The sequence below is a fragment of the Haliotis rufescens genome, unplaced genomic scaffold, assembly GCF_023055435.1.
Source record: "Haliotis rufescens isolate VD_foot unplaced genomic scaffold, xgHalRufe1.0.p SCAF_9, whole genome shotgun sequence".
NCBI classification, from domain to species: Eukaryota; Metazoa; Mollusca; class Gastropoda; order Lepetellida; family Haliotidae; genus Haliotis; species Haliotis rufescens.
In genome coordinates this window covers 17,645,077-17,789,255 of record NW_025964383.1, presented here as the reverse complement: position 1 = coordinate 17,789,255, position 144,179 = coordinate 17,645,077, and the positions used below count along the sequence as shown (strand labels likewise).

At 39.5% G+C, this 144,179-nt stretch overlaps 9 protein-coding genes across 17 annotated transcripts in view; 1 reads left to right on the top strand and 8 right to left on the bottom strand.

Annotated features, from left to right (window-relative positions):
* LOC124119831 (BRCA2-interacting transcriptional repressor EMSY-like) overlaps positions 1-26,552 on the bottom strand; it is a 33,630-nt gene extending 7,078 nt beyond the window's left edge. The window contains exons 1-21 of one of the 2 annotated variants that reach the window (XM_046482481.2): positions 26,474-26,552; positions 25,611-25,796; positions 25,405-25,479; positions 23,237-23,412; positions 21,520-21,648; positions 20,366-20,589; positions 19,074-19,296; positions 17,968-18,189; positions 17,356-17,526; positions 16,887-17,030; positions 14,371-14,495; positions 13,425-13,583; positions 13,163-13,277; positions 11,986-12,142; positions 10,758-10,822; positions 9,590-9,738; positions 8,062-8,497; positions 6,894-7,081; positions 3,070-3,310; positions 2,113-2,278; positions 1,374-1,456 (exon numbers count right to left, since the gene is read on the bottom strand). In XM_046482481.2, the coding sequence (XP_046338437.2) occupies positions 1,374-1,456; positions 2,113-2,278; positions 3,070-3,310; positions 6,894-7,081; positions 8,062-8,497; positions 9,590-9,738; positions 10,758-10,822; positions 11,986-12,142; positions 13,163-13,277; positions 13,425-13,583; positions 14,371-14,495; positions 16,887-17,030; positions 17,356-17,526; positions 17,968-18,189; positions 19,074-19,296; positions 20,366-20,589; positions 21,520-21,648; positions 23,237-23,412; positions 25,405-25,479; positions 25,611-25,771 (3,409 nt within the window). In that variant the 5' untranslated portion in view covers positions 25,772-25,796; positions 26,474-26,552. The remainder of the gene's footprint in view (positions 1-1,373; positions 1,457-2,112; positions 2,279-3,069; positions 3,311-6,893; positions 7,082-8,061; positions 8,498-9,589; positions 9,739-10,757; positions 10,823-11,985; positions 12,143-13,162; positions 13,278-13,424; positions 13,584-14,370; positions 14,496-16,886; positions 17,031-17,355; positions 17,527-17,967; positions 18,190-19,073; positions 19,297-20,365; positions 20,590-21,519; positions 21,649-23,236; positions 23,413-25,404; positions 25,480-25,610; positions 25,797-26,473) is intronic. The other variant, XM_046482482.2, reaches the window with a different exon arrangement.
* Positions 26,553-26,777: 225 nt separating this feature from the next.
* Positions 26,778-29,954, top strand: LOC124119844 (centrosomal protein of 19 kDa-like). The gene is made up of 2 exons (XM_046482500.2): positions 26,778-26,888; positions 29,206-29,954. Exon 2 carries the CDS (start codon positions 29,216-29,218, stop codon positions 29,711-29,713), a length of 498 nt encoding a protein of 165 aa, XP_046338456.1. The 5' UTR covers positions 26,778-26,888; positions 29,206-29,215; the 3' UTR covers positions 29,714-29,954.
* A 15,024-nt stretch (positions 29,955-44,978) lies between these two features.
* On the bottom strand, positions 44,979-78,445 carry LOC124119850. 3 transcript variants are annotated; one of them, XM_048390864.1, is made up of 5 exons: positions 78,311-78,445; positions 49,205-49,352; positions 48,288-48,403; positions 48,003-48,078; positions 44,979-45,169 (listed from the first exon to the last, which is right to left on the bottom strand). In XM_048390864.1, the coding sequence occupies exons 1-5, from the start codon at positions 78,351-78,353 to the stop codon at positions 45,064-45,066; spliced, it is 489 nt and encodes a 162-aa protein (XP_048246821.1). In that variant the 5' UTR covers positions 78,354-78,445; the 3' UTR covers positions 44,979-45,063. The 3 variants fall into 3 exon arrangements, with proteins under 3 accessions (XP_048246821.1, XP_048246820.1, XP_046338464.2); XM_048390863.1 differs by lacking the exon at positions 78,311-78,445 and adding an exon at positions 51,521-51,668; XM_046482508.2 differs by lacking the exons at positions 44,979-45,169; positions 48,003-48,078; positions 48,288-48,403; positions 49,205-49,352 and adding exons at positions 73,178-73,368; positions 75,785-75,860; positions 76,064-76,179; positions 77,147-77,294 and having other exon boundaries at positions 78,311-78,411.
* On the bottom strand, positions 52,568-57,986 carry LOC125371659. The gene is made up of 5 exons (XM_048390866.1): positions 57,729-57,986; positions 56,700-56,847; positions 55,626-55,741; positions 55,346-55,421; positions 52,568-52,758 (listed from the first exon to the last, which is right to left on the bottom strand). The coding sequence occupies exons 1-5, from the start codon at positions 57,769-57,771 to the stop codon at positions 52,653-52,655; spliced, it is 489 nt and encodes a 162-aa protein (XP_048246823.1). The 5' UTR covers positions 57,772-57,986; the 3' UTR covers positions 52,568-52,652.
* Positions 60,214-63,993, bottom strand: LOC124119833. The gene is made up of 5 exons (XM_046482483.1): positions 63,878-63,993; positions 62,831-62,978; positions 61,752-61,867; positions 61,473-61,548; positions 60,214-60,404 (listed from the first exon to the last, which is right to left on the bottom strand). The coding sequence occupies exons 1-5, from the start codon at positions 63,918-63,920 to the stop codon at positions 60,299-60,301; spliced, it is 489 nt and encodes a 162-aa protein (XP_046338439.1). The 5' UTR covers positions 63,921-63,993; the 3' UTR covers positions 60,214-60,298.
* On the bottom strand, positions 66,456-70,682 carry LOC124119847. The gene is made up of 5 exons (XM_048390862.1): positions 70,573-70,682; positions 69,475-69,622; positions 68,455-68,573; positions 68,176-68,251; positions 66,456-66,652 (listed from the first exon to the last, which is right to left on the bottom strand). The coding sequence occupies exons 1-5, from the start codon at positions 70,613-70,615 to the stop codon at positions 66,541-66,543; spliced, it is 498 nt and encodes a 165-aa protein (XP_048246819.1). The 5' UTR covers positions 70,616-70,682; the 3' UTR covers positions 66,456-66,540.
* Positions 78,446-81,461: 3,016 nt separating the features above from the next.
* Positions 81,462-94,578, bottom strand: LOC124119834. Of its 3 annotated transcripts, none has more exons than XM_046482487.2 (5): positions 94,477-94,577; positions 93,552-93,699; positions 92,641-92,756; positions 83,887-83,962; positions 81,462-81,652 (listed from the first exon to the last, which is right to left on the bottom strand). In XM_046482487.2, exons 1-5 carry the CDS (start codon positions 94,517-94,519, stop codon positions 81,547-81,549), a joined length of 489 nt encoding a protein of 162 aa, XP_046338443.2. In that variant the 5' UTR covers positions 94,520-94,577; the 3' UTR covers positions 81,462-81,546. The 3 variants fall into 3 exon arrangements, with proteins under 3 accessions (XP_046338443.2, XP_046338444.2, XP_048246822.1); XM_046482488.2 differs by lacking the exons at positions 92,641-92,756; positions 93,552-93,699 and adding exons at positions 84,167-84,282; positions 85,078-85,225 and having other exon boundaries at positions 94,477-94,557; XM_048390865.1 differs by lacking the exons at positions 81,462-81,652; positions 83,887-83,962 and adding exons at positions 89,288-89,478; positions 92,356-92,431 and having other exon boundaries at positions 94,477-94,578.
* Positions 94,579-96,959: 2,381 nt separating this feature from the next.
* On the bottom strand, positions 96,960-123,608 carry LOC124119835. Of its 4 annotated transcripts, XM_048390867.1 has the most exons (6): positions 123,505-123,608; positions 122,532-122,679; positions 121,491-121,606; positions 121,206-121,281; positions 118,348-118,420; positions 96,960-97,075 (listed from the first exon to the last, which is right to left on the bottom strand). In XM_048390867.1, the coding sequence occupies exons 1-6, from the start codon at positions 123,545-123,547 to the stop codon at positions 97,043-97,045; spliced, it is 489 nt and encodes a 162-aa protein (XP_048246824.1). In that variant the 5' UTR covers positions 123,548-123,608; the 3' UTR covers positions 96,960-97,042. The 4 variants fall into 4 exon arrangements, with proteins under 4 accessions (XP_048246824.1, XP_048246825.1, XP_048246826.1 ...); XM_048390868.1 differs by lacking the exons at positions 96,960-97,075; positions 118,348-118,420; positions 121,206-121,281; positions 121,491-121,606; positions 122,532-122,679 and adding exons at positions 104,614-104,804; positions 105,992-106,067; positions 106,272-106,387; positions 107,348-107,495 and having other exon boundaries at positions 123,505-123,575; XM_048390869.1 differs by lacking the exons at positions 96,960-97,075; positions 118,348-118,420; positions 121,206-121,281; ... (1 more) ...; positions 122,532-122,679; positions 123,505-123,608 and adding exons at positions 104,614-104,804; positions 105,992-106,067; positions 106,272-106,387; positions 107,348-107,495; positions 108,417-108,479.
* Positions 123,609-142,370: 18,762 nt separating this feature from the next.
* Positions 142,371-144,179, bottom strand: part of LOC125377519 — a 4,778-nt gene continuing 2,969 nt past the window's right edge. Inside the window, exon 5 of the mRNA XM_048391175.1 lies at positions 142,371-142,561. Coding sequence (XP_048247132.1) covers positions 142,456-142,561 — 106 coding nt within the window. The 3' untranslated portion in view covers positions 142,371-142,455. The remainder of the gene's footprint in view (positions 142,562-144,179) is intronic.

The following is a 144,179-nucleotide window of genomic DNA, read 5'->3' as shown; positions in this document are numbered from 1 at the left end:
AGACATGACAGGGATTTTTCTAGGAATGGGAATGGGGAAATTCTTTTTAAAAAATGGGAATGGGGAAATTGAGTTTTTCTTCTCTCAAATTAGGAGATATTTGAACATTACCTAACTAGGCACTGAAGCCTTTTTGATACTTTGTATTGGTCCTGTTATCAGTGTAATGCAAGCAACATGCACAAAGTCATAACATTTGGTTATAACTTAAACTACATCTGAAAATCATTTGCTGCAGACTTGGGGCCGAATATCAATGAAGTCCCAGCATAATCCGGCACATCATCCCACTTCTTTCCCAGGTCTTTGGGGGAGGGGGTAATGTATCACATATCACTTACTGCAACTGGGTGATGTTGTACAAAACAACCTTGGCGCTACAACTGTCATAAGTCTGTGTTAAAATATAGGAGTTATGACCATCTTAGTGCTAAGATTGCTTTGTACAACAGCACCCGGTTGCATATCAGTGTTTGCTGATCACACAGAAGATCCAAATTTCATTCCCCACCTGAACGAGTGTATGAAGCCCATCGGATATTGCTGTGATATTGCTAAGCAAGCTAAAAGCAATATAAACCATACTGCTCCATCAGAAGCACTCATAAAATCCCCAGTCTGACTGTATGTCATATGAAAATGTTCGCTAAACGAAATGTGCATGCTTTAAGTGACCTAGTTCTAAGGGTTGTGTCCCATGGGAATCACAGTACATATTACTTGTGTCCAATCTCAATTTCTATGCGTAAGGATGCAATATTGTGCATTCCGTGAAAACCTACCAAAATGTCAAAAATATTCTAAGGGTTACAGATAGAGTAGAGTTTAACATCGCGTCCTAGATCATTGCACTTATATAGCAGCCTGTGTGCATGGCTGCTTGTACTAGTCCGGACTAATGCCGATTTTATAGTGCTAGCCCACTGAGATACCATGCCACAGTTTAACAGGAATCTTCTTTTGGAATGACATGGGCGGCCGCTCTACCACTAGACCACAGAGGCGATCTCTAAGGATTAAAGCTAAGTGGGTGAATATTGTTTTACGCCACAGTTAGCAATATTCATTATATATCATGCAGCTTGTAAGTAATTGCGTGTTCACAAACAAACCAGTTTCTGAAAGCATGAGGGGGCGGTCGGGTAGCCTAATGGTTAAAGCGTTCGCTTGTCACGCCGAAGACCCGGGTTCATTTCCCGACATGGGTACAATGTGTGAAGCCCATTTCTGGTGTCCCCCGCCATGATATTGCTGGAATATTGCTAAAAGCCGCATAAAACCATACTCACGCACTCTGAAAGCATGAGCAACAATCCATGCTACTGGGTGTGGGGAATGATGGAATCAATCAAGTGACACACGTCGCCACCTACCTGGCTGTGTAAACCACGCGGACGCATTCAGCTCCCCTTTCTCCCTGTTGACGCCGCGATAGCGAGACACTCTCTGCAGCAGTCTGCAAACAACAAAAGTGTTTAACTTGGCATGGTGTTGTTGTAACAATAGTTGTTTGTTGTTTTACAGTGTCAGTAGAAGGCAACATTCCCGCTAAATCACAACGGCCTGTAAATCATCAAGTCTTTGCAAGACGGACAAGTGACTGATAAGATGAGACATTACTACACCTACCCGAAGGCCTACCCAGACTTTACAGTACACTTAACTGAGGCCCTACCCGGACTATACAGTACACCTACCTGAGGCCCTACCCTGGCTATACAATACACCTGGCTATACAGTACACCTACCTGAGGCCCTACCCTGGCTATACAATACACCTGGCTATACAGTACACCTACCTGAGGACCTACCTGGACTATACAGTACACCTACCAAAGGACCACCCTGGCTATACAGTACACCTACCTGAGGACCTACCCTTGCTATACAGTACACCTACCTGAGGCCCTAACCTGGCTATACAGTACACCTTCCAAAGGACCATCCTGATCCAGCTGCCACTGGGAGGCAGAGGGGTTCTCTCATCAGCTGCTGTGGGGGGTTTCCGCCTACGCGAGGGCCACCCTGGCTATACAGTACACCTACCAAAGGGCCACCCTGGCTATACAGTACACCCACCAAAGGGCCATCCTGACTATACAGTACACCTACCCGAGGGCCATCCTGATCCAGCTGCCACTGGGAGACGGAGGGGTGCTCTCATCAGCTGCTGTGGGGGGTTTCCGCTTCCTCTTGCTCCGGAAGAGGCTGTTTGGGTCGGAGCTGGCCCCCCCGTCTGTGTACACAGCGAACTCTCCCTGGCTGTCAGACCCACTCCCTGCAAACAGGAAGAAAAGTAGTAGCAGCAGTCTGCGAACTTAGCCACTACTCCAAAGCCTGAGTCTAGTAAGCTCAGCCAATAATAGTCCTCATAATAACACCAAAATCTACTGAAAATGATGCAATGAACCAAGTTCGGGCTAGCAATCTTGAAAGTTTTTAGCACAGACAGTAGTTAGACCTGACAAATCATCTTTTACCACATCAACTGTTGCAAGAAATGCAGAATTCAAAGATTTATTCCAAGAAAACCATCTGGTTCCCAATGTCACGTTAACAGTTTGTTAGTTGGTTAATGCTGCAATCCTGTATATCAAATCTCCATGACAACAAGTTAATCCAAAGTACAATGTTTCCACTGAAACCGTCTGGATTGACAAGCCTCTGTATCATCGACTGATGGTTATTGAGTAATGTCAATTTGTAATAAAGTAGGCATTTCCTGCAAGAACTTTCAAGCACAAGTCTTTTTACAACGAATAACAATAATTAAAATTAGCATTAATCTTGCAATCGGGAACCCTGGCAATATCTCTGTTTACCGCTGAGATGACTGAGAGACCTAGTAGCATAATGAGGAGGAATCGTGAATTCAATCATGTTTGTTTGTTCGTTGATTAATGCCACACTAAAAAATTCCAGCTATATGATGGCAGTCTGTAAATAATTGAATCTGGACTCTTGGACCCCAGGGCACCCCAGAAGTGACGCTGATGGCTGAAGGATGCATCTATACTGTGACGCTTGGAACCCAGGACACCCCAGAAGTGATACTGAAGACTGTCCTACCTGTTGGGGGGCTGGCTAACGTGGGTATCTCCTCCTCGATGACTCCCACGCTGTCAAACAGAAGCTCCACCCGCTCCTCCGACCCCTGGGACGATGACGCGAGCTCCTTCTCCTCCAGGCGTTGCGATGTCAGCTCATCCAGCGTGCTCGGCGACGGCTCCACTGCAACGCTGACGTTTGAGCTGCTGGAAATGACTTCCTCGCCGCCAACCTTGTCAAGGAGACTCAACCCAACTGATGACTGGAACAGTGGATATAGTTCAAACATCCGGTGAATCATCAGCCTTCAAAATTCATGCTAGTCCGCAAGCCAGAAACTCCTAAATTGTGCTAAGGGCAAGTAAAAATCCAATGAAGGTAGTCCTCATTGACCAGTAGTATTTGAGGGCTGTAATAATGAACTAATTTTCATTGCTTAAATTCTGCTACAAATTTGAACTTAATAAAACTGACAGGAAATGTAAAATGTTTCGATTCAGCAAACTAGGGACTAAAGTACTCATGTAAATGAAAAAAACTGTTTTGCTGGATTTAATAATCGACACAAAGCATTACGTAGATGTAAATACGAAATAACAAAACAACTGGAAAAGTACTAGTCTGGATTTGCTAGTTTTATCTCAGTGCTCAATACAAAATGTACTTTACAGGAGGTAATTTGTAGGCACTTTCAACATTCAAAAATAAAACTAAGTCCAAATTGACATGGCAGAAACAGGCTATAGGCATTATGCAAATTAGCCTGGAAAAAAGTTATCAAAACAACAATAAAAATAACAGCTATGTTTATGTACATAATAATAATGACACGTAAGTTGTTGTTTGAGAAGGGAATATGTTACTTTAACGTTCTGATATTTTGACGATGATTCACTATCCCCCAATGCCACTCACAAATCACTAACCACTGACAAATCACATGCACGTGGGTTTCAAGCACCTGTTTTCACCTGTCGTCAAGGTGTCATAGGTCATGGACATTCACCTTGATCTACTAACACCTGGTTATGCTCAGTTTCACAATAGTCTGTTTCGTTCATATTTTTACACACTTTTACGTGTAAAAAGACATAAAAACCTTTGATACGCTGTATTTGTGCCAAGGCCCAATTAGTACTAATTGAGTTGTTTGAATATTTATATATTTTGTATATTAACTGCATTTATTTAAAATCTGAGATCGAAAAAAACAGGTTTTTTTCATTTCCGTGCGTACTTTAGTTCAATAAGGTTTTCGGGAGTCTAAGGCTGAACATAACCAACATCAATCCAGACTTGTCGGGCAGCAACACACATGTGCATGCACATCACTATTATAAGGGTAACGCTATTTTTCAGGGCATTATCATTTGCAGAAGCCCGAGGTCTTCCATTAACTGCCCGACGAAGGAGGGCAGTTGAAAAGACCGAGGGCTTCTGCAAATGATAATGCCCTGAAGAATAGCGTTACCGTTATTATAGCTAAAATGGATGAAATTTTGTATCAAATAAAAAGAAACAACAATATCGGTTTTGAAACATTTACTGCAATCAACACAAATGTCACTGACCCACTTTTACAAATATGGAAACGTAATAGAATAAACCAGATGACGTCACTATTTAACGTGATGTCACCTATGCCTACCCTATGACGTCACCCAACAACGGACGTGATAATGGCCCGTCATCAAACCATATGAGGGCATTATCAAGTTACAGTGGCCCGCTGATTCTTGATAACATGCGGGCGGTTTACTGATAATTCTATCTATTTTAGCTATAAAGAAGTGCAACAGTCTACAACACAACATTAAACCCCATTTCACCACACTATGTTTGTTTGTTGTTTAACGCCATGTTCCAGCTATATGATAGAGGTCTGTAAATAATCGAGTCTGGACCAGACAATCCAGTGATTGACATTATGAGCATCGATCCACGCAATTGGGACACGATGTCATGCATCAGCCAAGTCAGCAAGCCTGACCACCCGATCCCGTTAGTCGCCTCTTATGACAAGCATAGTCGCCTGTTGTAAGTGAGTGAATAAGTATGGTTTTATGCCGCTTTTACAATATTCCAGTAATATCACGGCGGGGGACACCAGAAATGTTGATAGTGGACGCGGTCTTCCCACACTATGGGGAGTATACATCACTATACCTGTGCATGCTGTGAGACAATGTTGATAGTGGACGCGGTCTTCCCACACTATGGGGAGTATACATCACTATACCTGTGCATGCTGTGAGACAATGTTGATAGTGGACGCGGTCTTCCCACACTATGGGGAGTATACATCACTATACCTGTGCATGCTGTGAGACAATGTTAATAGTGGACGTGGTCTTCCCACACTATGGGGAGTATACATCACTATACCTGTGCATGCTTTGACACAATGTTGATAGTGGACGTGGTCTTCCCACATTATGGGGAGTATACATCACTATACCTGTGCATGCTGTGAGACAATGTTGATAGTGGACACTGTCTTCCCACACTATGGGGAGTATACATCACTATACCTGTGCATGCTGTGAGACAATGTTGATAGTGGACACTGTCTTCCCACACTATGGGGAGTATACATCACTATACCTGTGCATGCTGTGAGACAATGTTGATAGTGGACGCAGTCTTCCCACACTATGGAGAGTATACATCACTATACCTGTGCATGCTGTGAGACAATGTTGATAGTGGACACTGTCTTCCCACACTATGGGGAGTATACATCACTATACCTGTGCATGCTGTGAGACAATGTTGATAGTGGACACTGTCTTCCCACACTATGGGGAGTATACATCACTATACCTGTGCATGCTGTGAGACAATGTTGATAGTGGACGCAGTCTTCCCACACTATGGAGAGTATACATCACTATACCTGTGCATGCTGTGAGACAATGTTGATAGTGGACGCAGTCTTCCCACATTATGGGGAGTATACATCACTTTACCTGTGCATGCTTTGACACAATGTTGATAGTGGACGTGGTCTTCCCACATTATGGGGAGTATACATCACTTTACCTGTGCATGCTGTGAGACAATGTTGATAGTGGACGCAGTCTTCCCACATTATGGGGAGTATACATCACTTTACCTGTGCATGCTTTGACACAATGTTGATAGTGGACGCGGTCTTCCTACACTATGGGGAGTATACATCACTATACCTGTGCATGCTGTGAGACAATGTAGATAGTGGACGCTGTCTTCCTACACTATGGGGAGTATACATCACTATACCTGTGCATGCTGTGAGACAATGTTGATAGTGGACGTGGTCTTCCCACATTATGGGGAGTATACATCACTATACCTGTGCATGCTGTGAGACAATGTAGATAGTGGACGCGGTCTTCCTACACTATGGGGAGTATACATCACTATACCTGTGCATGCTGTGAGACAATGTAGATAGTGGACGCGGTCTTCCTACACTATGGGGAGTATACATCACTATACCTGTGCATGCTGTGAGACAATGTAGATAGTGGACGCGGTCTTCCTACACTATGGGGAGTATACATCACTATACCTGTGCATGCTGTGAGACAATGTTGATAGTGGACGCGGTCTTCCCCCACTATGGAGAGTATACATCACTATACCTGTGCATGCTGTGAGACGATGTTGATAGTGGACGCTGTCTTCCCACACTATGGGGAGTATACATCACTATACCTGTGCATGCTGTGAGACAATGTTGATAGTGGACGCAGTCTTCCCATACTATGGGGAGTATACATCACTATACCTGTGCATGCTTTGACACAATGTTGATAGTGGACGTGGTCTTCCCACACTATGGGGAGTATACATCACTATACCTGTGCATGCTGTGAGACAATGTTGTTAGTGGACGCAGTCTTCCCGACATCTTGTACAGGTAGAGATGATGAGCCAACCTTGACCTTGGCTGAGCTTGATGAGATTGTGATTGGGACAGACACCTGTGAGATGTCGTCTCTGGCAGTGGATGCAGGGATGGTGAGTATCGTTGTGCCTTCCTCTCCTCCTGAACACACAGAGATGTCAACTTAATTCTTGTTTCACATAATGACAGAATGAATATTGTGAGTGGTTGAGTTAGGTTAAACACTGCTTTTAACAGTATTCCATTTACATCAGGGAGTGTCAGCTTAATGTGGGAGGAAAGCCCGAAGTGATGCAGGTCTCAGTCGTTTACCACTTTTGTGAAACCCTAGAACACAAGTATGGTGCTGACAAACCTAGAACTATAATTGGGGCGAACTGTGATTCGAACCCCAAATCATAGGTTTCTGGTATGCCCTTGGGACATTACTCTGCACAGCGATTTGTGGCACCTTAGACAACTGAGCCACCCATGCCCTGAGTATAGTTTGATGCAACCGGTACCAGTAGTATAAATCTACCTATAAATAATTCAGGGCTAGGGAAACTTGGGTGCCGACATTAACTAGAGATCCGGATAAGCTGAGTATTGGTTCAAAATAGCAACAGAAACCAGCATAAGTCGGTCTCTGTCTGTCTGTCTGTCTGTCTCTCTTTCATTCATTGAAATCATCACACATACGCATAATACAAAGGAGCCCAGAGACCTTCTTCATTTTCAGAGACTCAACAACACATGTACAGATTCCTATCACTCATCACTGACATGCCACTGAAAGTGTGTGTGACACCGGATCTTCATGGAGCAGCTGCCAACTTGTGACAGAGACCATGAAGTAAAGGGACAGCCCTCTCCAACACTTATTTGAAAAGACCAATGGATCCTCTCTATATTTGCTTTTGGCAGTGATAAAGCAATCAGCTCACCAATGTTCCTATTCATTTTTACACAGAAATGCAAGAATCCTCCCCTCTCCTCACCGTGGTAGCAAAGAAACAACCAACCCAACAGTGCAAAGGATGGAAATATATTTATGTTTAGAAATTTTACCTTCGTTGGCATGTAATAGCACTTTGAATCCTCCTTGAAATATAAATGAAAATATTCAAAATACTACACACCTGCTCCTTCTATATGCACCACAGACTCTCCAGCAGTCAATTCAGAGTTGTCTCCCTCTATGACCTTGCCAACCTGTTGCACTGAGACAGCACCATCATCAATGAAATGTATATCACCTAAGTCAATATGAGCATGAGTTAGAGAACTGCTCAGCAAGTCATAGTTTTGCTGCACTTCCGTGTCCTGTGGAACACTCCCACCACTCTCGACAGTCACAGTTTTAGAGGGCTGAGTCACAACAGTCAGCACTTTGTTCTTGTCCTTGTAGAACAGACCCGTCTCGGGGTCCAGCTCTCCCTGGATCACCTCAGTATTGCCGCTCGCCCCGGAGGAGGAAGATAAAGTATGCCGTACTATCGTCGGCGGAATTTGATCACTTGTAATTTTGGTTATTTTGGCGGTGGACGACCCACTAGAAGGCTTCACTATGTGAATCTGGAACAGACGGAAATGTATGTCACTTGTTTGTTTGTTGTTTAATGCCGCACCCGGTAATATTCCAGCTATATTACAGCATTCTGTAAATAATCCAGTCTGGACTGGACAATCCAGTCATTGACATCATAAAGAGTGGAGTACCAGGACTTCTTGTATTTAGGCCCACTCGTAATTACGCTCATGGGCCTAAAAACGGAAATAATGGACGGGAATCATGCATGCACGAATACGGTGTTAGCGTTGGGCGTCTCAACGTTGTGATTCCCAGGCACCCTTTCGAGTTGAGTTGAATGGTTCAACTGTGTCATATGGCCCTGTGACGCAGGGGTAGCATTATGCAGATGGCTGTTTCAATGAATGCTCGTTCCACCCGTGACGAACAGGTCTGGTTGTTGATGAAATATGATAGCTAAAAAGACAGATTTTTTATTCATGCACCGATTGTCTTTAAATGTAATATCCAGTTATGTATGACTGTTTAATAATCTCATACCAACTTCGACTGGAGTATGTCGGATAGTTTTTCAGATATTGTAGTAAACGTCGGTACCTTTAATTACCTTCCAGACTATAACTCCCTTCGAATAATGTGCATTCAACAGAAAGTCCAGTTTAAAGTTAAAATGCATGTTTAACATTTTCTCCGTCATAACAACCTAACAATTTCTGATTTTTTCAGCAAAGGATGTCCCCGATGCCGGTGAAACAGTGCTACATTCTGAAATTGAGCCCTTGGCTTAATTTCAGAAAATATAATTTAAGTGAGAAAGCGCTATTTTCCGTAATTAGGCTTGGGGCTAAAATAGGTAGTTCCGGTAATGATTGATCTAAGAATCAATACAACGCAACTGTCCATGGCCATATCGCAGTGTTTCTTTGTTGTGAAACATCGCACTCATGAACTAGCAACTGAATAATTTACACCGCTTTTAGCAATAGTCCAGCAATATCAGATATACCAGCTTCAGATAGCGTACCCAGGTGGAGAACCGAAATTGTGCCTACAGCATGATAAGCGTTTTAACCACTAGGCTACCCCACTGCCCAACGCTGAGGTGAAGGGATGTTTGTATCTGTCCATTGTACCACTACCTGTGGTTGTCCTGAAGGCTGACGAGACACCTCGGAGGGCAGCGACACGGGCACGGAGACGTACGTTGTGTTGCCATCCTCTGACGTCGTTGTAGTTGTTGTATTACCGTCTTTGTCCACTTGGTTTAGTAAAGACATTGCTTGCTCTGCAAAGGAGAACATAAATGGATGGTGATTTTTGTTGTTATTGTTTCTTAAAAATATTGACTATTCATCTGAGTTTTGTTTGTCTATTGTTTAATGCTGCACTCCACAAGCCACAGAATGTATGAAGGCAGCATGTTAGTAATCAATGAACCAGACAAACAAGTGATTGATATTAGGAGCAACGTCCATGCAGTCAGGGTACAATGACACTCAATCAACAAAGTCACCAAAACCTGACCATCCGATCCACTTCTGGTAACTCTTAAGACAAGCCTAGATTACCCTATACCTTTAATACCAAGAGGGACAGCTTTGAATATGATAGTGCAAAATTATCATGTACAGTGGAACCCCCTTTATCCGGACCCTGATATTCCAAAACCTTGCCTTCCAGACAATATTTACATGAAACTAAATAAACACTATAAAAATGCTTTTTGTTTCCACAATTCCAGGTTCTGGATCCGGAGAGTGAATTTCAATTACAACAGTGCAAAATACACAGTATTGTGTCCCATATTGGGGATAGCGACCATGCTTGATGAGGTTTGTTTTGCACTTCATCACCCTGTATCAAACATCTAAGGGGCAGGTATCACGTCATCACTGTATTGATTACTTACATGTCTCGATCGTTAGTTTGGCAGTTATTGATATTTGACACTGAGGTGAGGTGAGGTTTGAGATTATGCTCACTTAACACATAACACACTTAACAGTACACCGTATCACAGCCAAGATGGCGAGCCATCTGGGGAAATGCAGTGACAGCGTGGAAAAGAATGAAATCTCTCCTCATAAGAACACTCATCCTAAAGCTAGCCTTCAGTTTTCCCTGCATCAGCAGAATTTTGGTAGGGGAGGTAACTCTGGTCAGTTAAAGATTCGGATATGTGGAAACTTGTTTATCAAGACAATATTTGAGAAAACTTTAGTGAGATTTGACTGATACAAATTGTATCATGTATCATATCACAAGCATACAGATGGGGACGTCGTTGATGGAGTCCAAGCATACCTATGGTGTAGTACTGCGTCCCCGACATCTGGTCTGTGATTTGTTCTAAGTTTGATGCTGCAGCTCTGGAGAGAGAAACACAGTGTGAAATGCAATACCAGCATGCCGCCATTCAGCCCCTAGTCTGCAGCAAATGTCAGCAAACATTTCCAAATTGGAATCAAACAATTCCCAATTCATGTTATAAGTTATAAGTATGAGATGGCATTGTGGTTGTAAACCATTTAGCACCTTACATGCAGTTTGGGTTGTATACTCCCAAGGGAGCTGAGAATGATTGTTGGGTGCTCACTGATCCATTCACCGGGGTAATAACGTCTAAGTGCTCAGAGCATGCTTATGCACTGAGTACAGCGCCATATAAATGGACTTTTATGATTATGATTATGATTATTACTAAGATGACTTCTAGCTTGGGAAAACACATGGCTAATGCGGTACAACTTTGAAAAAGAAAGTTGGCACACTTTGATTCCAATGGGCTATGAGTGCCCTGTGGCACCTACAAAATACACTTCTATACAGTGTGAGTGAGTTTGGTTTAACGCCGCTTTTAACAGTATTCCAGTTAAATCGTGGCGTGTCAGCTTAATGTGGGAGGAAAGCCCGAAGTGATGCAAGTCTAAGACGTTTACCACTTCGGTGAAACCCACGAGCACGGGTATGGTGCTGACAAACCTAGAAACATAATCGGGGCGAACCGGGATTCAAACCCACAATCATAGGTTTCTGGCATGCCCAAGGGACGCAACTCTGCACAGCGAATCACGGCGTTATAGAAGCCTGGGCCACCCGGGCCACCCGTGCCCCCCACTTCTATACAGACATAGAGACTATTATATTTAAGCATTTGTCATACAGGTTTTACGAAACGGATGTCATCATCTCCTAAGTGAGATTTCTTTATCACCCATTATTTCTTAATCCTTTTTTTAGATCCTTTTTTTAGCTCCCCTTTACAAAAATGCACTGAGGACCACCGCTGTCCTAGAAAACCACAAAAGACGTCAACAATTTTCAGCTATGATGTCGTTTCTAGCCTAACGTCATTCCATCCTAAGGTCACAATAAGATTCGAATGAAGTCAACAATGACGTCAAGATGACGGAAACAATACACTGGTGCGCAAGAAGTGATATTTGCCCTAGTGCACAAACGATTATTATGATTTTGATTATTTCTAACCCAGTGGTAAATAAACAACATGCTTCTATCCCTGGTACTGTACCTTTCCTCCTCGTCCTTGTGTTTGCCATCTGTGTTTCCCTGCATCTGCATGAGGGCGCTGATGGCCTGGGAGTCGGATGTCGTTTCCGTCTGCACCTGGTCGTCCGTGATGTCGTACTCGAACCACTCGTTACCACCTACAGCTGCCTGGGTTGCCACTGGTAACAACACGTCGACTCATGTAGACTCTCTTGTCATAGTTTGTTTGTTTGATTGTTTGTTTGTTTGTTGTTTAACGCCACACTCAGCAATATTCCAGCTATATGACGGCGGTCTGTAAATAATCAAGTCTGGACCAGACAATCCAGTGATTGATGTCATGAGCATCATCATAGTTAGTATGACAACAGCATCCAGTTACATCAGAGATAAGGGTGCGAGTGATTATTGTATCAGTAAATTACATCAGGACTTGCCGGGCTTAACTGCGCGGAATACCCAAACTGACACTGGTTGTAGAGGTTTAATGGAGCTAACAAACTGATAAACTGGGATTTGAATCTGCAATCAGTGGATCCTGGCAGCTAAGGGACATAACTCTGTAAGGAAATTTCAGAGTCGTAGGGCCACCATACCTCTTTTGATCTGAACACTTACTGGTGAGTGAGTGAGTTGAGTTTCACACCGATTTTAGCAGTATTCCAGCAATATGACAGCGGGTGACAGGAGAAATGGGTTTCACATGTACTCATATGGGGAATCAAACCTGGGTCTTCAGCCTGATGAGCAAATGCTGAAACCACTAGGCTACTGCCATTACAGTGAGTGAGTGAGTGAGTATGCTTTTAAGCCGCTTTTAGCAATATTCCAGCAATATCACGGCAGGGGACACCAGAAATGGGCTTCACACATTGTACCCATGTCGGGAATCGAACCTGGGTCTTCGGCGTGACAAGCAAACACTTTAACCACCAGGCTACCCGACCGCCCCTCTATGACAGATAGACTACAGTAATACAAAAGAATCAGATGATCCTTGACTTATTTTAAGCAGTATACAATGTTAATATGGTAAAATTACTTATGGACCTATAACCTTAAGAAAATAAAAACTAAAAAAAAAATATCCCAATTTTGAACAAAACAATTTTTTTCCAATTTGGCTGCCAAAATCACTTAGTTTGGAATCAGACAAAACTTGTTGATCTTCCAAGGATATCAAAGAAAGAAAGACATACCCCCCTCTGCTGCTCCCCCATCAGGAACAATCCCAGCAGCCTGTATCAGCTCCGCCAGCAGTGACGACGTCCGACCCTCCTGGTCTGACTTAGATCGGTGTAGTATTGGAGCGGCCTGCGAGACGAAACCGTCATCATTAATAGTCACTATGACAAATCTTTAGGATTATAGCACCGCATTCATCCAAGCATGAAATGAACTATAATCACTACAGTGTTAAGCATGCTCTCAAGGGGTAAACTTTTATCTGCCACCACTCACCTGTCTGCCTCCCTCTCCTGTGGTTGCTGTGGTGATGATGACTTTTCTCTCTGGCAGTCGACCGAGGACGGGGCCGATGCTGTGTAACGCTGACGCGGACGTCACGGACACAGACACCTGCTTCCCCAGCTCCTGCTTCTGGATGAAGTTCACAAGTTCCTGGAGGTAAGAAGAAACTTCTGGTACAATGGTGTGACATATTATTTGTATGTTGTTATATTTCAGCACATCACAGTAAAGCATGTAGAGTGCTGATATTGAAGCACCTATTTACGTGTGGTATATAAAGAAGGTTAACAGTCCAATTATCCCCTTTTCCTTCCTGGTACCCATTTACTGCTTGGTGAGCAGAGGCATAATTCAAATAAAGGCACTTGTCCAAGGAGACACCACATGTGCTTCAGTGTGGGGAGGGAATGAGCCCTAAAAATTCTCAGGAATCAAGTTCCCAAAAGACACCCATCCAACCACTCTGCGACCAATTATGCTTTACTCTGTCTGACTTGTGACCTGTGCTTCCACCACATGTATATTAAGTTAATGGAGCTCCACGGCATATGGAAGTATAACTGTCGGCACCATTGAGGCCTCACTTTACCGAAATAAGCCAGTCTATAATATCATTTAACATAGCGTTTAACATGAATGGCCTGTCATTATTCTCACCTTTTCAGGGGGCATGGGTGAAAGGCAACGCAATTCGCTGTGCAGAGTTGCGTCACTTGGACATGCCAGAAACCTATGATTGTGGGTTCAAATCCCAGTTTGCCCCAATTATGTTTCTAGGTTTGTCAGCACCATACCCATGCTCGCGGGTTTCACCAAAGTGGTAAACGTATAAGACCTGCATCAATTTCGGCTTTCCTCCCACATTAAGCTGACACGCTGTGATATAACTGGAATACTGTTAAAAGCGGCGTTAAACCCAACTCACTCACTCACTCACCTTTTCAAACATAGCTGGACTAGAGATGACTGTTGCTTGGGGGCGCCCTGCTCCTCCCTGGAGGGTGGGGGTCTGGGACCTCCGGGGCTGGGTCTTCTGGACAACTATCACATTAGGCTTGGACACTGAAACACATAAGACGACCCCACTGTAGTACATAGTACATGCTGTTAAGCCAGTTCCTTCTAGGCATGAGAATTCTGCTGTAAGGTTCATTTGAATTTTATGTGACATTCGTCATGAAATTCTAGCTAAAACTATAGAAGAACATGTTTCCCTCAAGTTTGCAATATTCAGTTGATGATGTTTTGTTTGTTTGTTTGTTTGTTTTTTAATGCCGTACATAGCAATATACCAGCTATATGACATCATGAACCTCGATCCACGCAATTGGGATACGATGACTTGCATCAACCAAGTCAGCGAGTCTGACCACCCGATCCTGTTAGTCGCCTCTTACGACAACCATAGTCGCCTTTTACGCCAAGCAAGGGTTGCTGAAGACCTATTCTACCCAAGATCTTCATGTCAGTGGATGACATAATACAGTACGATGATGTCAGCTACAATGCAGTGACTCCATAATTCAAAGAACATAGAGCCTACTCCCATTCCATTGGCCAAAAGCAATTACATCACTATTGACAAAGTAGATTTATCTAAAATAAAGAAGTTTTTGGTACAATAAATTATGCCTACTTTGTCATCCGTCAACTTCTAAGAAATGGCTATCAAATAATGCATAACTATGGGAATGAATTAATTTACTATTTCTTTGATTAACAATGCGTCATCTTTGACGATCTGACTATTTCTCAACTGTACTTCATATTAGCAACATGTTGGAAAATTATGTTGATAGACTCCAGCCAGATTTGAGCAGCACACATACACACCAGCAGACATACTCAACCCAGTAACACCCACCCCCTTCTTATCTAGATGAAACTACTACCAGACTATATATTGTGGACCCCTTAACTTAAAACACTGTTTAGTTTTGGTTCTCAGGCACTGCCAGCATCATCATCAAGTTCGCTGCACGTTTAATTTTTATTTCAAACTTTTTTCATAACAAACAAAATCCAAGTCCAACGGTAGTCAAATACTGTTTTCCAGTATTTTACTCATCAAGGAATACATTTATGTAGGGAGGCTCTTCCCCAGGTTGATTGTACACAATTGTTTATTGATTACACAACTGTTTATTGGTTACATTCTAGTTTGAACCCCCCCCCCCCAAAAAAAAAAAAGACACCGCCTGCCCACACTAAACTTTCAAAAACCATTGCCTGAGAACCAATTCTTTTATTTTTTTTAGCCTTAGATGTGAACACATGAATTTTCACACTTAATATGTTTCTTACCGTATTTTCTTGAGTATAGTGACAACCCATGTATAATGCGCACCCCCCTCTAGCGGGTTCAATATTTTGGAAAAAAAAAATTTGAATATTATGCGCAGAAATTTTTTACACCGTACCCTTTCAGCGAAGTCCGGCAAACGAACGGGTGCTGTGAAACTTCGTCAGTACAAATTCGAAATTTGAGATAAAAAATCACCAGACATGTTTATTTACCGTTTAAATAGTATTTATTGTTCTGCTAGGCATTGTTTTATATTTAGGGATTAAGATTACCTTGCGTATTTTCTCGTAAACTAAGCTGGAAACAGCAATCAGCTGTACACACGTTTTCTTGGAATCGACCGGTGATTCGGTCAAGACACACCCAATGATATAACTTTATAAGATTTTTAATGAAAGGATCGGCAACAATTGTATCTGAAACTATTTTATTTATCAGGAATAATATATTCCATTATTTTCTTAATTATATGCAACCTTTAATAAACATATTTAAAATGATAATAACCCTAAGCGAAGCAGCTGATCGCTATTCCCGGGTATTATTTTTTACATGGAACATGTCTGACCAGTCACCGTCAAGGCTCACGCGCACATGATCACGTGATCGCGAGAATTTCATGTTGACATAGAATCGTCAAACAAAATCAAATATGACTTTTAACGAGTCAAAGTATGTCATTTATGATATATGTATCCATTCTCTGTCAACTAAAGTTTGTTTCAAGGCGTCAATAGCGGTATTCTGACCGTGGTTGCTGTTAATAACGGTGAGTTGTGCGATCTTCCGATTGCTTCACACACGATTTCGACGAAATTAATAAAAACAATATTACAAGGAATTTTGAATAAAATCAATGAAATAAGTTACAAACATAAGTCCACATATACAAAGAACACTTTTTATAGCCAGACAGTGTAATTACATGATTATTTTGCGTACTTCAGTGTGGATTTGTTGACATGGTATTCCCGGTGTTTCATGCTCACGGTACTGTCTTTCCATGGGGGAGAAAAACATCCAAACTCATAATTCGTGTATAATGCGCACCCCCTTCTACACAGCTGTGTTTTTTCGAAAAAAAGTGCGCACTATACTCAAGAAAATACGGTAATCATTTTGATGCTACTGGCTTCCTGGATAATTACCTGTTGTCCCTGTGGCAGTTTTGACAGCTGTGAGATGTAGAGTTTTAGGGTTGACAGTGACAACATTCGATGCTTTTGTTGTGGTAGCGATGACACGCCCCCCTGGTGTAGTTATGTTCAACACCTTGCCTCCTGTGTGACTAGCTGTAGACAAGACAACACAGCATTAAGTTTCATCTGCTGTGACTAGCTGTAGACAAGACAACACAGCATTAAGCTTCATCTCCTGTGACTAGCTGTAGACAAGACAACACAGCATTAAGCTCCATCTCCTGTGTGACTAGTGACTAGCTGTAGACAAGACAACACAGCATTAAGTTTCATCTCCTGTGACTAGCTGTAGACAAGACAACACAGCATTAAGCTTCATCTCCTGTGTAACTAGCTGTAGACAAGACAACACAGCTTTAAGCTTCATTTCAATACCTTGCATGATTACCGAAATTCTTTTACAGCCTATGATAATTACCTGACAGAGTTGTCACCGGTTTTGTTACCATGGTAACAGTAGTTGTTGCTGTTCCCGAAGGCCCCGCATTGACAACCACGACAGGTGTACCGGAACTCCCTGACAACTGTGCCGGCTTGGGCAGGATCTTACTGGTTCCAGGGGGAAGACTCTGGGTGATGATTTTCATTCCTGGGGACAACACGAGAAATTGCTGAATATTAAAAGTATTAAAAATAAATTGAAATATTCCGCATCTTGAAGACACGGCCACAGCAGTGAAATGATACAATACTTATGAACAACATGGTTTCGCCGAAATTATTGTAAACAAAATTTGGTGACATACTAGCTTGAACAACCACCCACCCCCCTAAAAAAACCATTGCCCGCCCGCCCGCACAATATGTTTAAAAGCCATTGCCTGAGAACCAATTCTTTTATTTTTTTAAGCCTTACAAGCATTGGTTCCTGGTGACCAGTTCTAATCCGGGATTCCCAAGGGTCAACTGAAAATGTATGTGTCGTATGTTTAACCTTAAGACAGCAGTTTTTCGCAGGTGTACTTCCCAGCAATCTATGCGTGTCATAAAAGTCGACGACAATGGTAATTTCAATTCAAACTCAACATACCTCCTTCTTGCTTTATCTGGATGGTAGGCTTTGTGACCGTCTTCACTTGGTAGTTCTGAGGTGAGGGTTGGACCGGTTGGGGGCCCATGGGAATAACCACACCCGGCTTGTGCTGTGGGTTGGGGAATCTTGGTCGTGGGATGATCTTGGGTCGAGGCTTGGCTAGGGCTGGATTGGGGACAGTGACAGTGGGATTGCCCATCACTGATGTGGGCGTTGTAGCTGCAATACAAACAGTGGTTTGGTGTAATATAAAATAATTAGGTTAAAAAAAATCTTGGTTCTCAGGCACAGACCGTATCATCATAAAGTTGGCCGCATGTTTTGATTTTAAATAAAAAAAATAAAAATCCTAATACCCTGGTACTTAAAAACCAATATAGAACGCAGTTACTTCCCTTTACATGCGTGTTTTGTGTTACGGTAATGGCAGCAACAGGAGTTTGTATGCTTGTTTATGTAGGGAGGCTCTCTCCCAGGTTGATGGTACACAATTGTTTATTTGGTTACATACTACTTTGAACAAGCAAAAAAACACACACTGCCTGCCCACCCGCCTGCGCTATATTTTCAAAAGGCATTGCCTGAGAACCAATCCTTTCATTTCCTCAAGCCTTATTTCCTCCAAAAATAACTCAGCAATGAACTAAACAGCAAAGGCCCATCAAGGACAGTTTAAACATCAGCAAAACCTTGTTCATTCATTTGCTTTAAAATCATTAGGTCGGATAAACAAATTTCAGGATTTGTAGATTGTAGAGTAGTGTCCCTTTGCATAAAGGAAGCTGTTCCCAACATAATTATTCAGAACAATTCTACCATGGTATACAGTCACCCAATTCAATGTTTTCCCTTAAGGTTGAGTAAATTTTGCTGAAACTGAGTTGATTAATACCATGTTTTTTTAAACATACTTTTACATGTACTTTTACTGAAAAAAAGATTTCACTAGTTCAACCCTAACAATTATTTCCTTATCTTGATCAGAAAAATCGGTAAAAACAAGAAGAAAAAATAGATCTGACTAGAAGATGAAAGAAAATAGATCAGATTGCAGTGCTTAACAAGCAGTGTTTCTATACGTAGCTGCCAGAACACCTGCATACCTGTGTGAGATGTAGCTGTTGTGATGGAAGTAGTTGACACAGTGACGATGTTGCTGCCGTAGCCAGAGCTCATGGTAATGGGAGGGCTACCAGGGACGATGATGGAGGCTCGACATGCAGAGACAGTGGATGATGATGTTGATGCTCTTATGATGGGGACCGACATTGACTTCTGCAAGACGCTGGATGCCACGGACTGACCAGAACTGGTCACCAAGATCACCTGGAACAAACATGTCAGCCACTTAAGAGTGAGTGAGTTGGGTTTAACACCGCTTTTAACAGTATTCCAGTTACATCACAGTGTGTCAGTTTAATGTGAGAGGAAAGCCCGAAGTGATGCAGGTCTCAGATGTTTACCACTTTGGTGAAACTACGAGCACGGGTATGGTCTGACAAACCTAGAAACATAATTGGGGCGAACCGGGATTCGAACCCACAATCACAGGTTTCTGGCGTGCCCAAGGCACGCAACTCTGCACAGCGAATCGCGGCGCCTTAGACGACTGGGCCACCTGTGCCCCCAACCCACTTGTGAGTGAGTTTGCTTTAACAACTGCTTTGAACAGTATTCATCAACCATAAACTGGCCTCAAAAGCAGATATCAAGCAATCTCTCCAAGAAGATATCACTTCAATGAAATCGCATGACAATGCTTTGCAGACCAATTGTGACATAATTGGTTTCCCTGATGCCAGAATCAAATGACATCACTATTCTCTCTGCCACTGAAGTTGGTTAGCTGTACATTTACACTCAAGAAACTGTTTACTATTGTTTACAACTGATAAAAGGCTTGAAGAATGATGTTGGATGACAATTTTCAAACCTGCCTGTGGTTAGCAAGGATTGTGACTGCGGCAGATTAGAGTTACTTCCCTTTGGGTTGAATTTCCCAAGCTCCTTCCCAGCGTGTTACACTTTCAGTAACATCGCTGCCACCAGTGTGGGTGCCGCCATTACAAGAATCTTGAAATTTGCCCTCAAACCCCAAATGTAGTAACATTTATTACTTCTGTTTATGTCTTTGGGAATGTGAACATAGTGAATTTTGAAAAGATTTACGACAGACCTTATTTCCCAGATGAATTTACCTTTTTGTTAGATCAGATTGGTTCGAGATTGCTGACGAAGGAAAATCAACCAACTTCCTGCTTACATTCTTACTATACCATTTACATGATAGTTGTATTGATAACAGAAATTCAAACAGACAAACAAAGAAAATAATTTAGCAGGAATGAGAGTATTCAGCGTCACAAGAGCTTGCACACAGGTTCAAATCACCAACCTTGGGGGGCTGCGAGCCTGGTGTGGACACCATCGTTCTTCCTTGTGGGCTCTTACTGATGGTGATCTTGACGGGAGACATGCTCGGCAGAGAGTTGGACGCTGTGGTGGTGTATGTGAGTCGAGGGGTCTGTGTAGCCACGGACGAACTCATGCCTTCACTCGACTGACTGCGCCGCCTCTTCCTGGTCTGTAGCTCCTCCTCTTCTTCCGAGTTGACAACACCTACGGAGACAACAACATCATCATCAACAACTAGTGCCTCTGTTCAGACATATCTGGCCAAAAGGCTCAGCTAACAACCAGAATGACCAAGACGGTAAGAGCCAAATCTATCACCACAGATTTGCTTGTTTGTTTGTTTGTTGTTTAACGCCACACTCAGCAATATTCTACCTATATGACGGTGGTCTGTACATAATTGAGACTGGGCCAGACAATCCAGTGATTGACATCATGAGCATTGGTCCATGCAATTAGGATACGATGACATGCATCAACCAAGTCTGTGAGCCTGACCACCCGATCACGTTAGTCACCTCTTACGACAAACCCAGTCACCTATTATGGCAAGCATGGGTTGCTGAGGACCTGTTCTACCCCAGATCTTCACAGGCCCCGCTTAGTTTAATATCAGCACCTTACTTGCTTTACTGTGACATGATGAAATATTGCTGAACAAACAAATAATATGTTGCACCATTGTAACATAATTGCTGAATCTAATGGACATCTGTTGGGTACTGGAAAGCAGAGCTGAAAATGCACTTTTTGTTTGTTGTTGGAACCACGCACTCAGCAATATTCCAGCTACGTGACAGCGGTCTGTAAATAATCAAGCCTGGACCAGACAATCCCTTGATTGATATCATGAGCATCGATCTACGCAATATGGATATGATGACATGCATCCACCAAGTCAGCGAGCCTGACCACCTGATCCCATAAGTTGCCTCTTACAGCAAGCATGGGCTGCTTAAGGCCTATCCTAACCTGGATTTTCAAGGGTAAGTAGTAATGATACAATAATTACGGATTCTGTTCAGAAACACAACTTTATATTTTTCTATATAACATGATTGTAGTTTAACAAAAGACCATGGTGAGGATTATTATCTCATTGCATTCAATACTGAGTTGATGACAAGTACCAACCTTTGATGTGAATAGACGTTCCACTCGGCAAGACAACTACATTAGATGTGGGGCTTGACGGGCGTGACAGCTTGGTAGAAATCGGTGTATTAGTTGATGCAGTCGCACTGTTGTTCAAGTTGCCATTAGCTGAAACAAAGAGCATATGAACATAGAATTGATATTTGATTAATAGTGTATGAGGGAGTATGGTTCTATGCCACTTTCAGCAACATTTCAGCAATTTGAATATCACAGCTGGAGACACTAGAAATTGGCTTCACAATTTGTGCCCATGCGGGGAAATCAAACCTTGGTCTTAAGTGTGACAAGCGACCGCTTTAACCACTAGGCTACCCCACCGACCCCCCCTTTATATGAAACAGAATTTGGCCTGACCAGCAAATGCTATAAACACAATGATTAATACACAAAGGAGGATAAGAGTTCAAAGTGAGTGAGTTGGGTTTAACGCCGCTTTTAACAGAATTCCAGTTATATCATGGCGTGTCAGCTTAATGTGGGAGGAAAGCCCGAAGTGATGCAGGTCTCAGATGTTTACCACTTCCGTGAAACCCACGAGCACTGGTATGGTGCTGACAAACCTAGAAACATAATCAGGGCGAACCGGGATTCGAACCCACAAACATAGATTTCTGGTGTGCCCAAGGGTCGCAACCCTGCACAGCGAATCATGGCGCCTTAGACGAGTTCAAAGGATTCAAACACTTTTCAAATCTGTGAGAACCCTGTAGATTTGAGTTTAATCCTAGGTCATACAACATAGTGACCACAATGACAGACATAAAACAAGAGTTTGCCACTAACGTGGCTATATCCCCCGCCCCTGTTGCAGAATTTATGACATAATTAAATCTAAACAAACCCTAACCTTTTTTTAACCGAGGTGGAATTTGTCATGGAAATTGTAAAAAAAAAAAGAGTTTGGAACCCAAGTCCATCTTGCTGCCATGGAAACGTAAAAAATAAAAATTTCTAAAATTTCTAAATAGCAAAAGGCACCAGTTCAGCACGTACCTGACAAACCTGCAAAGTTCGATGAAAACATATTGAACGGTTTATGAGTTATGCTCCGGAAACGAACCCTACCCTCACAGAACCTAAGTCCATCTTGTTGCCATGGAAACGTTAAAAATAAAAATTTCTAAATAGCAAAAGGCACCAGTTTAGCACTTACTTGACAGACCTGCAAAGTTTGATGAAAACATATTGAACAGTTTCTGAGTTATGCTCCGGAAACGAACCCTACCCTCACAGAACCTAAGTCCATCTTGTTGCCATGGAAACGTTAAAAATAAAAATTTCTAAATAGCAAAAGGCACCAGTTCAGCATGTACCTGACAAACCTGCAAAGTTTGATGAAAAAATATTGAACGGTTTCTGAGTTATGCTCCGGAAACGAACCCTACCCTCACAGAATTAAGTCCATATTGTTGCCATGGAAACGTAAAAAATAAAAATTTCTAAAATTTCTAAATAGCAAAAGGCACCAGTTCAGCAAGTACCTGACAAACCTGCAAAGTTTGATGAAAAAATATTGAACGTTTCTGAGTTATGCTCCGGAAACAAAACGACACGGACGGATGTATGGAGCCCGTTTCTATATCCCCCGCCAACTTTGGAACAAGGAACATTACTGTTACACTGACCACATTTCAGACTGTGAATTATTCACCAGACAGGCAGCTGAAACCACAGTGATATGAAAATAACTTACAATCTTTACTTCCAGTTTGAGATGGGAATGGAAGAGAGGCATTCTTCTCTGACTGGGCGTTGGCAACCTGATTGGCTGTCACGGTGAAGGCTGTTTGAGGCACAAGTCTCGGCATGAGTGGGATAAGCCGACGCCCTTCTATCACCCACTCAGTGGTGGTGTTGGAACCAGCAATGCTGCAGATCGAGAACAATAACATTAATTCCATTCATTAATACTTTCATTCATGACAAAATACGGTCTTCCCGTTTAGGGGTAATTACCAGTTTTTTTCTGGTAACATTAGGCTTGGACTGTTAATTCATGTGACTGCCAGTTTCTGTGGACCGGCAAATAAAGTACCTTATAAATCTTTGTTGTTGAACAAAACATCGGTGATATTCATATAAGTACATTTTTCGAACAAAGTCAGCTTGTTTGTTACCATCAGGGTTTCCCCTTGTCTATTTCTAGGTTAAATATCCATTTGTTGCGACTTTGTCTCGAAATATAAAAAAAAAGGAGAGAAAATTGTGACTGAAGTGTGTGTAAATGACGTATAGATCTAACTAGGTTACTTCAGAGATGACATCTTTGCACTGAATATGATGTTAAAAGAATTAAAACCAAATAATTTTCATACGTTTTTTTATTTGTTGAAAGTTGGGACTGGCAAAAAATAGGGGGGATTGGTAATTTTTAGAGTTGCCAGTCCACAGGGACTGGCAGTTTTAAAAGCCGACAGGAACACTGATAATATATAGAGGTTATCACACGAGTATTTTGGGGGGATGGTAAATATCCTGTATTATGAATAACACTGTATTTAGCAAGCCCTGGCGATAGAAGTATATGATAAAAGATAGCTATGTGATAAATAACAAACAACAAGTGTGGTTCACTTCATGATCAAACATTGTTCTATTATGAAGACATTTCTGGAGATTCGAAACATGCGCTTGTAACTTGATGATGTTGTATAGTGGACAATTTAATTTTTGAGAGGGCAGGGTCTAGTGAGTTGTTCCCCACACATGTAGCTGGACAACGCAGATAAACATGATGGCCCCACTGAGATACCATGCCGCAGTTTAACATGAATATCCCAATCAGACACAGTATACCGACTCCGAGCTGACCAGTCCTCGTTTTAGCCCCAAAATGTCGAGCACCAGGCAGGGTAAGAACAAATATCATTTTTCAACATCTTTTAGTATGATGTGGCCGGGCCCCCGGGCAGACATTCTACCACAGGACTAATGGTCTGAGCTCTCAATGGAACCAGGCTTGATTCTCTAGTTAGAAATAGTGACTACAATGCATTCATGAGTGATGGTTGGTTGGTTGGTTTGTTGTTAAACGCCACATTCAGCAATATTCCAGCTATATGACAGCGGTCGGTAAATAATCGAGTCTGGACCAGACAATCCAGTGATTAATATCATGAGCATCAATCCACGCAATGTGGATTGATGACGTGCATCAACCAAGTCAGCGAGCCTGACCACCCAATCCCATTTGTCGCCTTTTACGACAAGCATTGTCGCCTTGTACGGCAATCATGGGTTGCTGAAGACCTATTCTACCCCGGAATCTTCATGGGTCCCATGAGTGATGGAGGAATTGAGTACTGTATTCGACGTAATGAGCGCCCACGGCAGTATTTGCTAATATATTGGCTAGTGAACAATCCCAATTGGCACTCCTTCCGATTGATCAATGTTCACAAGACTCATTTATTTGCGTACAATACACACTCGTGTGTTAAATGCACCCTTAATTATGGGCAATCTAGAAAAATATATCTGCCGTATATATACATTTCGGACTGTCAGCATAAACCACGAAATTTATCTTTCAACTCTGTTTTTTTCCACCAAAATAATATTCTAATAAGAGCCCCCCATTTCTAATTTTGAGAGCACCCTGGGTGCTTATTACGTCGAATATGGTATATACAAAGCCCATGAAGTATTGTGCTGCTGAAGTAGCAGTCAATTTTGATACTTTATGACACAGCATAAGAATTGAAGAGTCCATGTATTGATAGAACACCATACATTTTCTGAACAACACAATATGAAAACTCTAATAACTCATTGGTTTATTTGAATCATATTTCTAAAATATATGAAAGTGTTGTATCATGTGTACAAAGACTGTGGCAAAAGTAATGATGAATCTCTTACTTATCTGCAATAGTTGCCAGTTTCTCATCATTAACTGCACGCCGAACTTCAGCTCTGTGTCTCTCAGTCGAAATGCTGAAATTGACAAAAGTGATAAAATGTGTCTAATGCAAATACAAATAACCTTATTTTCATTTTAACATGGTTAATGTTGAAAAGGTGAAGTTTATTGTCTTTTTGATATTGTTGAAACATAAGCAACTCACCTCAGTATATGCTGAAGTTCTTGCAACATCGATTTTTTTTCCTTATTGAGATCACCCTGTGCCCGGAAAGCCGAGATGAGGGAGGAATATGCCTCCAGCTCCAGTCTACGAAGAATCCGCTTGGATTCATCCCTAGACAGATCTAACAACATTGGCCACATTGTACCTAGGTCTACTCACTCCAACCTGAAACAGTGAACATAGCTATGAAACTTCAAACTATCATGAATCATGGACATAAGATGATTAGCCCAATGTTTATCGTGCATGAACATGGTTACTTGTGACTAATGTTATTGACATTGCAAACAGCAAGAAAACAAATTATGACATGACAGGAATTTGTTTTAAAATAATGGATTCATTGTTGCTGACATAACTGTTCATTTTTATATTTTTCATGAATAATATGACAATCGCAGGCAAATGTTTCAAGCCACACACTAAAGGCAACTATTTCCCAGCTTTTTTATGTGTGAAACATGTTTGTTCAAAAGGTAAAATGACTATTTTCTCACAACATTAATATCGACCTGACCTAAATTTTGTTGTACATCCTGTGACAACGTTACCAGTCGCAAATATGGTACTCTAAACATTGAGTAAGTTAGATTGGTGGTCAGAAAACAATATCCACGCACAGTCGTGTAATTACATCAAATAGGGCATTGGATGTTGCGTTTACGTATGGCAACAAGAAACTTTCCTGCAGTTTCTTGCCATTTTTCTCACCGGTCTCAAAATAAATTGATCAAAATGCAGAAAATATGTAGATTCATAGCTCCGATATAACTGAAAGAAGTAACATTGTGTACATGTTACTCGACTGTATAGCTGAGTGTTCTAACGCATCTATATCACACCTGCTAAAGATGGAAATCCTAAAAGTAAAATGTTACGATGACAAGCACCGCTCTTTGTCCGCCATACTGTAATGGCGGGTATACACTGCGCATGCGTGTTCATAATGAAAAACATGTTTGTTTTTCCAACTTTAGAGCAATGGATAAGTTGTCAAATTAGCATATTCAAAATCATATTACATTCTTTTGTAATGACAAACATGTTTTAAGTGAAATAATACATTGTCAAATATAGTTCTACATCAGCAATTACATGTTCGTTTTAACTCCGCTCCATGTTTTGTGACAATCTCGGTCAATCATGAAAGGTCAAGGTCAGGTCAGAAATTCCGGAATGCAAGATTTGACAAGTGAAATTTTACTCTCTTCATCGGGATATTGGTGACATATTACTCTTATGCTGTTTATAGCTACGGTAAATATACAGACCACTAACCCCAGTTAAGCGTTCACGTAGTTTGTACAGAGATGTGATTTTCTTTGCGTTGTTTACGTAAACTTTGAAAAAGTGATAGATTTGTTGTTTCGAATATCTAACCGGCAATGTTATTCAACGTATGCAAGCGTCATACATTTTACTGGCTAGCGACCAGTTATCGCCACAGAACAACTTTTTATTATATAATTATTTATCCAAAAATGATAGAAACATATTTTAGCATATTAGGAAGCAGTGATACATTTTGTTAACTGTTATTACAGTGTTGTGATGATATAGTATTATTAATGATCTGTTATGTTCAATATTTCTTGATCATGTTGATGAAATATTTAGAATACTTATTATTCATGTACAAATGATGTAGCTGTTTATGACCAGCGAAGACATTCTAAAACTTATTTCCTGTTGCAAAATGGTTATGGTGATTAAGTCGGATTTTATGCTGCTTTTAGCAATATTCCAGCAATATCACATCGGGAGACACCAGAAATGGGCTTTACACATTGTACCCATGTGGGGAATCAAACCTGGGTCTTCAACTTGAAGAAGAGCGATTGGTTTAACCACTAGGCCACCCCACCACCTGCCATGATTAGATAACAAAATAACATACATGTAATTTTGTAAGCTGTTTGCTTGCTTGACAAATAATAATAAAAGTCTCATTGCTGCTTACCTCACTATAAACACCCTGTCTCACAGCCATGTTGTTGTCCGTATATGCACTTACAGACAAAAAAACACCCTGTGAGAACCCAGGATAGAATGTGTCCCCAGTACTCCATTGCTAGTCATATGTTACTAAATTGGGCATCTGTGGGGATTCTAGGTGAGCATTGGTCCCTAGCAACTTGTGCTGGCTGTTAGAGGTGGCTAACTGGGAGCATAGTGGGCAAGCGGTCAAAAGAGCCTGGTGCTGAGATCGTATCACACAAGTGACCGGGTTGTTATTCAGCCTTGGGACCAACTATGTTTACAGGTCTTTACAGTGTTGTAACTACCCCTAGTGTACAGAAAATTCCCCTTGTGACTCAAAAGAACCCACTTGTCCGATGGTAGTTGACCAGATGGTGGAAACACGAATACATTCAGACGCCAGAAACACAAGTGTCAAAACGTGTGTTGTCACCCTTGGCAAGTGACTTAGTTCAAATGTGCCCCTGTTCACCCAGCAGGGAATTGGTACCGAATATGTGAGGTGGATGTAAAAAAATCTAGCCCCCGTAGACAGCTTGGGTTGTATACTCCCCAGGGAGATGAGAATTATAACTTGAATGCAAACAGATCCACTTGTCAGGGAAAATTTTAAATGTATAATAATAATTATAATAATAATAATAATAAATGGATTGGTGGTCAGGCTTGCTGACTTGGCTAATGGAGTGTCAGTGTACCCAATGGATGGTTGCTCATTATATCAATCACTGGATTGTCTGGTCTACAGTCATTTACTTACAGGTCTCAGGACTGAGTCATACAGCTGGATGATTTCTGAGTCATGTGCTAAATAACAAACCCACACACAGATGAGAAAAATTGCTTTGAGTGTACCCTTTTCTTTGTTTCCTTGATACCCGTGAAGATCCGGGGTAGAATAGGTCTTCAACAACCCATGCTTGCCTTAACATGCGACTATGTTTGTCGTAAGAGGCGACTAACAGGATCTGGTGATCAGGCTCTCTGACTTGGTTGATGCATGTCATTGTATCCCAATTGCGTAGATTGATGCTCATGATGTCAATCACTGGATTGTCTGGTCCAGACTTAATTATTTACAGACTGCCATCATATAGCGGGAATGTTTTTGCTGAGTCCAGTGTTAGTCAACAAACAAACTTTGTTTCCTTGACGAGTACACCTACACCATTTACGTTATTCGGTCGAACATTTATTCTTCATGTGTATCCTCAGGTTTTAAAGGTTTGGATGAAAATCTAATACATGTAATATATTTATGGTGGCCCTACCTAACAATAATGTTTTTTTAGACTTTAGAGAAAGTTAGTGTGGTGAGTTTTCTGTTCGTCACAAGTACTCAAGCAATGAATCACAGATGACAACTGAATTTCATATCTGTAGTTTGTCTAGAATAATAATTCCATTATTTATTCAAACCCAACACACTCACACTTACTCGGGGCAGTTGGGTAGCCTTGTATTCCCCACTTGGGAGCAATGTGTTAAGCCATTTCTGGTGTCCCCTGTCGTGATATTGCTGGATCATTGCTAAAAGCGGCATAAAATCAAGCTCGCTCACTCACTCACTCACTCATCTGTTTTTTCTTTTCAGAGAACTAAAGATGTCTGACTGGATAGACATAAAGAAGTGTGGCCTTAAGATTGATCCGCCTTCCTTGGTGCTTATATATTATGACAGGAAGACGAAAAAACAACGACGAAGAACTATGCCACTTAGAAACTTTACAAAAATGTCTTACGTGGACAGATTTGCTGCTGATTTACGGTCATGTCCAAGAAACTCAAAATATGTGAAAAACTTGCCGCAAGCCCAACTCCTCCGAATGTTGACAATTATTAAAGACAGGCTTAAAGGAATGAGTCTTGAGGCCAGCTTGGCCAGGAACCTTGAGATGGACAATATTGATCCTGAACAAGATCTGAACAAAGTTGACGAGGAGACCCTGAAGAGAAAGAAGCTGCAGATGGACAATGGATTTGAGAAAAATCGCAAGAAGCCTGGTGACCCTGATTTCCAGTATGATGTCGAGGTTGACTTTGACACCGGGGGCGTGGAAACCTCAGGGTGGGACTCGGAAGGCACTGACCCCGAGTTCTGAGGACTTGACTGAAGTCTGTTGTTGTGGGGTAGATGATGTCAGTATGGTTGGAGGGTTATGTATGTTGGACAATAGATCCAGAGCTCCAGTTAAGCTTTTGGTGCTGTGGGTATTTCACCCATGCATTTTAAAATCATTGGGTATCAGTAATTCTGTCTGGGTATTCAAATTTCTGTTACCCACTAGTTTTTGCACATGTGGGTATTTAAGTTAAATATTTAAAAACACTATTCATCTAGTCCCTGCAAACTGGTGTCGTGTGGGTTCGAGAGCTTTATAGGACTCAAAAATACCACGATACTTCCACAAGAAAGTGTGATGGCAATGATCGTGACGTAACTGTCATCGTGGAGTTTGGCAAGGTTGACGGAATGCCCGCTTATAATTTCAAAATAAGTTGCTGATTTGCTTATCAAATACGCAGTGTTACTTCACAATATTTTGATGATACACACAAGTTTTATTTTTGTAGCGTATCTGTAATGTTCGTTGCATATTTGATACGCTTGGATTTTATTTTACTGTGTATTTCTGCATTTCTGATGCGTATTTTACGCAGATACGCAGCTTATCTGGAGCTCTGAGATCCTTGCGGTTATCTGCTGTGGTATCAGATCCTGAAGATCTCAGGGATGTATCCAAGCATTCTCAGAGGCTGATACTCAACGCCAATGTTAGAAATAATACCCCAATTAGATATCTCGGTTTAAGTTATCATAATTATTTAATTTTATATTTTATACCTTTGCGTATATGACTTGGTTTTGAATGCCTTTGAAAGTAAGACAATATGATTCGATCCAGGGGTAGAAACAAACATTTTTAGTCCACTATTCCTTATAATGATAACATATAGCACAACCCTTAAAAAGGGCAAATTTCTACTAGTCCTTATGATACCTTAACTATAGGGCAATTTGGCAAGGACTTCAGGACAAGTGCCAATTCCTAATGCTGTGAACCTAAACAAATTCTCTATTTTGGAAAGACTTCTTTTAATATGCTTAAGTCAGCACCATACCTGTGCTCGTGGGTTTCACGTCTAAGATCTGCATCACTTGGGGCTTTCCTCCCACATTAAGCTGACACGCCATGATATGACCGGAACACTGTTAAAAGCGGCTTAAGCACAACTCACTCACTCACTCACTCACTCACTCACTCACTCACTCACTCACTCACTCACTCACTCACTCACTCACTCACTCACTCACTCACTCACTCACTCACTCACTCACTCACTCACTAATATCAGTGTTAGAATTTAGAAATTGTCACTAGTCCTGTAGTCCATACCAAACTGCCGAATAGTAAAGGTATCCTAAGGACAAGTAGAAATTGGCCCATTTTAAGGGTTTTGCTATATGTTATCATTATAAGGACTAGTGGCCAAAAACTAACCCTAAATATGCTAAAGAAATCACTGGATTGTCTGAGGTTTGTGTCAAGGATCCCAAGACATTCATTCTTCATTTCAAATGCTGGCAATACTTGCCTCACTTTACATCTCCTGTATGTTGGCGTAAGACCTGTGAAGTATGGTGCACAACAGTACTTCAGGTCATAATGTGTGTATCATTTCATGGCCGGGTAATCACACAAAATGAATGTATAGAAGTCATTGTATAAGGTAGACATGAAGGTGAATTGTGACACTCCTGTTCTCCAAATGTTTTTGCGGAGTTCTGTAGCCATTGATGCAAATGATGCCCTCTGATGCCACATGTTTTGTTTGGGTCTGAGGTGCGGTCGGGTAGCCTAGTGGTTAAAGCGTTCGCTCGTCACGCGGAAGACCCGAGTTCGTTTCCCGGCATGGGTACAACATGTGAAGCCCATTTCTGGTGTCCCCTGCCGTGATATTGCTGGAATATTGCAGGAAGCGGCGTTAAACCATAAACGCTCCACTGTTTGGGACTGTTATGGGAGACAACTCTTCAACATATTTGGAGATTTCATGTTGTCTACACTATTCCCAACGCCTTGCCATTCTTTCTACAAAGTGATACCTGCAACTCTGCGGTGTGTTCATCTGCTTCCACAATGTACCTAGACTAGACATTGGCTTGTATATTATTGTATGCAGTAGTGATCATCTTCGATAACCCAGGGTATTATATCTCCTACCCTTGACCCATTAGTACCATAGATTCATTTTAGATCCTATCGAAAGACACAACTAAAAATGTCAAGCAAAGGAAATCGTGAGATATGGAAGTAATAAGAGAGCTGGAGGTATAACATACTGTTTAATTGAGGACAAATAGTGATGTCCGATGATCAGTTGTTTTCTGATACATCAATGTAAGAGTCTATAATAATGGTTGATTTGGGAGAAACATGTTATTTGATATCGAATTTGCATTCAAATTGTTGATTTGGATAGTTACATATGCAACCAAATTACCAATCAAGTATTTTGTTGAATGATAATATTCATAAAATTGTAAAAGGATGTATAAGTTTAATGAAAATAGACAAAAATGGACGACTGATTGTGGTCAAACTAACCAGTTATGAGCAATAATTGATGGCAAGATAACAGAAAACTCCAAAGACTATGCAAAACTATACTTCATCTTTTTCAGGGGGAGGTCGGGTAGCCTAGTTGTTAAAGCGTTCGCTCGTCACGCCGAAGACCTGGGTTCTATTCCCGACGTGGGTACAGTGTGTGAAGCCCATTTCTGGTGTCCCCCGCCGTGATATTGCTGGAATATTGCTAAAAGCGGCGTAAAAACCATACTCACTCACTGTTTTTCTACTTCAAGTTTACAATAATTTATTTTGTGTTGGCTTTTCTTTGAGATGATGCGTATAGGACCCCTGAGTAAATTATTTGTGACTCTCGTTACTGATTGCCCATAGTCACCTGAATTCATAATGGCATTTATTCCTGTAGTCGTGGTAATGATAATAATTTGATCCATGTGGATGAGGTCTTCGTAAATGGCTTTACATTGTCTCATGTAGATTGTTCTATCAAACATTGTCTCATGTAGATTGTTCTATCAAACATTGTGAAAACTATGTCCCAGATTTAACTGTTATAAATTTGATGGCATTGATGATTATATAGCCTGGGTATGCATGGTATACTGGTATATGCAATATTGGAAATGATATTATTCACATTATTCAAGTCATGGTATTTCATTCTGACATAATCCCCATTTTTCATCAAAACTCACATCACAGTCCCTACCCATTATCTGTTGTTTATCGTATAACTATCATATCAACCAGATAACTAGGTCTTTACTATGGTATAACGTTGTGTTAACTAAACAATTAGGTCATGATGGGGTATCTGGGTTTTATTACCTTGTCACACATAGAGGGTTATCTTGTCTTTAATAATAATAATAATAATAATGATAGTGTGCATCTTTATAAAGAGCCAAATCCACACCCGAAAGCATGCTCAGTGGTCAGTGAATCAGCTCCCTGGGGAGTATACAATCCAAGCTGATTTACCATCGAGGCAGACTGAAAATAGTTCACAGGGAATTATCTAGGATTCCAACCTAAATACCCTTGACCGACAAATTGCGGAAAAAAATGTAAAATTGGTTATCAGTGAAATGAATATCCCCTCTGCAAAACAATAACATTAGTTATTAGCAGGATGTGAAGTAATTGTTATGGCTACACTTTCATTGCCAAGTCACGTCATTAGATTCACAGTTCTTCCAGATAGTTCTGATGTTGTGAATGTTTTCTGTTATATTATGCTTAAATCGGATACATCCTCAAATATTACTGAATTCAGGTTTGTTTTGTCTGTGGATGTTCGAGATGTTGCTGATGTGTTAAATCATATTTCGCTCACTGAACATGTGTTTCCAAATGCTGCACTTTCAGTACTGATATGCTGGCTTTAGTGGTCAGGGGAGTGGGACACTATTTTGTCAAAGTGGGAAGAGTTGTGTCCCTTAGTAATTTATGGTCAGCGTCATAAGTCTTGCATGTTGGTTTCTCCAAAGTGGTTAAAGTCTATGGCCTTGGTAATTGCAGGTTTTCCTCTTACATGAAATCATCTCATTCACGGCTGTAATGGTTCCCTTTATGTGAGCCTGTCAGAGTTGTCTCCCTTATGTGAGGCTGTGTCAGAGTGACCCCCCTTATGTGAGACTGTGTCAGAGTTGTCCCCCTTTGGTGAAGCTGTGTCAGAGTAGCCCCCCTTATGTGAGGCTGTGTCAGAGTGGTCCCCCTTATGTGAGACTGTGTCAGAGTGGTTCCCCTTATGTGAGACTGTGTCAGAATGTTCCCCCTTATGTGAGGCTGCCAGACTTGTCCCCCTTATGTGAGGCTGTGTCAGGGTGGTCTCCCCCCCCCCCCCCCCCCCCCCCCCCCCTTATGTGAAGCTGTCAGAGTTGTCTCCCTTATGTGAGTCTGTCAGAGTGGTCCCCCTTATGTGAGGCTGTGTCAGACTGGTCCCCCTTAAGTGAGGCTGTGTCAGAGTGGGGGACTCTGTATTAGACGATATACAGACCAAGGTTTAGAACATGACAGTTTGGGAGATGGATTTAAAGATACAGTGTTGTGCCATGATACTTTGTGGAAGGATCCTTCAAAGTTTTGAGCTGAAGTAAGATGAAATGGCCAAGATGTAAGATGATGGTTTATCGAATTGAGTAGTGCCATATGTCTCTCCTAGTTTCGCTAGGCTCTATTTGTATGTTAACCTTGTTAAAATATGTAGTGTAAATATTTATTATTGCTGCCTTTTACCCACTCCATATTAGGGTGAGGCCATAGCATGCACCTCTGTAATGTTTTATGTCAGTTAGATATTAACTATAACAGTGAAAAAAAGACCTCATTTACAGGTACTATACTGTTACCATGGTTACTGAGAAATGATAATTTTAACAAATCTGTGATCCTTGTTTTATTTATATCAAATGTTGGCAACTTTCTTAAGAATGAGGTCACAGCATGTTGCTTGTTTCTTTGTCTGGAATATTTTGTCCTGAGTGAAGTGCTGGCAGCAATATTAATGTTTTAAAAATCATAAAGTTCTATTCATGGTAGACTTCATTATATGCTACTCAAAATAAGTTAAAGAACACCCACAATTGGAAGGCTGTGTGTTGCAATACCCACCAGCCAGATTAACAATAGCCATAAGGAAAGAATTGTTCTTTTACTTCTTTTGAGTAGTATATGTGATGATAATGGCTTTCCATCGGCTTTATTGGAACCATTGGATGTCTCCAGCTGTGATGGCCAGCTATTTTACGGGGTGTTGTTGGCAAGAGAACTTTGTAAACTAAAGCATGAATATTTATGACCCTCCCCCACAAGTTTATCCATGTTTTGCACCCCCTCCCAAAATGCTTGTCCTTTTTCACGACCTTCTGCTTGAGGTAGCAAGTCCTAAATAATATCACAAGCAGCAAACACAATTCTTGAAAGATTTGGTACAATTTACGACCTTGTTGTAAGTCTCTTCAATTACCTCCATCTCACAGATTATTGTCCCCGAAAATCAAATGGTCGGTCCCTTAAGAAATAATAATTACAGTTTGGAAAGAAAGGTAATGCTGATTCCAACCAACAAATGATATCTTTTTGTGCACTTTGCCTTATTTATGTATTATGACGTAACCTGTCTCGGAAACAGTATTACAATATGTAAAGTTGTTCTTATGGTATCATATGTATTCCATTGTCCGTGTAGATATATCGTACTGTTCCATATCTGTTTATTTATTCAGGATGCTCTCTGTGCCATTGATTGTTATCCCATATCCTATGAAAAATATAAACTTTACAAACTAATAAACATATCCATAATATTATTTGGCTTCTTTTCTATTTGATAAACTGATTGTGATACTGAGACAATGATTGGATGCTTGTTATTTTATCAATGTAGAGGGCACAGGCGGCCGAGTCGTCTTTAGGCACTGCAATTTGCTGTGCAGAGTTGTGTCCTTTGGCCATGCCAGAAACTTTGTGCGTGTGGGTTCGAATCCCGGTTCGCCCAGATTACGTTTCTAGGTTTGTCAGCACCGTACCATGCTCGTGGGTTTCACCAAAGTGGAAAACGTCTGAGACCTGCATCAATTGAGGTTTTACTCCTACAATAAGCGAAGACGTGATATATCAGAATATCAAAGCAGCATTCAACCAACAGTGTTGCCAGCCTGCCAAAGCACCCTCCCTTCCATCCATCCGTCCATCCATCCATCCATCCATCCATCCATCCATCCATCCATGCGTGAGTGGTTGCTGTTCAGCAGTTAGCAATAGGCCAGCTATATTAAAGGCCAGTAGATAATCCTGTCTTTGCCAGGGAAACCCATTGTTGACAGCAATCACATTGCAAACATCCAATCCTCCTTTTGTCAGCTTTAGGCTGCAAAATTATTTTATCAGTGGTTTTAGGCACTGCAGTTTTATGTGTTGGGTAGGTTTTGAGATGTTAATTTCGAATCTCATATTTTCCTAAATGATTATTTAATTGACAACATAAGACCCTTACTATTTTTTATATATTTTTGTTTGTTTGGTTGGTTGTTTAAGACGGCACTCAGGAATACTTCAGCTGTATGACAGTGGTTTGTAAATAGTCGAATCTGGACCAGACGATCCTATGATTGACATCATTGAAAAGAAACGATGACAACCTCCATGGTCTAGTAGATAGAGCGTCTGACAGGAGATGGTGGACCGCCTCCATGGTCTAGTGGACAGAGAGTCTGACGGGAGAGCGGCTGACCGCCTCCATGGTCTAGTAGATAGAGCGTCTGACGGGAGAGCAATGGGCCGCCTCCATGGTCTAGTAGATAGAGCGCCTGACAAGAGAGCGGCTGACCGCCTCCATGGTCTAGTAGATAGAGCGTCTGACGGGAGAGCAATGGACCGCCTCCATGGTCTAGAAGATAGAGCGTCTGACAGGAATGCGGCTGACCGCCTCCTTGGTTTAGCAGATAGAGCGGCTGACCGCCTTCATGGTCTAGTAGATAGAGCGTCTGACGGGAGAGCAATGGGCCGCCTCCGTGGTCTAGCAGATAGAGCTTCTGACAGGAATGCGGCTGACCGCCTCCTTGGTCTAGTGGGTAGTGCGTCTGACGGGAGAGCAATGGACCGCCTCCATGGTCTAGTGGGTAGAGCGTCTGACGGGAGAGCGAAAGGTCGGTGGTTCGATCCCGTCTCCCCGCTTTATACCAAAAGACGTTGATGGATGGTTTCCCTACCGGCGACTGGCATTAACGGGATAAAATAATGACTGGTCGGCTCGGCCACGCGCGCACACACACATCGCTATATAATAATACTAATCTTGAACGTGACGTTATACCCAATTTCCCCCCTCTTCACCACCCTCAAGATCTTGAACATTGCAGTATTTGCATACATGGGAGTAAGAAGCAAAGAGAAAATTTGTATTTCCAGGAGGTCTTCATTTTATTACTGGAGCAACCACCAGCTGTAGTACAGCGATTGCAAGCCCTCTACTTGCCGTGGCCATGGGCATTCCACACGTACGTTCCACTATTGTCGGTGTTGCACTGCTTGAAGGGGCAACAGTCAGGGTACTGTTTGTAAGGGTAGGACATGAGACCACAGGGGGCGGTCACGTTAATCGTCGGGCACCTGCAAACACAGATAACATCCAATGATGGATTTGGGGAGGATTTCTTTGGGTGCGAATCCAACCCACCTCTTGAAAATGGACACAATATCCGCTTAAGTTGAAAATTCAAATTTATATTTCGACCACCAAGGCTATATATGATTTTTTAAACGATGCCCTAAAACTATGCAATGGATCAAGACAAAAGAAGTGTCTGACATAAAAGAACTGTCTATTTTTGTCGTTATAAAATTTGGGGCTCCTGATGTCCTTACTTGCTTTTTGTTGTTTCCTTCTTTAATTAACGACCGCCCGGAGAGCGGAAGGTCCGGGGTTCGATCCCCGGCCACGTCATACCAAAAGACGTTAAAAGATGGTACTTGTTGTTACCCTGCCTGGCTCTAGTCATTAGGGGATAAAACAAGGACTGGTCGGCTCGGAGTCAGTATACTGTTTCTGAGTGGGGTATTCATGTTAAACTGCGGGATGGTATCTCAGTGGGCAAGCACTATAAAATCGGCATCATTCCGGACTAGTACAAGCAGCCACACACAAACACACACACACACATGCGCGCACACACACACACACACACACACACACACACACACACACACACACACACACACACTCGTACATGCACGTCGCTATATATAAGTGCAGTAATCTGGAACTTTACGTTAAACCCCATTTCATCTCACCTCGTTAATTAACGCTGCACTTGACAGTAGTCCACCTTTTATGACAGCGGTCTGTAAATAGTCGAGTCTAGACCAGATAATCAAGAAATGGCAGCATGATAACGCTCCACGTAGTCAGGTACGATGCCACCCCGACAACAACATCCCCGAAACTGGAATACGTTCCACAAAGCGATCGTAGCGCTCCGATTATCATACGTGTATGTTAAAGTATGGGAGTTACGGTGGTCTTAGCGCTAAGATCGCTTTGTGGAACGGGGCCCTGACCACCCGGTCCATGTGGTCTTACGCCACTGTTTGCAATATTCCAGCAATATCACGGTGGGGGACACCAGAATTAGGCTTCACACATTGTACGCATGTGGGAATAGAACCCGGGTCTTTCGCGTGATGAGCGAACACTTTAACCACAACGCTACCCCCGTCGTCAAAGAGGCACAACAGACATCCATTATTGTGTGTTCAAAGAAACACGATAAACGAGTCAAAAATTATATGCTTGTTGTTTTACGTGCACTCAAAATATTCCAGCTATGTGACGCCGTCCTGTAAATAATCGAGTCTGGGCCACACAAACCAATGATTGATATTATGAGCAAAGTCCCACGTCGTCGGTGGACTGTGACACGGCCTCATTCAAATCACCCAAGATGACCACCAGATTCTTTAATCGCTTCTACAGTAGAAGATGACATCGGTCTAAGGTCGGATGAACTCACCGTACACGATGTCGTCAACACAGACTCCAACTAGTGCGGCGGCGATTGCTGCATACAATTTCATCCTGGAAGTCCTGTGTATAATAGGAAGAATAAGTTTGTTTATTTGTTTGTTGTTTAACGCCGCACTCAGCAATATCCCAGCTATATGACGGCGGCCTGGAAATTATCGAGTCTGGACCAGACAATCCAGTGACTTACATCATGAGCATCAAACCACGCAATTGTACAGTCACCTAGTCACCACTTTGTAGGCGTGTCGAGTTATGTGCATTAAACAATCACCTGATTCACGTCACAGAGGCACGCCACAGTATGCATTCCTACACCTGGAATGTTTATCAATCCCGTCATTTTTTATTGCTTTGAGGGGGGCACCGGTGGCCCAGTCGTCTAAGGCGCCGCCATTCGCTGTGCAGAGTTGCGTCCCTTGGGCACGCCAGAAACCTATGATTGTGGGTTCGAATCCCGGTTCGCCCCAATTATGTTTCTAGGTTTGTCAGCACCATGCCCGTGCTCGTGGGTTTCACCGAACTGGTAAACGTCTGATACCTGCATCACTTCGGGCTTTCCTCCCACATTAAGCTGACACGCCGTGATATAACTGGAATACTGTTAAAAGCGGCGTTAAACCCAACTCACTCACTCAATCACTTATTGCTTTGATATACGCGGATTAATACAGTTTGCACATCGGTTTTTCCGATTCATACTTCAATGAACCGAAAAATAATACACAGTCAATCCTTATTTGTGTGCGCAATTGTACAGTCACCTACCGGTCATTATCATGACATGAAAGAACAGCCCCACCAAGTTATCACTGGTCCAACATGACGCCTCGTCCTCGATTTCTTTGGAAAGAAAGATTTGATTAACTGAATAAATAACATATTTTGATGATTTATGAATCGGTGGTTGAACATTTGCCATAGTAACTAATAGTAATCAGTGTTCAGATGAAACTGCTCAAAGAAAATTGGACATGCGTATACCTGCTTTGTGGCTGGAGAAAGTATTGAAGGTAAGGAATAGTTCCGGCATTTCGGAATTCGACATACAGCCGGCCAAACGCTGTTGGCATTCATCTGCGATGGTCAGTTTGCTGCAAATAGAACATGATGTATTACAAGTTGCTAGAGGCGGCTAACGGGATCAGGTGGTCAGGCTCGCTGACTTGGTTGATGCAAGTCATCGTATCCCAAATGCGTGGATCGAAGCTCATGATGTAAATCACTTGGTTGTCTGGTCTGGTGTGAGATTTACAGACCGCCGTCTGGAAATTTGCTGAGTGCGGCGTAAAATAAGACCCCCACACCCCCCCCAAAAACAAACAAAACAAAACAAAACAACAACAAAAACAAAAAAAACAAAAAAACAAAAACAAAATAAGTATTTCTGCCTAATATTCAAGTGTAGTGTTTTATTCTAAAGGTAGCGTAATGTAAATTTAACCGACTTGAAAAAGGCCGTTGGCATTTTAATTTGTTCGTGTGCTAACGTCCTTATTATCAATGTTGCGATGGTTCGTTGCAGATACTAACTGTTTTATCTATAATGCTCAAATTATACATACCATCAATAAAAATAATAAATATGGGTATAATTAAGAGTGTATCGAATGATCGAACTATCCGTGCACTGATATTGTTGAGTGAGTATGGTTTAACGCCGCTTTTAGTAGTATTCCAGCAATATCACGACGGGGGACACTAGAATTGGGCTTCACACATTGTACCCATTTCGGGAATCGAACCCGGGTCTTCGGCGCGACGAGCTAACGCTTGAACCACCAGGCTACCCGACCGCCCCTGCTATTGTTGAAGGTCCTAATGGAAATGCAAAGGCGACAAGTCTAAATATCAACAATCTGGACTATAGTTACGATATACCTAATTTCTGAAAGGGATGTAACTCAACATTTTCAAGCAATCTTCTGGACATGGGAATGATTTCATTGATAGAAAATGTCCTCATGTAGAACTATTAGGCATTGTAGGTACATTTTCTTAACGTCCACTCCTTCAATACTTGGGGGTGGAGCATGGAATATTTGTCAGATGTGGAATATTACTTTCTCTGAAATGAGTACCCGAACGATTTTTTGTTTCAAGATATACTACTCAAAAGAAGTTAAGGATCACCCGATTCTTTCATAATGGTAAAGTTAATCTGTGATGACATGAGAGATAAACTATAGTAATGTGAAAGAATCAGGTGATCCTTAACCTCTTTTGAGTAGTATATTATTTACGATACTAACCTGCAGTCAAGGCTCAGTTTGCCGTCTTTGATAATATTCCTAGACGCTGGTTTAAACACGATCGTGTTGATTGGAACATAAAAGTTCTCACGTGTAATGTCAGCGCAATCCAGTTGTGATCTTAGGTCGATGTCTCTCATTGTATGCCACTCACGACCGGATACTAGAAAACACACACAGAGTAGGATAAACTCTTCAACTTCAACGAACTATAGCATTTAACTTTGACGATGCATTTATGAATGTGATCGTATGTATCTCAAATGTTTGGTCGTGGTAATAGGTGAGGTGAGGTGAAATTAGGTTTAACGTCGCGTCCAAGATTATTGCACTTATATAGCGACGTGCATGTACGTGTGTGTGTTTGTGTGGCTGCTTGTACTAGTCCGGACTGATCCCGATTTATAGTGCTAGGACACTGAGATACCATTCCGCAGTTTAACATGAATACCCCACTCAGACACAGTATACTGACTCCGAACCGACCAGTCCTTGCTTTAACCCCTTAATGCCGAGCGCCAGACAGGGTAACAACAAGTACCATCTTTTAACGTCTTTTGGTATGACGTGGCCGGGGATCGAACCCTGGACCTTCCGCTCTCCGGGCGGACGCTCTACCACTAGACCACGGAGGCGGTCGGTCGTGGTAATACACATAACGGGACACTTAAACACAATGCGCTTGTCATGCTGAAGGGCCGTATCCAATCATCAATTACCGCCTCCGTGTCAACAAACAGTAGTGTCAGTTTTCACAAAGCGAACGTTGCGACGCAATCACTGCATGTCATTGAGTGAGATTAATCGCCGCTTTGAACAGTTTTCAGTTGTATACCAGATGAATTTGTGGTAAGGCTTAAAATAAGGAACGGGAAATTCAAATCAACAGTTAATAATTAAATTTTCGTTGTGTTCATTGAGATTCCTGCATTCTGATTAGCTGAATTGTTCACGTGTTATTGCATTCATTTCCCAATGAAAGTAAAAAAAATGAACCACGCCCACCGAAGCAGACTCATTTTCCCTCTCTGCTCACGTGTATCGTCATGCACAGGACATTTAGCGAAATTCATGCATATTCATTGTTCAAACCACCCTTTGGGACCGAAGGCCGAGAAGGAATAAAACAGCAAACGTGCAGGCTCGCTCGACTTTTTATTCCCCGCTCCCCTCGGTTCCACAACTTTCATGTCTTCGGGTTTCATTTCTGACTAGCATTTTTCCAACTGTGTCTTCCCATTCTCAGGGAATTAATGTTCGAATGTGGCGGCAACTGACCATGTCAAATTTGAAACAGCCGCCTTCTACCGGGCATACTTGTTCCGGTTCGTTAAAGTCTGACTGTTGCAGTTATTCTCGCCTCTTGCCTTGATGGACAGGTCCTATGAACTTTGTTTTGATTCTACTCTCCGTTGATTGGCTACTGACTTTGTAGGCGTGTCGAGTTATGTACATAAATTAAACAATCACCTGATTCACGTCACAGAATGCACGCCACAGTATGCATTCCTACACCTGGAATGTTTATCAATCTCGTCATTTTTTATTGCTTTGAGGGGGGCACGGGTGGCCCAGTTGTCTAAGGCGCCGGCATTCGCTGTGCAGAGTTGCGTCCCTTGGGCACGCCAGAAACCTATGATCGTGGGTTCGAATCCCGGTTCGCCCCAAGTATGTTTCTAGGTTTGTCAGCACCATACCCGTGCTCGTGGGTTTCACCGAAGTGGTAAACGCCTGAGACCTGCATCACTTTGGGGTTTCCTCCCACATTAAGCTGACACGCCGTGATATAACTGGAATACTGTTAAAAGCGGCGTTAAACCCAACTCATTCACTCACTCACTTATTGCTTTGATATACGCAGATTCATACAGTTTGCACATCGGTTTTTCCGATTCATACCTCAATGAACCGAAAATTCATACACAGTCAATCCTTAATTGTGTGCTGGGACGATTAGGGTCAGCAACTCTGTGCAACTTTAGAGCTTTAGTCTCACTGCAATGTATACATACTGAAACATGCTACAATATAATGGTTACCTACGAGATTAGGGGAGAACAGCAGCAACTCATATCACAAACTTCATCCTTGCAGCATGCAGTCGATGTGCTCGATGTCACAGAACATCCCATGTTCATATATATATACTACTCAAAAGAAGTTAAGGACCACCCGATTCTTTCACATTACTGTAGTGAGTGAGTGAGTGAGTTTGGTTTTACGCCGCTTTTAGCAATATTCCAGCAATATCACGGCGGGGGACACTAGAAATGGGCTTCACACATTGTACCCATGTCGGGAATCGAACCCGGGTCTTCGGCGTGACAAGCGAACGCTTTAACCACTAGGCTACCCGACCGCCCTTCACATTACTGTAGTAAATCTGTCATGGCATCACAGAATAACTATAGTCATGTGAAAGAACCGAGTGGTCCTTAACTTCTTTTGAGTAGTATATATACACAAAACAAAATACAATGGTTCATACAAGAGTAATCCTGCTGTCGCTTCTTGCACTGATTATCATGAATTATCCGTCCACGTGGTCCTGTGTACAGCGCAAGGTCACAAATCAGTTGAATTTATAATAATAGGTCATTTATATTGCGCAGTCGCGATCTCGTGCTTGTGTGCCAAATGCCCATACAGTTATATGCAAATATTTTTTTAAACTCGAGAACGCGAGATTGCCACACTTGACTAAAGTCGCGATCTCGCGTTCTCGTGCTTTTGTGCCAAATGCCCATTCAGTTATATGCAAATATGTTTTAAAACTCGAGAACGCGAGATTGCCACACTTGACTAAAGTCGCGATCTCGCGTTTTTCTGCCAAAGACCTTTACAGTCATCCAGTGCCATAGTCTTCTGAGGCATCGCAATTCCGTCCCTCTGGCGTGCCAGAAACCTATGACGGTGTCTTTCGCCTATTTCAAGCTGACAAGCCGTGATATAACTGATATATATCTACTGTTCAAAGCGGTGTGAAGCCAAACTCACTCACTTATTCAGAGCCAAGCACGTGCCTCAGGCTGTGAATTAGGGTACATTTCTAGTACAAACATGTGGATGTCAAGGTCGCAATAAATTAATAGTTAGTTTGATTGATTTTTTTAAAATTAGAAGACGGGAGCCATCTTATTTCTTACATGTTATTGTTTTCTAAAATCGAACTGTTTAAGGCATCTGTGTACAATTACTGTCGAAGGGTGCGATTCACAACATTGGGGCTACGTGTGTGGAGTATTTCATCAACTAAAGAAAGTAGGAACACTACTAATATTAACGATATTTCTATTTCTCGGAATAGAATAATGTAAGGCGGGATGTTTTGTGGTCAGGCGGGAGCGGATGAATTTTGTATGGCCTAAAGTAGCGAATATGGTGTCGTGTAAAACATAGGACAAGTTCATGTTAGCCCAATGTAACAAATTGGTCTTTAAGAATTGTGCTTCAACTGACTGTCTAGCCGCAAATAGCTGCAATACTGCTGATGCGGCTTTAAGAAATATTTACTCACTCACTGACAGTGATATGCTTTTCTAGCTTCCGGACACTTTAATGTTTTCACTGTCTTTTGTTAAATTGTACTCTGTATGTTGATGGTCTTAATAAGACTGTAACAAACGGGAGAGGACTTGAATACACTACATAAGACTTTGTGTATGAACAATACATAGAATTTTCAAGCTAAAGACATAAGTTTGCTAAATGCTACTTGGACAATAAAGAGCATGAAAGAGGCATGACTTCTGATGTTGGCATGCGCCTTGACCCTTATGATATTACGCATGCGCATGGACAGCGTCTAAAACGCGAGAAAATGAATTGTGGCATTCTCGTGATTTCGTGTCTTTGTGGCCTAATTTGACAAGTCCAGATTGCAGGATTGCGAGATTTTGCATCATGTCCAAATGTCGCATTCTCGCGTAGTCGACATTTGACAAAAGTGCATGTACCAGAAACACAGGCATGCTACTAGAATGCTAAAGAAACGATGGTCGAAATTCAGACTCATTTATTAAGATTCAAACATAACATGATGTTTTGCTCCACTTTTATCGGAAGGTGTGTTTGCATGGATACGTCTAAGGAAAAATATCCAAAATCAGTTGCCGGAAGATGGCGCCAGTAGTGTTGGTACACTCTCTGAGATTGCTCACATTTTGGTCAGCACACTCAGCAAAAGCACGACTGAAACAGAATAAAGATATTTAGTAAATAATAACATGTATATTGTACATCTTGTCGCCAAATATAGCACTCGCGTTAATGGAGAGATTTGATTCAAATATTGCAATTATCTCATCGCAAGTGTCTTTTTTATAATAATAAAGGTGCAAATTTGTTATTAAAGTCAACTGAGGCAGGTCTTAGATGATGTTTCAAATACGAAGATAAATATTTTGCTTGGTCCAACAAATGTACCCCCGAATGCCTGTCTCAAAGATTTACCGTTACCCTTAATACTAAGGGAAGGTCTTTCTTTACATTCACAAGTATCTCAGACAAATGGCATTAAGACCATGTGAAATCTAAAAACGGATTGGCTTGAATTATTTACTCTCAGAAAACAACAAAGTTCAATCATGTCAGAACATTTGATTGTTTAACTTAGTACACCACTATCCCAACTTCAGGAACTACTTCATACCTTGATCAATACCGCATTGGTCACGAGTGAGCGTGTAGGGTTTAACGCCGCTTTTAAAAGTATTCCAGTTATATCACGGCGTGTCAGCTTAATGTGGGAGGAAAGCCCAAAGTGATTCAGGTATGGTGCTGACAACCTAGAAACATAATCGGGGAGAATCTGGATTCGAACTCACAATCATAGGTTTCTTGCATGCCCAAGGGACGCAACTCTGCACAGCGAATGGCGGCGCCTAAGATGATTGGGCCACCCCTGTCCCCCATTTGTCACTAACGTGGTGACCATTTATATAGGTTCATCACTATTTCCAAAGGGTCAGGATAATGTGTCAATACTGAAAGCAAATGTCATCTGTGGTTTGCTGAGAAAACAAAATGTGAAATACAAGTATTCGACTTCGCTTATGCATAAAGTCTTTAGGAAATTTGGGGACAGGACAATTAGGTAAGAAAAAGGCATCCTCATGGGCGTCCAATTTGCTTCCACCTTCATGAGATGTATATTTGTGCATATAAATCGGAATTTCTGCTTGGACTGGCAAAATGAAAACATTTGGCTGAGAGTGTTTCTCTGACGCTTCATGAATATAGAGTTATCGAATCGATCAGTAATGGCCTAATAGCCATAATCCGATAGTGGTTCATAAACACATGATTTAACTGCCGTTTTCTTTTGTTTACAGGAACGAATTTCCGGTTGAAAATATTTTATAAGAAATTTTTTTTTCAAATTTGACAGTGTCTTATTGTTGCTTTTATCCGCCAATTATTGAGTGTTAACATTTGGCCGTATATATATATAAGTGCAAATTTTTGTATATTTAGGCCCACCCCGCTGTGATATTGCTGGAATATTGCTAAAAGCGGCGTAAAACCATACTCACTCACATACTCATATATATAGGGGCATTGTGTCGATGCTGTTAGTAACACGAACAATGGGACCATCACACTTGGGGTACCTGCTTACAGTTAGAGCCGCCCCGTGAAGATTCGGGGTAGAATTGGTCTTCAGCAACCCATGCTTGCCGTAAAAGGAGACTATGCTTGTCGTAAGAGGCGACTTACGGGATCGGGTGGTCAGGCTCGCTGACTTGGTTGATGCATGTCATCGTATTCCAATTGCGTGGATCGATGCTCATGATATCAATCACTTGATTGTCTGGTCCAGACTCGAAAACTACAGACCGCCTTCATATAGCTGGAATATTGCTGAGTGCGGCGTAAAACAACAAACCAATGAACTACAGTAAGTCACTGTTTAGATACTTGCTGGAAGCTGATATATTGGTCTTAAAGTCAAGCGAAAGTCCATCAGTTGGTGGGGTGATTTTTGCCAGTTGTTCTATTCACCCACAATTGAAGCATTAATGCAGGTGCAACCTGTACAATCTCCGTGCATAATTTCACTTTGAAACTACAAATTTAATTAGTATCTCTTCATGTACTAGTTGGAAATTCCTCATAACCATATTTATTTCTTTGTTTAACGCCACACTCAGCAATACCCCAGCTATTGAGTTTTTTATTCTGTGAAGGACCACAAATCGGAAGGATAATTTCAGCGTCCGTATAGCCATTCTACTGAAATTCCAAAGACCTAATTATCAATTTAGATATCTTTTGATAGGGTAATTGTGCGTTACCGCACGTGCCCTGACGTTTATGACTGACACCGGACTGATGTCTTGCAAAGATCCAGTAAGTTTACGTGCATCACGAAAGCATTTACGAATGGTCCATGGCAGTCGTCTACATTTCATGAAAGTATTGGACACTTCAAGGGGCACAGACACCACATATCGTCACACATCCACATAGCGACACTGTGTACATGCAAGTTAGAATTAATTCGTTGTGATGAAATACGAGGTAATTGAAGTCGCACAGAAACGTTCCGAATGTATCTATCGTCTGAACTTCCGGTACCTACGGTCAATACTCCTTGCATTGAAATGTCACTTTCTGTCGTCTTCATCGTCATTTATTCTTAGAAAGGTGAATTCTTCCTCGAATATTATTCTTCACCAGAACTTACAGACGATACTGTGCACAGACAGGCATTTATGACGGAACCGATCGCAGATCGAAAACGCATGTTTTTCACAATATAACGCAGAACGGCCGTCATTTGGTGACAAAGGGAATCCTATTTCACCTCTTATCATTTCACCTGTAGATGTACACAATAAACAGTTCACCTATCCATGTATGTTATAATTCGGATTCAAGATGTACGCATTGTATAGTCTATCAATCCATATGTTTTATCTAGACATCTAGATGTACAGAAGTAATAGTTAATCTACATGACTAAGTTGTCTTAAGTTATTTATTCAGGAGATGTCAATGGACACTCGTACAGTCACCCTACCTGTCTTGTTGTGAACATGTAATAACAGTGTCCGGCAATTCTTCACTGGTCCAACATGACGCCTCTCCCTCGATTTCTGTAACAGAAAGATTTGATGAATTCAACACATGGCATCTGATAGTTGTTTATGAAGGTCTTGTAAAGTTAAACACATCTGCCATAATAAATCGTAGTAATCTTGGAGAACATTGTCAATTAATTTAAGGAATCAACATGTCAATCAAGGTGGTACACGGGCTAACATTTCAGAAGCAGCTGCTCATAGAAAACTGGACATGCGTATACCTGGTTTGTGGCTACAGAAGGTATTGAGGGCAATTTTCAGCTGTTCAACTTTGAAAAGTGATCTTCTCAAAGACCATGGTCGTTGGCATTCATCTGCTGCTGTCAATGTCTGCTGGCTGGAAAGAGAAAATATTTATTTATAGTCTTTCTGCCTAACATTCGAATTATATTCTGAAGGTAGTATGTAAGTCGTTGGTATTTCAGTTAATTTGTATGTGTGCCAACCTCTTCATTATCAATGCTGCGGTGGTTCGGTGAAAATAATAACAGCTTAATCAATATGGAACATTAAATAAAAGTTAGTAAGAAGTTGTCATATTTACAAAATGACTCTTGTAACTTTATCCGACTTCTGCTATGTAAGCATATCACATACGGATTGGATTGCAAGGTTACGATTAATGAGTGTAATGATTGCTCGAACAACCAATGCATCGCAACTGTTCATGTCTCGATGGCAGTACAAATATCAAGAGTTGACATCAATAACACTCTAGGCTATCGGAGAGTTACGATATACATAATTCCTAGTATTATGCACAACCACCAGTAGCTAAAGTGATGACGTAAATCCTGCTGGGGTATCATGCAGGAAGCCGGGGTACTGTTAATCCCCAGCGAGGTGTCCTAGCTTTAGTTACTGGTAGCCATTAGTCCGTGTTTTAAAAATGTATACATGATATTGTTATGCTCAAATATGTTTCATAAATTGTTTATAAATATAACTTTGCATAAATGACTCTATCGTAAACTTATTAATTTGGTCTCGTCGCAATATGGCTGGAAAAATGCCGATGCGACGTTAAATTTTAAGATACTCACTCACTCGTCAGAGGTTGACTATTACTTTCTCTGAAAGGAAACAGCTTGACAATTATTGTTTTTAAAAGATTGTATCAGCGAATTACGATACTAACCTGCAATCAAGGCTAAGTTTGCCATGTGCGATAAGATTTCTAAACCTTGGTCTTTGCATGATCCCCGATATTTGTGCATAAACGTTCTGACATGCACTAGATGTAGCTGGTACAATCTGTCTCCTCGTAGGCCACTCTAGACCTGACACTGGAAGGTCACACAGAGAAGAATATTGTTGTCAGCGACATAATATTAATATAATAATAATAATAATAATAATAATTATTATTATTATTAAGCATCCCAAAAGAATTTCTTTCTTCGTAAATTGATCAATATTGTACATCCGTTAAGAAGTGTTTTAGATCCCCCCAAAAGTTGTTGACAATTATGCATTCTCAACTAAGTTGATATGGATTGGTTAAAAAAAAACGTAGTCGGACAAAACCACTTCCCAAAATGAAAATCGATTGGACCGATAACTTTAAGTTATTGGGCATTAAATTTGATACTGATCTTGAAATTATAACGATAAATTCAAAGAAATAAAAAAATCAATGCAATTATGGAAAAGTAGAATACTTACACCCTTTGGACGAAATACAATATTGAAATCATTATTGTTACCAAAACTTAATCGTTTGTTTTCTACTGTTCCTGCTCCATCCGAAGATATTATAAATAAATTTCAAGCAAAGTGCTTCAGATTTATTTGGAATGAAAAACCGGATAAAATTAAAAGGGAAAGGGTAATGAACAATATTCCTAACGGTGGTTTTAAAGTACCCCTAGTAAAAGATATTATTGCATCTCAAAATATTTCTTGGCTTCGTCACATACATCTATCAAATACAACCCTTAAATCGTTTATATTTGAGGCTAATATAATCCCATCTGATATTTTTCAAATGGATGCAAAATACATAAGAGACCACATCGTCAAGACTATCAGAAATCCTTTTTGGCGAGATGTAGTGTCGTCTTGGGGCCGATATATAGAAAAACATAAGAAAACACGAAAGGATGCTTATTCCCAATATATATGGTACAATGACAATGTGCAGATTGATGGGAAATATATATTTATTAACAAGTGGGATGATGTGGGAGTAAAATATATCAATGATTTGGTAGATCATCAGGGCCGACTTCTTTCATACTTAGAATTTGAGAATAGATACAATGTTTCGTGTAATCGTTTAACCTTTTACGGAGTAAGAAATGCTATAAATGTTTATTTAAAATCTTTAGAAACTTATGATGTTACACCATTGGTAGCCCCAATTTAACCATTTAACATTCATGTACTTATGAAGAGTCCAAAGGGTTCAAAATACTACTATGATGTGCTATTGAGTTCAACATTTCAGAGGACATCAGCCAATCAGCAATGGGAAAATGAAATAAAATATTATACAGATTATGAATGGAAAAATATAAATGAAATACCCTTCCGATGTACTGATAGTGTGCAATTGCGTTGGCTTCAGTACAGAATCATTAATCAAATACTTCCAGTTGGTAAATACCTATTTAAAGTGGGATATAAAGATTCTCCCTTGTGTACAAGTTGTGATAAAGTTATTGCTGACATTTCTCATGTACTATGGAATTGTGAAAACGCTAGCTCTCTCTGGGCCGAACTTGAAAGATGGATAAATAATAAGGCGGAAATTCATATCAATTTCACCAAAGAAAACGTTTTACTGGGCTTTCCATTTAAAGGAAATGATCCATTAAATGCTATATGCCTTGTCATTAAGGATACTATATTCAAATTTTATCTTAAAAAGAAAAAAATGTCTTTCGAGTTGATCCAGAGAGAGTTGGCAAATTACTACTTTATAACTAAAGCGATAGCTTACTCTAACTGTAACTACAACAAGTTTGTGAAGTTTTGGTCCAGCTGCCACAAACTATTTTTGTAACCATATCAACTCAAATACTGCATTATCCGAGTTCATATACCCCTGTTCTGTTGTTGTTTTAAGAATCGCTGTATGAACATTAATATGAATGAAATGCTGTACGACAAAAAAAGTGGAATAATAATAATAATAATAATAATAATAATAATAAAAAAATATGCATTCTCGAGAAACACAGCAAGTTGTAACACATATATGTCAACTAGCGTCCACACAAAGTGACCACATCGACGGAATCATTGCATGTGATGTTAAACGCCGCTTTTTACAGTTTTCTGTTATAGACCAGTGTAATGAGATAGCGTGGTAAGAATTATGATGAGGATGTATCTGGGATTTAAATCAACGATCATGATGTGCTGGCTGGCATGCTTATGGTATGCAACTCGTTTCGTTAGTCTGCCATGTATAAATACTGAAACATGCTACAGTATAACGGTTACCTACCATATGAGAGGAGAACAGTAGCAACACACATCACAAACTTCATCCTGGCAGCATGCAGTCGACGTGCTCGATGTCACAGAACATCCCAGGTTTTTATATAAGAAGTATTCAGAAAAGTTAATGATTTTTCCAATTTGTTTCAATTGCAAGAGTAATCATCCTTCCAAGTCATGTGTCAACTTAAAAGGTTACGAGGAATTCCATAAACTGAATAATACGTCCACAATTATTCGACTTTCCTATAAATCTGTATAACTACTTAATTTGATGGAACAATAGGGAGAGACTTTCAAGTGAGACATTAACATTTCAAAGGGGCGTGAACACCCAACTGACTACAACTAAATATCCCGATAGAATAGGTTGTCAACAGTGATGGGCCTTGACCTGAATTTCATATTGCAATTTGATTGCAATAATGATTCATGTATTGCGATATGTACCACAATATATTGCATTTTAGCAGTAATTTGTTGAACATGAATACCCCCCCAACCCCCAACCCCCATCCCTGAATTTTTTTTACATCTTTGTATTCTGTTGGATGTTGCTATGGTCACCAAACATGCGTAAAGACACATTATATACAGGAAACTATATCAAAGTATTGGTATCACTGTCTTTTGTTAAATTATACTGAGTATGTTGATGGTTTTAATTAGACTGTAACAAACGGGAGAGGACTTGAATACACTACATAAGACTTTGTGTATGAAAATTACATAGGATTTTCAAGCTAAAGTCATAAGTTGCTAAATGCTACTTGGACAATAAAGAGCATGACAACAGGACTTCTGGTGTGGGCATGCGCCTTGACCCTTATGATATTACGCATGCGCATGGACAGCGTCTAAAACGCGAGAAAATGAATTGTCGCATTCTCGCGATTTCGTGTCTTTGTGGCTTAATTTGACAAGTCCAGATTGCGGGATTGCGAGATTTTGCATCATGTCTAAATGTCACATTCTCGCGTTCTCAACATTTGACAAAAAGTGCTATGTACCAGAAACACCGGCATGCTACTCGAATTCTAAAGAAACGATGGTCGAAATTCAGACTCATTTATTAAGATTCAAACATAACATGATGTTTTGCTCCACTTTTATCGGAAGGTGTGTTTGCATGGATACATCTAAGGAAAAATATCCAAAACCAGTTGCCGGAAGATGGCGCCAGTGGTGTTGGTACACTTTCTGAGATTGCTCACATTTTGGTAAACACACTCAGCAAAAGCACGCCTGAAACAGAATAAACATATTAAGTAAATAATAACATGTATATTGTACATCTTGTCGCCAAATATGGCACTCGCGCTCATGGAGAGATTTGATTCATACATTGCAATTATCTCATCACAAGTGTCTTTTTTATGATAATAAAGGTGCAAATTTGTTATTTAGGTCATCTTAAGGCAGGAAAACAGGAACTGAGGCAGGTCTTAGATGATGTTTCCACTACAAAGAGAAATATTTTGCTTGGTCCAACAAATGTACCCCCGTTTCAAAGATTTACCATTACCCTTAATGCTAAGAAGGAAGGTCTTTCTTTACAATCACAAGTATCTCAGACAAATGGCATTAAGACCATGTGAAATCTAAAAACTCAGCGGATTGGCTTGAATTGTTTACTCTCAGAAAACAACAAAGTTCAATCATGTCAGAACATTTGATTGTTTAACTTAGTACACCACTATCCCAACTTCAGGACATACTTAATACCTTGATCAATAGGGCATTGGTCACGAGTGAGCGTGTAGGGTTTAACGCCGCTTTTAACAGTATTTCACTTATATCACGGCGTGTCAGCTTAATGTGGGAGGAAAGCCTGAAGTGATTCAGGTATGGTGCTGACAACCTAGAAACATAATCGGGGAGAACCTGGATTCGAACTCACAATCATAGGTTTCTTGCGTGCCCAAGGGACGCAATTCTGGACAGCGAATCGCGGCGCCTAAGATGATTGGGCCACCCCTGTCCCCCATTTGTCACTAACGTGGTGACCATTTATATAGGTTCATCACTATTTCCAAAGGGTCAGGATAATGTGTCAATACTGAAAGCAAATGTCATCTGTGGTTTGCTGAGAAAACAATATGTGAAATACCAGTATTCGACTTCGCTTGTGCATAACGTCTATATGAAATTTGGGGACAGGACATTTATGCAAGAAAAAGGCATCCTCATGGGCGTCCAATTTGCTTCCACCTTGATAAGATGTATGTTTGTGCAAATGGATCGGAATTTCTGCTTGGACTGTCAAAATGAAAACATTTGGCTGAGAGTGTTTCTCTGACGCTTCATGAATATAGATTTATTAGATCGATCAGTAATGGTCTAACAGCCACAATCCGATAGTGGTTCATAAAAACATGATTTAACAGCCGTTTTCTTTTGATTACAGGACAAATTTACGGTTTAAAGTATTTTATAAGAATTTTCTGTTTTTTTCAAATTTGACACATCGGGGTAGAATTTGTCTTCAGCAACCCATGCTTGCCGTAAAAGGAGACTATGCTTGTCGTAAGAGGCGACTAACGGGATCGGGTGGTCAGGCTCGCTGACTTGGTTGATGCATGTTATCGTATCCCAATTGCATGGATCGATGCTCATGATATCAATCACTGGGTTGTCTGGTCCAGACTCGATTACTTACAGACCGCCTTCATATAGCTGGAATATTGCTGAGTGCGGCGTAAAACAACAAACAAACCAACTACAGTAAGTCACTGTTTAGATACTTGCTGGAAGCTGAGATATTGGTCTTAAAGTCAAACGAAAGTCCATCAGTTGGTGGTGTGTTTTTTTGCCAGTTGTTCTATTCACTCACAATTGAAGCATTAATGCAGGTGCAACCTGTACAGTCTCCGTGCATAGTTTCACTTTGTAACAACAAATTTCATTAGTATCTCTTCATGCACTAGTTGGAGATTCCTCATAACCATATTTATTTCTTTGTTTAACGCCACACTCAGCAATACCCCAGCTATTGAGTATTTTATTCTGTGAAGGACCACAAATCAGAAGGATAATTACACCGTCCGTATAGTCATTCTACTGAAAGTTCCAAAGACCTAATTATCAATTTAGATATCTTTTGATGGGGTAATTGTGCGTTACCGCACGCGCCCTGACGTTTGTGACTGGCACCGGACTTATGTCTTACAAAGATCCAGTAAGTTTACATGCATCACGAATGCATTTACCAAATGATCCATGGAAGTTGTCTACATTTCATGAAGGTATTGGACACTTCAAGGGGCCATATGTCCGTACAGACACCACATATCGTCACACATCCACATAGCGACACTGTGTACATGCCAGTTAGAATTAATTCGTTGTGATGAAATACGAGGTAATTGAAGTCACACAGAAACGTTCCGAATGATCTTATCGTCTGAACTTCCGGTACCTACGGAATACTCCTTGCATTGAAATGTCACTTTCTGTCGTCTCCATCGTCATTTATACTTAGAAAGGTGAATTCTTCCTCGAATATTATTCTTCACAAGAACTAACAGACGATACTGTGCATAGACAGGCATTCATAATGGAACCGATCGCAGATCGAAAACGGATGTTTTTCACAATATAACGCAGAACGCCCGTCATTTTGTGACAAAGGGAATCCTATTTCACCTCTTAAAATTTCACCTTCACATGTATGTTATAATTCGGCTTCAAGATGTACGCATTGTATAGTCTATCAATCCATATGTTTTATCTAGACATCTAGATGTACAGAAGGTATAGTTAATCTGCCTGTTTAAGTTGTCTTAAGGTATTATTCAGTAGATGTCAATGAACACTTGTACAGTCACCCTACCTGTCTTGTTGTGAACATGAAACAACAGTCTCTGGCAATTCTTCACTGGTCCAACATGACGCCTCTCCCTCGATTTCTGTAAGATTTGATGAATTCAACACATAACATCTGATAGCTATTTATGAAGGCCTTGTAAAGTTAAACACATCTGCCATAGTAAATCGTAGTAAATCTTGGATAGCATTGTCAATTAATTTAAGGAATCAACATGTCACTCAATGCGGTACACGGGCTAACATTTCAGAAGCAGCTGCTCATAGAAAACTGGACATGCGTATACCTGGTTTGTGGCTACAGAAGGTATTGAGGGCAATGTTCAGATGTTCAACTCTGAAATGTGATCTTCTCAAATACCCTGATCGTTGGCATTCATCTGCCATTGTCAATGTCTGCTGGCTGGAAAGAGAAAATATTTATTTATAGTCTTTCTGCCTAACATTCGAATTATATTCTGAAGGTAGAATGTAAGTCGTTGGTAATTAAGTTAATGTGTATGTGTGCCAACCTCTTCATTATCAATGCTGCGGTGGTTCGGTGAAAATAATAACAGCTTTATCAATATGGCACATTAAACAATAGTTAGTAAGAAGTTGTCATATTTACAAAACGACTCTTGTAACTTTACCCGACTTCTACTATGTAGCATATCACATACGGATGGGATTGTATGGTTACGATTAATGAGTGTAATGGTTGCTCAAACTGCAGATGCATGGCAATTGTTCATGTCTCCATGGCAGTACAAAGGTGGCAAATTCAAATATCAATAGTTGACATCAATAACACTCTAGGCTATCGGAGAGTTACGATAAACACAATTACTGAAAGTGGACTGATATCCTTATTAGAACAACTTTTCAGCAATCGACTAGACCTTGGAATGATTTTCATGATATGATATATCATAAACCAGTGTTTTTAAGCCTACTAATTGCTGAATATTTTTTAATATTGGCTAGTATTATGCACAACCATCAGTAGCTAAAGTGATGCCGTAAATCCTGCAGGGGTATTATGAAGGAAGCCGAGGTACTGTAAGTCCTCATGATCCCCAGCGAGGTGGCCTAGCTTTGGTTATCGGTGGGCATTAGCCTGTGTTTTAAAAATGTATGCATGATATTGTTATGCTCAAATATGTTTCATAAATTGTTTTTAAATGTAACTTTGCATAAACGACTCAACTGTAAACTTATTAACTTGGTCTCGTCGCAATATGGCTGGAATAATGCCGATGCGACGTTAAATTTTAACTCACTCACTCACTCGTCAGAGGTTGACGAATACTTTCTCTGAAAGGAAACAGCTTAAAAATTAATTATTTTAAAATATTTTATTAGCTAATTACGATACTTACCTGCAATCAAGGCTCAGTCTGCCATCTTCGATAAGATTGCTAAACCTTGGTCTTACCATGATCCCAAATATTTGTGCATAAACGTTCTGACATGCACTAGATGTAGCTGGTACAATCTCTCTCCTCGTAGGCCACTCAAGACCGGACACTGGAAGGTCACACAGAGAAGGATATAATTGTCTGCGAAGACTTCAATATAATGTAGTATGTATCGCACAATTTTGCTGGTGGTAAAATACATGATAGGAAACTTGAATAAAAGCGACAAAAACTTTCCGTATTCAAAAATAAGTCTCCATCGTACGATTCCGACGATATGGTGAGCATGTGTTGATGAATCAATATCAACTAGTGATTAAACGCTGTTGTAGTGGATTTATTATATATGAAGATAAAAGTATGAGGTGTTATGTACGGGGATTTAATATATCAACAAAAAGTCCCCATTTCACGTTGAAGCGATGTATTGTATTATTTCTTCTGGCAATACATTCTTCGACATAATATTAATATAATAATAATAATAATAATAATAATAATAATAATAATAATAATAATAACTTTTATGAATTTAGAGAAGCAGGCCTTTAACCATTTTATACTCATATGTCAATGTGTCGTATTGCTGCTATTACAATATTATTGAGAAAGATGTTATTAAGCATCCCAAAAGACTTATTATCAATATTGTACATCAGTTAAGAATTGTTTTAGATCCAACCAAAAGTTGTTGACAATTATGCATTCTCGAGAAACACAGCAAGTTGTAACACATATATGTCAACTAGCGTCCACACAAAGTGACCACATCGACGGAATCATTGCATGTGATACTAAACGCCGCTTTTAACAGTTTTCTGTTATAGACCAGTGTAATGAGGTAGCGTGGTAAGGATTATGATGAGGATGTATCTGGGATTTAAATCAACGATCATTATGTGCTGGCTGGCATGCTTATGGTATGCAACTCGTTTCGTTAGTCTGTCATGTATAAATACTGAAACATGCTACAGTATAACGGTTACCTACCAGATGAGAGGAGAACAGTAGCAACACACATCACAAACTTCATCCTGGCAGCATGCAGTCGATGTGAACGATGTCACAGAACATCCCAGGTTTTTATATAAGAAGTATTCAGAAAAGATAATGATTTTTCCAATTTGTTTCAATTGCAAGAGTAATCATCCTTCCAAGTCATGTGTCAACTGAAAAGGTTACGAGGAATTCCATAAACTGAATTATACGTCCACAATTATTCGACTTTCCTATATATATGTATAACTAACTAATTTGATGGAACAATAGGGAGAGACATTCAAGTGAGACATTAACATTTCACAGGGGCATGAACACCCAACTGACTACTGCTAAATATCCCCATGGAATTTCGAAGAAGAATAGGTTGTCAACAGTGATGGGCCTTGACCTGAATTTCAACAATTCGCCTTTTCGATCAAAGAAAACGATTCCTTTATTTTCATAATTGAATTCGATTTGTCACATATCACATGCTTGTGTAAAGTTTTCTATCAGGTGTTTTTGTTTGTTTGTTTGTTGTTAAACGCCGCACTCAGCAATATTCCAGCTATATGACGGCGGTCTGTAAATAATCGAGACTGAACCAGACAATCCAGTGATTGACATCATGAGCATCGATCCACGCAATTGGGATACAATGACATGCATCAACCAAGTGAGCGAGTCTGACCACCCGATCCCGTTAGTCGCCTGGTGTGAAGATACGCAAGATGTTGGAAAAACACAATATACCGGTATTTTCCAAACATACTGTGATAGTATTCATTAGTATCGTCGTAACAGGTGGTTGTCGCAAGAGGCGGCTAACGTCATCGGGTGGTCAGACTCGCTGACTTGGTTGATGCATGTCATCCTATCCCTGTTTTCCTGACATCAGATCGAGACTTGGCACATTGCCTTAAATACGTAATGTCAGCGATAATACATACCAGTCGAAACTGATGACTAAACCTTCAACGCGCGTTGTTTTATATATTCACTTCGAGTAGTTAGTTTTATAGCAGTCCGACATTTTTTGGCCATTTGAAATTGTTAAAAGTGGCATTAAATATAATATATTTAGGCCCCTTAATCAGTTGTTGATCAACCTTCATATTAATGCACTAGCTAAGTACCTGTTCTGAAGAACGCATTCATATTTCAACTCTCCCTTGAAATCCCCTGACAACGAGGCACATCTTTTTATACTTCAACTCTCCCTTTGACCCGATGACAAGCAACGCGATTCGCAAATGTACAAGTATTTCAATTCTTCCATTAAACCATATAATGATGTGAGAACGAATGTCCTTTTATATTTTGAATATCCTTTGGACCCCAGTGACGGTTAGACACTGATCATCAACTGTGTATCATTCAACCCTTACTTTGCACCCATAGACTTCCAACCGTATGTGGATACTTTATATTTCAACGCTTCCTTCAAAGCCAGTGATATTGTGGTTATGGAACACAATGAGTGGCTTCGATATTTCAACATTGCCTTTGACTGTTTGACAACGTCTTACCACAATATGTTCTAGCTTGCCTTTCAAACCTTTGATTGGGACGTGTGTCTTGAATATCTTTCAACTTTACCATTTTAATCAGGTGACGATAACAACGATAAAACTGTCAATACCATTTATAAATAAACGAAATGATGGTAGTGCTGCAGACATATTTAATGTAAAATAAAACCTCCTGTTCCATGTTGGACCAATAGTTTTTAAATGGTTTATTGGCATATACATCTAACCAACCAGATCCAACGAACCAAACATTCCTGTAGGCAGAATATACATATGTAGTAAAGAGGTATGCATATCTGCTGCCAAAGTGTGCAACGCGTTAATGTTTAGTTTTGTAATCGTCGGACGTATTGTTATGATGTAGTAGTAGTAGTAGTAGTAGTAGTAGTAGTAGTAGCAGCAGTAGTAGTAGTTGTAGTAGTAGTAGTAGTAGTAGTAGTAGTAGTTAGTGTTCTTTGACTGATCTACGCATCTTCCCGAAATGAACACATAATATCTAATATCAAAGTATTGGTATCACTGTCTTTTGTTAAATTATACTGAGTATGTTGATGGTCTTAATAAGACTGTAACAAACGGGAGAGGACTTGAATACACTACATAAGACTTTGTGTATGAACATTACATAGAATTTTCAAGCTCAAGTCATAAGTTTGCTAAATGCTACTTGGACAATACAGAGCATGAAAGAAGCATGACAACAGGACTTCTGATGTTGGCATGGGCCTTGACCCTTATGATATTACGCATGCGCACGGACAGTGTCTAAAACGCGAGAAAATGAATTGTCGCATTCTCGCGATTTCGTGTTTTTGTGGCCTAATTTGACAAGTCCAGATTGCGGGATTGCGAGATTTTGCATCATGTCCAAATGTCGCATTCTCGCGTAGTCGACATTTGACAAAAAGTGCTATGTACCAGAAACACAGGCATGCTACTAGAATGCTAAAGAAACGATGGTCGAAATTCAGACTCATTTATTAAGATTCAAACATAACATGATGTTTTGCTCCACTTTTATCGGAAGGTGTGTTTGCATGGATACGTCTAAGGAAAAACACCCAAAATCAGCTGCCGGAAGATGGCGCCAGTGGTGTTGGTGCACTTTCTGAGATTGCTCACATTTTGGTCAGCACACTCAGCAAAAGCACGCCTGAAACAGAATAAACATATTTAGTAAATAATAACATGTATATTGTACATCTTGTTGCCAAATATGGCACTCGCGTTAATGGAGAGATTTGATTCATATATTGCAATTATCTCGTCACAAGTGTCTTTTTTATTATAATAATAAAGGTGCAAATTTGTTATTTAGGTCAACTTGGGGGAGGAAAACCGGAAGTGAGGCAGGTCTTAGATGATGTTTCCACTGCGAAGAGAAATATTTTGCTTGGTCCAACAAATGTACCCCGAATGCCTGTCTCAAAGATTTACCATTACCCTTAATACTAAGAAGGAAGGTCTTTCTTTATATTCACACATATCTCACACAAATGGCATTAAGACCATGTGAAATCTAAAAACTCAGCGGATTGGCTTGAATTATTTACTCTCAGAAAACAACAAAGTTCAATCATGTCCGATTATTTAATTGTTTAACTTAGTACACCACTATCCCAACTTCAGGAAATACTTAATACCTTGATCAATAGGGCATTTGTGACTAGTGAGTGAGTGAGTTGGGTTTAACGCAGCTTTTGACAGAATTGCAATTATATCACGGGAAGTCAGCTTAGTTTTGGAGGAAAGCCCAAAGTGATTCAGGTAATACTATGGTGCTGACAACCTAGGAACATAATCGAAGGAACATAATCGAACTCACAATCGTAGGTTTCTTGTGTGCCCAAGGGACGTAAAAGCATACTCACTCACATACTCATATATATATAGGGGCATTGTGTCGATGCTGTTAGTAACACAAACACTGGGACCATCACACTTGGGGAACCTGCTTACAGTTAGAGCTGCCCCGTCATTTTGTGACAAAGGGAATCCTATTTCACCTATTATGATTTCACCTGTAGATGTACACAATAAACAGTTCACCTATCCATGTATGTTATAATTCGGCTTCAAGATGTGCGCATTGTATAGTCTATCAATCCATATGTTTTATCTAGACATCTAGATGTACAGAAGGTATAGTTAATCTGCCTGTTTAAGTTGTCTTAAGGTATTATTCAGTAGATGTCAATGGACACTTGTACAGTCACCCTACCTGTCTTGTTGTGAACATGAAACAACAGTGTCCGGCAATTCTTCACTGGTCCAACATGACGCCTCTCCTTCGATTTCTGTAAGATTTGATGAATTCAACACATAGCATCTGATAATTTTTTATGAAGGTCTTGTAAAGTTAAACACATCTGCCATAATAAATCGTAGTAATCTTGGATAGCATTGTCAATTAATTTAAGGAATCAACATGTCACTCAAGGTGGTACACGGGCTAACATTTCAGAAGCAGCTGCTCATAGAAAACTGGACATGCGTATACCTGGTTTGTGGCTACAGAAGGTATTGAGGGCAATGTTCAGATGTTCAACTCTGAAATGTGATCTTCTCAAATACCCTGATCGTTGGCATTCATCTGCCATTGTCAATGTCTGCTGGCTGGAAAGAGAAAATATTTATTTCAAGTCTTTCTGCCTAACATTCGAATTATATTCTGAAGGTAGAATGTAAGTCGTTGGTAATTCAGTTAATGTGTATGTGTGCCAACCTCTTCATTATCAATGCTGCGGTGGTTCGGTGAAAATAATAACAGCTTTATCAATATGGCACATTAAATAATAGTTAGTAAGAAGTTGTCATATTTATTAAATGACTCTTGTAACTTTACCCGACTTCTACTATGTAAGCATATAACATACGGATGGGATTGTATGGTTACGCTTAATGAGTGTAATGGTTGCTCGAACTACCGATGCATGGCAATTGTTCATGTCTCCATGGCAGTACAAAGGTGGCAAATTCAAATATCAAGAGTAGACATTAATAACACTCTAGGCTATCGGAGAGTTACGATATGCATAATTACTGAAAGTGGACTGATATCCTTGTTAGAACACCTTTTCAGCAATCCACTGGACCTTGGAATGATTTTCATGACAGTAAATATGATAAATCAGTGTTTTTAAGCCTACTGATTGCTGAGTAGTTTTTAATATTGGCTAATATTATGCACAACCACCAGTAGCTAAAGTGATGCCGTAAATCCTGCTGGGGTATCATGCAGGAAGCCGAGGTACTGTAAGTCCCCATGATCCCCAGCGAGGTGGCCTAGCTTTGGTTACCAGTGGCCATTAGCCCGTGTTTTAAAAATGTATGCATGATATTGTTATGTTCAAATATGTTTCGTAAATTGTTTTTAAATATAACTTTGCATAAATGACTCAATTGTAAACTTATAAATTTGGTCTCGTCGCAATATGGCTGGAATAATGCCGATGCGACGTTAAATTTTAACTCACTCACTCACTCACTCGTCAGAGGTTGACGATTACTTTCTCTGAAAGGAAACAGCTTAACAATTATTGTTTTTAAAAGCTTTTATTAGCGAATTACGATACTTACCTGCAATCAAGGCTCAGTCTGCCATCTTCGATAAGATTGCTAAACCTTGGTCTAAACATGATCCCCAATATTTGTGCATAAACGTTCTGACATGCACTAGATGTAGCTGGTACAATCTCTCTTCTCGTAGGCCACTCAAGACCGGACACTGGAAGGTTACACAGAGAAGGATATAATTGTCAGCGAAGGTAATATTGCCGTAATAGTCTTTACCAAGACTTCAATATAATGTGGTATGTATCGCATAATTTTGCTCGTGGTAAAATACATGATAGGAAACTTGAATAAAAGCGACAAAAACCTTTCCGTATTCAAAAAAAAGTCTCGATTGTACGATTCCGACGTTATGGTGAGCATGAATTGATGAATCCATATCAACTAGTGATTAAATGCTGTTGTAGTGGATTTATTATATATGAAGAGAAAAGTATGAGGTGTTATGTACGGGGATTTAATATATCAACAAAAAGTCCCCCTTTCACGTTGAAGCGATGTATTGTATTATTTCTTCTGGCAATACATTCTTCGACATAATATTAATATAATAATAATAATAATAATAATAATTATAATAATAACTTTTATGAATTTGGAGAAGCAGGCCTTTAACCATTTTATACTCATATGTCAATGTGTCGTATTGCTGCTATTACAATATTATTGAGAAAGATGTTATTAAGCATCCCAAAAGACTTATTATCAATATTGTACATCAGTTAAGAATTGTTTTAGATCCAACCAAAAGTTGTTGACAATTATGCATTCTCGAGAAACACAGCAAGTTGTAACACATATATGTCAACTAGCGTCCACACAAAGTGACCACATCGACGGAATCATTGCATGTGATACTAAACGCCGCTTTTAACAGTTTTCTGTTATAGACCAGTGTAATGAGGTAGCGTGGTAAGGATTATGATGAGGATGTATCTGGGATTTAAATCAACGATCATTATGTGCCGGCTGGCATGCTTATGGTATGCAACTCGTTTCGTTAGTCTGTCATGTATACATACTGAAACATGCTACAGTATAATGGTTACCTACCAGATGAGAGGAGAACAGCAGCAACAAACATCACAAACTTCATCCTGGCAGCATGCAGTCGATGTGAACGATGTCACAGAACATCCCAGGTTTTTATATAAGAAGTATTCAGAAAAGATAATGGTTTTTCCAATTTGTTTCAATTGCAAGAGTAATCATCCTTCCAAGTCATGTGTCAACTGAAAAGGTTACGAGGAATTCCGTGAACTGAATTATACGCCCACAATTATTCGACTTTCCAATAAATCTGTATAACTACTTAATTTGATGGAACAATAGGGAGAGACATTCGAGTGAGACATTAACATTTCAAAGGGGCGTGAACACCCAACTGACTACTGCTAAATATCCCCATGGAATTTCGAAGAAGAATAGGTTGTCAACAGTGATGGGCCTTGACCTGAATTTCATATTGCAATTTGATTGCAATAATGATTCATGTATTGCGATATGTACCACAATATATTGCATTTTAGCAGTAATTTGTTGAACATGAATAACCCCCACCCCCATTCCCTGCACATTTTTGACATCTTTGTATTCTGTGGGATGTTGCTATGGTCACAAAACATGCGTAAAGACACATTATATAGAGGAAACTAGTCGCAAAACAATTCGCCTTTTCGATCAAAGAAAACCGTAGCTAATTTCCTTTATTTTCATAATTGAATTCGATTTGTCACTGTGGTTAAATGCCGCACTCAGCAATATTCCAGCTATATGACGGCGGTCTGTAAATAATCGAGACTGAACCAGACAATCCAGTGATTGACATCATGAGCATCGATCCACGCAATTGGGATACAATGACATGCACAACCAAGTCAGCGAGCCTGACCACCCGATCCCGTTAGTCGCCTCGTGTGAAGATATGCAGTATTTTCCAAACATACTGTGATAGTATTCATTAGTATTGTTGTAAGAGGTGGTTCTCGCAAGAGGCGACTAACGATTTCGGGTGGTCAGACTCGCTGACTTGGTTGATGCATGTCATCGTATCCCTGTTTTCCTGATAGCAGATCGAGACTTGGCACATTGCCTTAAATACATAATGTCAGTGATAATACATACCAGTCGAAACTGATGACTAAACCTTTAACGCGCGTTGTTTTATATTCACTTCGAGTAGTTAGTTTTATAGCAGTCCGACATTTTTTGCCATTTGAAATTGTGAATAGTGGCATTAAATATAATATATTTAGGCACCTTAATCAGTTGTTGATCACTCTTCATATTAATGCACTAGCTAAGTACCTGTCCTGAAGAACTCATTCATATTTCAACTCTCCCTTGAAATCCCCTGACAACGAGGCACATCTTTTTATACTTCAACTCTCCCTTTGAGCCGATGACAAGCAACGAGATTTGCAAATGTACAAGTATTTCAATTCTTCCATTAAACCATATAATGATGTGAGAACGAATGTCCTTTTATATTTTGAATATCCTTTGGACCCCAGTGACGGTTAGACACTGATCATCAACTGTGTATCATTCAACCCTTACTTTGCACCCACAGACTTCCAACCGTATGTGGATACTTTATATTTCAACGCTTCCTTCAAAGCCAGTGATATTGTGGTTATGGAACACAATGAGTGGCTTCGATATTTCAACATTGCCTTTGACTGTTTGACAACGTCTTTCCATAATCTGTTCTAGCTTGCCTTTCAAACCTTTGATTGGGACGTGTGTCTTGAATATCTTTCAACTTTACCATTTAATCAGGTGACGATAACAACGATAAAACTGTCAATACCATTTATAAATAAACGAAATGATGGTAGTGCTGCAGACATATTTAATGTAAAATAAAACCTCCTGTTCCATGTTGTTTTGGACCAATTGTTTTAAAATGGTTTATTGGCATATACATCTAACCAACCATATCCAACGAACCAAACATTCCTGTAGGCAGAATATACATATGTAGTAAACAAGTATGCATATCTGCTGCCAAAGTGTGCCACGCGTTAATGTTTAGTTTTGTAATCGTCGGACGTATTGTTATGATGTAGTAGTAGTAGTAGTAGTAGTAGTAGTAGTAATAGTAGTAGTAGTAGTAGTAGTAGTAGAAGTAGTAGTAGTAGTAGTAGTAGTAGTAGTAGTAGTAGTAGTTAGTGATCTTTGACTGATCTACGAATCTTCCCGAAATGAACACATAACATCTAATATCAAAGTATTGGTATCACTGTCTTTTGTTAAATTATACTGAGTATGTTGATGGTCTTAATAAGACTGTAACAAACGGGAGAGGACTTGAATACACTACATAAGACTTTGTGTATGAACATTACATAGAATTTTCAAGCTCAAGTCATAAGTTTGCTAAATGCTACTTGGACAATAAAGAGCATGAAAGAGGCATGACAACAGGACTTCTGATGTGGGCGAAAATGAATTGTCGCATTCTCGCGATTTCGTGTTTTTGTAGCCTAATTTGACAAGTCCAGATTGCGGGATTGCGAGATTTTGCATCATGTCCAAATGTCGCATTCTCGTGTTGTCGACATTTGACAAAAAGTGCTATGTACCAGAAACACAGGCATGCTACTAGAATGCTAAAGAAACGATGGTCGAAATTCAGACTCATTTATTAAGATTCAAACATAACATGATGTTTTGCTCCACTTTTATCGGAAGGTGTGTTTGCATGGATACGTCTAAGGAAAAATATCCAAAATCAGTTGCCGGAAGATGGCGCCAGTAGTGTTGGTACACTCTCTGAGATTGCTCACATTTTGGTCAGCACACTCAGCAATTGCAAAAGCACGCCTGAAACAGAATAAAGATATTTAGTAAATAATTACATGTATATTGTACATCTTGTTGCCAAATATGGCACTCGCGTTAATGGAGAGATTTGATTCATATATTGCAATTATCTCATCGCAAGTGTCTTTTTTATAATAATCAAGGTTATTAAGGTCAATATGCCTGCCGTAAAAGGAGACTATGCTTGTCGTAAGAGGGGACTAACGGGATCGGGTGGTCAGGCTCGCTGACTTGGTTGATGCATGTCATCGTATTCCAATTTGGTGGATCGATGCTCATGATATCAATCACTGGGTTGTCTGGTTCAGTCTCGATTATTTACAGACCGCCTTCATATAGCTGGAATATTGCTGAGTGCGGCGTTTAACAATAAACCAACCAACTACAGTAAGTCACTGTTGACATACTTGCTGGAAGCTGATATATTGGTCTTAAAGTCAAACGAAAGTTCATCAGTTGGTGGTGTGTTTTTTGCCAGTTGTTCTATTCACCCACAATTGAAGCATTAATGCAGGTGCAGCCTGTACAGTCTCCGTGCATAATTTCACTTTGTAACTACAAATTTAATTAGTATCTCTTCATGTACTAGTTGGAGATTCGTCATAACGACATTTATTTCTTTGTTTAACGCCACACTCAGCAATACCCCAGCTATGGAGTATATTATTCTGTGAAGGACCACAAATCGGAAGGATAATTTCACCGTCCATATAGTCATTCTACTTCAAATTCCAAAGACCTAATTATCAATTTTGATATCTTTTGATGGGGTAATTGTGCGTTACCGCACGTGCCCTGACGTTTATGCATGACACCGGACTGACGTCTTGGAAAAATCCAGTAAGTTTACGTGCATCACGAATGCATTTACAAATGATCCATGGAAGTTGTCTACATTTCATGAAAGTATTGGACACTTCAAGGGGCCATATGTCCGTACAGACACCGCATATCGTCACACATCCACATAGCGACACTGTGTACATGTCAGTTAGAATTAATTCCTTGTGATGAAATACGAGGTAATTGAAGTCACACAGATACGTGCCGAATGTATTTATCGTCTGAATCCCCGGTACCTACGGCCAATACTCCTTGTATTAAAAGGTCACTTTCTGTCGTCTTCATCGTCATTTATACTTAGAAGGTGAATTCTTCCTCGAAGATTATTCTTCTCCAGAAGTTACAGACGCTACTTTGCACAGACAGGCATTTATGACGGAACCGATCGCAGATCGAAAACGCATGTTTTTCACAATATAACGCAGAACGGCCGTCATTTTGAGAGAAAGGGAATCCTATTTCACCTCTTATGATTTCACCTGTAGATGTACACAATAAACAGTTCACCTATCCATGTATGTTATAATTCGGATTCAAGATGTACGCATTGTATAGTCTATCAATCCATATGTTTTATCTAGACATCTAGATGTACAGAAGGTATAGTTAATCTACATGACTAAGTTGTCTTAAGTTATTTATTCAGTAGATGCCAATGGACACTTGTACAGTCACCCTACCTGTCTTGTTGTGCACATGAAACAACAGTGTCCGGCAATTCTTCACTGGTCCAACATGACGCCTCTCCTTCGATTTCTGTAAGATTTGATGAATTCAACACATAGCATCCGATAGTTATTGATGAAGGTCTTGTAAAGTTAAACACATCTGCCATAGTAAATCGTGGTAATCTTGGATAGCATTGTCAATTAATTTAAGGAATCAACATGTCACTCAAGGTGGTACACGGGCTAACATTTCAGAAGCAGCTGCTCTTAGAAAGGTGGACATGCGTATACCTGGTTTGTGGTTACAGAAGGTATTGAGGGCAATGTTCAGATGTTTATTTGTGAAACGTGATCTTCTCACAGACCCTGAAAATCGTTGGCATTCATCTGCTCTTGTCAGCGTCTTTTGGCTGCAAAGAGAAAATATAATATATTCTGAAGGTAGAATGTAAGTCGTTGGTAATTCAGTTAATTTGTATGTGTGCCAACCTCTTCATTATCAATGTTGCTGTGGTTCGGTGAAAATAATAACCGCTTTATGAATATGGCACATTAAATAATAGTTAGTAAGAAGTTGTCATATTTACAAAATTTCTCTTGTAACTTTACCCGACTTCTACTATGTAGCATATAACAAACGCATGGGATTGTATGGTTAGGATTAACGAGTGTAATGGTTGCTCGAACTACCGATGCATGGCAATTGTTCATGTCTCCATGGCAGTACAAATATCAAGAATTGACATCAATAACACTCTAGGCTATGGGAGAGTTACGATATTCATCATTACTGAAAGTGGACTGATTTCCTTGTTAGAACAACTTTGTAGCAATCGACTGCACCTTGGAATAATTTTCATGATAGGAAATATCATCAACCAGTGTTTTTAAGCCTACTCATTGCTGAGTATTTTTAATATTGGCTAGTATCGTGCACAACCACCAGTAGCTAAAGTGATGGGTGCTGGGGTATCATGCAGGAAACGGAGGTAGTGTAAGTCCCCATGATCCCCAGCGAGGTGGCCTAGCTTTGGTTACCGGTGGCCATTAGCCGTGTTTTAAAAATGTATACATGATATTGTTATGCTCAAATATGTTTCATAAATTGTTTTTAAATGTAACTTTGCATAAATGACTCAATTGTACACTTATTAACTTGGTGTCGTCGCAATATGGCTGGAATAATGCCGATGCGACGTTAATTTTAACTCACTCACTCACTCGTCAGAGGTTGACGATTACTTTCTCTGAAAGGAAACAGCTTAACAATTATTGTTTAAAAATATTTCATTAGCGAATTACGATACTAACCTGCAATCAAGGCTCAGTCTGCCATCTTCGATAAGATTGCTAAACCTTGGTCTAAACATGATCCCAAATATTTGTGCATAAACGTTCTGACATGCACTAGATGTATCCGGTACAATCTCTCTCCTCGTAGGCCACTCAAGACCGGACACTGGAAGGTTACACAGAGAAGGATATAATTGTCAACGAAGGTAATAGTGCCGTAATAGTCTTTACCAAGACTTCAATATAATGTAGTATGTATCGCACAATTTTGCTGGTGGTAAAATACATGATAGGAAACTTGAATAAAAGCGACAAAAACCTTTCCGTATTAAAAAAAAGAGTCTCGATTGTGCGATTCCGACGATTTCACGAGCATGTGATGATGAATACATATCAACTAGTGATTAAATGCTGTTGTAGTGGATTTATTATATATGAAGATAAAAGTATGAGTGGTTATGTACGGGGATTTAATATATCAGCAAAAAGTCCCAATTTCACGTTGAAGCGATGTATTGTATTATTTCTGGCAATACATTCTTCAACACAACACAACACAACACAACACAACACAACACAACACAACACAACACACAACACAACACAACACAACACAACAACATAATATAATAACTTTTATGAATTCGGAGTAGCAGGCCTTTAACCATTTTATACTCATATGTCAATGTGCCGTTTTGCTGCTATTACAATATTATTAAGAAAGATGTTATTAAGAATCCCAAAAGAATTTCTTTCTTAGTAAATTGATCAATATTGTACATCAGTTAAGAATTGTTTTAGATCCAACCAAAAGTTGTTGACAATTATGCATTCTCGAGAAACACAGTAAGTTGTGACACATATATGTCAACTTGCGTCCACACAAAGTGACCACATCGACGGAATCATTGCATGTAATGTTAAACGCCGCTTTTAACAGTTTTCTGTTATATACCAGTGTAATGAGGTAGCGTGGTAAGGATTATAATGAGGATGTATCTGGGATTTAAATCAACGATCATTATGTGCTGGCTGGCATGCTTATGGTATGCAATTCGTTTCGTTAGTCTGTCATGTATACATACTGAAACATGCTACAATATAATGGTTACCTACCACATGAGAGGAGAGCAGTAGCAACACACATCACAAACTTCATCCTGGCAGCATGCAGTCGATGTGCTCGATGTCACAGAACATCCCAGGTTTTTATATAAGAAGTATTCAGAAAAGATAATGATTTTTCCAATTTGTTTCAATTGCAAGGGTAATTAATCATCCTTCCAAGTCATTTGTCAACTGAAAAGGTTACGAGGAATTCAGTAAACTGAATAATACGTCCACAATTATTCGACTTTCCTATAAATCTGTATAACGACTTAATTTGATGGAACAACAGGGCGAGACATTCAAGTGAGACATTAACATTTCACAGGGGCGTGAACACCCAACTGACTACTGCTAAATATCCCCATGGAATTTCGAAGAAGAATAGGTTGTCAACAGTGATGGGCCTTGACCTGAATTTCATATTGCAATTTGATTGCAATAATGATTCATGTATTGCGATATGTACCACAATATATCGCATTTTAGCAGTAATTTGTTGAACATGACTACCACCCCCCCACCCCCCCACCCCCCCCCACCCCACCCACCACCATCCAAAAAAACCTGCACATTTTTTACATCTTTGTATTCTGTTGGATGTTGCTATGGTCACAAAACATGCGTAAAGACACATTATATAGAGGAAACTAGTCGCCAAACAATTCGCCTTTTCGATCAAAGAAAACCGTTCCTTTATTTTCATAATTGAATTCGATTTGTCACATATCACATGCTTGTGTAAAGTTTTCTATCAGGTGTTTTTGTTTGTTTGTTGTTAAACGCCGCACTCAGCAATATTCCAGCTGTATGACGGCGGTATGTAAATAATCGAGACTGGACAAGACAATCCAGTGATTGACATCATGAGCATCGATCCACGCAATTGGGATACAATGATATGCATAAACCAAGTCAGCGAGCCTGACCACCCGATCCCGTTAGTCGCCTCGTGTGAAGATATGCAGGATGTTGGAAAAACACAATATACCGGTATTTTCCAAACATACTGTGATAGTATTCATTAGTATTGTCGTAACAGGTGGTTGTCGCAAGAGGCGGCTAACGGGATCAGGTGGTCAGACTCGCTGACTCGGTTGATGCATGTCATCCTATCCCTGTTTTCCTGACATCAGATCGAGACTTGGCACATTGCCTTAAATAATGTAATGTCAGCGATAATACATACCAGTCGAAACTGATGACTAAACCTTCAACGCGCGTTGTTTTATATTCACTTCGAGTAGTTAGTTTTATAGCAGTCCGACATTTTTTGGCTATTTGAAATTGTGAAAAGTACCTGTTCTGAAGAACGCATTCATATTTCAACTCTCCCTTGAAATCCCCTGACAACTAGGCACATCCTTTTATACTTCTCTCTCCCTTTGAGCCGATGACAAGCAACGATATTCGCAAATGTACAAGTATTTCAATTCTTCCATTAAACCATATAATGATGTGAGAATGAATGTCCTTTTATATTTTGAATATCCTTTGGACCCCAGTGACGGTTAGACACTGATCATCAACTGTGTATCATTCAACCCTTACTTTGCACCCATAGACTTCCAACCGTATGTGGATACTTTATATTTCAACGCTTCCTTCAAAGCCAGTGATATTGTGGTTATGGAACACAATGAGTGGCTTCGATATTTCAACATTGCCTTTGACTGTTTGACAACGTCTTACCAGAATCTGTTCTAGCTTGCCTTTGAAACCTTTGATTGGGACGTGAGTCTTGAATATCTTTCATCTTTACCATTTAATCAGGTGACGATAACAACGATAAAACTGTCAATACCATTTATAAATAAACGAAATGATGGTAGTGCTGCAGACATATTTAATGTAAAATAAAACCTCCTGTTCCATGTTTTTTTGGACCAACAGTTTTAAACTGGTTTATTGGCATATACATCTAACAAACCAGATCCAACGAACCAAACATTCCTGTAGGCAGAATATACATATGTAGTAAACAAGTATGGATATCTGGTGCCAAAGTGTGCCACGCGTTAATGTTTAGTTTTGTAATCGTCGGACTTATTGTTATGATGTAGTAGTAGTAGTAGTAGTAGTAGTAGTAGTAGTAGTAGTAGTAGTAGTAGTAGTAGTAGTAGTAAGTGTTCTTTGACTGATGTACGCATCTTCCCGAAATGAACACATAATATCTAATACAAAGTATTGGTATCACTGTCTTTTGTTAAATTATACTGAGTATGTTGATGGTCTTAATAAGACGGACTTGAATACACTACATAAGACTTTGTGTATGAACATTACATAGAATTTTCAAGCTCAAGTCATAAGTTTGCTAAATGCTACTTGGACAATAAAGAGCATGAAAGAGGCATGACTTCTGATGTTGGCATGCGTCTTGACCCTTATGATATTACGCATGCGCACGGGCAGTGTCTAAAACGCGAGAAAATGAATTGTCGCATTCTCGCGATTTCGTGTTTTGTGGCCTAATTTGACAAGTCCAGATTGCGGGATTGCGAGATTTTGCATCATGTCCAAATGTCACATTCTCGCGTTGTCGACATTTGACAAAAAGTGCTATGTACCAGAAACACAGGCATGCTACTAGAATGCTAAAGAAACGATGGTCGAAATTCAGACTCATTTATTAAGATTCAAACATAACATGATGTTTTGCTCCACTTTTATCGGAGGGTGTGTTTGCATGGATACGTCTAACGAAAAACACCCAAAATCAGCTGCCGGAAGATGGCGCCAGTGGTGTTGGTGCACTTTCTGAGATTGCTCACATTTTGGTCAGCACACTCAGCAAAAGCACGACTGAAACAGAATAAACATATTTAGTAAATAATAACATGTATATTGTACATCTTGTCGCCAAATATGGCACTCGCGTTAATGGAGAGATTTGATTCATATATTGCAATTATCTCGTCACAAGTGTCTTTTTGATTATAATAATAAAGGTGCAAATTTGTTATTTAGGTCAACTTAAGGGAGGAAAACCGGAAGTGAGGCAGGTCTTAGATGATGTTTCCACTACGAAGAGAAATATTTTGCTTGGTCCAACAAATGTACCCCCGAATGCATGTTTTAAAGATTTACCATTACCCTTAATGCTAAGAAGGAAAGGTCTTTCTTGATATTCACAAATATCTCAGACAAATGGCATTAAGACCATGTGAAATCTTAAAACTCAGCGGATTGGCTTGAATTATTTACTCTCAGAAAACAACAAAGTTCAATCATGTCAGAACATTGTTTAACTTAGTACACCACTATCCCAACTTCAGGACATACTTAATACCTTGATCAATAGGGCATTTGTCACTAGTGAGTGAGTGAGTTGGGTTTAACGCAACTTTTAACAGAATTGCAATTATATCACGGGAAGTCAGCTTAGTGTTGGTGAAAGCCCAAAGTGATTCAGGTAATACTATGGTGCTGACAACCTAGGAACATAATCGAAGGAACATCATCGAACTCACAATCGTAGGTCTCGTGTGTGCCCAAGGGACGCAATTCTGCACAGCGAATCGCGGCGCCTAAGACGACTAGGACACACACCCCCGACCCATCTTAACATTTGGCCGTATAATAAGTGCAAATTTTATATATTTAGACCCAACCCGCCGTGATATTTCTGGGATATTGCTAAAAGTGGCGTAAAAGCATACTCACTCACATACTCATATATATATATATATATATATATATATATATATATATATATATATATATAGGGGCATTGTGTCGATGCTGTTAGTAACACCAACACTGGGACCATCACACTTGGGGAACCTGCTTACAGTTAGAGCTGCCCCGTCAAGATCCGGGGTAGAATTGGTCTTCAGCAACCCATGCTTGTCGTAAAAGGAGACTATGCTTGTCGTAAGAGGGGACTAACGGGATCGGGTGGTCAGGCTCGCTGACGTGGTTGATGCATGTCATCGTATTCCAATTGCGTGGATCGATGCTCATGATATCAATCAGTGGGTTGTCTGGTTCTGACTCGATTATTTACAGACCGCCGTCATAAAGCTGGAATATTGCTGAGTGCGGCGTAAAACAACAAACAAACCAACCAACTACAGTAAGTCACTGTTTAGATACTTGCTGGAAGCTGATATATTGGTCTTAAAGTCAAACGAAAGTCCATCAGTTGGTGGTGTGTTTTTTTGCCAGTTGTTCTATTCACTCACAATTGAAGCATTAATGCAGGTGCAACCTGTACAGTCTCCGTGCATAATTTCACTTTGTAACTACAAATTAAATTAGTATCTCTTCATGCACTAGTTAGGAGATTCATCATAACCATATTTATTTCTTTGTTTAACGCCACACTCAGCAATACCCCAGCTACTGAGTATTTTATTCTGTGAAGGACCACAAATCGGAAGGATAATTTCAGCGTCAGTATAGCCATTCTACTGAAAATTCCAAAGGCCTAATTATCAATTTAGATATCTTTTGATAGGGTAATTGTGCGTTACCGCACGTGCCCTGAAGTTTATGCCTGACACCGGACTGATGTCTTGCAAAGATCCAGTAAGTTCACGTGCATCACGAATGCATTTACGAATTGTCCATGGCAGTCGTCTACATTTCATGAAAGTATTGGACACTTCAAGGGGCCATATGTCCGTACAGACACCACATATCGTCACACATCCACACAGCGACACTGTGTACATGTCAGTTAGAATTAATTCCTTGTGATGAAATACGAGGTAATTGAAGTCGCACAGAAACGTTCCGAATGTATCTATCGTCTGAACTTCCGGTACCTACGGTCAATACTCCTTGCATTGAAATGTCAATTTCTGTCGTCTTCATCGTCATTTATTCTTAGAAAGGTGAATTCTTCCTCGAATATTATTCTTCACCAGAACCTACAGACGACACTGTGCACAGACAGGCATTTATGACGGAACCGATCGCAGATCGAAAACGCATGTTTTTCACACTATAACGCAGAACGGCCGTCATTTTGTGACAAAGGGAATCCTATTTCACCTCTTATCATTTCACCTGTAGATGTACACAATAAACAGTTCACCTATCCATGTATGCTATAATTCGGATTCAAGATGTACGTACGCATTGTATAGTCTATCAATCCATATGTTTTATCTAGACATCTAGATGTACAGAAGGTATAGTTAATCTACATGACTAAGTTGTCTTAAGTTATTTATTCAGTAGATGCCAATGGACACTTGTACAGTCACCCTACCTGTCTTGTTGTGCACATGAAACAACAGTCTCCGACAATTCTTCACTGGTCCAACATGACGCCTCTCCCTCGATTTCTGTAAGATTTGATGAATTCAACACATAGCATCCGATAGTTATTGATGAAGGTCTTGTAAAGTTAAACACATCTGCCATAGTAAATCGTAGTAATCTTGGATAGCATTGTCAATTAATTTAAGGAATCAACATGTCACTCAAGGTGGTACACGGGCTAACATTTCAGAAGCAGCTGCTCTTAGAAAGGTGGACATGCGTATACCTGGTTTGTGGTTACAGAAGGTATTGAGGGAAATGTTCAGATATCCAACTCTGAAATATGTGCTTCTCACAGACTCAGATCGTTGGCATTCATCTGCTTTTGTCAATGTCTGCTGGCTGGAAAGAGAAAATATTTATTGCAAGTCTTTCTGCCTAACATTCGAATTATATTCTGAAGGTAGAATGTAGGTCGTTGGTAATTCAGTTAATTTGTATGTGTGCCAACCTCTTCATTATCAATGCTGCGGTAGTTCGGTGAACATAATAACAGCTTTGTCAATATGGCACATTAAATAATAGTTAGTAAGAAGTTGTCATATTTACAAAATGACTCTTGTAACTTTACCCGACTTCTACTATGTAAGCATATCACATACGTATGGGATTGTATGGTTAGGATTAACGAGTGTAATGGTTGCAGTGTAATAGTTGCTCGAACTAACGATGCATAGCAATTGTTCATGTCTCCATGGCAGTACAAAGGTGGCAAATTCAAATATCAATAGTTGACATCAATAACACTCTAGGCTATGGGAGAGTTACGATAAACACAATTACTGAAAGTAGACTGATATCCTTGTTAGAACAACTTTTCAGCCATCGACTAGACCTTGGAATGATTTTCATGATAGGAAATATCATCAACCAGTGTTTTTAAGCCTACTAATTGGTGAATATTTTTTATGATTGGCTGGTATTATGCACAACCATCAGTAGCTAAAGTGATGACGTAAATCCTGCTGGGGTATTATGAAGGAAGCCGAGGTACTGTAAGTCCTCATGATCCCCAGCGAGGTGGCCTAGCTTTGGTTACCGATGGACATTAGCCCGTGTTTTAAAAATGTATGCATGATATTGTTATGCTCAAATATGTTTCATAAATTGTTTTTAAATGTAACTTTTCATAACGACTAAACTTGTTAACTTGGTCTCGCCGCAATATGGCTGGAATAATGCCGATGCGACGTTAAATTTTAACTCACTCACTAACTCGTCAGAGGTTGACGATTACTTTCTCTGAAAGGAAACAGCTTAAAAATTAATTATTTTAAAATATTTTATTAGCTAATTACGATATACTAACCTGCAATCAAGGCTCAGTCTGCCATCTTGGATAAGATTGCTAAACCTTGGTCTTACCATGATCCCAGATATTTGTGCATAAACGTTCTGACATGCACTAGATGTAGCTGGTGCAATCTCTCTCCTCGTAGGCCACTCAAGACCGGACACTGGAAGGTCACACAGAGAAGGATATAATTGTCAGCGAAGGTAATATTGCCGTAATAGTCTTTACCAAGACTTCAATATAATGTAGTATGAATCGCACAATTTTGCTTGAATAAAAGCGACAAAAACCTTTCCGTATTCCAAAATAAGTCTATATCGTACGATTCCGGCGATATGGTGAGCATGTGTTGATGAATCAATATCAACTAGTGATTAAACCCTGTTGTAGTGGATTTTTTATATATGAAGATAAAAGTATGTCAATGTGTCGTATTGCTGCTATTACAATATTATTGAGAAAGATGTTATTAAGTATCCCAAAAGACTTATTAATATTGTACATCAGTTAAGAATTGTTTTAGATCAAACCAAAAGTTGTTGACAATTATGCATTTTCGAGAAACACAGCAAGTTGTAACACATATATGTCAACTAGCGTCCACACAAAGTGACCACATCGACGGAATCATTGCATGTGATACTAAACGCCGCTTTTAACAGTTTTCTACCAGTGTAATGAGGTAGCGTGGTGAGGATTATGATGAGGATGTATCTGGGATTTAAATCAACGATCACTGTGTGCTGGCTGGCATGCTTATGGTATGCAACTCGTATGCTGCTATTACAATATTATTGAGAAAGATGTTATTAAGCATCCCAAAAGACTTATTAATATTGTACATCAGTTAAGAATTGTTTTAGATCAAACCAAAAGTTGTTGACAATTATGCATTTTCGAGAAACACAGCAAGTTGTAACACATATATGTCAACTAGCGTCCACACAAAGTGACCACATCGACGGAATCATTGCATGTGATACTAAACGCCGCTTTTAACAGTTTTCTGTTATAGACCAGTGTAATGAGGTAGCGTGGTAAGGATTATGATGACGATTTATCTGGGATTTAAATTTAACGATCATTATGTGCTGGCTGGCATGCTTATGGTATGCAACTCGTTTCGTTAGTCTGCAATGTATACATACTGAAACATGCTACAGTATAACGGTTACCTACCATATGAGAGCAGAACAGCCGCAACACACATCACAAACTTCATCCTGGCAGCATGCAGTCGATGTGCACGATGTCACAGAACATCCCAGGTTTTTATATAAGAAGTATTCAGAAAAGATAATGATTTTTCCAATTTGTTTCAATTGCAAGAGTAATCATCCTTCCAAGTCATTTGTCAACTGAAAAGGTTATGAGGAATTCAGCAAACTGAATAATATGCCCACAATTATTCGACTTTCCTATAAATCTGTATAACGACTTAATTTGATGGAACAATAGGGAGAGACATTCAAGTAAGACATTAACATTTCACAGGGGCGTGAACACCCAACTGACTACTGCTAAATATCCCCATGGAATTTCGAAGAAGAATAGGTTGTCAACAGTGATGGGCCTTGACCTGAATTTCATATTGCAATTTGATTGCAATAATGATTCATGTATTGCGATATGTACCACAATATATCGCATTTTAGCAGTAATTTGTTGACTACCCCCCCCCCCCCCCCCCCCCCCAACCCTGCACATTTTTTACATCTTTGTATTCTGTTGGATGTTGCTATGGTCACAAAACATGCGTAAAAACACATTATATAGAGGAAACTAGTCGCCAAACAATTCGCCTTTTCGATCAAAGAAAACGATTCCTTTATTTTCATAATTGAATTCGATTTGTCACACATCACATTGTTGTGTAAAGTTTTCTATCAGGTGTTTTTGTTTGTTTGTTTGTTGTTAAACGCCGCACTCAGCAATATTCGAGCTATATGACGGCGGTCTGTAAATAATCGAGACTGGACAAGACAATCCAGTGATTGACATCATGAGCATCGATTAACGCAATTGGGATACAATGATATGCATAAACCAAGTCAGCGAGCCTGACCACCCGATCCCGTTAGTCGCCTCGTGTGAAGATATGCAGGATGTTGGAAAAACACAATATACCGGTATTTTCCAAACATACTGTGATAGTATTCATTAGTATTGTCGTAACAGGTGGTTGTCGCAAGAGGCGGCTAACGGGATCAGGTGGTCAGACTCGCTGACTTGGTTGATGTATGTCATCCTATCCCTGTTTTCCTGACATCAGATCGAGACTTGGCACATTGCCTTAAATAATGTAATGTCAGCGATAATACATACCAGTCGAAACTGATGACTAAACCTTTAACGCGCGTTGTTTTATATTCACTTCGAGTAGTTAGTTTTATAGCTGTCCGACATTTTTTGGCCATTTAAAATTGTGAATAGTGGCATTAAATATAATATATTTAGGCCCTATAATCAGTTGTTGATCACTCTTCATATTAATGCACTAGCTAAGTACCTGTTCTGAAGAACTCATTCATATTTCAACTCTCCCTTGAAATCCCCTGACAACGAGGCACATCTCTTTATACTTCAACTCTCCCTTTGAGCCGATGACAAGCAACGAGATTCGCAAATGTACAAGTATTTCAATTCTTCCATTAAACCATATAATGATGTGAGAACGAATGTCCTTTTATATTTTGAATATCCTTTGGGCCCCAGTGACGGTTAGACACTGATCATCAACTGTGTATCATTCAACCCTTACTTTGCACCCATAGACTTCCAACCGTATGTGGATACTTTATATTCCAATGCTTCCTTCAAAGCCAGTGATATTGTGGTTATGGAACACAATGAGTGGCTTCGATATTTCAACATTGCCTTGAAATCTCCTGACAACGAGGCACATCTTTTTATACTTCAACTCTCCCTTTGAGCCGTTGGGGGCGGTCAGGTAGCCTAGTGGTTAAAGCGTTCGCTCGTCACGCCGAAGACCCGGGTTCGAATCTCGACATGGGTACAATGTGTGAAGCCCATCTCTGGTGTCCCCCGCCGTGATATTGCTGGAATATTGTTAAAAGCGGCGTAAAACCAAACTCGCTCACTCACTTTGAGCCGTTGACAAGCAACGAGATTCGCAAATGTACAAGTATTTCAATTCTTCCTTAAAACCATATAATGATGTGAGAACGAATGTCCTTTTATATTTCGAATATCCTTTGGACCCCAGTGACGGTTAGACACTGACCATCAACTGTGTATCATTCAACCCTTACTTTGCACCCATAGACTTCCAACCGTATGTGGATACTTTATATTCCAATGCTTCCTTCAAAGCCAGTGATATTGTGGTTATGGAACACAATGAGTGGCTTCGATATTTCAACATTGCCTTTGACTGTTTGACAACGTCTTACCAGAATATGTTCTAGCTTGCCTTTGAAACCTTTGATTGGGACGTGTGTCTTGAATATCTTTCAACTTTACCATTTAATCAGGTGACGATAACAACGATAAAACTGTCAATACCATTTATCAATAAACGAAATGATGGTAGTGCTGCAGACATATTTAATGTAAAATAAAACCTCCTGTTCCATGTTTTTTTGGACCAATAGTTTTAAACTGGTTTATTGGCATATACATCTAACCAACCATATCCAACGAACCAAACATTCCTGTAGGCAGAATATACATATGTAGTAAACAAGTATGGATATCTGGTGCCAAAGTGTGCCACGCGTTAATGTTTAGTTTTGTAATCGTCGGACGTATTGTTATGATGTAGTAGTAGTAGTAGTAGTAGTAGTAGTAGTAGTAGTAGTAGTAGTTAGTGTTCTTTGACTGATCTACGCATCCCGAAATGAGCACATAATATCTAATACAAAGTATTGGTATCACTGTCTTTTGTTAAATTATACTGAGTATGTTGATGGTCTTAATAAGACTTTAACAAACGGGAGAGGACTTGAATACACTACATAAGACTTTGTGTATGAACATGACATAGAATTTTCAAGCTCAAGTCATAAGTTTGCTAAATGCTACTTGGACAATAAAAAGCATGAAAGAGGCATGACTTCTGATGTTGGCATGCGTCTTGACCCTTATGATATTACGCATGCGCACGGACAGTGTCTAAAACGCGAGAAAATGAATTGTCGCATTCTCGCGATTTCGTGTTTTGTGGCCTAATTTGACAAGTCCAGATTGCGGGATTGCGAGATTTTGCATCATGTGCAAATGTCGCATTCTCGCGTTGTCGACATTTGACAAAAAGTGTTATGTACCAGAAACACAGGCATGCTACTAGAATGCTAAAGAAACGATGGTCGAAATTCAGACTCATTTATTAAGATTCAAACATAACATGATGTTTTGCTCCACTATTATCGGAAGGTGTGTTTGCATGGATACGTCTAAGGAAAAACACCCAAAATCAGCTGCCGGAAGATGGCGCCAGTGGTGTTGGTGCACTTTCTGAGATTGCTCACATTTTGGTCAGCACACTCAGCAAAAGCACGACTGAAACAGAATAAACATATTTAGTAAATAATAACATGTATATTGTACATCTTGTTGCCAAATATGGCACTCGCGTTAATGGAGAGATTTGATACATATATTGCAATTATCTCGTCACAAGTGTCTTTTTTATTATAATAATAAAGGTGCAAATTTGTTATTTAGGTCAACTTAAGGGAGGAAAACCGGAAGTGAGGCAGGTCTTAGATGATGTTTCCACTACGAAGAGAAATATTTTGCTTGGTCCAACAAATGTATCCCCGAATGCCTGTCTCAAAGATTTACCGTTACCCTTAATGCTAAGAAGGAAAGGTCTTTCTTTATATTCACAAATATCTCAGACAAATGGCATTAAGACCATGTGAAATCTAAAAACTCAGCGGATTGGCTTGAATTGTTTACTCTCAGAAAAAAACAAAGTTCAATCATGTCAGAACATTTGATTGTTTAACTTAGTACACCACTATCCAAACTTCAGGACATACTTAATACCTTGATCAATAGGGCATTTGTCACTAGTGAGTGAGTGAGTTGGGTTTAACGCAACTTTTAACAGAATTGCAATTATATCACGGGAAGTCAGCTTAGTGTTGGAGGAGAGCCCAAAGTGATTCAGGTAATACTATGGTGCTGACAACCTAGGAACATAATCGAAGGAACATCATCGAACTCACAATCGTAGGTCTCGTGTGTGCCCAAGTGGCGTAAAAGCATACTCACTCAGATACTCATATATATATATATATATGGGGCATTGTGTCGATGCTGACAGTAACACCAACACTGGGACCATCACACTTGGGGAACCTGCTTACAGTTAGAGCTGCCCCGTCAAGATCCGGGGTAGAATTGGTCTTCAGCAACCCATGCTTTCCGTAAAAGGAGACTATGCTTGTCGTAAGAGGGGACTAACGGGATCGGGTGGTCAGGCTCGCTGACTTGGTTGATGCATGTCATCGTATCCCTATTGCGTGGATCGATGCTCGTGATATCAATCACTGGGTTGTCTGGTTCTGACTCGATTATTTACAGACCGCCGTCATAAAGCTGGAATATTGCTGAGTGCGGCGTAAAACAACAAACCAACCAACTACAGCTAGAGTAAGTCACTGTTTAGATACTTGCTGGAAGCTGATATATTGGTCTTAAAGTCAAACGAAAGTCCATCAGTTGGTGGTGTGATTTTTGCCAGTTGTTCTATTCACCCACAATTGAAGCATTAATGCAGGTGCAACCTGTACAGTCTCCGTGCATAATTTCACTTTGTAACAACATTTTATTAGTATCTCTTCATGCACTAGTTGGAGATTCCTCATAACCATATTTATTTCTTTGTTTAACGCCACACTCAGTAATACCCCAGCTATTGAGTATTTTATTCTGTGAAGGACCTCAAATCGGAAGGATAATTTCACCGTCCCTATAGCCATTCTACTGAAAATTCCAAAGACCTAATTATCAATTTAGATATCTTTTGATAGGGTAATTGTGCGTTATCGCACGTGCCCTGACGTTTATGCCTGACACCGGACTGATGTCTTGCAAAGATCCAGTAAGTTTACGTGCATCACGAATGCATTTACGAATGGTCCTTGGCAGTCGTCTACATTTCATGAACGTATTGGACACTTCAAAGGGCCATATGTCCGTACAGACACCACATGTCGTCACACATCCACATAGCGAGACTGTGTACATGCCAGTTAGAATTAATTCCTTGTGAGGAAATACGAGGTAATTGAAGTCGCACAGAAACGTTCCGAATGTATCTATCGTCTGAACTTCCGGTACCTACGGTCAATACTCCTTGCATTGAAATGTCACTTTCTGTCGTCTTCATCGTCGTTTATTCTTAGAAAGGTGAATTCTTCCTCGAATGTTATTCTTCACCAGAACTTACAGACGATACTGTGCACAGACAGGCATTTATGACGGAACCGATCGCAGATCGAAAACGCATGTTTTTCACAATTAACGCAGAACGGCCGTCATTTTGTGACAAAGGGAATCCTATTTCACCTCTTATCAATTCACCTGTAGATGTACACAATAAACAGTTCACCTATCCATGTATGTTATAATTCGGATTCAAGATGTACGCATTGTATAGTCTATCAATCCATATGTTTTATCTAGACATCTAGATGTACAGAAGGTATAGTTAATCTACATGACTAAGTTGTCTTAAGGTATTATTCAGTAGATGTCAATGGACACTTGTACAGTCACCCTACCTGTCTTGTTGTGAACATGAAACAACAGTCTCCGGCAATTCTTCACTGGTCCAACATGACGCCTCTCCCTCGATTTCTGTAACAGAAAGATTTGATGAATTCAACACATAACATCTGATAGTTGTTTATGAAGTTCTTGTTAAAAACATCTGCCATAGTAAGTCGTAGAAATCTAGGATAACATTGTCAATTAATTTAAGGAATCAACATGTCAATCAAGGTGGTACACGGGCTAACATTTCAGAAGCAGCTGCTCATAGAAAACTGGACATGCGTATACCTGGTTTGTGGCTACAGAAGGTATTGAGGGCAATGTTCAGCTCTTCAACTGTGAAACGTGATCTTCTCATAGACCATGGTCGTTGGCATTCATCTGCTGTTGTCAATGTCTGCTGGCTGGAAAGAGAAAATATTTATTGCAAGTCTTTCTGCCTAACATTCGAATTATATTCTCAAGGTAGAATGTAAGTCGTTGGTAATTCAGTTAATGTGTATGTGTGCCAACCTCTTCATTATCAATGCTGCGGTGGTTCGGTAAAAATAATAACAGCTTTATCAATATGGCACATTAAACAATAGTTAGTAAGAAGTTGTCATATTTACAAAATGACTCGTGTAACTTTATCCGACTTCTACTATGTAAGCATATCACATACGGTTGGGATTGCAAGGTTACGATTAATGAGTGTAATGATTGCTCGAACAACCAATGCATAGCAACTGTTCATGTCTCCATGGCAGTACAAAGATCAAGAGTTGACATCAATAACACTCTAGGCTATCGGAGAGTTACGATATACATAATTACTAGTATTATGCACAACCACCAGTAGCTAAAGTGATGACGTAAATCCTGCTGGGGTATCATGCAGGAAGTCTCCATGATCCCCAGCGAGGTGTCCTAGCTTTGGTTACCAGTGGTCATTAGCCCGTGTTTTAAAAATGTATACATGATATTGTTATGTTCAAATATGTTTCATAAATTGTTTATAAATATAACTTTGCATAAATGACTCAATTGTAAACTTATTAACTTGGATTCGACGCAATATGGCTGGAAAAATGCCGATGCAACGTTAAATTTTAACGTACTCACTCACTCGTCAGAGGTTGACTATTACTTTCTCTGAAAGGAAACAGCTTAACAATTATTGTTTTTAAAAGATTTGATCAGCGAATTACGATACTAACCTGCAGTCAAGGCTCAGTTTGCCATCTTCGATAAGATTGCTAAACCTTGGTCTTTGCATGATCCCCAATATTTGTGCATAAACGTTCTGACATGCACTAGATGTAGCTGGTACAATCTGTCTCCTCGTAGGCCACTCTAGACCGGACACTGGAAGGTCACACAGAGAAGAATATAATTGTCAGCGAAGGTACTATTGCCGAAATAGTCTTTACCAAGACTTCAATATAATGTAGTATGTATCGTACAATTTTGCTCGTGGTAAAATACATGATAGGAAACTTGCATAAAAGCGACAAAAACCTTTCCGTATTCAACAAAAGTCTCGATTGTACGATTCCGACGATATCACGAGCATGTGTTGATGAATCCATATCAACTAGTGATTAAACGCTGTTGTAGTGGATTTATTATATATGAAGATAAAAGTATGAGGGGTTATGTACGGGATTTAATATATCAACAAAAAGTCCCCATTTCACGTTGAAGCCATGTATTGTATTATTTCTTCTGGCAATACATTCTTCGACATAATATTAATATAATAATAATAATAATAATAATAATAATAATAATAATAATAATAATAATAATAATAACTTTTATGAATTTAGAGAAGCAGGCCTTTAACCATTTTATACTCATATGTCAATGTGCCGTTTTGCTGCTATTACAATATTATTAAGAAAGATGTTATTAAGAATCCCAAAAGAATTTCTTTCTTAGTAAATTGATCAATATTGTACATCCGTTAAGAATTGTTTTAGATCCCCCCAAAAGTTGTTGACAATTATGCATTCTCGAGTTGTGACACATATATGTCACATATATGTCAACTTGCGTCCACACAAAGTGACCACATCGACGAAATCATTGCATGTAATGTTAAACGCCGCTTTTAACAGTTTTCTGTTATAGACCAGTGTAATGAGGTAGCGTGGTAAGGATTATAATGAGGATGTATCTGGGATTTAAATCAACGATCATTATGTGCTGGCTGGCATGCTTATGGTATGCAACTCGTTCCTTTAGTCTGCAATGTATACATACTGAAACATGCTACAATATAATGGTTACCTACCAGATGAGAGGAGAACAGCAGCAACACACATCACAAACTTCATCCTGGCAGCATGCAGTCGATGTGCTCGATGTCACAGAACATCTCAGGTTTTTATATAAGAAGTATTCAGAAAAGATAATGGTTTTTCCAATTTGTTTCAATTGCAAGAGTAATCATCCTTCCAAGTCATTTGTCAACTGAAAAGGTTACGAGGAATTCCGTAAACTGAATAATACGCCCACAATTATTCGAATTTCCTATAAATCTGTATAACGACTTAATTTGATGGAACAATAGGGAGAGACATTCAACTGAGACATTTACATTTCAAAGGGGCGTGAACACCCAACTGACTACTGCTAAATATCCCCATGGAATTTCGAAGAAAAATAGGTTGTCAACAGTGATGTGCCTTGACCTGACTTTCATATTGCAATTTAGCAATGATTCATGTATTGCGATATGTACCACAATATAGTGCATTTTAGCAGTAATTTGTTGAACATGAATAACCCCCACCCCCAACCCCTGCACATTTTTGACATCTTTGTATTCTGTGGGATGTTGCTATGGTCACAAAACATGCGTAAAGACACATTATATAGAGGAAACTAGTCGCCAAACAATTCGCCTTTTCGATCAAAGAAAACGATTCCTTTATTTTCATAATTGAATTCGATTTGTCACATATCACATGCTTGTGTAAAGTTTTCTATCAGGTGTTTTTGTTTGTTTGGTTTTTGTTAAAAGCCGCACTCAACTGTATTCCAGCTATATGACGGCGGTCTGTTAATAATCGAGACAATCCAGTGATTGACATCATGAGCATCGATCTACATAATAGGGATACAGTGACATGCATCAACCAAGTCAGCGAGCCTGACCACCCTGCCTCGTGTGAAGATATGCAGGATGTTGGAAAAACACAATATACCGGTATTTTCAAAACATACTGTGATAGTATTCATTAGTATTGTCGTAAGAGGTGGTTGTCCCAAGAGGCGACTAACGGGATCGGGTGGTCAGACTCGCTGACTTGGTTGATGCATGTCATCGTATACCTGTTTTCCTGACATCAGATCGAGACTTGGCACATTGCCTTAAATACGTAATGTCAGCGATAATACATACCAGTCGAAACTGATGACTAAAACCGTCAGCGTTGTTTTATATTCACTTCGAGTAGTTAGTTTTATACCAGTCCGACATTTTTTGGCCATTTGAAATTGTGATAGTGGCAATAAATATAATATATTTAGGCCCCTTAATCAGTTGTTGATCACTCTTCATATTAATGCACTAGCTAAGTACCTGTTCTGAAGAACTCATTCATATTTCAACTCTCCCTTGAAATCCCCTGACAACGAGGCACATCTCTTTATACTTCAACTCTCCCTTTGAGCCGATGACAAGCAACGAGATTCGCAAATGTACAAGTATTTCAATTCTTCCATTAAACCATATAATGATGTGAGAACGAATGTCCTTTTATATTTTGAATATCCTTTGGGCCCCAGTGACGGTTAGACACTGATCATCAACTGTGTATCATTTAACCCTTACTTTGCACCCATAGACTTCCAACCGTATGTGGATACTTTATATTCCAATGCTTCCTTCAAAGCCAGTGATATTGTGGTTATGGAACACAATGAGTGGCTTCGATATTTCAACATTGCCTTGAAATCTCCTGACAACGAGGCACATCTTTTTATACTTCAACTCTCCCTTTGAGCCGTTGGGGGCGGTCAGGTAGCCTAGTGGTTAAAGCGTTCGCTCGTCACGCCGAAGACCCGGGTTCGAATCTCGACATGGGTACAATGTGTGAAGCCCATCTCTGGTGTCCCCCGCCGTGATATTGCTGGAATATTGTTAAAAGCGGCGTAAAACCAAACTCGCTCACTCACTTTGAGCCGTTGACAAGCAACGAGATTCGCAAATGTACAAGTATTTCAATTCTTCCTTAAAACCATATAATGATGTGAAAACGAATGTCCTTTTATATTTCGAATATCCTTTGGACCCCAGTGACGGTTAGACACTGACCATCAACTGTATATCATTCAACCCTCACTTTGCACCCATAGACTTCCAACCGTATGTGGATACTATATATTTCAACGCTTCCTTCAATGCCAGTGATTTTGTGGTCATGGAACACAATGAGTGGCTTCGATATTTCAACATTGCCTTTGACTGTTTGACAAAGACTTTCCAGAATATGTTCTAGCTTGCCTTTGAAACCTTTGATTGGGACGTGTGTCTTGATTATCTTTCAACTTTACCATTTAATCAGATGACGAAAACAACGACAAAATTGTCAATACCATTTTGAAATAAACGAAATGATGGTAGTGCTGCAGACATATTTAATGTAAAATTAAACCTCCTGTTCCATGTTGTTTTGGACCAATAATTTTTAAATGGTTTATTGGCATATAAATCTAACCAACCAGATCCAACGAACCAAACATTCCTGTAGGCAGAATGTAAACAAGTATGCATAACTGCTGCCAAAGTGTGCCACGCGTTAATGTTTAGTTTTGTAATCGTCGGACGTATTGTTATGATGTAGTAGTAGTAGTAGTAGTAGTAGTAGTAGTAGTAGTAGTAGTAGTAGTAGTAGTAGTAGTTAGTGTTCTTTGACTGATGTACGCATCTTCCCGAAATGAACACATAATATCTAATATCAAAGTATTGGTATCACTGTCTTTTGTTAAATTATACTGAGTATGTTGATGGTCTTAATTAGACTGTAACAAACGGGAGAGGACTTGAATACACTACAGAAGACATTGTGTATGAACATTACATAGAATTTTCAAGCTCAAGTCATAAGTTTGCTAAATGCTACTTGGACAATAGAGAGCATGAAAGAGGCATGACAACAGGACTTCTGATGTGGGCATGCGACTTGACCCTTATGATATTACGCATGCGCACGGACAGCGTCTAAATCGCGAGAAAATGAATTGTCGCATTCTCGCGATTTCGTGTTTTTGTGGCCTAATTTGACAAGTCCAGATTGCAGGATTGCGAGATTTTGCATCATGTCCAAATGTCGCATTCTTGCGTTGTCGACATTTGACAAAAAGTGCTATGTACCAGAAACACAGGCATGCTACTAGAATGCTAAAGAAACGATGGTCGAAATTCAGACTAATTTATTAAGATTCAAACATAACATGATGTTTTGCTCCACTTTTATCGGAGGGTGTGTTTGCATGGATACGTCTAAGGAAAAATATCCAAAATCAGTTGCCGGAAGATGGCGCCAGTAGTGTTGGTACACTCTGTGAGATTGCTCACATTTTGGTCAGCACACTCAGCAAAAGCACGCCTGAAACAGAATAAACATATTTAGTAAATAATAACATGTATATTGTACATCTTGTCGCCAAATATGGCACTCGCGTAAATGGAGAGATTTGATTCATATATTGCAATTATCTCGTCACAAGTGTCTTTTTTATAATAATCAAGGTGCAAATTTGTTATTAAAGTCAACTTAAGGCAGGAAAACAGGAACTGAGGCAGGTCTTTGATGATGTTTCCACTACAAAGAGAAATATTTTGCTTGGTCCAACAAATGTACCCCCGAATGCCTGTCTCAAAGATTTACCATTACCCTTAATGCTAAGAAGGAAGGTCTTTCTTTACATTCACAAGTATCTCAGACAAATGGCATTAAGACCATGTGAAATCTAAAAACGGAATGGCTTGAATTATTTACTCTCAGAAAACAACAAAGTTCAATCATGTCAGAACATTTGATTGTTTAACTTAGTACACCACTATCCCAACTTCAGGAACTACTTCATACCTTGATCAATACCGCATTGGTCACGAGTGAGCGTGTAGGGTTTAACGCCGCTTTTAACAGTATTCCAGTTATATCACGGCGAGTCAGCTTAATGTGGGAGGAAAGCCCAAAGTGATTCAGGTATGGTGCTGACAACCTAGAAGCATAATCGGGGAGAACCTGGATTCGAACTCACAATCATAGGTTTCTTGCGTGCCCAAGGGACGCAACTCTGCACAGCGAATGGCGGCGCCTTAGATGATTGGGCCACCCCTGTCCCCCATTTGTCACTAACGTGGTGACCATTTATATAGATTCATAACTATTTCCAAAGGGTCAGGATAATGTGGCAATACTGAAAGCAAATATCATCTGTGGTTTGCTGAGAAAACAAAATGTGAAATATAAGTATTCGACTTCGCTTGTGCATAACGTCTATAGGAAGTTTGGGGACAGGACATTTAGGCAAGAAAAAGGCATCCTCATGGGCGTCCAATTTGCTTCCACCTTGATGAGATGTATATTTGTGCATATAAATCGGAATTTCTGCTTGGACTGGCAAAATGAAAACATTTGGCTGAGAGTGTTTCTCTGACGCTTCATGAATATAGATTTATCAGATCGATCAGTAATGGTCTAATAACCACAATCCGATAGTGGTTCATAAACACATGATTTAACAGCCGTTTTCTTTTGATTACAGGAACGAATTTACGGTTTAAAGTAATTTATAAGAATTTTTTTTTTCTTCAAATTTGACGCATCAGTGACTTATTGTTGCTTTTATCCGCCTATCATTGAGTGTTAACATTTGGCCGTATATATATATATAAGTGCAAATTATATATATTTAGGCACACCCCGCCGTGATATTGCTGGAAATTGCTGAAAGCGGCGTAAAACCATACTCACTTACATACTCATATATACAGGGGCATTGTGTCGATGCTGTTAGTAACACGAACACTGGGACCATCACACTTGGGGTATCTGCTTATAGTTAGAGCAGCCCCGTGAAGATCCGGGGTAGAATTGGTCTTCAGCAACCGTGCTTGTCGTAAAAGGAGACTATGCTTGTCGTAAGAGGCGACAAACGGGATCGGTGGTCAGGCTCGCTGACTTGGTTGATGCTTGTCATCGTATCCCAATTGCGTGGATCGATGCTCATGATATCAACCACTGGGTTGTCTGGTCCAGACTCGATTATTTACAGACCGCCGTCATATAGCTGGAATATTGCAGAGTGCGGCGTAAAACAACAAGCAAACCAACTACAGTAAGTCACTGTTTAGATACTTGCTGGAAGCTGATATATTGGTCTTAAAGTCAAACGGAAGTCCATCAGTTGGTGGTGTGATTTTTGCCAGTTATTCTATTCACTCACAATTGAAGCATTAATGCAGGTGCAACCTGTACAATCTCCGTGCATAATTTCACTTTGTAACTACAAATTTAATTAGTATCTCTTCATGCACTAGTTTGAGATTTCTCATAACCATATTTATTTTTTTGTTTAACGCCACACTCAGCAATATCCCAGCTATTGAGTATTTTATTCTGTGAAGGACCACAAATCGGAAGGATAATTTCACCGTCCCTATAGCCATTATACTTTAAAAAATTCCAAAGACCTAATTATCAATTTAGATATCTTTTGATAGGGTAATTGTGCGTTATCGCACGCACCCTGACGTTTATGCCTGACACCGGACTGATGTCTTGCAAAGATCCAGTAAGTTTACGTGCATCACGAATGCATTTACAAATGATCCATAGAAGTCGTCTACATTTCATGAAAGTATTGGACACTTCAAGGGGCCATATGTCCGTAGAGACACCACATATCGTCACACATCCACATAGCGACACTGTGTACATGCCAGTTAGAATTAATTCCTTGTGAGGAAATACGAGGTAATTGAAGTCGCACAGAAACGTTCCGAATGTATTTATCGTCTGAACTTCCGGTACCTACGATCAATACTCCTTGCATTGAAATGTCACTTTCTGTCGTCTTCATCGTTATTTATTCTTAGAAAGGTGAATTCTTCCTCGAATATTATTCTTCACCAGAACTTACAGACGATACTGTGCACAGACAGGCATTTATGACGGAACCGATCGCAGATCGAAAACGCATGTTTTTCACAATTAACGCAGAACGGCCGTCATTTTGTGACAAAGGGAATCCTAGTTCACCTCTTATCATTTCACCTGTAGATGTACACAATAAACAGTTCACCTATGCATGTATGTTTTAATTCGGCTTCAAGATGTACGCATTGTGTAGTCTATCAATCCATATGTTTTATCTAGACATCTAGATGTACAGAAGGTATAGTTAATCTGCCTGTGTAGGTTGTCTTTAGGTATTTATTCAGTAGATGTCAATGGACACTTGTACAGTCACCCTACCTGTCTCGTTGTGCACATGAAACAAGAGTGTCCGACAATTCTTCACTGGTCCAACATGACGCCTCTCTCTCGATTTCTGTAACAGAAAGATTTGATGAATTCAACACATAACATCTGATAGTTGTTTATGAAGGTCTTGTAAAGTTAAACACATCTGCCATAGTAAATCGTAGTAATCTTGGATAACATTGTCAATAAATTTAAGGAATCAACATGTCAATCAAGGTGGTACACGGACTAACATTTCAGAAGCAGCTGCTCATAGAAAACTGGACATGCGTATACCTGGTTTGTGGCTACAGAAGGTATTGAGGGCAATGTTCAGCTGTTCAACTTTGAAAAGTGATCTTCTCAAAGACCATGGTCGTTGGCATTCATCTGCTGCTGTCAATGTCTGCTGGCTGGAAAGAGAAAATATTTATTGCAAGTCTTTCTGCCTAACATTCGAATTATATTCTGACGGTAGAATGTAAGTCGTTGGTATTTCAGTTAATTTGTATGTGTGCCAACCTCTTCATTATCAATGCTGCGGTGGTTCGGTGAAAATAATAACAGCTTTATCAATATGGCACATTAAATAATAGTTAGTAAGAAGTTGTCATATTTACAAAATGACTCGTGTAACTTTATCCGACTTCTACTATGTAGGCATATCACATACGGTTGGGATTGCAAGGTTACGATTAATGAGTGTAATGATTGCTCGAAGAACCAATGCATCGCAAATGTTCATGTCTCCATGGCAGTACAAATATCAAGAATTGACATCAATAACACTCTAGGCTATCGGAGAGTTACGATATACATAATTACTAGTATTATGCACAACCACCAGTAGCTAAAGTGATGACGTAAATCCTGCTGGGGTATCATGCAGGAAGTCCCCATGATCCCCAGCGAGGTGTCCTAGCTTTGGTTACGAGTGGTCATTAGCCCGTGTTTTAAAAATGTATACATGATATTGTTATGTTCAAATATGTTTCATAAATTGTTTTTAAATATAACTTTGCATAAATGACTCAATTGTAAACTTATTAACTTGGACTCGACGCAATATGGCTGGAAAAATGCCGATGCAACGTTAAATTTTAACTTACTCACTCACTCGTCAGAGGTTGACTATTACTTTCTCTGAAAGGAAACAGCTTAACAATTATTGTTTTTAAAAGATTTGATCAGCGAATTACGATACTAACCTGCAGTCAAGGCTCAGTTTGCCATCTCCAATAAGATTGCTAAACCTTGGTCTTTGCATGATCCCCAATATTTGTGCATAAACGTTCTGACATGCACTAGATGTAGCTGGTACAATCTGTCTCCTCGTAGGCCACTCTAAACCGGACACTGGAAGGTCACACAGAGAAGAATATAATTGTCAGCGAAGGTACTATTGCCGTAATAGTCTTTACCAAGACTTCAATATAATGTAGTATGTATCGCACAATTTTGCTGGTGGTAAAATACATTATAGGAAACTTGCATAAAAGCGACAAAAACCTTTCCGTATTCAACAAAAGTCTCGATTGTACGATTCCGACGATATCACGAGCATGTGTTGATGAATCCATATCAACTAGTGATTAAACGCTGTTGTAGCGGATTTATTATATATGAAGATAAAAGTATGAGGGGTTATGTAATATGTAATATATCAACAAAAGTCCCCATTTCACGTTGAAGCGATGTGTTGTTTTATTTCTTCTGGCAATAAATTTTGCTGCTATTACAATATTATTGAGAAAGATGTTATTAAGCACCCCAAAAGACTTATTATCAATATTGTACATCAGTTAAGAATTGTTTTAGATCCAACAAAAAATTGTTGACAATTATGCATTCTCGAGAAACACAGTAAATCGTGACACATATATGTCAACTAGCGTCCACACAAAGTGACCACATCGACGGAATCATTGCATGTGATGTTAAACGCGGCTTTTAACAGTTTTCTGTTATATACCAATGTAATGAGGTAGCGTGGTAAGGATTATGATGAGGATGTATCTGGGATTTAAATCAACGATCACTGTGTGCTGGCTGGCATGCTTATGGTATGCAACTCGTTTCGTTAGTCTGCCATGTATACATACTGAAACATGCTACAGTATAATGGTTACCTACCAGATGAGAGGAGAACAGCCGCAACACACATCACAAACTTCATCCTGGCAGCATGCAGTCAATGTGCTCGTTGTCACAGAACATCCCAGGTTTTTATATAAGAAGTATTCAGAAAAGTTAATGATTTTCCAATTTGTTTCAATTGCAAGAGTAATCATCCTTCCAAGTCATGTGTCAAGTTAAAAGGTTATGAGGAATTCCGTAAACTGAATAATACGCCCACAATTATTCGACTTTCCTATAAATCTGTATAACGACTTAATTTGATGGAACAATAAGGAGAGACATTCAACTGATACATTAACATTTCACAGGGGCGTGAACACCCAACTGACTACAACTAAATATCCCAAAGGAAATTTCGAAGAAGAATAGGTTGTCAACAGTGATGGACCTTGACCTGAATTTCATATTGCAATTTATTGCAATAATGATTCATGTATTGCAATATGTACCACAATATATTGCAGATTAGCAGTAATTTGTTGAACATGAATACCCCCCACCCACCCCCCATCCCTGCACATTTTTGACATCTTTGTATTCTGTGGGATGTTGCTATGGTCACAAAACATGCGTAAAGACACATTATATACAGGAAACTAGTCGCAAAACAATTCGCCTTTTCGATCAGGTGTTTTTGTTTGTTTGTTTGTTGTTAAACGCCGCACTCAACAATATTCCAGCTATATGACGGCGGTCTGTAAATAATCGAGACTGGACCAGACAATCCAGTAATGTACATCATGAGCATCGATCCACGCAATTGGGATACATGACATGCATAAACCAAGTCAGCGAGCGTGACCACCCGATCCCGTTAGTCGCCTCGTGTGAAGATATGCAGGATGTTGGAAAAACACAATATACCGGTATTTTCCAAACATACTGTGATAGTATTCATTAGTATTGGCGTAAGTGGTGGTTGTCACAAGAGGCGACTAACGGGATCGGGTGGTCATACTCGCTGACTTGGTTGATGCATGTCATCGTATCCCTGTTTTCCTGACATCAGATCGAGACTTGGCACATTGCCTTAAATACATAATGTCAGCGATAATACATACCAGTCGATACTGATGACTAAACCTTCAGCGTTGTTTTATATTCACTTCGAGTAGTAAGTTTTATAGCAGTCCGACATTTTTTGGCCATTTGAAATTGTGAATAGTGGCATTAAATATAATATATTTAGGCCCCTTAATCAGTTGTTGATCACCCTTCATATTAATGCACTAGCTAAGTACCTGTTGTGAAGAACGCATTCATATTTCAACTCTCCCTTGAAATCCCCTGACGACGAGGCACATCTTTTAATACTTCAACTCTCCCTTTGAGCCGATGACAAGCAACGAGATTTGCAAATGTACAAGTATTTCAATTCTTACATTAAACCATATAATGATGTGAGAACGAATGTCCTTTTATATTTCGAATGTCCTTTGGACCCCAGTGACGGTAAGACACTGACAATCAACTGTATATCATTCAACGCTTACTTTGCACCATTAGACTTCCAACCGTATGTTGAAACTTTATATTCCAATGCTTCCTTCAAAGCCAGTGATGTTGTGGTCATGGAACACAATGAGTGGCTTCGATATTTCAACATTGCCTTTGACTGTTTGACAACGTCTTACCACAATATGTTCTAGCTTGCCTTTGAAACCTTTGATTGGGACGTGTGTCTTGAATATCTTTCAACTTTACCATTTAATCAGGTGACGATAACAACGATAACACTGTCAATACCATTTGTAAATAAACGAAATGATGGTAGTGCTGCAGACATATTTAATGTAAAATAAAACCTCCTGTTGCATATCTGCTGCCAAAGTGTGCAACGCGTTAATGTTTAGTTTTGTAATCGTCGGACGTATTGTTATGATGTAGTAGTAGTAGTAGTAGTAGTAGTAGTAGTAGCAGTAGTAGTAGTTGTAGTAGTAGTAGTAGTAGTAGTAGTAGTAGTAGTAGTAGTTAGTGTTCTTTGACTGATCTACGCATCTTCCCGAAATGAACACATAATATCTAATATCAAAGTATTGGTATCACTGTCTTTTGTTAAATTATACTGAGTATGTTGATGGTCTTAATTAGACTGTAACAAACGGGAGAGGACTTGAATACACTACATAAGACTTTGTGTATGAACATTACATAGAATTTTCAAGCTCAAGTCATAAGTTTGCTAAATGCTACTTGGACAATAAAGAGGCATGACAACAGGACTTCTGATGTGGGCATGCGACTTGACCCTTATGATATTACGCATGCGCACGGACAGCGTCTAAAACGCGAGAAAATGAATTGTCGCATTCTCGTGATTTCGTGTCTTTGTGGTCTAATTTGACAAGTCGAGATTGCGTGATTGCGAGATTTTGTATCATGTCCAAATGTCGCATTCTCGCATTGTCGACATTTCACAAAATGTGCATGTACCAGAAACACAGGCATGCTACTAGAATGCTAAAGAAACGATGGTCGAAATTCAGACTCATTTATTAAGATTCAAACATAACATGATGTTTTGCTCCACTTTTATCTGAATGTGTTATCATGGATACGTCTAAAGAAACATATCCAAAATCAGCTGCAGGAAATACTTAATACCTTGATCAATAGGGCATTTGTCACTAGTGAGTGAGTGTTTAACGCCGCTTTTAACAGTATTCCAGCTATATCATGGCGTGTCTACTTAATGTGGGAGGAAAGCCCGAAGTGATTCAGGTATGGTGCTGACAACCTAGAAACATAATCGGGGAGAACCTGGATTCGAACTCACAATCATAGGTTTCTTGCGTACCCAAGGTACGCATCTCTGCACAGCAATGGCGGCGCCTTAGACGACAGGGCCACCCCTGTCCCCAATTTGTCACTAACATGGTGACCATTTATATAGGTTCATCACTGTTTCATAAGGGTCAGGATAATGTGTTAATACTGAAAGCAAATGTATCTGTGGTTTGCTGAGAAAACAATATGTGAAATACTGGTATTCGACTTCCTTGTGCATAACGTCAGTATGGAATTTTGGGACAGGACATTTATGCAAGAAAAAGGCATCCTCATGGGCGTCCAATTTGCTTCCACCTTGACGAGATGTATATTTGTGCAAATGAATCGGAATTACAGCTTGGACTGTCAAAATGAAAACATTTGGCTGAGAGTGTTTCTCTGAAGCTTCATGAATATAGATTTATCAGATCGATCAGTAATGGTCTAATAACCACAATCCGATAGTGGTTGATAAACACATGTTTTAACAGCCGTTTTCTTTTGATTACAGGAACGAATTTACGGTTTATAGTATTTTATAAGAATATTTTTTTTTTTCAAATTTGACGCATCAGTGTCTTATTGATGCTTTTATCCGCCTATCATTGAGTGTTAACATTTGGCCGTATAGATATATAAGTGCAAATTTTATATATTTAGGCCCACCCCGCAGTGATATTGCTGGAATATTGCTGGAATATTGCTAAAAGCGGCGTAAAACCATACTCACTCACATACTCATATATATAGGGGCATTGTATCGGTGCTGTTAGTAACGTGAACACTGGGACCATCACACTAGGGGTACCTACTTACAGTTAGAGCAGCCCCGTGAAGATTCAGGGTAGAATTGGTCTTCAACAACCCATGCTTGCCGTAAAAGGAGACTATGCTTGTCGTAAAAGGCGACTAACGGGATCGGTGGTCAGGATCGCTGACTTGGTTGATGCATGTCATCGATCCCAATTCCGTTGATCGATGCTAATGATATCGATCACTGGGTTGTCTGGTCCAGACTCGATTATTTACAGACCGCCGTCATATAGCTGGAATATTGCAGAGTGCGGCGTAAAACAACAAGCAAACCAACTACAGTAAGTCACTGTTTAGATACTTGCTGGAAGCTGATATATTGGTCTTAAAGTCAAACGAAAGTCCATCAGTTGGTGATGTGTTTTTTGCCAGTTGTTCTATTCACTCACAATTGAAGCATTAATGCAGGTGCAACCTGTACAGTCTCCGTGCATAATTTCACTTTGTAACTACAAATTAATTAGTATCTCTTCATGCACTAGTTAGGAGATTCCTCATAACCATATTTATTTATTTGTTTAACGCCACACTCAGCAATACCCGAGCTGTTGAGTTTTTTATTCTAAGAAGGACCACAAATCGGAAGGATAATTTCACCGTCTGTATAGTCATTCTACTGAAAATTCCAAAGACCAAGTTATCAATTTAGATATCTTTTGATAGGGTAATTGTGCGTTACTGTACGCGCCCTGACGTTTGTGACTGACACCGGACTGATGTCTTGCAAAGATCCAGTAAGTTTACGTGCATCACGAATGCATTTACCAAATGATTCATGGAAGTTGTCTACATTTCATGAAAGTATTGGACACTTCAAGGGGCCATATGTCCGTACAGACACCACATATCGTCACACATCCACAAAGCGACACTGTGTACATGCCAGTTAGAATTAATTCGTTGTGATGAAATAAGAGGTAATTGAAGTCGCACAGAAACGTTCCGAATGTATCTATCGTCTGAACTTCCGGTATCTACGATCAATACTCCTTGCATGAAGTGTCAATTTCTGTCGTCTTCATCGCCATTTATTCTTAGAAACGTGAATTCTTCCTCGAAGATTATTCTTCACCAGAACTTACAGACGATACTGTGCACAGACAGGCATTTATGATGGAACCGATCGCATGTTTTTCACAATTAACGCAGAACGGCCGTCATTTTGTGACAAAGGGAATCCTATTTCACCTCTTATCATTTCACCTGTAGATGTACACAATAAACAGTTCACCTATCCATGTATGTTATAATTCGGCTTCGAGATGTACGCATTGTCTAGTCTATCAATCCATATGTTTTATCTAGACATCTAGATGTACAGAAGGTATAGTTAATCTGCCTGTGTAAGTTGCCTTAAGGTATTAATCAGTAGATGTCAATGGACACTCGTACAGTCACCCTACCTGTCATCTTGTGAACATGAAACAAGAGCCTCCGGCAATTCTTCACTGGTCCAACATGACGCCTCTCTCTCGATTTCTGTAACAGAAAGGTTTGATGAATTCAACACGTAGCATCTAATAGTTATTTATGAAGGTCTTGTAAAGTTAAACACATCTGCCATATTAAATCGTAGTAAATCTTGGAGAACATTGTCAAATAATTTAAGGAATCAACATGTCACTCAAGGTGGTACACGGGCTAACATTTCAGAAGCAGCTGCTCTCAGAAAGGTGGACATGCGTACACCTGGTTTGTGGCTACAGAAGGTTTTGAGGGCAATGTTCAGCTGTTCAACTTCGAAATGTGATCTTCTCGAATACCCTGATCGTTGGCATTCATCTGCTCTTGTCAATGTCTGCTGGTTGGAAAGAGAAAATATTTATTGCAAGTCTTTCTGCCTAACATTCGAATTATATTCTGAAGGTAGAATGTAAGTCGTTGGAAATTCAGTTAATTTGTATGAGTGCCAACCTCTTCATTATTAATATGGCACATTAAATAATAGTTAGTAAGAAGTTGTCATATTTACAAAATGACTCTTGTTACTTTACCCGACTTCTACTATGTAAGCATATCACATGCGGATGGGATTGTATGATTACGATTAATGAGTGGAATGCTTGCTCGAACTACAATGTATGGCAATTGTTCATGTCTCCATGGCAGTACAAAGGTGGCAAATTCAAATATCAATAGTTGACATCAATAACACTCTAGGCTATCGGAGAGTTACGATATACACAATTACTGAAAGTAGACTTGATATCCTTGTTAGAACAACTTTCCAGCAATCGAGTTGACCTTGGAATGATTTTCATGACAGTCAATATGACCAACCAGTGTTTTTAAGCCTACTAATGGCTGAGTAGTTTTTAATATTGGCTAGTATTATGCACAACCACCAGTAGCTAAAGTCATGGGTGCTGGGGTATGACGCAGGAAGCCGAGGTACTGTAAGTCCCCATGATCCCCAGCGAGGTGGCCTAGCTTTGGTTACCGGTTGCCATTAGCCCGTGTTTTAAAAACGTATACATGATATTATTATGCTCAAATATGTTTCATGAATTGTTTTTAAATATAAGGTTGCATAATTGACTCAATTGTAAACTTATTAACTTGGTCTTGTCGCAATATGGCTGGAATAATGCCGATGCGACGTTAAATTTTAACTCACTCACTCACTCGTCAGAGGTTGACGATTACTTTCTCTGAAAGGAAACAGCTTAACAATTATTGTTTAAAAAGATTTTATTAGCGAATTACGATACTTACCTGCAATCAAGGCTCAGTCTGCCATCTTCGATAAAACTGCTAAAACTTGGTCTAAACATGATCCCCAATATTTGTGCATAAACGTTCTGACATGCACTAGATGTATCTGGTACAAGCTCTCTCCTCGTAGGCCACTCAAGACCGGACACTGGAAGGTCACACAGAAGGATATAATTGTCAGCGAAGGTAATATTGTCGTAATAGTCTTTACCAAGACTTCAACATAATGTAGTATGTATCTCAGAATTTTGCTGGTGGTAAAATACATGATAGGAGATTTGAATAAAAGCGACAAAAACCTTTCCGTATTCAAAAAAAGTCTCGATTGTACGATTCCGATGATATGGTGAGCATGTGTTGATGAATCCATATCAACTAGTGATTTAACGCTGTTGTAGTGGATTTATTATATATGAAGAGAAGAGTATGATGGGTTATGTACGGGGATTGAATATATCAACAAAAAGTCCCCATTTCACGTTGAAGCGATGTGTTGTATTATTGCCAGAAGAAAAAATATTACACATCGCTTCAACGTGAAGGGGATTTCAAGGGAGAGTTGAAATATGAATGCGTTATTCAGAATAGGTACTTAGCTAGTGCATTAATATTAAGAGTGATCAACAACTGATTAAGGGGCCTAAATATATTATATTTAATGCCACTATTCACAATTTCAAATGGCCGAAACATGTCGTACTGCTATAAAACTAACTACTCGAAGTGAATATAATACAACGCTGACGGTTTAGTCATCAGTTTCGACTGGTATGTCGACATAATATCTTCCATAACTTTTATGAATTTGGAGAAGCACACCTTTAACCATTTTTTACTCATATGTCAATGTGTCGTTTTGCTGCTATTACAATATTATTGAGAAAGATGTTATTAAGCATCAGATTTATTATCAATATTGTACAGTTAAGAATTGTTTTAGATCCAACAAAAAGTTGTTGACAATTATGCATTCTCGAGAAACACAGCAAGTTGTAACACATATATGTCAACTATCGTCCACACAAAGTGACCACATCGACGGAATCAGTGAATGAGATGTTAAACGCCGCTTTTAACAGTTTTCTGTTATAGACCAGTGTAATGAGGTAGCGTGATAAGGATTATAATGAGGATGTATCTGGGATTTAAATCAACGATCATTATGTGCTGGCTGGCATGCTTATGGTATGCAACTCGTTTCGTTAGTCTGCCATGTATACATACTGAAACATGCTACAGTATAATGGTTACCTACCAGATGAGAGGAGAGCAGCAGCAACACACATCACAAACATCATCCTGGCAGCATGCAGTCGATGTGCACGGTGTCACAGAACATCCCAGGTGTTTATATAAGAAGCATTCAGAAAAGATAATGATTTTTCCAATTTGTTTCAATTGCAAGAGTAATCATCCTTCCAAGTCATTTGTCAACTTAAAAGGTTATGAGGAATTCAGTAAACTGAATAATATGCCAAAAATTATCCGACTTTCCTATAAATCTGTATAACGACTTAATTTGATGGAACAATAAGGAGAGACATTCAGCTAAGACATTAACATTTCAAAGGTGCGTGAACACCCAACTGACTACTGCTAAATATCCCAAAGGAATTTCGAAGAAGAATTGGTTGTCAACAGTGATGGACCTTGACCTGAATTTCATATTGCAATTTTTTTGCAATCATGATTCATGTATTGCGATATGTACCACATATATTGCATTTGAGCAGTAATTTGTTGAACATGAATACCCCCCATCCCTGCACATTTTTTACATGTTTGTATTCTGTGGGATGTTGCTATGGTCACAAAACATGCGTAAAGACACATTATATACAGGAATCTAGTCGCGAAACAATTCGTCTTTTCGATCACAGAAAACCGTTGCTAATTTCCTTTATTTTCATAATTGAATTCGATTTGTCACCTGCTTGTGTAAAGTTTTCCATCAGGTCTTTGTTTTGTTTGTTTGTTGTTAAACGCCGCACTCAGCAATATTCCAGCTAAATGACGGCGGTCTGTAAATAATCGAGATTGGACCAGACAATCCAGAGATTACATCATGAGCATCGACGCACGCAATTGGGATACAATGACCAACAACCAAGTCAGCGAGCCTGACCACCCGACCCCGTTAGTCGCCTCGTGTGAAGATATGCAGGATGTTGGAAAAAGACAATATACCGGTATTGTCCAAACATACAGTGATAGTATTCATTAGTATTGTCGTGAGAGGTGGTTGTAGCAAGAGGCGACTAACGGGATCGGAAGGTCAGACTCGCTGACTTGGTTGATGCATGTTTTGTTTCTTTGTTTGTTGTTTAACGCCGCACTCAGCAATTTTCCAGCTATATGACGGCTGTCTGTAAATAATCGATCGATGGCAATTGGGATCGATGGCATGTATCACCAAGTCAGCGAGCCTGACCACCCGATCCCGTTAGTCGCCTTTTACGATAAGCATAGTCACCTTTTACGGCAACTATGGGTTGCTGAAGACCAACTCTATCCCGGAAACTTCACGGGTCGTTGATGCATGTCATCGTATACCTGTTTTCCTGACATCAGATCGAGACTTGGCACATTGCCTTAAATACATAATGTCAGCGATAATACATACCAGTCGAAACTGATGACTAAACCGTCAGCGTTGTATGATATTCACTTCGAGTAGTTAGTTTTATAGCAGTCCGACATTTTTTGGCCATTTGAAATTGTGAAAAGTGGCATTAAATATAATATATTTAGGCATCTTAATCAGTTGTTGATCACCCTTCATATTAATGCACCAGCTATGTACCTGTTCTGAAGAACGCATTCATATTTCAACTCTCACTTGAAATCCCCTGACAACGAGGCACATCTTTGTATACCTCAACTCTCCCTTTGAGCCGATGAGAAGCAACAATATTCGCAAATGTACAAGTATTTCAATTCTTCCATTAAACCATATAATGATGTGAGAACGAATGTCCTTTTATATTTTGAATATTCTTTGGACCCCAGTGACGGTTAGATACTGATCATCAACTGTGTATCATTCAACCCTTACTTTGCACCCACAGACGTCCGACCGTATATGGATACTTTATATTTCAACGCTTCCTTCAAAGCCAGTGATGTTGTGGTCATGGAACACAATGAGTGGCTTCGATATTTCAACATTGCCCTTGACTGTTTGACAACGACTTTCCATAATATGTTCTAGCATGCCTTTGACATTTGCATATCTGGCGCCAAAGTGTGCCACGCGTTAATGTTTAGTTTTGTAATCGTCGGACTTATTGTTATGATGTAGTAGTAGTAGTAGTAGTAGTAGTAGTAGTAGTAGTAGTAGTAGTAGAAGTTAGTGTTATTTGACTGATCAACGCATCTTCCCGAAATGAACACATTATATCTAATATCAAAGTATTGGTGTCACTGTCTTTGGTTAAATTATACTGAGTATGTTGATGGTCTTAATTAGACTGTAACAAACGGGAGAGGACTTGAATACACTACATAAGACTTTGTGTATGAACATTACATAGAATTTTCAAGCTAAAGTCATAAGTTTGCTAAATGCTACTTGGACAATATAGAGCATGAAAGAAGCATGACCAGAGGACTTCTGATGTGGGCATGCGCCTTGACCCTTATGATATTACGCATGCGCACGGACAGCGTCTAAAACGCGAGAAAATGAATTGTCGCATTCTTGCGATTTCGTGTTTTTGTGACCTAACTTGACAAGTCCAGATTGCGGGACTGTGAGATTTTGCATCATGTCCAAATGTTGCATTCTCGCGTTGTCGACATTTGCCAAAAAGTACCAGAAACACAGGCATGGTCGAAATTCAGACTAATTTATTAAGATTCAAACATAACATAATGTTTTGCTCCAGTTTTATCGGAAGGTGTGTTTGCATGGATACGTCTAACGATACAAATCCACAATCAGCTGCCGGAAGATGGCGCCAGTAGTGTTGGTGCACTCTCGGAGATTGCTCACATTTTGGTCAGCACATTCAGCAAAAGCACGACTGAAACAGAATAAACATATTTAGTAAATAATAACATGTCTATTGAACATCTTGTCGCCAAATAAGGCACTCGGGTTAATGGAGACATTTGATTCATATATTGCAATTATCTCGTCACAAGTGTCTTTTTTATTATAATAATAAAGGTGCAAATTTGTTATTTAGGTCAACTTAAGGCAGGAAAACAGGAAGTGAGGCAGGTCTTACATGATGTTTCCACTGTGAAGAGAAATATTTTGCTTGGTCCAAAAAATGTACCCCGAATGCCTGTCTCAAAGATTTACCATTACCCTTCCGGTTATATAATGGCGTGTCAGCTAAATGTGGGAGGAAAGCCCAAAGTGATTCAGGTATTGTGCTGACAACCTAGAAACATAAGAACCTGGATTCGAACTCAGAATAATAGGTTTCTTGCGTGCCCAAGGGTCGCAACTCTGCACAGCGAATCGCGGCGCCTTAGACGACAGGACCACCCCTGTTCCGGTACCAAATCGGAAGGATAATTTCACCATCAATCTACCTAAAATTCCAAAGACCTAATTATCAATTTAGATATCTTTTGATAGGGTAATTGTGCATTACCGCACGTACCCTGACGTTTGTGACTGACACCGGACTGATGTCTTGCAAATATCCAGTAAGTTTACGTGCATCACGAATGCATTTACCAAATGATCCATGGAAGATGTCTACATTTCATGAAAGTATTGGACACTTCAAGGGGCCATATATCCGTACAGACACCACATATCGTCACACATCTCCATTGCGACACTGTGTACATGCCAGTTAGAATTAAATCATTGTAATGAAATAAGAGGTAATTGAAGTCGCTCAGAAACGTTCCGAATGTATCTATCGTCTGAACTTCCGATACCTACGGTCAATACTCCTTGTATTGAAAACGCATGTTTTTCACAATATAACGCAGAACGGACGTCATTTTGTGACAAAGGGAATCATATTTCATCTCTTATCATTGCACCTGTAGATGTACACAATAAACAGTTCACCTATCCATGTATGCTTTACTTCGGTTTTTAAGATGTACGCATTGTATAGTCTATCAATCCATATGTTTTATCTAGACATCTAGATGTACAGAAGGTATAGTTAATCTACCTGTGTAAGTTGTCTTAAGTTATTTATTCAGTAGATGTCAATGGACACTCGTACAGTCACCCTACCTGTCTTCTTGTGAACATGAAACAACAGTCTCCGGCAATTCTTTACTGGTCCAACATGACGCCTCTCCCTCGATTTCTGTAAGATTTGATGAATTCAACACATGACATCTGATAGCTATTTATGAAGGCCTTGTTAAGTTAAACACATCTGCCATAGTAAATCGTTGTAAATCTTGGATAGCATTGTCAATTAATTTAAGGAATCAACATGTCAATCAATGTGGTACACGGGCTAACATTTCAGAAGCAGCTGCTCTTAGAAAACTGGACATGCGTATACCTGGTTTGTGGCTACAGAAGGTATTGAGGGCAATGTTCAGACGTTCAACTATCAAATATGATCTTCTCACAGACTCTGATCGTTGGCATTCATCTGCTGTTCTCAATATCTGCTGGCTGCAAAGAGAAAATATTTATTGCAAGTCTTTCTGCCTAACATTCGAATTATATTCTGAAGGTTGAATGTAAGTGGTTGGTAATTCAGTTAATTTGTATGTGTGCCAACCTCTTCATTATCAATGTTGCGGTGGTTCGGTGAAAATAATAACAGCTTTATCAATATGGCACATTAAATAATAGTTAGTAAGAAGTTGTCATATTTACAAAATGACCCTTGTAACTTTACCCGACTTCTACTATGTAAGCATATCACATACGGATGGGATTGTATGGTTACGATTAATGAGTGTAATGCTTGCTCGAACTACCAATGCATGGCAATTGTTCATGTCTCCATGGCAGTACAAAGGTGGCAAATTCAAATATCAATAGTTGACATCAATAACACTCTAGGCTATCGGAGCGTTACGATAAACACAATTACTGAAAGTAGACTGATATCCTTGTTAGAACAACTTTTCAGCAATCGACTGGATCTTGGAATGATTTTCATGACAGGAAATATCATCAACCAGTGTTTTTAAGCCTACTAATTGCTGAGTATTTTTTAATATTGGCTTGTATTATGCACAACCATCAGTAGCTAAAGTGATGACGTAAATCCTGCTGGGTGAATTATGCAGGAAGCCGAGGTGCTGTAAGTCCCCATGATCCCCAGCGAGGTGACCTAGCTTTGGTTACCGGTGGACATTAGCCCGTGTTTTAAAAATGTATGCATGATATTGTTGTGCTCAAATATGTTTCATAAATTGTTTTTAAATGAAACGTTGCATAAATGACTCAATTATTAACTTATTAACTTGGTCTTGTCGCAATGTGGCTGGAATAATGCCGATGCGACGTTAAATTTTAACTCACTCACTCACTCGTCAGAGGATGACGATTACTTTCTTTGAAAGGAAACAGCTTTACAATTAATTATTTTAAAAGATTTTATTAGCGAATTACGATACTAACCTGCAATCAAGGCTCAGTCTGCCATCTTCGATAAGATTGCTAAACCTTGGTCCTACCATGATCCCCAATATTTGTGCATAAACGTTCTGACATGCACTAGACGTATCTGGTACAAGCTCTCTCCTCGTAGGCCACTCAAGACCGGACACTGGAAGGTCACACAGCGAAGGATATAATTGTCAGCGAAGGTAATATTGCCGTAACAGTCTTTACCAAGACTTCAATATAATGTAGTATGTATCGCACAATTTTGCTGGTGGTAAATACATGATAGAAAACTTGAATAAAAGCGACAAAAACCTTTCCGTATTAAAAAAAAGTCTCGATTGTGCGATTTCGACGATATCATGAGCATGTGTTGATGAATCAGTATCAACTAGTGATTAAACGCTGTTGTAGTGGATTTATTATATATGAAGATAAAAGTATGATGGGTTATGTACGGGGATTTAATATATCAACAAAAGTCCCCATTTCACGTTGAAGCGATGTGTTGTATTATTTCTTCTGGCAATACATTCTTCGACATAATATTAATATTATAATAATAATAATAATAATAATAATAATAATAATGATAATAATAACTTTTATGAATTCAGAGAAGCAGGCCTTTAACCATTTTATACTCATATGTCAATGTGCCGTTTTGCTGCTATTACAATATTATTAAGAAAGATGTTATTAAGCATCCCAAAAGAATTTCTTTCTTAGTAAATTGATCAATATTGTACATCCGTTAAGAATTGTTTTAGATCCCCCCAAAAGTTGTTGACAATTATGCATTCTCGAGTTGTGACACATATATGTCACATATATGTCAACTTGCGTCCACACAAAGTGACCACATCGACGAAATCATTGCATGTAATGTTCAACGCCGCTTTTAACAGTTTTCTGTTATCTACCAGTGTAATGAGGTAGCGTGGTAAGGATTATAATGAGGATGTATCTGGGATTTAAATCAACGATCATTATGTGCTGGCTGGCATGCTTATGGTATGCAACTCGTTCCTTTAGTCTGCCATGTATACATACTGAAACATGCTACAATATAATGGTTACCTACCAGATGAGAGGAGAACAGCAGCAACACACATCACAAACTTCATCCTGGCAGCATGCAGTCGATGTGCTCGATGTCACAGAACATCTCAGGTTTTTATATAAGAAGTATTCAGAAAAGATAATGGTTTTTCCAATTTGTTTCAATTGCAAGAGTAATCATCCTTCCAAGTCATTTGTCAACTGAAAAGGTTACGAGGAATTCCGTAAACTGAATAATACGCCCACAATTATTCGACTTTCCTATAAATCTGTATAACGACTTAATTTGATGGAACAATAGGGAGAGACATTCAACTGAGACATTTACATTTCAAAGGGGCGTGAACACCCAACTGACTACTGCTAAATATCCCCATGGAATTTCGAAGAAAAATAGGTTGTCAACAGTGATGTGCCTTGACCTGACTTTCGTATTGCAATTTAGCAATGATTCATGTATTGCGATATGTACCACAATATAGTGCATTTTAGCAGTAATTTGTTGAACATGAATAACCCCCACCCCCCACCCCTGCACATTTTTGACATCTTTGTATTCTGTGGGATGTTGCTATGGTCACAAAACATGCGTAAAGACACATTATATAGAAAAAAACAATTCGCCTTTTCGATCAAAGAAAACCGTTCCTTTATTTTCATAATTGAATTCGATTTGTCACATATCACATGCTTGTGTAAAGTTTTCTATCAGGTGTTTTTGTTTGTTTGGTTTTTGTTAAAAGCCGCACTCAACTGTATTCCAGCTATATGACGGCGGTCTGTTAATAATCGAGACAATCCAGTGATTGACATCATGAGCATCGATCTACATAATAGGGATACAGTGACATGCATCAACCAAGTCAGCGAGCCTGACCACCCTGCCTCGTGTGAAGATATGCAGGATGTTGGAAAAACACAATATACCGGTATTTTCAAAACATACTGTGATAGTATTCATTAGTATTGTCGTAAGAGGTGGTTGTCCCAAGAGGCGACTAACGGGATCGGGTGGTCAGACTCGCTGACTTGGTTGATGCATGTCATCGTATACCTGTTTTCCTGACATCAGATCGAGACTTGGCACATTGCCTTAAATACGTAATGTCAGCGATAATACATACCAGTCGAAACTGATGACTAAAACCGTCAGCGTTGTTTTATATTCACTTCGAGTAGTTAGTTTTATAGCAGTCCGACATTTTTTGGCCATTTGAAATTGTGATAGTGGCAATAAATATAATATATTTAGGCCCCTTAATCAGTTGTTGATCACTGTTCATATTAATGCACTAGCTAAGTACCTGTTCTGAAGAACTCATTCATATTTCAACTCTCCCTTGAAAGCTCCTGACAACGAGGCACATCTTTTTATACTTCAACTCTCCCTTTGAGCCGTTGGGGGCGGTCAGGTAGCCTAGTGGTTAAAGCGTTCGCTCGTCACGCCGAAGACCCGGGTTCGAATCTCGACATGGGTACAATGTGTGAAGCCGATCTCTGGTGTCCCCCGCCGTGATATTGCTGGAATATTGTTAAAAGCGGCGTAAAACCAAACTCGCTCACTCACTTTGAGCCGTTGACAAGCAACGAGATTCGCAAATGTACAAGTATTTCAATTCTTCCTTAAAACCATATAATGATGTGAGAACGAATGTCCTTTTATATTTCGAATATCCTTTGGACCCCAGTGACGGTTAGACACTGACCATCAACTGTATATCATTCAACCCTCACTTTGCACCCATAGACTTCCAACCGTATGTGGATACTATATATTTCAACGCTTCCTTCAAAGCCAGTGATTTTGTGGTCATGGAACACAATGAGTGGCTTCGATATTTCAACATTGCCTTTGACTGTTTGACAAAGACTTTCCAGAATATGTTCTAGCTTGCCTTTGAAACCTTTGATTGGGACGTGTGTCTTGAATATCTTTCAACTTTACCATTTAATCAGATGACGAAAACAACGACAAAATTGTCAATACCATTTTTAAATAAACGAAATGATGGTAGTGCTGCAGACATATTTAATGTAAAATTAAACTTCCTGTTCCATGTTGTTTTGGACCAATAATTTTTAAATGGTTTATTGGCATATAGATCTAACCAACCAGATCCAACGAACCAAACATTCCTGTAGGCAGAATATATATATGTAGTAAACAAGTATGCATAACTGCTGCCAAAGTGTGCCACGCGTTAATGTTTAGTTTTGTAATCGTCGGACGTATTGTTATGATGTAGTAGTAGTAGTAGTAGTAGTAGTAGTAGTAATAGTAGTAGTAGTAGTAGTAGCAGTAGTTAGTGTTCTTTGACTGATGTACGCATCTTCCCGAAATGAACACATAATATCTAATATCAAAGTATTGGTATCACTGTCTTTTGTTAAATTATACTGAGTATGTTGATGGTCTTAATTAGACTGTAACAAACGGGAGAGGACTTGAATACACTACATAAGACTTTGTGTATGAACATTACATAGAATTTTCAAGCTCAAGTCATAAGTTTGCTAAATGCTACTTGGACAATAGAGAGCATGAAAGAGGCATGACAACAGGACTTCTGATGTGGGCATGCGCCTTGACCCTTATGATATTACGCATGCGCACGGACAGCGTCTAAATCGCGAGAAAATGAATTGTGGCATTCTCGCGATTTCGTGTTTTTGTGGCTTAATTTGACAAGTCCAGATTGCAGGATTGCGAGATTTTGCATCATGTCCAAATGTCGCATTCTTGCGTTGTCGACATTTGACAAAAAGTGCTATGTACCAGAAACACAGGCATGCTACTAGAATGCTAAAGAAACGATGGTCGAAATTCAGACTAATTTATTAAGATTCAAACATAACATGATGTTTTGCTCCACTTTTATCGGAGGGTGTGTTTGCATGGATACGTCTAAGGAAAAATATCCAAAATCAGTTGCCGGAAGATGGCGCCAGTAGTGTTGGTACACTCTGTGAGATTGCTCACATTTTGGTCAGCACACTCAGCAAAAGCACGCCTGAAACAGAATAAACATATTTAGTAAATAATAACATGTATATTGTACATCTTGTCGCCAAATATGGCACTCGCGTAAATGGAGAGATTTGATTCATATATTGCAATTATCTCATCACAAGTGTCTTTTTTATAATAATCAAGGTGCAAATTTGTTATTAAGGTCAACTTAAGGCAGGAAAACAGGAACTGAGGCAGGTCTTTGATGATGTTTCCACTACAAAGAGAAATATTTTGCTTGGTCCAACAAATGTACCCCCGAATGCCTGTCTCAAAGATTTACCATTACCCTTAATGCTAAGAAGGAAGGTCTTTCTTTACATTCACAAGTATCTCAGACAAATGGCATTAAGACCATGTGAAATCTAAAAACGGATTGGCTTGAATTATTTACTCTCAGAAAACAACAAAGTTCAATCATGTCAGAACATTTGATTGTTTAACTTAGTACACCACTATCCCAACTTCAGGAACTACTTCATACCTTGATCAATACCGCATTGGTCACGAGTGAGCGTGTAGGGTTTAACGCCGCTTTTAACAGTATTCCAGTTATATCACGGCGAGTCAGCTTAATGTGGGAGGAAAGCCCAAAGTGATTCAGGTATGGTGCTGACAACCTAGAAACATAATCGGGGAGAACCTGGATTCGAACTCACAATCATAGGTTTCTTGCGTGCCCAAGGGACGCAACTCTGCACAGCGAATGGCGGCGCCTTAGATGATTGGGCCACCCTTGTCCCCCATTTGTCACTAACGTGGTGACCATTTATATAGATTCATAACTATTTCCAAAGGGTCAGGATAATGTGGCAATACTGAAAGCAAATATCATCTGTGGTTTGCTGAGAAAACAAAATGTGAAATATAAGTATTCGACTTCGCTTGGGCATAACGTCTATAGGAAGTTCTGGGACAGGACATTTAGGCAAGAAAAAGGCATCCTCATGGGCGTCCAATTTGCTTCCACCTTCATGAGATGTATATTTGTGCATATAAATCGGAATTTCTGCTTGGACTGGCAAAATGAAAACATTTGGCTGAGAGTGTTTCTCTGACGCTTCATGAATATAGAGTTATCGAATCGATCAGTAATGGTCTAATAGCCATAATCCGATAGTGGTTCATAAACACATGATTTAACAGCCGTTTTCGTTTGATTACAGGAACGAATTTACGGTTTAAAGTAATTTATAAGAATTTTTTTTTTCTTCAAATTTGACGCATCAGTGACTTATTGTTGCTTTTATCCGCCTATCATTGAGTGTTAACATTTGGCCGTATATATATATATAAGTGCAAATTATATATATTTAGGCACACCCCGCCGTGATATTGCTGGAAATTGCTAAAAGCGGCGTAAAACCATACTCACTTACATACTCATATATACAGGGGCATTGTGTCGATGCTGTTAGTAACACGAACACTGGGACCATCACACTTGGGGTATCTGCTTATAGTTAGAGCAGCCCCGTGAAGATCCGGGGTAGAATTGGTCTTCAGCAACCGTGCTTGTCGTAAAAGGAGACTATGCTTGTCGTAAGAGGCGACAAACGGGATCGGTGGTCAGGCTCGCTGACTTGGTTGATGCTTGTCATCGTATCCCAATTGCGTGGATCGATGCTCATGATATCAACCACTGGGTTGTCTGGTCCAGACTCGATTATTTACAGACCGCCGTCATATAGCTGGAATATTGCAGAGTGCGGCGTAAAACAACAAGCAAACCAACTACAGTAAGTCACTGTTTAGATACTTGCTGGAAGCTGATATATTGGTCTTAAAGTCAAACGAAAGTCCATCAGTTGGTGATGTGATTTTTGCCAGTTATTCTATTCACTCACAATTGAAGCATTAATGCAGGTGCAACCTGTACAATCTCCGTGCATAATTTCACTTTGTAACTACAAATTTAATTAGTATCTCTTCATGCACTAGTTTGAGATTTCTCATAACCATATTTATTTTTTTGTTTAACGCCACACTCAGCAATATCCCAGCTATTGAGTATTTTATTCAGTGAAGGACCACAAATCGGAAGGATAATTTCACCGTCCGTATAGCCATTATACTTTAAAAAATTCCAAAGACCTAATTATCAATTTAGATATCTTTTGATAGGGTAATTGTGCGTTATCGCACGCACCCTGACGTTTATGCCTGACACCGGACTGATGTCTTGCAAAGATCCAGTAAGTTTACGTGCATCACGAATGCATTTACAAATGATCCATAGAAGTCGTCTACATTTCATGAAAGTATTGGACACTTCAAGGGGCCATATGTCCGTAGAGACACCACATATCGTCACACATCCACATAGCGACACTGTGTACATGCCAGTTAGAATTAATTCGTTGTGATGAAATACGAGGTAATTGAAGTCGCACAGAAACGTTCCGAATGTATCTATCGTCTGAACTTCCGGTACCTACGATCAATACTCCTTGCATTGAAATGTCACTTTCTGTCGTCTTCATCGTTATTTATTCTTAGAAAGGTGAATTCTTCCTCGAATATTATTCTTCACCAGAACTTACAGACGATACTGTGCACAAACAGGCATTTATGACGGAACCGATCGCAGATCGAAAACGCATGTTTTTCACAATTAACGCAGAACGGCCGTCATTTTGTGACAAAGGGAATCCTATTTCACCTCTTATCATTTCACCTGTAGATGTACACAATAAACAGTTCACCTATCCATGTATGTTTTAATTCGGCTTCAAGATGTACGCATTGTATAGTCTATCAATCCATATGTTTTATCTAGACATCTAGATGTACAGAAGGTATAGTTAATCTGCCTGTGTAGGTTGTCTTTAGGTATTTATTCAGTAGATGTCAATGGACACTTGTACAGTCACCCTACCTGTCTCGTTGTGCACATGAAACAAGAGTGTCCGGCAATTCTTCACTGGTCCAACATGACGCCTCTCTCTCGATTTCTGTAACAGAAAGATTTGATGAATTCAACACATAACATCTGATAGTTGTTTATCGGAGAGTTACGATATACATAATTACTAGTATTATGCACAACCACTAGTAGCTAAAGTGATGACGTAAATCCTGCTGGGGTATCATGCAGGAAGTCCCCATGATCCCCAGCGAGGTGTCCTAGCTTTGGTTACGAGTGGTCATTAGCCCGTGTTTTAAAAATGTATACATGATATTGTTATGTTCAAATATGTTTCATAAATTGTTTTTAAATATTACTTTGCATAAATGACTCAATTGTAAACTTATTAACTTGGACTCGACGCAATATGGCTGGAAAAATGCCGATGCAACGTTAAATTTTAACTTACTCACTCACTCGTCAGAGGTTGACTATTACTTTCTCTGAAAGGAAACAGCTTAACAATTATTGTTTTTAAAAGATTTGATCAGCGAATTACGATACTAACCTGCAGTCAAGGCTCAGTTTGCCATCTCCAATAAGATTGCTAAACCTTGGTCTTTGCATGATCCCCAATATTTGTGCATAAACGTTCTGACATGCACTAGATGTAGCTGGTACAATCTGTCTCCTCGTAGGCCACTCTAAACCGGACACTGGAAGGTCACACAGAGAAGAATATAATTGTCAGCGAAGGTACTATTGCCGTAATAGTCTTAACCAAGACTTCAATATAATGTAGTATGTATCGCACAATTTTGCTGGTGGTAAAATACATTATAGGAAACTTGCATAAAAGCGACAAAAACCTTTCCGTATTCAACAAAAGTCTCGATTGTACGATTCCGACGATATCACGAGCATGTGTTGATGAATCAATATCAACTAGTGATTAAACGCTGTTGTAGCGGATTTATTATATATGAAGATAAAAGTATGAGGGGTTATGTAATATGTAATATATCAACAAAAGTCCCCATTTCACGTTGAAGCGATGTGTTGTTTTATTTCTTCTGGCAATAAATTTTGCTGCTATTACAATATTATTGAGAAAGATGTTATTAAGCACCCCAAAAGACTTATTATCAATATTGTACATCAGTTAAGAATTGTTTTAGATCCAACAAAAAATTGTTGACAATTATGCATTCTCGAGAAACACAGTAAATCGTGACACATATATGTCAACTAGCGTCCACACAAAGTGACCACATCGACGGAATCATTGCATGTGATGTTAAACGCGGCTTTTAACAGTTTTCTGTTATAGACCAATGTAATGAGGTAGCGTGGTAAGGATTATGATGAGGATGTATCTGGGATTTAAATCAACGATCACTGTGTGCTGGCTGGCATGCTTATGGTATGCAACTCGTTTCGTTAGTCTGCAATGTATACATACTGAAACATGCTACAGTATAATGGTTACCTACCAGATGAGAGGAGAACAGCCGCAACACACATCACAAACTTCATCCTGGCAGCATGCAGTCAATGTGCTCGATGTCACAGAACATCCCAGGTTTTTATATAAGAAGTATTCAGAAAAGTTAATGATTTTCCAATTTGTTTCAATTGCAAGAGTAATCATCCTTCCAAGTCATGTGTCAACTTAAAAGGTTACGAGGAATTCAGTAAACTGAATAATACGCCCACAATTATTCGACTTTCCTATAAATCTGTATAACGACTTAATTTGATGGAACAATAGGGAGAGACATTCAACTGATACATTAACATTTCAAAGGGGCGTGAACACCCAACTGACTACAACTAAATATCCCAAAGGAAATTTCGAAGAAGAATTGGTTGTCAACAGTGATGGACCTTGACCTGAATTTCATATTGCAATTTATTGCAATAATGATTCATGTATTGCAATATGTACCACAATATATTGCAGATTAGCAGTAATTTGTTGAACATGAATACCCCCCACCCACCCCCCATCCCTGCACATTTTTGACATCTTTGTATTCTGTGGGATGTTGCTATGGTCACAAAACATGCGTAAAGACACATTATATACAGGAAACTAGTCGCAAAACAATTCGCCTTTTCGATCAGGTGTTTTTGTTTGTTTGTTTGTTGTTAAACGCCGCACTCAACAATATTCCAGCTATATGACGGCGGTCTGTAAATAATCGAGACTGGACCAGACAATCCAGTAATGTACATCATGAGCATCGATCCACGCAATTGGGATACATGACATGCATAAACCAAGTCAGCGAGCGTGACCACCCGATCCCGTTAGTCGCCTCGTGTGAAGATATGCAGGATGTTGGAAAAACACAATATACCGGTATTTTCCAAACATACTGTGATAGTATTCATTAGTATTGGCGTAAGTGGTGGTTGTCACAAGAGGCGACTAACGGGATCGGGTGGTCATACTCGCTGACTTGGTTGATGCATGTCATCGTATCCCTGCTTTCCTGACATCAGATCGAGACTTGGCACATTGCCTTAAATACATAATGTCAGCGATAATACATACCAGTCGATACTGATGACTAAACCTTCAGCGTTGTTTTATATTCACTTCGAGTAGTAAGTTTTATAGCAGTCCGACATGTTTTGGCAATTTGAAATTGTGAATAGTGGCATTAAATATAATATATTTAGGCCCCTTAATCAGTTGTTGATCACCCTTCATATTAATGCACTAGCTAAGTACCTGTTGTGAAGAACGCATTCATATTTCAACTCTTCCTTGAAATCCCCTGACAACGAGGCACATCTTTTTATACTTCAACTCTCCCTTTGAGCCGATGACAAGCAACGAGATTTGCAAATGTACAAGTATTTCAATTCTTCCATTAAACCATATAATGATGTGAGAACGAATGTCCTTTTATATTTCGAATGTCCTTTGGACCCCAGTGACGGTAAGACACTGACAAGCAACTGTATATCATTCAACGCTTACTTTGCACCATTAGACGTCCAACCGTATGTTGAAACTTTATATTCCAATGCTTCCTTCAAAGCCAGTGATGTTGTGGTCATGGAACACAATGAGTGGCTTCGATATTTCAACATTGCCTTTGACTGTTTGACAACGTCTTACCACAATATGTTCTAGCTTGCCTTTGAAACCTTTGATTGGGACGTGTGTCTTGAATATCTTTCAACTTTACCATTTAATCAGGTGACGATAACAACGATAACACTGTCAATACCATTTTTAAATAAACGAAATGATGGTAGTGCTGCAGACATATTTAATGTAAAATAAAACCTCCTGTTGCATATCTGCTGCCAAAGTGTGCAACGCGTTAATGTTTAGTTTTGTAATCGTCGGACGTATTGTTATGATGTAGTAGTAGTAGTAGTAGTAGTAGTAGTAGCAGTAGTAGTAGTTGTAGTAGTAGTAGTAGTAGTAGTAGTAGTAGTAGTAGTAGTAGTAGTAGTTAGTGTTCTTTGACTGATCTACGCATCTTCCCGAAATGAACACATAATATCTAATATCAAAGCATTGGTATCACTGTCTTTTGTTAAATTATACTGAGTATGTTGATGGTCTTAATTAGACTGTAACAAACGGGAGAGGACTTGAATACACTACATAAGACTTTGTGTATGAACATTACATAGAATTTTCAAGCTCAAGTCATAAGTTTGCTAAATGCTACTTGGACAATAAAGAGGCATGACAACAGGACTTCTGATGTGGGCATGCGACTTGACCCTTATGATATTACGCATGCGCACGGACAGCGTCTAAAACGCGAGAAAATGAATTGTCGCATTCTCGTGATTTCGTGTCTTTGTGGTCTAATTTGACGAGATTGCGGGATTGCGAGATTTTGTATCATGTCCAAATGTTGCATTCTTGCATTGTCGACATTTCACAAAAAGTGCATGTACCAGAAACACAGGCATGCTACTAGAATGCTAAAGAAACGATGGTCGGAATTCAGACTAATTTATTAAGATTCAAACATAACATGATGTTTTGCTCCACTTTTATCGGAGGGTGTGTTTGCATTGATACGTCTAAAGAAACATATCCAAAATCAGCTGCCAGAAGATGGCGCCAGTATTGTTGGTACACTCTCTGAGATTGCTTACATTTTGGTCAGCACACTCAGCAAAAGCAAGACTGAAACAGAATAAAGATATTTAGTAAATAATTACATGTATATTGTACATCTGATTCATATATTGCAATCATCTCGTCACAAGTGTCTTTTTTATAATAATAAACAGGAAGTGAGGCAGGTCTTAGATGATGTTTCCACTACGAAGAGAAAAATTTTGCTTGGTCCAACAAATGTACCCCCGAATGCCTGTTTCAAAGATTTACCATTACCCTTAATGCTAAGAAGAAAGGTCTTTCTTTACATTCACAAGTATCTCAGACAAATGGCATTGAGACCATGTGAAAACTCAGCGGATTGGCTTGAATTGTTTACTCCCAGAAAACGACAAAGTTCAATCATGTCAGAACATTTGATTGTTTAACTTAGTACACTACTATCCCAACTTCAGGAAATACTTCATACCTTGATCGATAGGGCATTTGTCACTAGTGAGTGAGTGTTTAACGCCGCTTTTAACAGTATTCCAGCTATATCATGGCGTGTCAACTTAATGTGGGAGGAAAGCCCGAAGTGATTCAGGTCTGGTGCTGACAACCTATAAATATAATCGGGGAGAACCTGGATTCGAACTCACAATCATAGGTTTCTTGCGTACCCAAGGTACGCATCTCTGCACAGCAATGGCGGCGCCTTAGACGACAGGGCCACCCCTGTCCCCCATTTGTCACTAACATGGTGACCATTTATATAGGTTCATCACTGTTTCATAAGGGTCAGGATAATGTGTTAATACTGAAAGCAAATGTATCTGTGGTTTGCTGAGAAAACAATATGTGAAATACTGGTATTCGACTTCCTTGTGAATAACGTCAGTATGAAATTTTGGGACAGGACATTTAGGCAAGAAAAAGGCATCCTCATGGGCGTCCAATTTGCTTCCACCTTGGTGAGATGTATATTTGTGCAAATGAATCGGATTTACAGCTTGGACTGTCAAAATGAAAACATTTGGCTGAGAGTGTTTCTCTGAAGCTTCATGAATATAGATTTATCAGATCGATGAGTAATGGTCTAATAACTACAATCCAATAGTGGTTGATAAACACATGTTTTAACAGCCGTTTTCTTTTGATTACAGGAACGAATTTACGATTTATAGTATTTTATAAGAATATTTTTTTTTTTCAAATTTGACGCATCAATGTCTTATTGATGCATTTATCCGCCTATCATTGAGTGTTAACATTTGGCCATATATATATAAGTGCAAATTTTATATATTTAGGCCCACCCCGCAGTGATATTGCTGGAATATTGCTAAAAGTGGCGTAAAACCATACTCACTCACATACTCATATATATAGGGGCATTGTATCGGTGCTGTTAGTAACGTGAACACTGGGACCATCGCACTTGGGGTACCTACTTACAGTAAGAGCAGCCCCGTGAAGATTCAGGGTAGAATTGGTCTTCAACAACCCATGCTTGCCGTAAAAGGAGACTATGCTTGTCGTAAAAGGCGACTAACGGGATCGGTGGTCAGGATCGCTGACTTGGTTGATGCTTGTCATCGATCCCAATTCCGTTGATCGATGCTCATGATATCGATCACTGGGTTGTCTGGTCCAGACTCGATTACTTACAGACCGCCGTCATATACTAGTAGTTGGAATATTGCTGAGTGCGGCGTAAAACAACAAGCCAACCAACTACAGCTAGAGAAAGTCACTGTTTAGATACTTGCTGGAAGGTGATATATTAGTCTTAAAGTCAAACGAAAGTCCATCAGTTGGTGATGTGTTTTTTGCCAGTTGTTCTGTTCACTCACAATTGAAGCATTAATGCAGGTGCAACCTGTACAATCTCCGTGCATAATTTCACTTTGTAACTACAAATTTAATTAGTATCTCTTCATGCACTAGTTGGAGATTCCTCATAACCATATTTATTTCTTTGTTTAACGCCACACTCAGCAATACCCCAGCTGTTGAGTTTTTTATTCTAAGAAGGACCACAAATCGGAAGGATAATTTGACCGTCCGTATAGTCATTCTACTGAAAATTCCAAAGACCAAGTTATCAATTTAGATATCTTTTGGTAGGGTAATTGTGCGTTACTGTACGCGCCCTGACGTTTGTGACTGACACCGAACTGATGTCTTGCAAAGATCCAGTAAGTTTACGTGCATCACGAATGCATTTACCAAATGATTCATGGAAGTTGTCTACATTTCATGAAAGTATTGGACACTTCAAGGGGCCATATGTCCGTACAGACACCACATATCGTCACACATCCACAAAGCGACACTGTGTACATGCCAGTTAGAATTAATTCGTTGTGATGAAATAAGAGGTAATTGAAGTCGCACAGAAACGTTCCGAATGTATCTATCGTCTGAACTTCCGGTATCTACGATCAATACTCCTTGCATGAAGTGTCAATTTCTGTCGTCTTCATCGCCATTTATTCTTAGAAAGGTGAATTCTTCCTCGAATATTATTCTTCACCAGAACTTACAGACGATACTGTGCACTGACAGGCATTTATGATGGAACCGATCGCATGTTTTTCACAATATAACGCAGAACGGCCGTCATTTTGTGACAAAGGGAATCCTATTTCACCTCTTATCATTTCACCTGTAGATGTACACAATAAACAGTTCACCTATCCATGTATGTTATAATTCGGCTTCGAGATGTACGCATTGTCTAGTCTATCAATCCATATGTTTTATCTAGACATCTAGATGTACAGAAGGTATAGTTAATCTGCCTGTGTAAGTTGTCTTAAGTTATTTATTCAATAGATGTCAATGGACACTTGTACAGTCACCCTACCTGTCTTCTTGTGAACATGAAACAACAGTCTCCGACAATTCTTCACTGGTCCAACATGACGCCTCTCTCTCGATTTCTGTAACAGAAGGATTTGATGAATTCAACACATAACATCTGATAGTTATTTATGAAGATCTTGTAAAGTTAAACACATCTGCCATAGTAAATCGTAGTAATCTCGGATAGCATTGTCAATTAATTTAAGGAATCAACATGTCACTCAATGTGGTACACGGGCTAACATTTCAGAAGCAGCTGCTCTTAGAAAACTGGACATGCGTATACCTGGTTTGTGGCTACAGAAGGTATTGAGGGCAATGTTCAGCTGTTTAACCCTGAAACGTGATGTTCTCACAGACCCTGATCGTTGGCATTCATCTGCTGTTGTCAATATCTGCTGGCTGCAAAGAGAAAATATTTATTGCAAGTCTTTCTGCCTAACGAATTATATTCTGAAGGTAGAATGTAAGTGGTTGGTAATTCAGTTAATTTGTATGTGTGCCAACCTGTTCATTATCAAAGTTACGGTGGTTCGGTGAAAATAATAACAGCTTTATCAATATGGCACATTAAAGAATAATTAGTAAGAAGTTGTCATTATTTACAAAATTACCCTTGTAACTTTACCTGACTTCTACTATGTAAGCATATCACATACGGATGGGATTGTATGGTTACGATTAATGAGTGTAATGATTGCTCGAACTACCAATGCATGGCAATTGTTCATGTCTCCATGGCAGTACAAAGGTGGCAAATTCAAATATCAATAGTTGACATCAATAACACTCTAGGCTATCGGAGAGTTATGATATCCATAATTACTGATAGTGGACTGATATCCTTGTTAGAACAACATTTCAGCAATCGACTGGACCTTGGAATGATTTTCATGACAATAAATATCATCAACCATTGTTTGTAAGCCTACTAATTGCTGAGTAGTTTTTTTTTAAAAAGCTAGTATTGTGCACAACCAACAGTAGCTAAAGTGATGACGTAAATCCTGCTGGGGTATCATGCAGGAAACGGAGGTAGTGTAAGTCCTCATGATCCCCAGCGAGGTGGCCTAGCTTTGGTTACCGGTGGCCATTAGCCCGTGTATTAAAAATGTATACATGATATTGTTATGCTCAAATATATTTGATAAATTGTTTTTAAATATAACTTTGCATAAACGACTCAATTGTAAACTTGAATAATGCCGATGCGACGTTAAATTTTAACTCACTCACTCGTCAGGGTTGACTATTACTTTCTCTGAAAGGAAGCAGCTTAACAATTATTGTTTTTAAAGGATTTTATTAGCAAAATAACGATACTAACCTGCAATCAAGGCTCAGTCTGCCATCTTCGATAAGATTGCTAAACCTTGGTCTTTGCATGATCCCCAATATTTGTGCATAAAGGTTCTGACATTCATCAGATTTATCTGGTAAAGTCTCTCTCCTCGTAGGCCACTCAAGACCGGACACTGGAAGGTCACACAGAGAAGGATATAATTGTCAGCGAAGGTAATATTGCCGTAATAGTCTTTACCAAGACTTCAATATAATGTAGTATGTATCGCACAATGTTGCTGGTGGTAAAATACATGAAAGGAAACTTGAATAAAAGCGACAAAAACCTTTCCGTATTCCAAAAAAAGTTTCGATTGTGCGATACTGACACTATGGTGAGCATGTGTTGATTAATCAGTATCAACTAGTGATTAAACGGGTTTATGTACTGGGATTTAATATATCAACAAAAATTCCCCATTTCACGTTGAAGCGATGTGTTGTATATTTTCTTCTGGCAATAAATTCTTCGACATAATATCTTCCATAGCTTTAATGAATTTGGAGAAGCAGGCCTTTAACCATTTTTTACTCATATGTCAATGTGTCGTTTTGCTGCTATTACAATATTATTGAGAATGATGTCATTAAGCATCCAAAAAGACTCATTATCAATATTGTACATAAGTTAAGAATTGTTTTAGATCCCCCCAAAAGTTGTTGACAATTATGCATTCTCGAGAAACACAGCAAGTTGTGACACACATATTTCAACTTGTGTCCACACAAAGTGACCACATCGACGGAATCAGTGAATGAGATGTTAAACGCCGCTTTTAACAGTTTTCTGTTATATACCAATGTAATGAGGTAGCGTGATAAGGATTATGATGAGGATGTATCTGGGATTTAAATCAACGATCACTGTGTGCTGGCTGGCATGCTTATGGTATGCAACTCATTTCGTTAGTCTGCCATGTATACATACTGAAACATGCTACAGTATAATGGTTACCTACCAGATGAGAGGAGAGCAGCAGCAACACACATCACAAACTTCATCCTGGCAGCATGCAGTCGATGTGCACGATGTCACAGAACATCCCAGGTGTTTATATAAGAAGCATTCAGAAAGGTAATGATTTTTCCAATTTGTTTCAATTGCAAGAGTAATCATCCTTCCAAGTCATTTGTCAACTTAAAAGGTTATGAGGAATTCAGTAAACTGAATAATATGCCCACAATTATCCGACTTTCCTATAAATCTGTATAACGACTTAATTTGATGGAACAATAAGGAGAGACATTCAGCTAAGACATTAACATTTCAAAGTTGCGTGAACACCCAACTGACTACAACTAAATATCCCCATGGAATTTCGAAGAAGAATTGGTTGTCAACAGTGATGGACCTTGACCTGAATTTCATATTGCAATTTTTTTGCAATCATGATTCATGTATTGCGATATGTACCACATATATTGCATTTGAGCAGTAATTTGTTGAACATGAATACACACACCCCCCCCCCCCCCCCCAACCCCCCATCACTGCACATTTTTTCTGACATGTTTGTATTCTGTGGGATGTTGCTATGGTCACAAAACATGCGTAAAGACTCATTATATACAGGAATCTAGTCGCGAAAGAATTCGTCTTTTCGATCACAGAAAACCGTTGCTAATTTCCTTTATTTTCATAATTGAATTCGATTTGTCACCTGCTTGTGTAAAGTTTTCCATCAGGTCTTTGTTTTGTTTGTTTGTTGTTAAACGCCGCACTCAGCAATATTCCAGCTATATGACGGCGGTCTGTAAATAATCGAGATTGGACCAGACAATCCAGAGATTGACATCATGAGCATCGACCCACGCAATTGGGATACAATGACAAACAACCAAGTCATGCCCCCGATCCACCCGATCCCGTTAGTTGCCTCGTGTGAAGATATGCAGGATGTTGGAAAAAGACAATATACCGGTATTTTCCAAACATACAGTGATAGTATTCATTAGTATTGTCGTGAGAGGTGGTTGTAGCAAGAGGCGACTAACGGGATCGGGTGGTCAGACTCGCTGACTTGATTGATGCATGTTTTGTTTCTTTGCTTGTTGTTTAACGCCCACTCAGCAATTTTCCAGCTATATGACGGCTGTCTGTAAAATAATCGATCGATGGCAATTGGGATCGATGGCATGTATCAACCAAGTCGGCGAGCCTGACCACCTGATCCCGTTAGTCGCCTTTTACGATAAGCATAGTCACCTTTTACGGCAACTATGGGTTGCTGAAGACCAACTCTATCCCGGAAACTTCACGGGTCGTTGATGCATGTCATCGTATACCTGTTTTCCTGACATCAGATCCAGACTTGGCACATTACCTTAAATACGTAATGTCAGCGATAATACATACCAGTCGAAACTGATGACTAAACCTTCAGCGTTGTATTATATTCACTTCGAGTAGTTAGTTTTATAGCAGTCCGACATTTTTTGGCCATTTGAAATTGTGAATAGTGGCATTAAATATAATATATTTAGGCCCCTTAATCAGTTGTTGATCACTCTTCATATAAATGCACTAGCTAAGTACCTGTTGTGAAGAACTCATTCATATTTCAACTCTCCCTTGAAATTCCCTGACAACGAGGCACATCTTTTTATGCTTCAACTCTCCCTTTGAGCCGATAACAAGCAACGATATTCGCAAATGTACAAGTATTTCAATTCTTCCATTAAACCATATAATGATGTGAGAACGAATGTCCTTTTATATTTTTGAAATATCCTTTGGACCCCAGTGACGGTTAGACACTGATCATCAACTGTGTATCATTCAACCCTTACTTTGCATCCATAGATATAGACATTGAATAGTTCCAGTGTATACATCCTTAACAGAAGATGTTAGGGAAGTGAACATTCCCAGTGTATAGATCCTTAACAGAAGATGTTGGGGAAGTGAACAGTCCCAGTGTATAGATCCTTAACAGAAGATGTTGGGGGCAGTCAACAGTCCCAGTGTATAGATCCTTAAGAGAAGATGTTGGGCCAGTGAATAGTCCTAGTGTATAGATCCTTAACAGAAGATGTTGGGGCAGTGAATAATCCTAGTGTATAGATCCTTAACAGAAAATGTTGGGGCAGTGAATAGTCTCAGTGTATAGATCCTTAACAGAAGATGTTGGGGGCAGTCAACAGTCCCAGTGTATAGATCCTTAACAGAAGATGTTGGGGCAGTGAATAGTCCTAGTGTATAGATCCTTTACAGAAGATGTCGGGGGCAGTGAATAGTCCAGTCCCAGTGTATAGATCCTTGACAGAAGGTGTTGGGGCAGTGAATAGTCCTAGTGTATAGACCCTTAACAGAAGATGTTGGGAACAGTGAATAGTTGCAGTGTATGGATCCTTTACAGAAGATGTTGGGGCAGTGAAAAGTCCCAGTGTATAGATCCTAAACAGAAGTAGTTCCTTTGGATACTTGACTGAGGCATTTTGAGAAAATTAGTTTGCGAACCTTACAAATATCCAGGTTGGGAGAGATTAAATTTTATTACATCAGGACGACAAGGCTGCTCATAACTTTAAATTTGGCTGTTGACCATTTAATGTTGAAATTTACATAAATACACAACAGAGTAAACTCTGACAAAATGTCACTTGGAAGTAATGATTTTATTTTCCAACGTATTTAAGGTTATTATAGTTAATACTTATTCACATGAAGTGCCCATTAATCATAATGTAATATGTCAACGACAAAGGACAGTCTCGAGGATCTGCCAAATAAGATTATATAAAATTACCAATTGATTTAATGGCTATCATGCAAGTGATGCTTATGGGTGTATTATGTCAACAAAAGGTCACGCTCTCTCAAACAAAACACGATCAAAATCAGCCCTCAAAAGGCAACCGACATTTTGAAATTCCTTTTCAAAGAGGCACAATTCATAAAAGGTCTGGTCATTTCATTCTAGAAATTGTATGGTAATGAGCGAATGAGTTAAGATTTATAGTGACATTTGCAATATTCCAGCCATATCGTGACTAAATAAAGTAATTTAAGAAATAAACGACGAGTTGTTTATCGTACAATAAAACACTGCAGGGAGAATACACAATGAGAGGCCCCCATTCCATCTTATTTACAAGATTTTTCATCCCGACACACATTTTCAGTTACAAAAGAATGTCACCAAGTTATTTTCTATCATCAAATAAAGTAATTGCATATACGTAGGGCCTTCATCCTGTTTTCCTAAAGTATTTAATTTTGAAATCAAGTCAGATAGAGCCATTTGTTTTTCCCCAATTTCCTGCAATGCGTTAAATTAAAAGTAGTTACAAACACACTTACGTATGTTGAGACCCATCACCTTTAGCCTCATGCCTAATGTCACACCCATGACGAGCATGTACAATCTGTATGTTAACAGGCCGCCGTCGCATGGCAGGAGTACTGACAAGCATGTACAAGCTATATGTTAACAGGCCGCCGTCGCATGGCAGGAGTACTGACGAGCATGTACAAGCTATATGTTAACAGGCCGCTGTCGCATGGCAGGAGTACTGACGAGCATGTACAAGCTATATGTTAACAGGCCGCTGTCGCATGGCAGGAGTTCTGACGAGCATGTACAAGCTATATGTTAACAGGCCGCTATCGCATGGCAGGAGTACTGACGAGCATGTACAAGCTATATGTTAACAGGCCGCTGTCGCATGGCAGGAGTACTGACAAGCATGTACAAGCTATATGTTAACAGGCCGCCGTCGAATGGCAGGAGTTCTGACGAGCATGTACAAGCTATCTGTTAACAGGCTGCCGTCGCATGGCAGGAGTTCTGAGAAGCATGTACAAGCTATATGTTAACAGGCTGCCGTCGCATGGCAGTAGTACTGACGAGCATGTAAAAGCTATATGTTAACAGGCTGCCGTCGCATGGCAGGAGTACTGCTGTTCAGCGTCAGGCAACTGACAAACACTTACTTTTTATGTAAGTTGTGCAAGTGGCGGGTGCTGTCGGTGGGGTAGGACATCTATGTCATCCCAAATTTTCAGTGATCCATTCATATAGTTTAAACTTTAATTTTGCCTTTTACACGGTTTAAGTGGATGATCGATTATTCTCTGGCCTTGCCGTTTTATATTTCCGGGAATGAAGCTGAAAATTTTAGCCTGATAGTTTGTGAATAAATCGTTTATTCCTAAATTCTTTGGAAAGTTCCATTATGGGAAAAATAGAAAGAAATCATCCAGCAGTTCCATCGGCCTAGTCTTGCATACTGTACATTGGGCCTGTGAAATTCCAGGTTAGAATTGATCTTCAGCTACCCGTGCTTGTCGTAAGAGGCGACTAACTGGATCAGGAGGTCAGGCTCGATGATGCTAATCATGGATACGATATATTGATGGACAACTTCTTTATTACTATTAGGAGCGACGTTTAGATGTAGTTTCTTACACCCCAACCTGATAGGTTTGCAATCGTTTTGGAGAAGAGGGTCTGATGTTAATATTCTATTTTCAGTCAATAAGTAGGTCAATAAATAGTTGCCTAGATGTTGATTAGAGTTGAGTGAGTGAGTGAGTGGATTAGCTATGGATGAATGCTTTTACCACTACCCCGTCGACCCTCTTTGTCACAGACTTTGTACCTGTACCAAAAGTATTAATATCCAGATATGTATCATTAACAGCTGAAACCATTTCCATAATCAAAAGAAATGTCTGCAATTGCGTCCATTTGCGATTCCAACTAAATCATAATCTTTTCTGGCGGACAAAAATAAAGAGTTGTAAATGTTATGCTATTAAAAATATAATATTTGGTCATTCGTCTGATCAATGTTTTTATTCACTTCAAAAATCACACTGATACTTTTCAAATAAAAACAATTCCATCTTTTGATTTCTGTCTATTTTATTCTGCTTCATGTGTGTTTCAGGAGTATTTCATGTCAATTCATGTCATTTCATGTCGTTTTACTTCATTATTGACCGCAAATAAAGCAAAGTACCATTACTCTAGATTGTAAATACAAATAAACTATACTCAAAAACATTGCTTTGCAAAAGAGCATTGATTTTAGGACACATTAGGAAATTTATGGTAATTACAAAATGTTATTTACCAGAAGCAATGTAATTAATTCAAATACATAATATCACAATTATATACATGAAAAACTAAAGATGTTAGTAAAAATGCTGTTGTATTTACCTAGTTGTTGACCACTTTAATCACATCATGTGACTACCTAGCCAGCTGCCATGTGGCTCTGTGCATGCCTTACATGCCTTGATTACATGCATTTATAAATAGACTGGGGCAAAGCGCACCCTATTGGGCTTAAGAAAATGAAAATAGTCTACCTTGATACCCAACTGAAGCATCATAAAATGAAGACACCTTTAAGTGTATGACCATTACAGTTTTATCATAGCAAATTTATTGACAAAACTCATACCTGGTGTAACAACTCAATTAACAATATCCATATCGGGTCAGACCACAAATTGCGTTGGTACAGACGAGGCAGTGGCGGCGTATTGACAACAAATGTCAACCAAACACTGGCCCAAACGTGCAAGAGTTACCAGGTGGTTCTGGTCCTGTCGTAGGCCTCGTTCCATTTGGAGAAAACAGCCGGCCATGGCAGTACAACAATGTTATGCTGCCTCAAAAGGTCTGTTACAACACGTGCAACGTGTGGGAGGGCATTACCCTTCTACAAAGGGACGTTACGTCCATGCATTGCACAAATGGTAGAACATGATCTCGAACGATGTCGTCCCGTTAGCGTACGCCATTCAAAATGAGTTGTCCAATAAGTTGTGATGAAGTGTGTCTTCATACTTGACATCTGTGCCCGATTTAGCGTGATCGTGTCCCATAAATGTCCTACATAGGAAGATTTAGCGTGATTTTCTCTTCTTGATAGACGTCCGCGCCTGATTTTGTGTGAATATGTCTTCTGAATATACTTGCAAAAACAAGAAAGAAACGCAAGTGATTATAGATGTTTATTACTCATCCGGGAAATATTACACATTGTTTAATAACATCCTGTACATACGGAACTGTTTTTGGTCGACCACATGACACATCACATAACCTAACCAAGTGGCTACAGTCAAAATGTACCGATAAGAAAATATTCATTAATTAGAAATAATAATCATGAAACTTAGAGTACATATAGCAGACGCTGAATCTATCGTCTATCGTATCACAATGGCAATCGAAGCTATAAAAGTGAATGATTGAGTCAAAATTGATGGTCAGCTGAAGGGACGGGTGCTGTCGGTTGTTTTATCTTAAGGAACAGACAGTATGTTCAACGTTGTACTTGATGACGGTTCCATGGTAAATGTTCGCCATTAATGAAGTGATTGTTTGTGGATTGCGGACAGATTCGTCTTAAGTTTTGCCCACGCGAGTCGTTTCAGGTGAAATATAACGTTTTTCGTTCGCCAAATTTATGCTTTAGATAGTACAATTATGATAGAACACTCACCACTACTTATGACTTATTATTTCAAGAAGGAATATGTCCGTTTTCTCACATCTCGCTTTCTGTTTGGTATTTTGTAAGAATAATTAAGAGACCGTTTCGTGTGGGACTCTAACATTTATCACTTATTCTAAGAGGATATTGGAAATGAATATGAACAGCCATGTTGTCTCACTGTTGATAGAATTTTAGATCTTCACAATCACCGGGTGTGACCACGTGGAAAGAATCTGTTTGGGTTTTGTGATTGTTACATTTGCCCAATAGATAAACTGATACATAGAGAACATTCCAGGACGTCTGGGATTGAGAAATATGCGTCTGATGTATATTGCCTATATGGTTTTATTACACACACAATCCCCTCTCATATACTGGAAAAACAAATACTCAGCAAAGGCAAACCAAACGTACGTCCAGCCAGCGGACAGGTCTCCGGATACACAAAGAGGTAATGATCTTTTGACCCTAATCTATACCAAAATAATGGAAATGCGGGATTCTGCGAACGATCGTCACGACAGCATGGATAGAAAAATTGAAGAATTACATAAACAATTTGACACTGAACTCAGGAATATGAAGCGTTCCTTCGAAGAGAAGAACAGTGACCTGATAACAGCGTCAAGAGAGATAGAAAGGTCCAAAAACGTAGACCTCAATCAACGTGGAGACGTACGGATACTAGTCTCTCAACTACGTGAGAAAGATTCACGGATACACCACCTTGAAAGTGATCTGAAAGACAATATTAGTCAGCTGACACGAACAACCAACGCTATAGACGGGAAAATAGACACAGTAAACGCTCGCAACAAGCTTTATTGAAGCAAATAAAAAAAACCCAGCAAACCACTAAAACAGTGCAAGATGCCATATTTGAATATGCTAAACGACGTGGCGTCCATGTGAGTTACGTTCGTTTGTTGAGGCACTGGGAAGGCTACAACCCTACTTACACACTGAGAGTGAACACTGACAGTAGGACAGCTGAACAAGTTACTGAGAATGAAAATGGCGAATCCAGTCTCTGTGTCAGAAGTGAAAAAAGTAGTAAAAGACGCGAAGATCAAGAAAGCACCAGGTCCTGATCTGGTCATCAATGAACATATTAAGTACGCTAGTTCTCTAATGCATAAGCACCTCGCACATATGTGCAACTTGATTATTCGTGAATGCTATCTGCCTGAAGGTATGCAAAAAGGAATGACTATACCACTATACAAAGGGAACAACAAAGACAGATCCGATCCAATGAACTATAGAGGTATAACGCTCACTTCATCTATCGGGAAGATCTTTGAACGGATTCTGTTACACAGACAAGAAGAATACATGACTATGCAAAATCCAACATTTCCAAACAGACTTCAGTGTGGTTTAAGAAAAGAAGATGGAGCTACAACTGCTATCCACATACCGAAGGAAGTAGTCTCATACTATGTAGAGAGAGAAACGAGAGTATATACTGTATGCTTAGAGAATGAAAAAGCGTTCGACCGCATCTGGCACGATGGACTTCTACTAAAACTCTTCTAATACGGAATACATGGTCGTGCGTGACATCTGATAAATCACTCGTATCACGGATCAACAGCCTGTGTGAGATATGATGGCGATACCAGTGACTTCTTCCAAATCCAACAAGGTGTTGACCAAGGCCGCGTTTTATCAGCATGGATGTTTCTCATCTATATTGATGGCTTCATAACTAACCTAGAAACCAACAAAAAAAGGTCAGTGGACGTGAACATGTACCTACAGTATTACTGGAGGATGATACAACATTAGAAGGTTGTACACAAACAGGTCGTTGTTGAGGCTTGACGTAATTCATCAATATGCCTGTCAATGGCGTTTATCATACAATGCACGGAGAAGCTGTGTTCTCATACCTACAAGCGGCCACATCGTTGATAAAGACGTTACATTGAAACTTCCCAGTACTGAACTGCCAGTAAAAGAGAGTTATATATACGCCGACTCTCTAATGACCACACAGAAAGTGAGTGATAAGGTCACAAGAGCATGCGCTAAGGCAAGACGTACCATTGCTACTCTCAGAGATATTAGGTTAAGAGCTGGGTGTCTAAATCCACTGACCAGTGTTCAAATATGGCGGCGTATTGTTCTCCCAAGCGCCCTCTATGCTTGTGAACTATGGCCAAAGATATCATCAAATGAACTCCGTGAATTAGAACTACTGCAACGCTACTTTGCCAGATCAATACAGAACTTTCACAAACGATCCCCAACATATGTAACTATTCAAACTGTTGGTCTCTGGACAGTGGAAGCAGTGATTGACAAGACTAAACTCGCCTATCTCGGTAGACTCTGTAGATGTAAAGTAGATAATTTTGTTAGAACCCTATTTTACATTAGACTTGGACAGTACCTAAACAACTGTGTCTCAGATACATCTGTCCATGATCTGCTAGGCATTGCACAGAAGTACAAGTATGTACATATAAAAATCAGTAAACAGAGATTGTTTTACAATAGATTTTCTCCGTCAAAACATAAAAGAAAGACAGGCAGCCAGGGATTTTACAATTGCATCAGAACGCATTAGGAGTGAGTGAGTATGGTTTTACGCCTTTTTTTAGCAATATTCCAGCAATATCACGGCGGGGGAGACCAGAAATGGGCATCACACATTGTACCCATGTCGGGAATCGAACCCGGGTTTTCGGCGTAACGAGCGAACGCTTTAACCACTAGGCTACCCGACCGCCCCGCATTAAGAAGTTCAACTGTTCAGTAGGTCATAGTTGCGGCAAAATTACAATGAACTTCAGTTACAGATCTCCATAACGAATATTTAATATCCGACTAAAGATTGCGGCTTCCTACCATTAGCATTTTATCCTCAGCAGTTTGAACTTTACATAAAGTAACCTCTCTGTGACACTGTATGTGGTAAGCTTATTACTGGTATAAGTGGATACGTCAACATCAAATGTAATTGCTTTAGAATATTACTTTTGTAAGAATTACACATTGGACGTTTGGAGGCGTCTCAGGATGTGTGCAATTACCACTAATAATCGAAGGTCTGATTCCCGTAGCATGCTTAGTTTTTGGGTGCCATTGTACCCATCTTACAAACTAAGTTCACCATGCTTTTTAGCTTTCTTAAACCATTACCTAACATTATTTCTTGGTGTGCTCGTAAAAATTTACTTCGGTCATCCCGAAATCCAAAATGGCGTCCAAGATGGCCGCCCAAGTGGGAAAATTTCTCAAAGCACTCATTACTCTGTCAAAACAATAACAAGTCAGCTTTTTCAAAATCAGAAATGCATTTATAGGTGCACATATACATTTTTAATGCAAAATAATTCAGAATTCTGCAAAAATAGTACTTTCATAAAGTTAAATAATGAATTTATTAGAAAAAATGCAACATATTTACATATCTGAGATTAGACTCAAACTCAAAGGAAAATTGTTTTAAATCAATGTCCATTTTCATGATGTCAAAATGTTTCTCACTAACTAGTACTGTATTTGATTCAGTAAATGATGTTTGAAGAGCTTTAATGAATTCAGATGTATCATTTTCATTGGACAAAGTTGATTCAGATATCACTGTCTGTGTCTGAAGATGAGTTTGACTCCTTGTTTGAATCATGGATATCGCCATCAGTTATTTCAACTGAAGAATCTTCCGAAGGAAGTATGTGCACTACAGCACCAGTGTTTCTTGACTTGTTCTGGCATCCTGAGACACAAGAACACACTCCTGTACATTTCAGACTGCTCTTCACACATCCACACCTCTTTGTTCGGCAATCAGTTTTGCAGCTGCAGCAGGTCATTGCTAGGACTGATGACGGTGCTGGTTGTACATCCATCCATTCAATTTCCAACTTTTTATCTGCCACAAACCATCCATGTCCATTTGGAGAAGGTGGTTGCTGGTCCTGTTTCAGACAATTTCTGGAGAGGGATGCTTGGTAATAAGCACGCTGTACTTTCTTTCTCAGAACATTCTGGCATGGAGGCAGTTTCTCTGGATCTGATGTACCTGATCCAAACATGATTGTCCGCAGTGTATTTACACTGTATGACAAAACCGGATTCAGATTTTTTGTTCTGTAATTGAAGCTGTAGAAGATGCAAGTTGCTGCTTCACACGATTTCAATAGATCGTCAGTTACTTCTGAGCTTTTTTCCAAGTGAAGCCATTGCATTGCAGAAGATTGCATCATTTTGAGGAAGCCAGAGTATGCCCATTTTTCCTCTCCCTTGAAGGCACTAGTACTGTCGCAACCAGTGAAAGGATGAGCTCCTATAAGACCTTCACATTCATCTTCTCCAAGAGTCCTTCCAATTCTTTTAAGATCCAGATAACGTGATTTGGATCCAGAACCAGTGAAGAAAAGGCACTTCGTTTTGATCCATTCCAGTCCACACGCAGCTATTGCTAACACCATGACATCTGTCATGATCTGTGTCTGGTGAGTGAATGATAACAACATCAGGTTCGGGAGTTTGATGTGATGCATAGTGTGCGTGTGCTCGCACATGCCGCAAGAGTATCCCAACAGTTTCGAGATACATTGACCAGAACTTTCCATTTGGTCCAAGAGATTTGATGTATGAGTTGTAGAGTGACAACACAAATCTGAAGGTGTCTGAGGTTGTTAGAGTGGCAAGTCTCTCAGGTGACATATCATGACGAATACAATAAATTTCAGACTTCAAGATTCCAAGACATCTTCCATTATCAAGGTGGTAGACAAACGCTTCAAAACGAAATCTCTCACAAGCTTCAGCAACAAGCGTGTGGGCATAGAACCCATGCTCCCAGTGCTCTCCTTGAAGGACCTTGTCAACTGATCCTTCTGCCAAAATTCCTGCCTCAATGAAGATGTCACGCAGTCCAGCACTACCAAAGAGGAGACCAGCACATGCCATGAACCGCATACTGGTATGAAATGGCCCCTGATGCAACACAATTCGGTTCATTTCAGGATCAGAATCCTGTTTGCTGTGGATAACTTCTATGGCTTTGGTCCATATTCCCATATCAACTACCACTTTGACAGAACAAGAACCTCTGCCATGATCATCATCCATTGTTTTGTCAGTGAGCTCGTCAGAAATGTATAGATCACACTATGATAAGGGGGTTTGTGGATGGTTTGGCAGTATCCAATTCTGTGAGGCTCCATTGGTGTAGAGGGCTGGGTGGCGCTGTTAAATCCCTTCCATCCTGGGACATCTTGCTCTGATGGTTCCACGTTTTCGCCTAAGTTGAAATCCATTCGGGACAGCTGCCATACCAAATCGACCTCCTTAGCCTTTTTTACACTTTTTGAATCCAGTGTAGTCAGCAGTTGAGCAGCATTATTATATCGAGGAGGTTCGGGTCTTTCGCTGATGATGCATGGTAGAAGAATATCCTCAGAGACAGATATGGATTTGCGTCCAGTTCGGGGTTAACTCTCTGATTGACCTGTAGGAGGTTCTGGATTAGCATCATGTCCAGGTAATCTTGCTTGAGCCATGTATCCAGTTGTATCATGGACCTGTAATGATCCTGAGAAATGACCTCTGTTTTTGTAGTCATTGTTGTCCCAACCAAACAAAGAAAGTACATTTGGGGCCATTCCCTGCGGCATATGGTAGCCAAGATCGTTCTGAGATGTCAGAATCTCTGCATTCGCAGTATCCATCTCTTGCAGAAGTGATTTATTTATGCAGTGCTGATGTTTGTTCAACCAAGTCACCAAAGACAAGCTTCCTGTTTTTTGTTGGATTGCTTTTGCAAGCAGCACATGCTTTACTGTGAGCACACGACTGTTGGTTGCTGCATTGACAATATCCTGACCAATCGAAAGGATTTGTCTATGAAGTTCTGGTCGTACTTTTTTTGGTTTGCTCATCCAGTGTAGGTCACAGGAGGCATCAACAGAACCAACTTTTCCCTGAGACCTGTTTTTTGGAAAACATGATGACTGGGTTGTATGTTCCGCTTCATGGATATAGTTTTCATTGAAATAATCACCGCCTAGTATCCACGCAAGAGCATTATACAAACTATTTGGAAGCTTGATGTTGTCTTCAGTCATGTCTTCTGGACGTGGTGGCCATGGAAGTTGTGGTACAGTTTGGATATCATTGTAAATTATAAGGCAAGTAGTGAATGCAGAGCATAGTTCTTTGTCATCAATTTCAGCTTCATGACTAGTTTCAAGCAATTCCTCATTTAACTGTACTACTTGCAAGACAACTGTTTATAGTAGTGATTATAAGCATAACCACTTTAAATGTTTTTGTGTTTTTTGTTTGTTTTTTTAAACTGTTCTATGATGTTATCCATTGAATATACTGAATGCATGTATTGGTTTACAGTGCATAAGCTATTTTTATGATGCTATGCTTTTTAATTTCTCATCCTTATTGACAGATGAATTCCATATTTTTGGTCATTATTTGTAGTTTTATGAAACCTAATATACCTTTAATGAATATTTACTGAGCCAAAAGTGGTTAATTTGTATTATCCTATTCCAAATTGAAGTTCTGATTGATATATCCATACAAAAAATACCCGGTTTTCGATTAAAGAATATCATTAATTTGAACTTGGCATCCATTTTGAACTAGTAATTCCGTTCTAAAATGTTAAATTTTGTGCCCAAACAAAATAGACATATATTACACATCAGCTGTTGATGGTCAGTAGTGATTCATGATTATTATTTGATAAACAAATAGGATATATAGTGAAGTTAATAGGTTAGGTAGAAAAGTGGCGGCCATATTGGCGGCCATCTTGGATTTCAGGGTGACCGCAGTGAAAAAAATTGAGCACACCAAAAAATTATTCTTTCTCATCACATAATCTATCAATCTAAATAGGTGAACTTAGTTTGTAAAGCGGGTACAATGGGCGTGTCAGATATGAGAAACAGACCTTCGCTTATAACTATGAGAGGAAATTGGAAACATACACAGACTGCCGGACTATAGATAGGATGTGATGTTAACAATTACAGGGTGTGACCATGCATATGTTTACACGATCATGAGGGGACAACAAGGGTATCAGAGTATAATTAGAGGAAGTTGTTAGTGAATCCATAACAGCATGTAGATTTCAAATCTATTTCTCCTCTGTGGGTAATCCTTTCACGCTGATGGGAGGAGGTCACTCAACCAGTTCATGCATTCTTTGTCAAAGAAGATCAGACTTTGTTAGAATCTAATGCTTTGAAGGTTTGTGTATCGTTTTGCGTATTAAGAAGTGTTGCTACTGTTCATTGAGTGTTGCAGTCTAGTTTGGTTTGGAGTGTTGTTTGTAATACGTGCAGTGTAGTAGTACGTGTTCTGGTGTTTCTAGTTGGTTGCAGTGGGGGCATTTACCTGTTTTTCTGTTTCTTTATCCTATGTAGATATGCGTATAGTCTTGTGTGACATGTTTGTAGTTTAATTATTGCCCTGTCAATGTTTTTGGATTCATGATGAATCTTGACTTTTTTGAGTGGCTTTTGGAGCACATGCATGTTTTAGTTTGCAGTTTGAGTTTTGCCACTTTTGGAAAAAAGAAATTCTAAGTGATGCTCTTAATTTAGTTTTTGGATATTGGTAGGTTAAGGCTTACTCCTGATAGTTTTAGGGCTGGTTTTGGCTGTTTTGTCAGCGTGTTCGTTTCCGAACTATCAAACGTGGGCAGGGATCCATAACAAATCTATTTGTTGGTCCAGTTTACTGGGTTGGTTGGAGCTTTTAAGTATTTGGTGTATTAGTTTAGGGCGATTGTTTTGGGCTGTAGCCATCCCCATTCATTCAGCCGTGAAGATTGAGTTGTTGTTTGGGGGCGTAAAGGATTTAGTTTTGGGGGGTTGGGAGATATGGATGCCGAATCCTGTGTTTTTTTAGCCTGGGTCAGATGACCCGTCTGTGTATATGTGTCACCAAATTAGCTATGTTTCATACACATTTGCTCGTGTGGTTGTTTTGGCGGTGTTTGGATCAGTTGCCTTATTTATTTTCCAGGAGAGTGTTCTGTCTATTTTTGGGGTTTGAAGTATGGGTGTGAATATGCTGTTTGGTTTGGTTTTAAGTCGTTTAGGTTGTGTAAGTTAAAATAATCTAGTATGCGTTGTGACATTGGTGTTAACTGTGGGTTTTTGCGAGCGAGCGCTTGATTTTCCTAGACTGATGTTATGTTTTAGGGTTTTGGATGTGGGTGTTTGACTCTTTTGGCATGTATATATGCAGTGTATGAGGGACGTTGGAAGTGATATGAATTGTGTATTTGCTGGCCATGGACAAGTACTTAATGCTTTATAATGTCAGCAATTTACTCTATGAAATAGGAACTATGAAATACAAAAGTCGTGAGTTTCATCCGTGCATGATTCATTTGGCGTTAACCCTCTAATTCCAGGTCGTTGTATTTCACATTCACATTTTACATAGGACACTGTTTGATGGTTGGGATGACAAAATCGGACGTGTTGAAGATCAAAGGGGAAAGGAAAAGAGTGTTTCTGAGTCTCCTTTGAGGACACTGGACCATGTTGGAGTTCATTGCCAAATCAATATATTCCGACATAGCGGAACAACGGAATCCAATTATGAAACGACAGGTGTAATGAAGATAATTGTCTGTAAAATTATTTTCGAGTGAGACACGCACATCACCTTGATGGTATGCTGTTGATTAACTTGCATATGGTTGCCCTGGGTATTGCCCGCCATTCCGCCATTCCGCCATTCCGCCATACCCCAAGCTGGGACCCGTTGGCGGGTGCTGGGTCTATGGCGTTCACTCTCCGCCCGAGAACATCCCACACATGCTCCATTGGGGATATGTCAGGGGACTTAGCGGGCTAGTCCCATCTCCGTATGCCTTCTCGATGGAGATAATCGGTGACGAACTGTGCACGATGTGGTCAGGCATTGTCTTCTTGCTGTTCAACATTTCTACCGATAATTCTAGCCAATGGAACAACGACAGGACGCACAACTTCTTCAACATATCGCTGGCCAGTCAAATGTCCGTTCACAACAACCAAATCAGTTTGCCTGTCATGTCTGATTCCGCCCCATACCATGACACTTCCGACCCTATGACGAACATGGTATAGAAGTGTTGCCCTAGCATACTGCTCGCCGCCACGTTGCCAGCAACGGTTTCTGCCATCTGCGAATCGTAGGCATAAACCTTCATTCGTCTGTAAACATGGTGTAACGCCATTTGCGCACAGCCCGTCCCTGGTGTTGTGGAGCCAACCTCAGTCTTTGGTAAGCTGTTAGGGTCACCCCCTTCACCCGGCGCATTGCTTTCGGTCGGGCTGCAAAGAGCCGGCTTTTAGTGGTAGATGTTGGAATTTGTCCACCTGTTATTGTACGTAATTCTCAAGTGATCGCCGGAGCAGATATAAATCTATAGCTTAGTGAAATTAAGGTAATGAGACGATATTGTCTAGGTGTTGTCATTTTAGGCTTGCCACGCCCATGTCTAATTGCAACTCCGCCCGTATGACCTCACTTGTCCTACAGTCGACAAATTACACTGTTTGATTTGCCCTACATTCGGGCAACTTTGGATACCACATGGCGACATAATAGAAGGAATGTAGTGCTCAAGTTATCTCCACATCACATGTGTTCAACAGACAATGAACCTATTGATACTGCCATCTAACAATGATAAATAAAAGTGTATCCAAATCAAATAAATGAAATAGCATTAATAGAACGCCATGCGAAAACGTTGTTGTAATTACTCGTGCCACGGATGATTTACATAAAGCTGTAGTCCGGTGAACAAATTGCAATGAAGCTTCTGCCTTACCTACATACACTGTGGTTAGGTTTTATATGCATCATACATGTACCTATGATCATGGGTTCGAATCCCGGTTCGGCCCAATTATGTTTTTTAATCCCTGCTCCTTGGTTTCACCAAATTTGGTAATCGTTTAAGACCAGCATTAATTTGGGCTTTCCTCAAACAATAGGCTGACAGGCTTTGATAAAAGTTGAATCCTGTACAAGGGACATTAAATCCAACACACACACACGCGCGCGCGCACACACACACACACACACACACACACACTCTCTCTCTCTCTCACTCACTCACTCTCTCTCTCTCTCACTCACTCACTCTCTCTCTCTCTCTCACTCACTCACTCTCTCTCTCTCTCTCCGTTCTCTCTCTCTAGTAAAGAGAGTAAATGACTACGACGTCGTTTTTGAAATATTTAATCCTGCGATAATAACTGATGCTAAAGCTTCTAACGCTGGTGGTAGTAGAATATGTATGCAGTTCTTTTTATCCTAAAACATAGTATTTGCCTTTGTACGGTTCTATACTGTCTGATACCATTCTAACGACGCGTTATTTGAATCTGGTCTTTGTAAAAGCTGATTTATCTATTTGATCTTCACAATAACCCATCCACAGAGTTAGATAAACAAGGACCAATATATGATAAAATATTTTGACCTCATTAATGCTGACGCATGCCATGATATTGATTGTTTGATTTTATACATTTCAAATATTTAAAATACGTCTGCAGTTAAAAACACCTGTTATTTATCGATTGATCTGTGTGGATTCTGGCGTCACATGAATCTGTGTTCACCTACAATTTAAACTGGAAATCTGTGTCGTTTTCTGATCTATGATTACACACTCAGTAACGATAGAACACGGAATGCTTTCTATTTTATGCAAGAGATTCCAAACAACGGAAAATGCAGTATTGAACGCCTGAACCAGCTCGCCACGAATGTAGAGTTTGCTGACTTCTCTCTCAGTTCGATCAGATGTAGCTTACAGGGATGCATATTTACCCAGCCATCCATGTACATCAACCAAACAACTTAAATGCTAATAGCATCTAATTAACCCAACTTTTCCTTCATCTCCTTCAGTAAGTCGACTGTGGGACGATGGAATACAGTTAGGGGATTACAGTTAAATGGTTTATTAAACGTCCTGAGTCATGGACGTTATAAGCTTGTACATATATGTAGTTGGTCATTTGGTGCTTTTCGTTGGTTCGACCTGTACTCGTTTCGGGAACTTGACAGGTTTGTAGAAAATCAATTTTTTAATATGTTGTTTGTGGGAAATCAGTTTCATAATATTTTGTATATTTTCACTAATATTACACTGCATTAGTTTGGTGCATTGTCTGTACATGAATCACAACACGTTGGTATAGGGATTACTGTTAAATGATTTTATGATACCCAAGATTAATGAAGTTTATTTAAGCGACAATGTAGTCAATATTTTACTCATCTTGATCTGTAGATACATTAAAATAGTCATAAGAGACTGGTAACGTAGATTACAGTAGCAGCTTTTAATTAAGATTTTCTTCACCCTGCAGTCTTGTAATATAAACCTCCTCCTGTAATCTCTCTTAATGCCAGCTGTTGTTTTTCCCATCTGAAATTTGAGTGAGTAGAATTGTTTTAAGCCGCTTTCAGCAATGTTTCAGCAATATCACGACGGAGACACCAGAAATGGGCTCCACACATTGTACCAATATGGGGAATGGAAAACGGACCTTGGCGTGACGCTACCCCACATTTGAAATATACATGTAGTTATAATCTTAGTAAGTGCATGTTTTCTATATGAGTAATCGTGTAAATCAAACCATTATCTGCAATGTACAACATGCCGCGAGGGATGTGTCTGGGAACATGGTAGACAGAGAAACTATGTGATATGTAACATTAATAATAGAAAACATAGATACGATATGACATTCACGCTAAATACATCCACTCTTTTGCTGGGAGAATGCTAAAAGCGGTGTAAAATCCAATTCACTCACTCATTTACACTAGATGTATACATTGTGATTTCATTGTTCAAGGTACAAATGTGCATAATAGTTTTTATCTTAAAATTTATTAAACAGCACCTTCCAGAATAATACTGGGAAAAAATGAACTACATCACCTCTTAAGCAAGATGTCTCTCCATCCGGGTTCATCTTTGATTTTTGTTAGTCATTCATCAATAGGTAAGTGAATCTTCCTTTACTTCTTCAAATTCAAGAAATGTATTTGCCAGGGATTGTTGAATCTGTGGTCTGTGATTATGTTTTTTTGCGTCCACAATCAAGACACATTTGCCTACTCGACATCTTATAGTGTTCCTGTTATTATTTCATTTTTTGAAAATGAATTGTCCCATTCTCGCGATTTCGTGTCTTTGAGGCCTAATTTGACAAGTCGAGATTGCGGGATTGCGAGATTTTGCATCATGTCCAAATGTCGCATTCTCGTGTTGTCGACATTTGACAAAAAGTGCTATGTAGCAGATACACAGGCATGCTACGAGAATGCTAAAGAAACGATGGTCGAAATTCAGACTAATTTATTAAGATTCAAACATAACATGATGTTTTGCTCCACTTTTATCGGAAGGTGTGTTTGCATGGATACGTCTAAGGAAAAGTATCCAAAATCAGCTGCCGGAAGATGGCGCCAGTAGTGTTGGTACACTCTCTAAGATTGCTCACATTTTGGTCAGCACATTCAGCAACAGCACGCCTGAAACAGAATAAACAAATTCAGTAAATAATAACATGTATATTGTACATCTTGTTGCCAAATATGGCACTCGCGTTAATGGAGAGATTTGATTCATATATTGCAATTATCTCGTCACAAGTATCTTTTTTATAATAATAAAGGTGCAAATTTGTTATTTAGGTCAACTTAAGGAAGGAAAACAGGAAGTGAGGCAAGTCTTAGATGATGTTTCCACTACAAAGAGAAATATTTTGCTTGGTCCAACAAATGTACCCCCGAATGCCTGTTTCAAAGGTTTACCATTACCCTTAATGCAAAGAAGGAAGGACTGGGCCACCCCTGTCCCCCATTTGTCACTAACGTGGTGACCATTTATATAGATTCATCACTATTTCCAAAGGGTCAGGATAATTTGTCAATACTGAAAGCAAATGTCATCTGTGGTTTGCTGAGAAAACAAAATGTGAAATACTAGTATTCGACTTCCTTGTGCTTAACGTCTATAGGAAATTTGGGGACAGGACATTTAGGAAAGAAAAAGGCATCCTCATGGGCGTCCAATTTGCTTCCACCTTGATGAGATGTATATTTGTGCATATAAATCGGAATTACAGCTCGGACTGTCAAAATGAAAACATTTGGCTGAGAGTGTTTCTCTGAAGCTTCATGAATATAGATTTATCAGATCGATCAGTAATGGTCTAATAGCCACAATCCGATAGTGGTTCATAAACACATGATTTAACAGTCGATTTCGTTTGATTACAGGAACGAATTTACGGTTGATACTATTTTATAAGAATTTTGTTTTTAATTTGACGCATCAGTGACTTATTTATGCTTTTATCCGCCTATCATTGAGTGTTAACATTTGGCTATGTATATATAAGTGCAAATTTTATATATTTCGTCCCACCCCGCCGTGATATTGCTGGAATACGCTAAAAGCAGCGTAAAACCATACTCACTCACATACTCATATATATAGGGACATTGTGTCGCTGCTGTTAGTAACTTGAACACTGGGACCATCACACTTAGGGTACCTGCTTACAGTTAGAGCAGTCCCGTGAAGATTCAGGGTAGAATTGGTCTAACAATTAGAGGCGACTAACGGGATCTGGTGGTCAGGCTCGCTGACTTGGTTGATGCATGTCATCGATCCCAATTGCGTGGATGGATGCTCATGATATCAATCACTGGGTTGTCTGGTTGTAATATTGCTGGGTGCGGCGTAAAACAACAAACCAACCAACTACAGCTAGATTAAGTCACTGTTTAGATACTTGCTGGAAGCTGATATATTGGTCTTAAAGTCAAACGAAAGTCCATCAGTTGGTGGTGTGTTTTTTGCCAGTTGTTCTATTCACTCACAATTGAAGCATTAATGCAGGTGCAACATGTACAGTCTCCGTGCATAATTTCATTTTGTAACTACAAATTTAATTAGTATCTCTTCATGAACTAGTTGGAGATTCCTCATAACCATATTTATTTCTTTGTTTAACTCCACACTCAGCAATACCCCAGCTGTTGAGTATTTTATTCTGTGAAGGACCACAAATCGGAAGGATAATTTCACCGTCCGTATAGTCATTCTACTGAAAATTCCAAAGACCAAGTTATCAATTTAGAT

Excerpts from the sequence above, each read along its gene's own strand:
- LOC124119844 (XM_046482500.2), top strand. The coding sequence starts at position 29,216 with ATGTCTGACTGGATAGACATAAAGAAGTGTGGCCTTAAGATTGATCCG.
- LOC125371659 (XM_048390866.1), bottom strand. The coding sequence starts at position 57,771 with ATGAAGTTTGTGATGTGTGTTGCTACTGTTCTCCTCTCATCTG. Across the intron at positions 55,742-56,699 it reads AGACTGAGCCTTGATTGCAG|CCAGCAGACATTGACAATGG; the intron begins GTAAGTATCGTA and ends TTCTCTTTCCAG. Across the intron at positions 55,422-55,625 it reads CTTCTGTAGCCACAAACCAG|AAATCGAGGGAGAGGCGTCA; the intron begins GTATACGCATGT and ends CAAATCTTACAG.
- LOC124119833 (XM_046482483.1), bottom strand. The coding sequence starts at position 63,920 with ATGAAGTTTGTGATGTTTGTTGCTGCTGTTCTCCTCTCATCTG. Across the intron at positions 62,979-63,877 it reads TGCTGTTCTCCTCTCATCTG|TGTCCGGTCTTGAGTGGCCT; the intron begins GTAGGTAACCAT and ends GTAACCTTCCAG. Across the intron at positions 61,549-61,751 it reads CTTCTGTAGCCACAAACCAG|AAATCGAAGGAGAGGCGTCA; the intron begins GTATACGCATGT and ends CAAATCTTACAG.
- LOC124119847 (XM_048390862.1), bottom strand. The coding sequence starts at position 70,615 with ATGAAGTTTGTGATGTGTGTTGCTACTGCTCTCCTCTCATGTG. Across the intron at positions 69,623-70,572 it reads TACTGCTCTCCTCTCATGTG|TGTCCGGTCTTGAGTGGCCT; the intron begins GTAGGTAACCAT and ends GTAACCTTCCAG. Across the intron at positions 68,252-68,454 it reads CTTCTGTAACCACAAACCAG|AAATCGAAGGAGAGGCGTCA; the intron begins GTATACGCATGT and ends CAAATCTTACAG.
- LOC124119850 (XM_048390864.1), bottom strand. The coding sequence starts at position 78,353 with ATGAAGTTTGTGATGTGTGTTGCGGCTGTTCTGCTCTCATATG. Across the intron at positions 48,404-49,204 it reads AAACTTAGCCTTGATTGCAG|CCAGCAGACATTGACAGCAG; the intron begins GTTAGTATCGTA and ends TTCTCTTTCCAG. Across the intron at positions 48,079-48,287 it reads CTTCTGTAGCCACAAACCAG|AAATCGAGGGAGAGGCGTCA; the intron begins GTATACGCATGT and ends TTTCTGTTACAG.
- LOC124119834 (XM_048390865.1), bottom strand. The coding sequence starts at position 94,519 with ATGAAGTTTGTGATGTGTGTTGCGGCTGTTCTCCTCTCATCTG. Across the intron at positions 92,757-93,551 it reads AAACTGAGCCTTGACTGCAG|CCAGCAGACATTGACAGCAG; the intron begins GTTAGTATCGTA and ends TTCTCTTTCCAG. Across the intron at positions 92,432-92,640 it reads CTTCTGTAGCCACAAACCAG|AAATCGAGAGAGAGGCGTCA; the intron begins GTATACGCATGT and ends TTTCTGTTACAG.
- LOC124119835 (XM_048390867.1), bottom strand. The coding sequence starts at position 123,547 with ATGAAGTTTGTGATGTGTGTTGCTGCTGCTCTCCTCTCATCTG. Across the intron at positions 122,680-123,504 it reads TGCTGCTCTCCTCTCATCTG|TGTCCGGTCTTGAGTGGCCT; the intron begins GTAGGTAACCAT and ends GTGACCTTCCAG. Across the intron at positions 121,607-122,531 it reads AGACTGAGCCTTGATTGCAG|CCAGCAGATATTGACAACAG; the intron begins GTTAGTATCGTT and ends TTCTCTTTGCAG.